Consider the following 136,111-nt stretch of genomic DNA (forward strand, 5'->3'; position numbering starts at 1 on the left):
TGACATGATGAGTTTGTTCCTTCCTCTGAGAAGTCTCCCTGGATCAACCCCAGATCAGGCTTGGTGCATCTCCCTTGGTACCCCATGGCCCCCGGGCTTCCCTGACACTGTTCCCTGGGTCATCAGCACTGCCTGACGCTCCTCCATTGAAGCGTAAGCTCCCTGAGGATAGAGCCCTTTTTTTTTTTTGGAGGAAGATTAGCCCTGAGCTAACTACTGCCAATCCTCCTCTTTTTGCTAAGGAAACCTGGCCCTGAGCTAACATCCATGCCCATCTTCCTCTACTTTATACGTGGGACGCCTGCCACAGCATGGCTTTTGCCAAGTGCTGCCATGTCCGCATCTGGGATCCGAACGGGCAGACCCCAGGCCACCAAGCAGCAGAAGGTGCGAACTTAACTGCTGTGCCACCGGGCCAGCCCCAGGATAGAGCCTTTGACTCTCCAGCGCCTCCACTGGGGGCCAGCGAAGAGGAGGTGAGTGTAATGAGTAGAAGGAATCCCCTAGATTTTAAGTGGAAATGCGACATGATGAAGACAATGTTTTGCGAAGCCAGTTTGGCAGTGGTGGGGTGGTGGGAATGATCTGAGCAGGGCAGGACCCGAGGAAGGACTGTTAGCAAAACCTAGAACATTGAGAACCCACCCAAGGGCCTTGGTAGTGGGAATGGGAAATCGGAGATGGGGAGAGGAGGAGTGAACAGTGTACAGAGAAGAGGCTGACTCAGGGCAGCCGTGACAGAGGGAGGCACGGTGGTGTGAAGCCATGGTGGGCCCTGAGCAGCAAGGAAGAGACGTTCATTGAGACACAGACTGGGGTTCTCCTTCCCAAACCCCTCTGCCTCCTGCTTTCCCTCCTTCACCCTCTCCAAACTGCCTCTCCATTGGACAAAACCATTCAGGCACTTGGGTTCGAGACCAATTCCACAGCATCATGTAGCACGGGAATAGGCTCTCCTGATATTGTGATTTATAGAAGAAATATATATTTGGTCTTCATCCCTGTTCCTGGCACAGAGTTCCTAAAACCCTTGGAATTTCCTAAGTGATAAAAGTGGTATTTAGGGGCCGGTCCTGTGGCCGAATGGTTAAGTTCGCGTGCTCTGCTTTGGCAGCTGGGCACAGACCTAGCACCGTTCATCAAGCCATGCTGAGGTGCCGTCCCACGTGCCACAACTGGAAGGACCCACAACTAAAATATACAACTATGTACTGGGGGGCTTTTGGGGAAAAGAAGGAAAAAAAAAAAGGTATTTAAAGGTGTCTTTAGTTCATCCCAACAAGCCCCTTGCAACCATACCTGAGTTTATGTTAATGATGTGACATTTGGAAAGCCCCTAAGGATGGGGGCTGGTTGCCAGGGGAACCTACCTTGATTAGAGAATTGGGTATTCCAGTGTCCCGCCCCCTCACCTCTGGGAAGGAGACGCTGGAGGTGAAATCAGCCACCAGTGGCCAATGATTTAATCAACCGTGTCTATGTAATGGAACCTCCCCAAGAATCTCTGAACTAGAGGGTTCGGGGGAGCTTCTGGGTTGGTGAACAAGAATGCATCCACTTGCCAGGGGGGTGACACACCCCAAAGTCCATGGGGACAGGAGCTCCTGTGCGCTGGACCCTTCCAGACCTCGCCCTAAGTATCTCTAAGTCTGGTTGTTCATTTGTATCCTTTAATATCCTTTGTAGTAAACTGGTGATCTAGTGAGTAAACTGTTTTCCCGAGTGCTGTGAGTGGCTCTAGCAAACTAATCGAACCCGAAGAGGGAGCCGTTGGCACCTCCAAGCCAGTGGGTCAGAAGCACAGGTGACAACCTGGACTTGAGATTGGTGTCCGAGGAGGGTGGGTGGGGAGCAGTCTTGAGGGACTGGGTCCTTAACCTGTGGGATCTGACGGTATGTCCAGGAAGATAGTGTCGGAATTGAGTTAAATTGTAGGACACCCAGCTGCTGTCACAGAATTGCTTGGTGTGGGAAAAACCTCATACATTGGTGGCCAGAAGTGACAGTAGTGCTGTGAGTAGATAGAAAACAGGAGTGTGTTTTTCCTTTACAGCTTTACTGAGGAAAGAGAAAACAAGGAGGTCAATAAGAAGAGAGGCAGCCGTGGGTCCCCTGACTCACCTTTCATCCCCGGGGAGGGGAGGCAGGGCAGCAGTAACTGGGCCTGCTTTCCAGTGTGCGTCCCCGAAGAAGGGTCTTCCTGCCATCACCCCGCCTTTGTATGCAACTGGCATGAGAGAGCAGCTTTGTCAACAGAGGCTGCTTGGCACCGTGCAGTCTGGATTTGGGGTGCCAGCCCATTACAGGAGTTGTTGAGTTGAGGATGCCAGTAACTGGATACCTCGGGCCTGTGGATAGTACCGTGTCCCCAGCTGGCCAGGGAGCAGGGGGCACAGAATACTCAGAATACGGGAATAGCCCCCAGTCCCAAGATAAGCTGAGCTTGGGTGTGGGCCCTCTCACTGGGAGAAGGAAGGGGGGCCACTCCTGGCAAGCCCATTGTTCAGGCCACCCAGAATGAAAGTCCACTGTCATGTGAAGACAATCTTGTCCATCACAACTAGGGACATTCCCCCACCTCCTTACCAGGTAGCACTTGGCTTTCATGCTGCACACAGCCCTTCTCTCACAGCTTGGTACTAAATGTTACTCACGTTCCTGGAAACCTCATTCTTTCTCAGCAGACATGGGAACCCGCGGCCCTAAGTCTAGCCCAGCCCCTCCCTTGCACTCTGATTCACAACAAACACAATTCAGAGGCTCTGGACGTGCCAAATTCCCCCTGCCTTTCCCTGGCGTGGTCCTCCTGAGAATTTAGCAAGAAAATGTTCTCACTCTTGAGGAAGCCTAACCATCTGCGGGAAGTGAATTGGAGAAGCTGCTCTCAGTAGGGTCAGAGGTCAGGTCAGAGAGGGGTCAGGTGAAAACATGAGGAGGTTGGTGAGCCCAGCTCCCTAATTAGCCCAGCAGCTAATCCTCACAAAAGCCTGTGCCGTGAAGTCTGTAAAGTAGGTTCACCGCGTGATGTGATGGAGCAGACAACTTTGACAAACTGTTTTCACGCTGTGTTCTTAGCCAAATCTGGAAAAAGCTGAGGCACTGGGCACCAGGAATGATTCCAAAATTGCAAAGGGAGAGTTGAGATAAGGGGAGAGGAACACTGATTTCCATGTTGATTTCAACAGGCGATGCCCACTCAGATGCACCTCTCCCGATGCCACGCACACGCACATCCTCACAGGCAGCCACGTGGTGCCCGCCGGCATCCACTGCCAAATCCCACATGCCATGTGGAAGGAGATTCTGTGGCTTTAGTCCCTTCAGGTATTAAGGGACTTTTCTCAGAAAAGTCCAGTTTCTGCCCACATTAGTCCATTACCTGATCTTGGGCTTGTGAGGCTGCCCCTCTACCGGATCATTCAGACAATTTGCCAGAGATCTGCTTCCGGTCATGTGCTCAACAGGCCACATCACTGCTTTTCATCCTCTTATCTGGCGGGCTGAGTCCCTCCTTCCCATCTTTCATATCCGAGTCGTCTGGTGTTCACCTTTTTAACATGTCCGGCAATTGGTGAACACGCCCCAATTAGTTGATTTTCTGCTCCCTGACCTTTGGACACCTCCAGCAATCTTTGGTAGCTCCATTTCTCTCTCTCTCTCTCTCTCACACAGAGGATTATCAACATCTGTTCTGCTTAGATTGAACTAAATCCCTAAATCCATATTTTGCAAGCGTCTTCGTCAGGGTCTTTACATCTGAGGTGTGTACAAGTGGGGCAGGGTATGGTGGTTTCATTTATTTTAATTAACAAATTAATTTTAATGGCATTCAGATAGTTAAGTCATTAAAAACTTGTTCAAACAACTTACTGAGGGTTCGGGCGAAGGAAGGATTTTCTCATTTGGATGGACACCCAGTGACCTAAAATAAGCTCTCTTAGAAGGGGTAAAACAGCAAACACATGAAGGTGAGCTGCAGGGTGGGGGCGAGGACGCGCTGGGTACAAGGCAGGGCAGGTGTTTATACTGACACGGCACAAAACTGAGCAGATGCCACCTGAACGCGCTCCTTTCCCCGGGCTGGTCTCCCGAACTCAGTGGCTCCATAGACTGAGGAATCTAGACCTCTTCGGTGGAAACGAAGCTTCAATTTCAGAACCACAAATTTTGAGAATTTGATTTAACTTCCTTAATACCTGCAGAACCCATGTGCTCCCTGTACACCCACAGCCCCAGCCTTATTCTGTCCCTCCTAAGTTCTCACGCCCTGGTTGAGCCCTGGTTTAGGCAACTCCAGAATGCGCTTAGAGTTCAGTTTTATTTTTTTATTTTTTTTTACTTTTTTGAGGAAGATTAGCCCTGAGCTAACATCTGCTGCCAATCCTCCTCTTTTTGCTGAGGAAGACTGGCCCTGAGCTAACATCCGTGCCCATCTTCCTCTATTTTACATTTGGGACGCCTACCACAACATGGCTTGCCAAGCGGCGCCATGTCCGCACCTGGGATCCGAACTGGCGAACCCCGCGCCACCTAAGCGGAACCTACGAACTTAACTGCTGCACCACCGGGTTGGCCCAGATTTCGGTTTTAGAAACTTCATCTTGGCAGAATAGAGGGTGGAAAGGAGGGGGCTGGGCTAGGCACAGGCCAAAACCTTTTGGGGCTCCCCAGGCCTTCCAGCATAGCGTTCCAACTCCTTTCTTTCAGGGGCCGAGAAGACCGCACCTCCCGCCACCACTCCCCCTCCTTTCCTCCAGCCTTGGAGGTATCTGCTCTTGTGCGTGGGCCTCCTCCTCCAAACCCTGTGGGAGGGAGAGGGAGGTGCGCTCGGAGGCCCCGCCCACAAGAGGGCACGCTTGCGTGCGCGACGCGGCGGCCGCCATCTTGGACTCGGGCAGCCCGCTCACTTCCTGCAGTCTTGGGGAGGGTTGCGTCTTCGAGCTGCGGCTGCACCCGGGGCCGCAGAGGCGACCTTACACCTCCTACTCAGCTAACCCCTCGGCAGGCTTGTGCTTGAGACCAGTGGCGCCAGCTCCCATCCTTCCAGCCTCCACGTAAAACGTGGAACCAGCATCCTGATGGCGAGTGCCAGCTCCCCGCCCTTTCCTACCTGTGACTCTGGGCAGGTACCTCAGTTTCCCTATCTGTAAAGTAGGAGTTTGTTCCCCACCCCAGGTCACCAGCTGTATTACCTACTGATGGGGCTTGGATGTATGTTCTCAGCATGAAGCCGGTGCGTAGTGCGAGTTCCACAAATGTCTATGAACTTTTCCTGCAGGAGATTGCGAGGTGCCTCGTAGGCACCACCGTTCCGGCCACCACTGCTGCGAGGACCGCTCTCCATGACTACATTTGTGCGCTGACTCTTTGAAGACCAAGTCGGAGGGGCGAGGGGATTGGCAAGACGCCCTCAGAGGAGTGAAAGTGAAGCCGAGTCCTTTAGGACTTCCATGTGACCGTTTAGGAAGGGTGTCAGAACAGAGACCAGGATGCCCGGGCCTGGAAAGACTTTGTAAATTTTGGAACATTTCAACGCCCCCACACGTGTTATTTTTATCACCCCTGGCTGCGTCCCCATAGGGACTCCCATGCAGCACAAAACTAGAATGAAAAGCCCTGTGTGTGTGCTAGCTGTGGGGGACATCCAGAAGAGGGAGCTGGGACAGTGTGTCCCAGGCAGAGCCAAGTGTGGGGGAGAAGAGCTTTTTGGGCTAGCGTGGGTGATGGCCCAAGGAAGAGAGAGGAAATCAGGCCAGGCCTAAGGTGGCCTGTGGGGGTCCCCAGGCATGTGCAGCTGCTCTACCACTCTGCAGCCGGAGTCCAACAGTTTGGGGTCCCCCGACTTCCTAAGGGAGTGGAAAACTTGCCTGGAACCCTAAGAAATGAGGGAAGTGCCTGGAGAAGGGGCTAGAGATTGGGGAGGAGCCAAGACCTTCTAGGGGTCTGGAGACCACACCCAGCTCTCCACAGGATTCTGCAGGCCCAAGATGAGACATTATTCAGTAATAAACCAGGTGAATGTCAGGCATGCCCAGGTTCCCCCATCCAGCCTGATGGAGAGGCGGGGGCGGGGGGGCGGGCAGAAGACAGAAAAATTAGCAAGCGGTTGTGGGGGGACTGCAGTTTATTTTCAGGCATAGAGGGTTGAGGGGTGGCAGTAGGCTCCATCTGCAGCCCCTCCATGCATTTGGCTTAATCAGTACTCTCTCTCCCCTTCCCCTAGGCTGTGCAAGATAGACAAGGCACCCCCACCCTGGCCCACAGGAGGGGCTTAGGGCAGGTGGGGGTGTAGAGGGTGGGGGGATTGGGGGTAGAGTTCAAGTATTCACAGTTCCCCATCCATTCCCCCTGATTACACTGTGCCCGGGCCATGAGGGAGGATCCCAACCCTGGGGTTCCTAGTGGTGTTACTAGCCCTTCTCTCACTCAGAAACCTCAAGATGGGCTCCCTACCCTCGTTCCCTGACAATCACACACCACAGTCCTAAACCCTGTAGTCTGGGCAAGGAGGGGGCCTGAGCCCTCCACTCATCCAAGGCCCCTGCTTCCTCATCTGGAGGGGGAGGGGTGGGGCAGGCTTCACTTGTAGTGAATGGGCTGGAAGCAAGGGGTGAGGGGAAGGCAGAGAACGGCGGCCCTCAGGAGGCAGGCTGGAGGGTGCTGGATAAGTTCACACAGCTCCGGTCTCCATCCCCACCCCAGCCCCCAGGCCCAGAATCCCTGAGAGTCCAACTGCAAAGGCAACATGGGGTGGGGGGAGTGGGAGCAGGGGCAGCTGAGCAGAACCTTGAGCCCCAGCCCCGGGCAGTCCTCTTCCTGGGGGACATGGGCTTAGGAAGGGTCAGGACTGGGCTCTGGGCTCAGGTCTCATCTCTGACCTTCCAGAGCAGCTGAGTCCCAGGGAACACAAGGTACGCCTGCTAATCCCCACAGCCCAGACATCCTGGCTTGGGCAGAGTGGTGGGGCTGGGGGAGGGTCCTCCCAAGGGTATTATAAAAAGCTAAAACCATTAACAACTTCTTTGGGAGAAGTGGCTCCCAGCCTCTTGCTTCCCCAAGTTATCAGTCTCCCCAACACCCAGCAGCCAGGGCTGAGGGGCTCCCAGAGAGCTGAGGGAGGAGGCTACAGCCCCTGTCTGACAGGATGGGGCCCAATAGCACCATGCAATGTTGGGGCACCCCTATAGCCTGACTGACCCCTGGGCAGGGACCCTCCAAGGCGGGAGTGCCACTTGCTAAAGCTTCTGTACACTTGAGGGGGGGACCCCTGCAGGGGAGGGGGTGAAGGGAGAAGGATTGGCTGAAGTCCAGGCAGGGGTCTCAGTTGGGACCCCAAAGGGCCCCTCCAGGAGTCATGACTTGAAGAATCTTCGTACCACATACTGGCCCAACAGAACCACAGCCAGAACTATCAGCACATTCCGGATGGGGCCATTTCCCAAGTCCAGAGCCGCCACCTGCCAGGAGAGACAGAGTGGTCATCAAGGGGCTGACAGCATCTGCAGGCTCCCAGGACCCAGATGGGGCCGAGAGAGGGGCAGCCTCAGCACAGGAAGGGGGCTGCCGATGCTTGGGCACTCACCCAGCCGCCCCTCTGTGCGATCCACCGGGCAATGCAGTGATGCAGCATGAATTCAGCCACGAAGCGGGTCAACTGGCTCAGGAAGCCGGTCAGGCCGCGCTGGTAGACATGCAGGGCCAGGCGGTAGCCGAACCCCAGGAGAGCCACCACTCGGCCCCAGTTGATGCCGCTCTCAAACAGGCTGTGGGCAGAGCATCAGATGCCATCAGTAGAGACCCCCGGGAGGCCCTTCAGCCTGCTCTCCCTCTCCCACCCCCTTCTACTCCCACCTCTCTCACAGCTCGAAAGCAAAATGGCTTAGCTGTGAATCGAGGCGGCAGAGGCTGCCCCAGCCTGGCCTCAATTCGGGAAGAGCCTGGGTCTCTGTGAAAGGAGAAAGCTCAAGGGGCACATAAGCGGGATGTTGCCGCTGGGGGTGGCCCCAGTGCTGTGGGCGCAAAGGGGCACAGAGAGGGCAGAGGGCAGAGGGCAGAGCGAGCAGGCAGAGGCAGCAGGAGATTACCTGTGGGTGTTGCTGCTGGCCTGGCAGCCCGAGGGACAGCAGAGAGAAAAGGACAGAAGAGGAGATTAGGACAGGTCCTGGAATCACAGTGGGGTGGGGGTGGCCTCTACGGACAGGGGGCAGGAGGTTGCAGCTGTGAGCACTAATTCTGCATCTGGTGCCTGCTCCTTCCTTCATGCCCAGCTTCAAATCTCCCTCGCCCAGATGGTAACAACAGCTAACACCTTGAAGCAACGACACCATCCTAGGCATGTTTCCCCTCTTTTATGGATGGAGGAGATTGAAGGCTAGAAAGTTTCACAAAAACAGTAAGTGGCAAAGCTGAGACTGGGCCCAGGCATTTGGTTTCTTTAAACACCATCCCAGATCGCCTTTCGGATGCCAGATAATAGCATCTGGAAGCCATTTCCAGGCCCTGGTAGAGGGTAGCAACCTTATCATCTTTGGTATGAAATGTAGTCCCAAATTGGAAGGACAGCTGAGTCCCAACTGGGCTGGGCAGCTCTGGGGACATCCCCACACAGACCCCGCTACCGTCCTGATCTAACCTGAGTCGGGTCCTCAGTGCCAGAGCTCACAAGAGCTGGGAGCCTATGCACAAACAATGAGGAGTCTTGGACCCAGAGAGAGAAAGATGGGGGCCAAGACCGCGTGTGAGTTAACCAGACACAGGGACAGCAAACATGTCTCCTGACACTGACAGAGAGAAGCGCGTGTCTCCCATCCCACGGGCAGGGCGCGGCGTGGTGACTGCACAACAGAGAGGCCGTGGCCAGGGCTACCTCGAGGCGATCTTGGTGAACAGCTCATAGGCGTTCTCTGCTGTTGGCTGCAGGTGCTTCAGCATGGTCTGGAACTCCGAGTCGTAGCGCCGATTGATGTCGTCCCCGATGATGGCGAGCTGCCGCCCCACCTGCCCCATGGTGCTGGAGGAACGGGAGGCAGGTGGGGAAGCAGACAGGCGGGCGGTCAGGGCTGGGCCCGAGACCACAGCGAAGGGGTTCTGCCTGAGATGCCCCTGGCCTTGGGCACTCCTCCTTGGAGGCCCTGACAGTGTTCTCAGACGTGAGGGCTGGGCCCAGGGTCAAGGGGCAGGCATGTGCTAAAAAGGATCAAGGTCCCACATGGGGGTGGGAGCCCACAGTGAAAAGGGAGCAACAGTGGGAGAAGGACAAGACCCCCCAGGCTTCCCCAGCTCCCAGACCTGCCCAGCAACCCTGTGTCAGCCTCTGCCTCCCCGGAGCGGGGCTCGGGGGCTGCTGTCACCTGTTAGGTTCCAGGGGCAGGGTGTCCATCTCTGGGTCGGCGGGCGCAGCCGCCCCCTCGGCCTCCTGCTCCTGCTGGTGGCGGTAATAAACGTAGCTGCGGAAAACCTCCTCCGTGTCCCGGGCTACCTGCTCCTCTGAGGATCAAAGCCGGGGGTCAGGGAGGAAGGACAGCTCAAGGTCACAGCTGTCCTTGCCCGGGGACAGAAGCGTCCCTCTCTAACCCTCGGTTAACACCTGGTGCTTCCTCTGTGCAGGGCACTCTTCTGGCACTTTTCATTTAATCCTCACACGGCCTTGTGAAGTAGGTGATCCCCAGTTTACAGCTGGGGAAACCGAGGCACGGGGTGTTTATGGAACTTGCACAAGATCATACAGCTAGAACGAGCAGTGGAGCCAGGATATAACCCCAGGCACCTGGGCCCCCGAGTTTGTTTTAGTGCGTACAACGGACCCGGCTCTGACGGCTTAGGGAATGTGGAGCCATAAAAGTCACATAGGGAAATAGGGACAGACCTGGGACCCGACCCCAAAGTCCAGGGAACAATACAAGGTGGGCTGTGGGCTGCAGGCCTCCCCGATGGTCCCCTTGGAAGAGGGAAGAAGGGCAGCCATCTTACTTCCTCCCCAAAGCCGTAAAACAATCCCACTCCCTGTTTAGCAGACCTGATTGGTGATAAGCCACCTTACTTCCTTATTCTCCTCCGGCAGGGATAGGCCACCCAGCCCAGCGCTTCTGCCCCCTCCCCCATCCTGCCCTGTTGCCCTGGGATGGCGCTGTGCCTGCCTCATGTTCACTCCCCAGCCTCTCCCAGCCTTGGTACCCTCCAGGGACCAGACTCCTCCCCACTCCCAGGGCATAACCTTGACCGAACTCCAGCTTCTGAGGCCACCGGGCCACCTGCGTTGGGTGGGGAGATACTTTTCTCCTTTATCCAAGGTGAGTAAACTGAGGCAGGAGAGTCTGCCCATAGGTCCTGCCTGACCCTGTCCACGTCTGCTCTCTGCACCCTCACAGAGGGCCCTGGTGGCTATGGGATGGGTGAGGGGCGGGAAGACCCTTACCAGAAGTGGAGGACGGGGCAGGCTCTCCGCACTCCTTCCCCGGAGGACCTGGGCCTTGCCCGGACGCCATTTTTCAGGTCCCGGTGGAGGACAGTGTTAGCCTGTGGGGATGGGTGAGGAAAAGCAGAGATGGGGACGCGCAGGGGTCACCAAAAAGAGGTTCCCACAGCCACACAGGAGGGAGGGGGGCCTCATGCCCAAAAGACCCCACAGTCCTAGCTCCAGCCTTATTTCACCACTCTTATTTCGCCACCTTGGTTCCTCATGCAGTCTGCTGACCAAATCGGATCTCAGAGAGTGTCACACTGGCAACCCGTCAAAGGAGACTGGGCAAGAGAGAGCGAGGCAGCCAAGAGACACACCCAGGGATCTGCAGCCAGCAGCCAGGCCTCTGGGGCCACTGAGTGCCTAGTGCGTCTCAAGTCCCATTTCATCTCACTCCTGGGCAAGGGAGGCGAGTTTCAGAGGCTGGGGGTTCTTTCAGCTGCTCCTGGGGCCTCCTGCACCCCACCCAGCACACACTTACCGCAGGCTTGCTACCTTCCAGCCAATGACCCATGAAGGCCGTCCTCGAAGGTCCCACTTCCCCTTGGCTGGTCAGAGCACACCTGTTTTCCAACTCAGGCCTCTTAGCCGCAAACATTTCCTGAGCGCCTATGGTATACTTCTGCCATGTGTGAGCCCTCTCCGGGGGGTGCTGGACAATGAGAGTACCCATTAACCCAGGAAGGTAAGCATCACCAGACCCACTTTACAGGTGGGAAAAGTGAGGCACAAAGGTTAGTGCCCGAGGCCACCTCGCTGGTCAGGGAGTCAGAATGGCTATCTGAATTTCCATGAGTCCATGTACTCAACACTCATTTAAGACTTATTTTCCAGTTTGTGGACCTCAGAGGGTGTCCTATCCAGGGCAACTTCCCCTGTTTACGCCTGGCCTGTGCTCTTCCCGTTCCTGCCCAGCAGTGAGCTGAGGAAGGCCTCAAGAGCCAGGGCCTTCTTCACAGCCCCCCAGCCTGCCTCACCCATGTACCCCCACCACCCGCCCGCTCGCCTGTCCCAGCCCCAGATTTCCTCTTCGCCCAGTCCCGGCCGCAGCCACGATCTGCCCTGTGAACCCTTGACAGAAGGAGTGTTTCCTGGACATAAGCTGTTTCACTTTCAATTTGCACCCCCTTCATTTCCCCTCCACCCCAAAGCTGCCTCCATCACCCAGGCAAGAAGCGCCCCTCCTCCCATCCCTGGGGAGGGCACAGCCCCGCCCTGGCCAGCACCTCGCCCCCTCCTCCCTGGGAGGCACAGTACCCTCCCTGGCCCACTTGCCTCCCACTCAGGCCTGGGGCCATTTTCGAAAGTGCCCCCAGAGAAGGCGGGGGGGGGGGGGGGGGGGGGGGGGGGGGGGCCAGGACCACCTGTGCACTCAGCTCTCCACCCCTCCACCCTCTTGGGGCAGGACGGGGAGAGGGCAGATCCCCCTCCGCCCCGGGGTGCTCGGCCTCTGTAAAACAGACCTTTGCCTGGCACACCCCCATCCAGGCAGCTCCTTCCCGATCAAGCTGCCCTTCCCTCTCCCTGGTCCCTGAAACCCGGCACCCCAGGACAGCAGGGCCCCAGGATGCTGACTGTACTCCAGCTCCCTCCACCAGCACCCCAGGGGCTCAGTGCCGGGGAGCAGGTGAAACCTCAGAACGGCCCCCAGGGCCAGAGGCCTGATGCTGCCCTGGGCTCACCCCTGCCCAGCCCAAGTGGCCTCACTTCCTGGTAAAGGGAGTCCACTGCACCCCACTTGCTGGGCCCAGGATGTTCTTAGGGGTAGGTGACTGCCCGGGCTACCCACCCAGGCTAGGGGTCCTGGGGCGGCAGGAAGCGCCATCAAAGTTCTTCCCCTGCCCTTGACCTTGGGTCTGACCTCCACTCCCATCTCCCGGACTGCTAAGGGACCCGGTTCTTTGGCACTCCATTCTCTGGCACCCAGGGCCAGGGCGAGAGGGGAAGCCGTCTGAGGGGCAGCCAGAGGGAGCCCTGGCTGGATCAGGCCCCCAGCAGGGGTTGGCAGCGCTGCCCAGGCAAGCCGCAAGGCCTCCCCCTCCTCACCCTACTGCCTACGGGCTCCCTGCCCCACCCTGGGCCTGGGACTGCCGAGAGCGGGGTGGATGGGCAAGATCCTCCAGCTTACCTGCCCGGACCCTGGGCCAGGCCAGGATGGCTCAGCGGGGCCAAGGCCGGAGGTCCCGAGTGGCCAGCGGCTGCTCCCTGGGGTATGGTGCCCAGGGCTGGCTTCCAGGAACGGGCGTCAGTGAATTTCTGGTGCCTGGATGCAGCCTCTGCTTGTCCTGGCGCGCACGGCCCCAGGGACCCGCGAGGCTGCGCCGATCATAGAGGTGCCGGCTGCTCCCGGCTCCAATCAGCTCCCTCTAGAGGAAGTTGCTCTGTGGCCGCCGGATACGGATGCACCGGCCTGCAGCCTAGGGGGCGGTCTGGGCTGCCCGGCCCTGGGAGCCGCTCCCGCACCCTACCCATGGGTCCAGGCCGGCGGAGCGGCTCCCTCTCCCCCGCTGCTTTTCCTACCCCTGATTCCCAGCCCTCCTCCTTGATCTTGCCCTCTCTTCCTTTGATCAATACATACCAATAAAACAATCAGGGTGGTGACACTTTTTAAGCACTGCCTGTGCCCTGCCCTTTAGCAACCATTGTCTCACTATATCTCACAACCCTGGGAAGTAGGTGCTGTGGACTACACCCATTTTACAGAGGAACAAAACTGAGGCTCCACTGGTTTAAGGAACTCTCCCAGGGTCCCTGAGCTGGGTTTATAATCAGGTCTGTAGGTGCCCTGGGGAATAATAATGCTAAATTGAGATTCAACGTGCGGTTAAGACGCGTGCACCAGGCGCCTCGTGTCTCTGGAGAGACGAGATCCTGAAGGTGATAGGCAGCTAAACAGAGGTGAAAACACAGTGGGGTCTGTGCTACCACCTGGGCGCCGGCAAGCTGGATGCTGAGAGGAGAGAAGAGTGAGGTCAAAGACTATCTGGGCATGGGGAAGGTTCTCAAGGACAGCAGCAGCCTCAGCCAGAGGACAAGCCAGGGGGAGAGAGGAGTGTGCACGTCCTTAAGAGCCCCTGCCCCATTCTCGGGGCCCTGGTCCCCCCCAGCCTCCTCTGCCTGCCCCCGACCCCCACATCTCCTGGAGCCTCCCAAGCCACCCTCAGTCTGGCTCCCCATACCTCCTGCCCCTGCCTCATCAAACCCTGCCCTCTCTGCCCGCAACTAAGCCCCACCACCAGGTCCTCCCCCACCCCCCAACATTCCCCTCGCCTGCCTGACCTTTGCCTTCTAGAACTCCTGGAAGTTTCCAACTGGAGGTTTTAATTTGAAAACTCCTCCTGTTCTTAAGCAGTTGGTCCTGGGGGTGGCTGCTACGGCCCCTCCCTCTGAGTCAGGGTCCCCCTCAGGATGGAGGCCCCAGCTCCAACGCCTCGACCTCGAATTTTGGGCCGCTCCTCCATGTTGCGCTTTTTCCGTAGCCTGGTGGGGAGAAAGAGCAGCCCCAAAAGCTCCGCCAAGGCCCTGTCACCGGGTCGGGCGTGCCCCTCGCAAGAGCAGGACGCCATGCCCCTGATGACAGATCGCAAGGGAGGAGTGGGGAGGAAGCAGCCCAGGTCACCCGCCACACTGCCCTACGTCCTCTCTGTGGCCGTGCCACGGCACAGTCCCTCGGGGCTGGGGGACATGGGGACCCAGACCCCCACCCCCGTGGAGGTCCTGAGGGTCGCGGCCCAGGGTGTGGAGGTGAAGTCAGTCCTGCCCAGAGGAAGCCAGGAGGTGCTGGACAACCTGTCTGAGAAGGAGGGGAGGGAAGAGGAGGAGGCAGCAGGCGAGGCCTCCGGGGACCCAGGGACCTCCAGCAGGTGAGGGGCTGGGCTGTGGTGGGAAGGGGCTTGGGATGGAGGTGCTGGGGCCGGTGAGGCCGGGATGTAAGCTGGGGGAAAGATATGGGCCTAAGATGCGAGGACCCAGATTGGAGAGGGTCCAGGAATGTGAGTCCTCGGATGGGCAGAGGACTGGAACCGGATACCTGGCTGGGGAGGAGCCCAGAGATGGGGGTGGTGGGGAGGAGGCAGAGACAGGTGGATGGAGGCACCAGAGATGGAAGGGGGACAGGCTGGGGACTGGGAAGGGAGCATGCCAGGGCCGACTGAGCTCCCATTGCTTCCAGCTCCTTTCTGGGCCCCGCCCCACCCTGCCTTCCCTCCCCACTCTCTCCCTCCTGGTTCCCACTCCCATTTGGACCTGGTGCCCACTCCCTGTGAGGAAGGGGGCCCACCTCTCCCTCTGCTCCCCACCCTACCTTCGGGGAGCGATAGCCCTCATCTATGATGAAGACCCCAGAGGGCAGAGCAGGGAGCTGTTGGGAGCAGGAAGGTGGAGGGGGCTGAGCAGGGCCTGGCGGAGAGCCTTGGGAGGGGTTGGGGGCTCAGGGGCCTTTGTCGCATCTCTGGGCCCCACGTGACTATGCTTTGGGATCAGAAGCCACTTTGCCAGAGCCCTGGAGGCGGAGCAAGGATGCCTGCGGAGGGCCACGGGGCCGCTGGAGGTCAGCCCCGAGGCCTTCACCAGGGAGGAGAAGGAGTGTCTGCTTGATGGTGAGTGTGGTGGCCACAGGCCTGGGGCAGGCGCCAGACACAGACCCTCTTCCTCTAGGTCTGGCAGGGTGTGGGTCCTGGGAGGACACAGGACAGTCTGACGGAATGCTGGAGGCAGACTGCCTGGGTTTGAATCCCAGCTCCACTGTGCCGAGCTGTGTGACAGTGGCAAGTTGCTCAGCCTTTCTGTGTCTCAGTTTGCTCGTCCATGAAATGGGAGTATAATAGTACCTATCTCAGAGGGTAGTTGAAAGGATTAAATGAACTGTTCTTTGTAAAGTGCCTATGCCTGGGCCTGGCACATAGTAGGTGTTTGCTAAAGAAAACAAGGAAACCCCACCTCAGTCCAGCCTTCCCGATGTCCCTGCCCACCTGGGCCTGGGCCGCCCCCCCATTGCTATCAGCCTGTCTGTGACACTGCCCCTTCACAGGAGACCTCAGGCTAGCCTCTTTGAAGGAGGGGGCCACCCCTTGGAATCGCCTCCTCACCTTGTACAAGCAGCTTCAGAAGTCAGCGGTGGTCAAGGTCTGTGGGGGGATGGGGGGAGCCTGGGTGGGCCCTGCTCCCTCTCCACGTCCGGCTGGCCTCAGGATGTGTGGCCCGGGCCTAGGGGGAGCGGTCCCCTTTCTTAACCTTTGGGAGCTGCTCCCTCCTGCGCTCTGTTGTAGGGGGTGCAGGCGGGTGGGGGCTGCAGGCTTGGGGCCCGCCCTTCTCACCTGCCCGGTGACACACCCCCCCCCCCCACGCCCTCAGTTGCCTCTCAAGGAAGGCTTGACCCCTGAGGAGAAAGGGGAGGAAGAGGAAACGGAGGAAGAGGACAGCTCATTCAAGTTCTGTGTCCCAGGCACCGTCACCCTCCAGTCCCCGCTGCATAAGACCTTTAGGTCGACAGACACCGTGGGTAAGTGCGGCGCCCCCACCTCGCCTCCTGCAGGCCCGGGAGCCCCACTGTGGCTAGCGGCTCACGGGTGCGATATCAGTTCTCACCAGCAGGTGGAGCCAGAGGACCTAAGATGACCACCGGGGATGGGGGACCAGCGTGTGGCTGGGCTGGGCACCACGTGAGGTCTCGCAGGGGTCCTCCTCCCTCAGAGTTTGGGAGGCAGCGAGGTGGCGGTTGTGACTGGGGCTGTGGTCTCCTGAGCACCACCTTTTCCCAGCCCGGAATTCTACCTCCTTCGCTGGCCACCTCCATCCCTGGTTTTCCCATCACACACTGTTGTGACAGGGCCCCAAGAGTCCGCTCTCCCAGTGCAGCCCCTGTGCTGCCCAGACAGGGTGAGCAGATGGCTCAGTGGTAATACCATAATGTGGTAAAATCATTGTTGACATCACCATTCCCATGGGCCAGACTCTCTTCTAAGCACTTTTCATGAAATACTGCATCACAACTCTGAGGGAGGTCCTCTTATCATCTCCACTTCACAGTGAGGAAACTGAGGCACAGAGAGGTTAAGTAACCTGTCTGAGGCCACACAGTAAGGGGGCAGAGCTGGGACTTGGACTCAAGCAGTTTGGGTGGTTCCAGATCCTTGCTCCTGAGTTGGTGGCTACAGGGGGGCAGATGTCTGCTCCTCACATGCTCTCGCCAGGAGGTAGAGACTCATACTCATTGTGGAGCCCAAGGAAAGTGAGATTCCTGGGGATGGCAGGGTGGTGGGCAGGTGGTGTCTGGCTGGCTCCAGGTAATGGAAGAAGAAAGGGCTGTGCTGGGGGTGACCAGAGACTGCACAGGGCTGGCATGAGGTCCCGAGGCACCACCTTCTCCTTTGGTCCCTAGCAGGTTGCTGCTCCCTTCTCCCACATGTCCCGTGCCCATTTCTCTGGCTCTCAGGTTTCGTGGAGTCGGAGTTAAAGAAGCTTCTGGTAGTACAGCGGGAGTCCCGCCTCTGGAAGATGGGCAGCCACGAGGGCCGGGAGCTGCTCACCCAGCCAGAGATCACCCTGGAGGAGGCGGGCATTGTGGACGGCCAGGTATGCCTGGCCCATCCCCCCCATCCCCCACTGCCTGAGGGCCCTGGAGAGAGTGGGCTGGAGGCCTCCACCTCCACAGGCCTCACTGTCTGGGCAGGAAGGCACAATCTCTCCTTGGTGGGGGTATTTCAGAGAGGAGAACCCTGAGCCCCTGAACACACATACTTCTCCATCAGTCCCTCTGTCTCCTACTTGACCCAGAGTCCAAATGTCCATTTTTAAGTCTTAAGTTTGCCATTCGCTTGCTGTGTGGCCTTGGGCAATCCCTTTCCCTCTCTGGACCTCAGTTTTCTCATCTGTACAAGAGGATTTGTCTAGGCAGCTGTAAGGTTTTCCTGGGCATCTGTAATTCACACAGTGTTGCTCTTTTTCTCTCCAATTCACACCCACACCTACTCCCACAAGCACACACAGGCATGGGGGAGTTACCCCGCTGCCACCCCCCTTGACATTGGCCTTCAAGGTTAGGCCTGTCCCAGCTTCTCTGAGTGCACATTGATGGAGCTGTTGTTGAAAACCGTGTCGATGTCCTTTTTGAGTTCATTTCCATTCCTTCATCAGCTCATTCATTCCTTCAGTGGCTATTTGCCCCTGACCGTCCGTGCGGTTCACAAAAGGAAGAGCACAGGGTTCCAAGGACTCCAGTCCTCTCCCTTCCCTCCAGAACGACTCCCTGAGCGCACTTGCCCTTGACCCAGGAGTCACAGTCCTGGAGTAGCCTGAGCAATACTGGGGGGCCCCAGGGGGTTTCTGGGTGGTGACAAGTGGGGGCCCAGCTCAGTCCTCACATGGGGGACAGCAGCCTCAGGAATGCCTTCCTCCTCTGGGTGTTTCAAGGATCCTGTCCTTCTCACCACCCCACATCTCTCCTTATCTACCCTCAGGGACACCAAGCTTGGGGGGAAGGAAGCCGCCACCCCAGCCTTTGGGGAATGCTGGGGACTTGGGGGAGGGGCGCAGAGGCAGCTGCCATACCACCCTAGGCTGGAGGGAAGGGTACAGAGGCCCCTTGGTGTGGTGTTCAGCACAGAGGTGAGGGAAGGCAGGGGTTGGCTAGGGTGCCTGACTCCTGGGGCTTGCAAGGAACCCCCCAAGCTGGAGACAGAAGGGTCCCTCCATTTTATGGGAGGGAGATGGCTCAGGGTTGGTGGACCTGGACAAGCTGTGCGGATGTGGGGGAGGGTCTGAAAAAGGTGGCCTCGGGGTGCTTGTCTCTGGGGGATAGGTGGGAAGTTCTGGGGGTGCAGAGGAGGGAGGGGAGAGCCCGAAGATGCTGAGGCGTCTTCCTTCACTCACTCCTGCCCCCAGCACCTGCTCCTTGAGGAGATGGACGAGATGGGAAACTGGCCTCCGGAGTGACCCCGGTGCTGGCCCTGAGTCTGCCCCACCCCAGGGCCCTGGAACTTGCATAGGAATGTATCCCCCCTTCTAGGGCACAGCCAAGGAACCCCTGGGGCCAGGGGTCTTGGGATAAACAGTGTCCACCTGTCTGCAGGGTGGGCCTGCCCGGCAGACTGTCCCCACCCATCAGACTCAGGCCTCCGATGTTGTTAATAAAACCCAGTTTGACTCCGACCTCCTCGGCTGTGTGTGTGTGGACCTGCCACTCATCCTCAACTCCAGAACAAGCTCATTGTGTCTGGGTCTGTCGTTTTATCTGTCTAGTCCCCAGTCTGTGCCCACGTGATGCCAGGACTGCCCCTGCTGCAGAGTCCTGGGTTCCAGCGGAGGGGCCGCGGGGTATCTGAGTGCGAGGACTAGGCGGGTTGATGCACCTGACCCTGGGTGGGGAAGGACCCCGCGGCCCAGAGCGCTATGGGAGGCCCTGCTGCCACAGGCCTGGCCCTGGTGAGGAGGAGTGTCCCCGACTTCCCTCCCTCCCTCCTAAGTTCCCAGGCCAGGCCTGCGGCCTCCCGGGGAGGATCCGGGAATTCTCCAGCAGGAAGTTCCTGCCCAGCCAGCACAGGGACAAAGCCAGGAAAGCAGCCCTGGGATGGGGGGACGTGCTGGGTGCCTGGGCTGGGGGAAGGTGAGGGGTCCCTGAGGGTGATGCTCGAGGGCCCGTGCTACAGGGGTGGGGCCAGGGCCCCATCCTGCTGCCACTGGTCATGGCCCGCTAGGTGCCATGCTCAGCACCGGGTGCCCCTGGGATCCGGGCAGAGGGAGTTCCAGACACCCAGAATGCCCAACTCTACCTAATCCCGGAAGCAAGGATGGGCTTGAGTTGGGGGCACACGTGCTGTGCCCTTCCTGTCATGGAACGGGGCACCCTCACACCTGGCTTTGTGAGGATGCGATGGGAGGGAGGGCCAGGCCTGATGTGGACACCAGGAGGTGCTGTTCACCAGGAGGTCCTGCTGGCTCTGGTGGTGGCACCCCTGGTTCCTTCCCTTCTGGGTGGGTCCAGGCTCTGAGCATCCAGCATGCAAATGAGAAAGAGAGCTCACATGGTGCCCAAGTCCTCTCTACACAGCTGCTATTTGCAGAAGCTTGTCTGCTGTTCTCCACAAGCCCCCACTGTGTCTAGCCTGAGGCTGGTTGCCGAGCTGAAGTTCACTGTCGGAACACAGGCAGCCACTCTTAATGATCATTGTGATTGATAACAGCTGTCTGTTTGGACCCATGGCTCGTGCTTGGGGTGGGGGTGGGGAAATGGCAGCAGCCTGGTCCCCCGCCCCAGCCCAGCAGGTCCAGTGGAGGTGGGAGTCTGCCGGGGTTGGGGGGGGTGCGGTGAGGGGGCGAGTTTGGAGAGGGTGGGTGGTTCACAGCAGGCCGGGGGCCTTCTCCTGGGCTTCCCGGCTATGCCCCTGGAATCCTTGACTCAGGCTCTGAGCTGGGGGCTGGTGGAAGGGCCCATCTGGACTGCCCCCTGAGTCAGCGGGGAAGCAGCCTGTGACCGTATGACTCACCTGTGCCTTAATTATGTCCTCCCAGAGTGCTGGCCGTTGGGAAGGGTGGGGCCTTGGAGGGCGGACTGTGGGTTCGGGGGTTGCACCTAGACCCCCCTGACACCCCTACATGGACATAGCACTCCTCATGGACCGGACACCTGGCCTCCTTCCCCCTTCCTGATAGGCCCCAAAGCCTCGTGCTGGCCAGGCGCAGGCTGGAGCGGGGACTCGCTGGGCCCAGAGCGCTCAAGGACAGAGCTTCTGCCCCGCCCCGTTGCCCTCTGGGTGGGGCCGGCCAGTGGCTGCTGGGCACAGGCAGGCACCACAGTGGGTCGGGCCAGCCCAGGCCCCCGCTGCCAGCTCAGGCTCATAGGGTCCCTCATAGGCCACCTTAGCTCCTGGGGACAGGAGCGTCTCATCCTTGGACCCCAAAAGAGTGGGGCTGCTGGGGCGTTGGGGGGGCAGAAACCTTGGTTCAGTCTGTAGGACTCTGTGCTGACCACTCCCGTCTCTGCTCCTCGCTTTCCCTTTCTGGCACGTGAGGACCATGGCACCTCCTCGTCCACTCCCAGGGTTCCTATGAACCACAGAGAGGAAGGGCTGGAGGCTGGGACATGTGGCTGCTGGTGCTGCGCTGGAGCAGGAAGGGGGGCTGTGGGCTGACACATGTGTGAGGACCCCTTCCCAGCCCCGCAGGGCCCTGGGTTGGTTTCTGTGGATGGGCCTGGCTCGACACTGCTGAGGGGCGAAGGCAGGGGTGACATGGCCCAAGGACCTGCTGTGGAGGAAGGCCCAACGGGCGAGTCCAGAGGGCTGGGCTCAGGCTCATGGCCCACACCGAGCGAGCCCAGGCATTTCTGGAAGCCTTCAAGGGAACAACCCAGACTCATCTGTGGGGCAGACCTGAGGACTGGGTGGCATTTAAAGTCGCCCTCCCATCCTGGGTGTGCAGGATGCACGGGGGAGGGCTGTGTGCACTGCTGTGCAGGTCGGGTCCTGCACCAGGGTGCTTGGCTCAAGGGCGAGAGGGCTCTGAAACCCAGCCAGCGTGCCTCTCTCTAATTTGCTCAAAAGGGCCAACTGGGCTGGCAGTGGCCCTGGTCAGGCCTGCGGGTTTGAGTTGAGCCATTAGGCCAGAACTTGGCAAGTCTCTGCTGCTCTCCAGGTTTCTCTCTTCTCTCGCGTCTTCCTCCGTCTCTCTCTGTTGGTGTCTGCTGAATGTCTCTGTTTCTGCTGCTCTCTCTCTCTCTCTTTCCCCCTGTGCTTCTCTCTCTCTCTGTCTCTATGTCTCTCTCTTTCTCACTGTATCTCTCGTGGGACAGAGATGAGAAAAGCAGCCTCTAGATCTGGCTGAGGGTATTTCGGGGCCAGTGATGGCTGAAAGGAAGGAGGTAGGTGGTGGGGGTGGGGCTGGGGGTAGGGGGTGGGGAGCAGGCTGGGTGGCTCTGGGGAAAGGTGGGCAGGGTCAAAGCTGGGCCTGCCTGCTGGGAAGACAGTGGTATCTCCCTCCCCGTGGGCTCCTGGGCAGGACCTTCGAGGAAGATACCAGCTCGCACCCTGTCTAGAGTCACTGGTTGTCAGTCTTGCCCATCCCGGGTGAGGGAAGGGAAAAACCACCTGTATTCTCTTCCAGGCGGGACATGAGATGGAGAGCAGAGAGGCAGAGGGAGGGACCTGGCTTGGTTGGAGCCCCAGCTGCAACTCTGACAAGCTCATGTGTCTGCAGACAGGTCCCATACCGCTCTGAGTCTCAGTTTCCACATCCATGAAATGGGCGAATGATGGTCTTCTCGTGTGGGCTGAATGAAGTGCTGTTTGGCATGGAACAAATATTTATTAAGCACCTACTACATCTTGTTCCTGTTCTAGGCACTGGGGAACAGAGCAGTGAACAAGACATACAAAACCTTCACTTTTTTGAGCATTTATTATTGCTAGTAGGATAGACAACTGATAACATAGGGAGTGATGAGTACTTTGAAGAAAGATGAAGCTGGGTAATGGGATGCCGTTTTAGACACTGCTGGGATGGGAAAGGCCTCTCTGAGGAGGTCAAAGGTAAGCAGGGACCACCAGGAAGTAAGAGAGGGAGCCAGGGAGGTGCTGGGGAAAGGGCATTCCAGCAGAGGGAACAGCAGTGCAAATGTCCTGAGGCCAGAGCAGGCCTGGGGTGTTTGAGGAACAGGAGGAAGACCTGTGTGGCTGGAGGGGAGTGAGTGGCAGCTGGCGTAATAGGAGGTGAGGTCAGGAAGGAAGATCAGGCACTTTGCTGATCTGGGGTTTTGGGGGGTTATTTTATCAGAGTGAAGAGTGACGTGATTTACATTTAAAAGTCTTTCTTGGCTGCTCAGTCGGGAAGAGACTGTAGGGGGCGGGGGCTGAAACAGGGAGGCCACGCAGGAGGCTGCTGGGGTCCTGGGGCGAGGTGGCCTCACTGGCCCTGTTCTTCTGATGAAAAGGGTGCTGGGGGGCGGTCTTTACCACTAGGGGGCGCCCCTTAGGCCGCACCTCCGTGCAGTCGGCAACCAGGCCCTCCCCCACCAGTGCGCGGAGAGGGGCGGCCTCGGGGCGTGGAGTCCGGGCCGGGCGTGCCGACGGCGAGCGGGCGCCGGCTCACGCGTGGGCCCCCGCGGCGGGGCGGCGGGAGGAGGCGGTTGGCGCCGGCTGGGCGTGTGCGCACCGAGGTGCAGCAAGTGCGTCCCGACCGCGACGGCGCCGCCACCCGAGGCTCGGCCAGCCCGGCATCCGTGCGCACCCGGGCGCGCGGCGGGGCCCGCGGAGCCGTAGGGTGCTACCGCTCTCCGCGGCCCTCGGAGGGCCCGGGGCTTCCTCTGTGGAGGCAGCTCGGCTTAATGTCAGTGGCCCAAGGACAGAAGACCCCTCCCTGCCCTCATGAGACTCCGTCGGGGCTGTAGGGTAACCACAGACCCCCGCAATAAAGATCAGGTGATGACGTCGCTACGGGTTTGGAAGGCACAGAGGAGGGAGCAAGTGATTCCAGCAGGGAGGGACCCGGAAGGCTCCCAGGAGGAGGCACCATTTGATTTGGGCTCGCAGGAGGTGGAGGAATTTGACACATGGAGTCAGGGGAGAAGGGCTTGGCTGCCGGGGGACCCCATGGTGAGGGACAGTGTCCCGTCTGCACCATGCCCCGACTCTGCGCCTCTCTGACCAGGCCAGAGCCGCCTGACCGCCTCTCTCCGGGCCTCCTTGTTCAGTCCTGCAGTTGATGTTTATTTAGTCCTTCGCTCCCTGCCATCCCTCCCTCTTCACACATGCTCTCTCGCGGCCTTTGCTGGGGCCCTGAATCACAGCCACAGCTGCCGATCCTCCCAAAGCTTCTGCCCCACGGCCAGGTCTCCCCGGCTCCCCTCCCTAACCCCTGCCCCGCCTCTGGAGCTCATCCCGGGCACCGCCCTCCCCTTCTCCTGGGGTCCTCACAGCTCCCAGGCTCGGGATCCACGTGGTTACCCGCTCTCCCCTGGCCTGGACAGACATGGCCTCCCCTGGGGCTTTGTCTCCATGCCCGCAGTGTCCAGCACCATGACTGGCACATAGCAGGCTCTATGCATGGTGCTGGGCTGACTGAGCAGGGGAGGGCAGCCGGAACAAGGGGGCCCAGGGGTGGAGCTGGAGAGGTGGTGGGGCGAGGTTGCACAGGGTTGTGTATGCCAACCTGAGTGGCTGCATTTATCTTCCACTATCCACCATCCTCCATGGGCAGTGGGAGCCACAGAGGGCTGTGGAGCTGGGAGAGTGACATGGGAAGATGTACAGTGGAGGATGGAGGGGAGAGGGAGGGGGCCACTTTGGAGGCTGTGACAGTTGTCCCAGTGAGCGGCTGTGGGCCTGAGCTGGGACAGTGGCAGATGGGGTGGACAGGAGGACCCTTGGCAGTGGTTCTCAACTAGAGCAATTCTGTCTGCCTGGAGACATCTTTGGTTTGTCACGACTTGGTGTGTGTGTGGGGGGGGGGGGTGCTACCCGCATCCCCTGGACCCCTCTGGTGTCAGATTCCTCATCTTTAATAAAGGTTATTGGGAGGGTTAAATGGGTTAATACATGTTCAGTGTTTAGAAAAGTGGCAGATAAATATGAAGCCCTAGGTAACATGAGCTACTGTTATTTTAAATATAAATCCTCTGTTCGAAGCCCTGCACTGGCTCCCCATCACTTGAGAGCCAGATCCTTCCCAGGGCTGACAAGGCCCTCAACATCTGGTTCCCTCTCTGTCTCCAACCCCTCTCCTGCAGCTCTTCTTCTTGTTCTCTGTGCTCTGGCCACACTGGCCTCTTTGCTGTTGCTCAGACACATTCAGCCCACTCCTGCCTCAGGGCCTTTGCACTTGCTCTTCCCTTTGCTGGAGGTTCTGCCCCTAGGAATTTCTGGGACTCACTTCCTTGAGGTCTTTACTTAGCTCTCACCTTCTCAGGGTATTTATTAACCACCCTATGTAAAAAAAAAAAAAAAGCATCCATCACCCCCCACAACCAGCTCTCTTTCTGTGCCCCTGCCCTGTTTTATTTTTCTTCAGAGCACTTTCATCATATCATATATAAATTATCGAACTTTTCATTTATGCAGGTGCTTATTGTCTCTCAACTGGAACGTCAGCTTCCCGAGGGCAGCAATGTTGTTTGCTGCTGTGTCCTTGGGGCCTAGAACCTCAGCGGCACACACCAAGTGTTCCTTAAATATTGCTCAAGTGAATGAATGAATGAATGGAGAGAGTGAGAAACTCCACCAGGAGTCAGGAGCTAGAAGGAGCATGGAGAGATGGTGAACTGTGGAGGAGAAGGGAGGTCTGAGTGGACCTCTGAGAGGGGCCAGGTCTTGGCACGGCCTGGGGCACAGAGCCTTGCTCATCTGCCTTCCCCAAACCTGCCATCCCCATCTGCTGCCGGGATCCTCCTGCAGGTAGCTTTGCATGCCCGGCCCTGGATGTGGCACCCCTGTCCAGGCAGATGGCCAGGCCTGAACAAAGTGTCCCTTCCCCTCTGATAAGCTGCCTCCTTCAGGGGCACATGGGGCAGCACATGTCCTGCTGCTCAGGAAGTGCCCAAGGCCTGGCGGGTCTTTGGAGTGGGTACCGGCTGGCCGGCTGCGGTAGCCACCGTGCGTGGAGGCCAAGCGGAGAAGCCAGGGCAGCGGCCAGAGCAGCCCCCTGCCCACCCCCAACCCCAGCATGCGCCCACCCCTCATTCATGACACAGACCCCTGCTGGTCAGGAGGACAGCTGTGAACAGGACCCTGCCCGGGGATGGGGAACCTGGGTTGACAGGTGGCCACGCTGGGGCGCTGGCCTGCCTTGGGCACTTGGTTCTGGGCTGCCACGGGACGAGGTTGGGCTGGAGGCCCAGGCAGCTTCAGGGACAGTGGGGACAGGCTAGGTACTGAAGGGGCGCCTCATCTCTTGGCCTCAGGGTAGGGGCTGAGGACCCTGGGTTTATCCAGGCTTCCCTGACCCCACCCTGTTCCCGCCCCCATCCCCCTCCATCCTCTGGTCTCTCTGCCTGTGTTTCTGGATTGACTGTGCTGCCAGGAAGCTGTCACTGGTTTCTCATGATTCTCAAGAGCCCTGAACCCTGAGACCCCAGGACCAGAGTCCCAGCCCCTCCCACCCCCACAGCCTCCCTCTTTCTCCACACACACTCTTGACTCGGCCCCTCCCTCTGGAAGCCCCTTCCTCCCCACGGTCCTGCCTGGACTTTCCCATTGTACCTGCAAAACCTGGGTCCTGGGGAGGGGAGTTTGGTGATGGAGCACAGTATCTTCTAGTGGGCAGAGTAACCCTCCCATGTCCATCCACACGTGCGAGTGCTTGTACACACACGTGCACATGCTTAAACACCCCTTGGGCACTCGCGCCCCCACATGCCTGCCCAGCTTGCTGACCTGCCCTGGGCCTTGGGGCCTAGGAGCCCTTGGCCTTCCCCGTGGTGGACAGGCAGGATGGGGCAGAGGCAGGTGCTGAGGGCCCAGCTCTGCGCTTTTGGGGCCCTGGTCTTTGAATCTGTAGGATGGATGCTGGCTTCAGGTCTCTTGGTGTCCCCCAGGGCCTGTCACCTGTGAAGTCCCAGTTAGCACAGGGAGAGAGATCTGTTCTGAGATGTTCTCTGTGATAGTTTTAAAACACGGCCCTGACATCCTTTGGCACCCTTCTCGGGGAGAGGAGGCCTCTATGTCCTCCTCTCCTCGAACCTGGGAGGGCTGTGACGGCTTCCAGCAATAAAGTATGGTGGAAGTGATGCTGTGTGGCCGCGGAAGCGAACTTATAAAAGGCCGCACAGGTTCCACCTGCTTCTCTTCCAATGCTTGCTCTGGGATGGGCCAGCCCCCGCCCAGGAAGTCAGACTACCCTGAGATTGCCCAGCTGGGGAGGCCACGTGGAGCTGGTCTCACCCACAGCCCCAGCGCCACCTGCCAGCCGTGGGAGGAGCCGCCTTGCACGTCCAGCCCAGCGGAGCCTTTCAGATGACTCCAGCCCCAGCCAACATCTGATGGCAATCACACGAGACCCCAAGTGAGAACCGCCCAGCCAGGCCCTTCCCGAATTCCTGACCCACAAACCTTTGAGCCAAATAAAATGGCTGTTGTTTCACATTGCTGAGTTTTGGATAATTTGTTATGCAGCAACAGTAATTGGAACATTGGCCCCAAACCTTTCCTGATCCTTGTTGGTCCCCTTCCCACCCTGTCTGCCACACTGAACCCCTCCTGGACTGGGCCCAAAGCCCCAAGATGGCTCCCTGGGCTCTGGAATGCAATGGGGAAGCTGGGGAAGCTGGGGCAGCCCCACCCTCCCCCCAGGAAGTGCTGCGCTTACCCTGATGGCAGTGACCAACCATGCACCTGACAGGTGAGCCGCCGGGTGGCACCCTCGCCCTGGTCTCTCCTGTTTGGCCAGGACCAGGGTGTCCCTGGTGCCCACCTCTGTGCCTGCGTTGGCCCTCGGCCAGGCCCTGCCCTCAGCCCCTGGCACCCCATGTCTCCAAGGCCTGGCCTCCTGTCCCCCAGTGTGTTGGCTGAGCACGGCTGGAGCCAGATGAAGACAGGATAGCCCAGCATCAGAGCTCAGAGCTGTGGGACGCTGGGACCTTGGACGTGGCTGAGGTTTGAGTCAATATTAGAACTGCTGACTGGTGTGTGGAGGGTATATAGAGATGCCTGTCATCTTGTTGAATACTCACCACGGTCCTTTCCGGTTGGTACTTCATTATGCCCATTTGACAGATAAGGAAACTGAGGTCGAGGGAAGTTGTTTGTTCAAGGTGAAGAGCTGGGAAGCGGCAGCTGGTGGTCCCTGTCATTGACTGCCCCATGGAGAGCAGAGGTCCTGGGCACGTCCTCTTGGGCAGGGGGACATGTAAGCTGAGCCTTGAAGGATGAACAGACATGGGACGATGGAAAGTCCTGGAAAAGGCCTCGGGCCTCGGTTTCCTCATCTGTCAAGTGGACATAATAACAGTACCCTCTCACAGGGCCGTGTGAAGATTAAATGAATTGATGGAGACATAGGGGACTGTAGTAAGTGTTGAGTGAAAACTAATCCTTACTGGCTCTGAATGGGAACAGCGTGAGCGAGCGGTTGGGTGTGGTCCTGGCTGGAGGTCTGAACAGGTTCTGGAGGCAAACTTCCAGCTCAGCTCCCAGCACTCAGGCCCCGAGGGGAGGGAGCTGGAGAAGCCAGAGGAAGTTAAATTAGTCTGGAGCCCCTGAATTTGGATTTTTAGTCAGGCAGCCTGGTATATTCCTCTTTTAAAGAATTCCACCACCTCTGCCACCCAGTCCCCGGATCTCCCATCCCCGACAACACGGAAGTCCTCCCTGCCATCTAACCTCCTTTCCTCCTGCTGTGCATTTTGTCTTTTGGGACCAAGGGAGAGCTAATGAATCATGGTGGTTGGCGCCGGAGTCTGCTGGAATCAGGGCAGGTGCAGCCCGCGTGTGGCCCACGGATTGTGGCACCCAGAGAGAAGCCGTCCTGGGTGCAGAGGCCCACCTGGCTCAGGGTGGAGGGAGCTCCTCCCAGCCACCACCGAGGAGGAGTTCGGGGTAGGGTCTGTGAGGGCAAAGGGACAGCCCTCTACCAGGCATAATTCCTGAGTGACCCAGGTTCCCCTCCCAGATTCCCGGTCTGGGACCCTCCTGCAGAGTGAAGACTAAGCCAGCAGGTTCTGAGGTCAGGCACGTCTTAGTTTGAGTCCCACCTCTGTCGCTTGTTAGCTGTGTGACGTTGACCAGGACCCTGCACCTCCCTGAGCTTTCCTCATCTGCAAAATGGGGACACCTTCCTCGCCGTACAACCTCCACCAGCCCGTTAGAGAGCTGAGTTTCCGTTCCCTATCTGTGGAATGGGAATGATCCACTAGCCGTTTGATGCCCTCAAGTCCCCTCAGCTGCTCTGTGAGCCTCAGTTTCCTCATCTGTAAAATGGGAACAGGGCTGAGGCCAGACTAAGCGCACTAATGCAGCCACAGCGCCACCTAGGGGTGGACAACAGGTGTTGGCAGTGATGGTTGCTGTCAGCTTCCCCTTTCTGGCTCCCACCCCAAGACACTTGCCTCTGGGCGCCTTCCTCCCTGCTCCCCTTCCTCCCTGCTGTCCCTGATCAACCCTGGACAAACGCTGAGGGCTGGCTGAGGAGGGGGGGCCGCTCCTGGGAGTGGCTACATTTAGGAAGGGGGCGTAGAATGACAGCATGCCAACAAAAGGAAGGAGTCGCTGAGGTTCAGCTTGGCCCAACCTATGTCTGTCAGAGGCCCGCTGGGGTCAGGGGCTGGGCAGGGGACGGGCCACAGCCACCAGGTGCCCAGGCCAGCAGGGAGCCCTCCCCCTCCCACCCTGGAGAGTGCCAGGCACACAGCACAGACTCTCTATTTGTCAAGGGACTGGATGCAGCTCCCCTCACCAGACTGTGTGCCCCAAAGGTCCGGGGCTGGGCTTGCTCATGGCAGACCAGGAGCACCCCTTCCAGAGGAAAGCCCGCCCAGCCTTGAAGGTCCAGACCCAGACGGGCTCCGCAGCATCTGGGCCTCAGGAAAGCAGCACCTTGGGGTGCTTCTGAGCATCCCAGGGCTGCTTCCAGAAGCTCTGCTGTCTGGGTGGGAGGGGGGCTGCGCTGCCCCAGGCCTCAGAGAGGCTCCTCTCTTCCTCCCAGCTGGCCCAGGAGCTTGGTGGGGGTGTGGGAGGAAGAGGCTGCGCTCAGCCCAGGAATCCCCCCCCTTTCTCCATCTGGCCAGCAGCCTCCCCCGCTGCCCCAAGACAAGGGCCCCAGTGTCTGCTCAGCTCCTGGGCAAACAGCAGGCCTTTCTCTCCCTCTCCCCTCCAGAGCGCCTCAGCTGTGACCCCTCCCTGCCCCCTCGGAAGGGCATGCACACCCCTCACTGCACAACCTCTTCCTTCTGAATGATCCAGAAGCAGAGGCTGGCAAACCTGGCAGAGGAGCAGGCCCTGTTTGGCAGGTGGACCCCTATATTTCAGCCATTCCCAGCTTTGGCCGGGCAGCCCAGGCAAGGGCCAGTTTGCGGGGCCTCCGTCCTGCCAAGGTGGGTGTGTGGCGTGGCTGGAGGCCAGGGCCCAGCCCAGGTGGACTTGACGTCATCCTGTTGGTCTCCTGCCAGACAAAGGCTGCTCCTGCCTGGCCCTGGCCCTGGCCCCGGGGAGGTTTTTCCTGCTAGTCCCCTTTCCCAACAGGATCACAGGGCCGATGTCCCCCCTGCTCCTAACCTGCCTCCCTTGTTGGCAGGTGAGGTGTGGAGGTCTGGGCACACTCACAGAGGCCCGTGCGGCCTCCCCTTTCTGAGTGTGGTAGAGACAGGATCCCCAGAGGCCTCCCTTCTTCTTGGTGGCTCCTGCCAAGGTCCTGACCTAGACATCAGGATGGGGTGACCTCACAGAGTGTCCTGGAACTGTAATCAGACAGCCTCCACTGTAACCTCCACTCCCCCAATCTGACTCAGAACTCAGTGTGGGGGGATCACAGCCCAGCCTAGCCCCCTGTACTTCCTCCTCCGGGCCCGTGGGTGTGACAGGCACTCAGTACCTGATGACTGGGGAGGGGATTCCGAAGCCTCATTGGGGGAGATCTCAATAAAATCTGCCTCATCAACGTCCCCTCCTTGGTCATCCTCTAAAACAAAATTCCACCATTAGATTGTCCTTTCTTTAAATCTACAAGCACTTCTCGTTGTTGAGAACTCTGAGGACTATGCAAACAGAGACAATCACAGAGAACATGTGCTGACTGGGCTAAGTGCTTTACAAAGTAGTCACTTATGTTAGACAGTCTCCATTCACCGCCCCCAGATCCGCCGTCCACTCTTCTGTGCTTGCTCTGTGTCCCGGGAGGCCGGCCTCTACGGCCTGGCTGACCCAGGCTGCCTTGCCCTCTGAGCCAATGGCAGGCACGGGTGAGGGACTGCAGGGCAGGAAGGGAGAGAGGTCGGGGTGTTTGTTCCAGCGGCTCCTTCTGAGGCCTAGGGTGGTAACAGCTCTCTGCAGTGGCTGGCTCCAGGGTGCTGCGCCATCCCTCGTTGGGTCCCTTACGCCTGTCCACCCGTCTGCAAGTCGATCTATTCACTAACCTCCCTTTAATCACCCACTGGGGACGTGTTGCCAGTTTCCTGCCAGGATCTTACTAACACGGCTCTGTATTCTCATTTTACACATGAGAACACTGAGGCCCAGAGAACCTGGGACAGAGAGCTTCTCTGTACAGCTGGTGAGCGGTCAGAGCCAGGCCGCAGGGGTCCTGCTCCCGGATTCTGCTTTTCACTGTCCGTAAAGGTGCCTGGGGAGGGGTCACACCTCACCTGCTGGCAAGTTCTGTCTCCTCTCAGGCTTCCGGGAGGGTGAGTGGGTGTGAGTGTGAGGATGAGAGTGTATGAGGGAGAGTGTGTGTGCACGCGAGAGTGTTGTGAGTGTGAGAGTGTTTGTGTGTGACTGTGCATGAGGGCTCCTGGGACGGGCAGCCCTGGCTGTGGCTAAGTGGTTGCTGTGGGCTGGGGTGCCCGCCCAGGGCAGCTTATGGCATGGGGAAGGAATTCTCTGGGAACCCCAGCGGGCCTGGGCTGGCACCCCACCCACGGCGGGTGACCAGGCTGGGTGGCTGCTGCACTGAGTCAGCCCTTCTGGCCCGGCTCTGCCCCGCCCCTCCTGGCCCCGCTGCCTATCAGGAACGAGGGGCAGAGGAAGCCCTTGGGAACTCCCTGTTATCGGCCCCACACCCTGAGAAGGCACAGAGAGCACGGGCAGGGGATTGCTCCTACCCCTCCCGGGGAGGGCCAGAAAGAGCTTGAAGAACAGTCAGAGCCAAGGATGAAGTCTGGCAAGGTGATGTCAACGCTGTTTAGAAGAAGGAAGGTGAGACCCAGAGAGGTCTGTACCCTGTGCCAAGTCACACAGCAGAGCTGGGAGAAAGTCTCCAGAAGGCAGTTGTAGTGGTGGGGAGGGGGGGCATACGGGTGGAGGAGGCTTAGGGTTCAGAGCTGTGGCCCCTCCCTATGCTACAATTCAGTCTTATTCCCTGCCATGCACACACACACACACACACCCACACACGCACACACGCATACATGCAGCATTCCCTTCTGTGCCCAGGGGGACGGTCTGAGCATCACCACCCTTCTTTCCTCATCTCCTCAGGCCTGGGTTGGATAGAGAGCAGAGGAGGCGGGTTTCCAGGAGGTCTTCCTGCTGGAGCTTGGAGCTTGGGGGTGAGCCTTGGAACATCTTTTTTTAAATCTATTTTTGGTTATAGGTTATATATCTGGATAGTCCAAAATTCAAAAGTTTTAAAAAGAGGTATGGTGAAAAGTAATTTCCCCCATCCAGCCCCTGCCACTCAGTTCCCCCTCCTAGAGGCCCCTGCAGTCACTGGCTTCCTGTGAACCCAGAGTTTGGGATTTCTGAGCAGAGCTTCCCATTCCGTTTTCCCTCTGGGAAAGGCTCCTTGGGAGGTGGGGCTGGTGGGTGCGGGGAAACACCCAGCCACTGAGGTTGGGGCCTGGACCAGGCAGACCAGTGGCCATGGGGACGGTGGTGGCCTCCTTCCTGGGCCTGAATTTGGCTCCAGCTTAACAGTGTCCCACTCAGGAGGGGTGGGGCCCATCGCTTCTCCTTTCCAACTGCTTAGAGCATCCCCGGAAGCTCCCCACCTCCCACCTGGGGGACCCAGACACCTGGCACCCTGAGCTGGGGCTCCCACAGTCTCCCTTTATCTCCCAGTATAATTTATGTACTTTCCCCACTCTCTTTCTCCTTGACAGTTGAATTCCACGCAGATTTATTAAGCACTTACTATGTGCCTGGCCTGGGCTGGAGACCCAAAGAGAAGTGCACACAGCCTCCTCCGTCCAGGAGCTCACAGTCTGCTGGGGGAGGCCGAAAAGGAGAGAGAGGGTTACAATTCAAGATGGCCCACGATATGTTCTCCGGTGGTGGGGGGATCAAGACATTCCATGTGAAAAAGCCTGACAGTGCCCAGCGTTGGTGAGGGCGTGGTTCAGCAGGCACACTCCTCGTGGCTGGCGAGAGGGTGAGTTAGAACAGCCACTTTGGAGAGTAATTTGGCAGTTCTAGGAAGTTGACCAAGCATCTTCCCTATGATGCAGCAATTCCACTTTTTGAGTTCTCGCTCTAGAGTTTTTCAGACTTTTTGACATGTATCCTCAATAAGCATGCTCTGGGATCCAGAATACACACACTCCACACCCATGACGGACAACTTCCACCCTAATAGTCACCCTGATGACTGGTGATGCACGATGATATTTTCTAAGCAATTTTGAGTTTTAAAAATGCTGATCTTCGGGGCTGGCCCCGTTGCCGAGTGGTTAAGTTCGCGTGCTCCACTTCAGTGGCCCAGGGTTTCGCCGGTTTGGATCCTGGGCGTGGACATACCATTCATCAGGCCATGCTGAGGTGGTGTCCCACATGGCACAACCAGAGGCACTCACAGCTGGAATACACAACTATCTACGTATTGGGGGGCTTTGGGGAGGAGGAGGAGCGGACAAGGGAAGAGGAGGAGGAGGAGGAGAAGAAGAAGAAAAAGATTGCCAACAGATTTTAGCTCAGATGCCAATCTTTAAAAAAAAAAATGCTGATTTTCACCCACTAAATTGATTTCCTGACCCATTCATAGGTCTCAATGCATAGTTTGAACAACGCTGCCCTAGAGACACTCATGCATGTGCACAAGGAGACGAGAATGTTTACCTCAATGTTGTTGTAACAGCAAAAACTTAGGGCTTTAATGGTCGTCAGCAAAATGCGTAAACAAATTGTGATGTGGTCAGGAAGTGGACTGTCACCCTGCCGCTCCGTGCATCAAAGAACACACACAGGGCGGCACCATTTCTATAAAATGTAAAACCCTGCAGGATGCGATCATCCATTGTGTGTGGAGACATCTGTCTGTGGGACAAGCATCAAAATGGCGTGCAGTGATTCCCACCCAAATCAGGAGCGTGTTTACCTGTGCGGGGGGCGGAGGGGGGGGGAATGGAGGGGAATGGAGGGGGGAAGGAGGGCATAAGGAACTTCAATTGAATTTTTAATTTAAAAAAATACATTGGAACCAAATTTTGCAAAATATTAAGATTTGAGAAAGCTGGAAGAAAGGTAAAGGGCACTCACTATAATTTTAATCTATGTATTTTTATTTAATATTATTATTTCTTAAAGTATTTCATGAAAATACTTCCAAGATTGGTGTTCCAGTACATCAGGGAAGGACACTTTACTCTGCCCAAGGGAAATGGAAAGGGGGCAGTGTGTAGGGCAACCGCATGAGCCCAGGGATAGGGACAGGAGTGGATGAGGTCCTGGGGAAACGAGAATGAAGGCGCCCAGTCCTGCCTCACTGGGGCTGCTGTGCTGATGGCTTTATCCCGCTTCCCACACGTGTTGGTACTATACTCTCCCCATTTAACAGATGAAGAAACAGAGGCCTCCTTATGTAACAGATGGGAACAGAGGCTGAGAGAGCTGCCACTGGACAGTGGCAGGGCTGGGACTGGAACCCTGGCCTGCGAGAGCCAGAGCCCACGCTCTCACGCAGTCCACGGCGTGGCTCCTCCTTGAGGACCAACCTTTGCGCCTGCCCAGGGTGCAGGGGTGGGGAGGGGAGGGACAGAGGGTTCTGGTGCGCCGAGCTAAGGTGTGTAGACTTCATGCTGTGGTGATGAAGAGATACAGGGCAGTTTCAAGAGGGGAGCAGCGGAGCGGACTCGCTGGAGCTGTAGCATCTGTTTCTTAAATTTTTTTAACCAACTGAACCTTTCTTCGAACAAACTCTAACTCAGAACCCATGTGTACAAAAGAGCTTACGGTGGAGTTGATTTAGCAGAAGCAGATGAGGAGGGCCCAGGGCCCAGGAGTGGCTCCTCTGGGAACACAACATGGGCATCAGGTTCCATAAAAATACCTAGAAGCAGTGCGTGTGGCAGGAGGCTGGCCATGGCATCCCTGCCAGGACTTCTCCCGTGGATGGGAGTTGTGCTCCCCACTCTGAATCCTCCCGGTTGGTGGAGGGACAGGGGCTCAGAGCATTCCCAGGCTGGGGGTGGAGGGAGAACCAGCGGCAAATGCTTTGGGTGAGATAGGCCTGCCCCCCACATCCTGGCTGTGAGACCTGGGCTGAGCTATGGAACCATCTATTTGAATCTCAGGCTGAAGGACATGGCCCCTTGGATGTGGCTGGGGCAAGGAAGGCACAAGGCCTGAGTGCCTCCACCGGAGAGCATGTTTCCAGCACATCCCCCTTCCTCCTTGCTTTCTGGGGTAGGGGAAAAGGCAAATGGGCTGAGGCTGGCGGCTTAATCAGAGCCTGGTGCCCAGCCGAGGCCAGGCACGTAGTAGGCTGTCAACTGCTTATGGAACGAATGCATATATTTCCCTTGTACGGGGAAGTCAGCGGAGGCCTGACTTCTGGGAGCAAATGAGCTGTTCCAGGGGCTGGCCCTTCCCAGCGGGGCACCAGGGATGGGCAGCTGCAGCTCCAGCGCAGTATGGGGCAGTGGGGAGAGCACCCAGCTGGGAGTCAAAGGCTGGGCTCCCTGCTGCAGTTGCCATGAACCTGCTGTGTGACCTTGAGGTTTGATGCTCCCTTTCTGGGCTTTGGTCATCTCTTTTTGGCAGAGCGGTCTGGATGAGGTGTTTCAAACTGCACTTTGCAATCCGTCTGGTACATTAAAAAAAAAAAGTAATTTAGTGGGTCACAATCAGTATTAAAAGAACAAAACAAACACTGAAATAGAACAGAAAGCAGAAGAGTGCATCACAGGTCATAAGGGTAAGTATTGTTTTCTGAAACTATTGTTTCCTTAAATATAGATAAGGGGTGGACTGGTCTGATGTGAAATGTATTTGTTATTGTGGGTCTGGTGAAAAAACTGTGAAACCCTGAACTCAGCAATCCTGGAGCTGTGTTCCCTTGCCCCGTTCTGGGGGTCTTGCGGGAAAAACCACACACCCAGGGGCTCTTCTTTCCCTCCGCCGGTGGGTCAGCCGCTGTCTGTTCGTTCTTAGCTGCCTCCCTGGGTCTCTTCCTCCTGCTTCAGACGAGTCCCCTCCTCCCTTTCTCCCAGGGACAAGCCTCCCCAGGAAGTCAGGGCGGGGGTGGGGGTTGGGGGGTTGGGGGGGGGGGTTGGGCAGGGAGTAAACGTGAACGAATGGGGTGGCATGGGCACTGGATCTCAGGAGTTCAAATAAAAGCACTAGGAAGAAAATACCGGAGGGCCCGGGGACAGAACAGAAAGTAGGCGAGCTGGGGACGTGAGTCTGAGGGCAGGACTTCGTGAGCAAGAGCTTGGCGGCGACACTGCAGCGGGTCCCTCCCAGAGGGCCGGCACCAGCCTTGTCATTGTTGGCGCTCGGGTGCGCTATTAACTAGAGAAGGTGGCTTTCTCCCCCGCCCCCCTCCTCCCTTTTTAAAAAGAAAGACAGAAGGAGCCAAGAGTTCTGGAGCCAACTCCTGGAGAGGAGCGGCTGAACTGATTCGGAAGTTGGATCTCTTTGTACACAGGAATGCGGAGAGAAAAAAACAAAACCCACCCCATTGCTTCATTTCCCCTCCAAGCCCGAACACTTTCTATTGTGCAATGAAAAGGCTTTTTCACGTAGAGAAAAATGAATCCCGATTTGCGCCGCAGGAATGAGACGGCTCTCAGCTGGGCGCAGAGACGGCGCGGTGGCCGCAGGGCGGCCGCACCAGGGCGCTCCGGGTCCTCCGCGCGCGGCTTCAGGTAGCGCCTGCGGGGGCGCTGGGCTCCCCCTTCCGCGGGCGCCGCCCCGGCTCTCGGCGACCCGGGGGCCTAGGAGCAGACAGTCCGGGGAACCCCGAGGGCTGGGCCTCCCAGAGATGGTGGTTGCACGGTCTGTTTGAGGACTCGCTGGAGCTGGAACTCCTTCCCGGGGAGCCCGCCGGAGCCCCGAGACTCCTTGGAGTCGTGCAGGGCAGGCGGCTCGCTGGGTGTCCGGGAGGCCCGGCCCAGGACGCGCGAGGGGCGCAGGGCGCGGGGGGCGGGCCGGCGCACATGGGTGCCGGCGGGCGGGCCGCGGATGGGGTGCGGGGGACGGGGTGTGGCTTCCCCGCCTCCCGGGCGGGATTTGCATGTGTGTGTGGCGGCCCCAGACTTCCTGCTCCTTCTACGCTGCAGGTACGCGCGGGCCGGGCGGGCGGGCGGCGGGCGCGCGGAGCCGCGGGCACCTCCTCACTCGGACGCCACCACCGGCTGCCGGGCCACGCCGCGCCGCCTTCCGCTCGGGTGGCCGCTAGCCCGTCCCGGCCGCGCCGAGCGCTCTGCTCGGAGGAGGGGACGCGCCCCTTCCTGCCCCCTGGGTCATCTCCGTTCTCCGCACCGAGCCTGGCCGCGCGCCCCTGGGCGCCCCCACCGCCCCGGCTCCCCGGAGGGCCGTAGCCATGAGCGAGATGTCTAGCTTTCTCCACATCGGGGACATCGTCTCCCTATACGCCGAGGGCTCCGTCAATGGCTTCATCAGCACTTTGGGGTGAGTGAGCCGAGTTCAAGTGGGGCGCAGGCGGGGAGGGGGCGCTGTGGGCCTTGGTGCCACTTGCGTGCGTCCTGCCGTCGCCTCCCTCAACAGAGAACCTGGATGTCCCCAGCGTCAAAGAGCGGGGGAACGGCTAACCTCCTTCTTTTAGAGAAAGGAAGTGAAATGTTTGCCCAGGTAGGAGTCGGGCGCCCTGCCGCAGTTGGCAGGAGGCGCCGGGCTCCGCGTAGCCTCCAGCCTTGCGCGCTCGCCTTTCTTCAGAGGGGGCGGAGAGGCCGAGACTTCCTCCGCAGGTGGTCCCGGGGCGGGGGCAGGTGGGTGGCTGGGGCCTGAGTTGGGGAACGGCATCTGGGTCTGGACGTGACCGGCTCTGGGGGTGGGACGGAGCCGTGGGTGGTGGGTCCTCTAGTTGCGGCTGTCGCACCTTTGAGGGGTCGCACTTTTTCCTCTTAGCTCTCTCTTGTCCTGCCGCCCTCTGGTAGGAGTGTCTTCTCAGCCCTCCCCTTCCAGGGGTCCCAGGTTCTGGTGCGCTGCCTCCCTTCTCCCCGCCTCTCTCTGTCAATTTCCTGCGCAACTCATCTGGCGCCCCTGGGTCCCTGGTCCCAGGATCTCTCGGGCACTTTACAAACATTAATTAATTCTGGCTGCCACCCCCCAGGGTCTGGGCTGGATAAGCAGGGAATCAATTCAAGTCCCTGGGGAGGGCCAGGCCTGAAGCAGGCATAGGGCACGAAAGGAATTAGGCAGAGAGAATAGGTTTGTCTTTAGAGGAGCAGTTGGGTGAGTCTCGAGGCTGGGGAGGTGGGTAAGGGGGAAGGGAGTAGAGTGGTTTCTCCACCTCTGCAGCCTGGCCGGAGGGCATGTCCTGCTACCTTTGTCCCATTTCAGTCTGAGGACCTGTGTTGTCTCATCTTCCCACCACACCCAGCTGCCCTTTAGGAGAAACCCACCCTCCTCTGCTGACCCTGCTCATCTGGACACCAGCCAGCTACAAGGTGCCCCCTCTCTGGGGGCTTCGGAGGACAGCCCTGGCCGCTTCAGCTGGGGTCTGGCTCTGGATTTGCCTGGGAAGTGGGGTCACTTGGCTCCTGGCGTCTCGCTGGGTTGTTGGGAGTTTAGCTGTGGGAAAGGGAATCCAGCAGGGGGTTGGAGGGCGGGTGGGCGGGCCCTGCCAGCAGGGGAGCCTGACGGCAATTCCACATACCCTGCTCTCCTTATCTCAGCGCCCTCCAGGCCGCTCCTTCTCCTCCCCAGACAGACGTGGAACCCCGCGCCTGTCCTCTCCCCCATTAGATTTGACTTTACTTGCTCAGTTCCCCAGAGGATGGGGGTGGAGCCACATCTGGGCCATCTGTGCAGGTCTGCCCCAGAGAGCAGTGACCAGAGCCCTGGCTGTCCCTCTGGCCAGGCTGCTGCTTGAGGCCAGGGCCCGCACATAGTAGGTCCACAGTAAACACCTCTGATAATGCTGAGGGGAGAAGGAGAGAGTGTGGGGGACCTGGGGGCAGTTGGTGGAAGCTCCCTCCTAGTGTCTGAACAGCAAGGGGGCTTTTGGGAAATGACCATCTTCTCTGTTGCTTAGTGCCTGGCTCAGGGCTGAGCACACAGTGGGTGGTTTTGAAGCTCCTGTGAGATCTATCAGAATCAGGGAAACATCTTATTCCGCTCTCCACACAGGCCTCATCCGTCACAGAGAAGGGATTCCCTCTGTTGCTTCGCGATGTAGCTCCCTCCCGCCTTGGCCCTTCCTTCCCCAGGAGGCGGCTTCTTCCAGTCCACTCTGATCCTGGGGCAGGACCTAGTGACCTCTGAGAGCCCTTCCACTCCAGGGCTTTTACTCCCGGGTGCCCGTTCCCCATGCAGACGCCTCCGACAGTTCCCCACTTCCCACCAGTGGACGCCCGCCCTCCCAACCTGGCATTCTAGCACTGGCCTGTGCTGGCCCAAACTTCACTTTCCGGTTTTTTTCACATCCCCCTTCACACCCTCCGAAGCTCCAAGTGCACCACACTCCTCCCAGTTCCTGGAACGTACCTACCCCCACGCCCACCATCTCTTTACCTTTGCCCCTTCAGCCAGTTTCCACCTGGGTAAATCTGACCTGGTGCCAAGTGGCTTCTTTTGAGACCCCCCCAACCCCGCCCTGCAACCTGGCAAAATTAACCCTTTTTCCTCTGTGGTTTGCACTGCTTTGTACAAACTCCCCTCTGGTGTTAATTGTGTTGTCTTACAATTAGTTGGAGGTTTCTCTGTAGGTCCATCTAACACTGGCACTTTGCCAGGATTAGCTAATTAATTACACCATTCATCTACTCGGCAGGTCCACAGGCACTGTACTGGGCATGGGGCACGAGGTGGTGGATGAGGGAGCTGTGCGTCCTATCTTCTGGGAACTTAGAGTCAATGGAAGAATGATTTCTGGGCACTGTAAGCCTAGATGGCTACTCAGAGTGTGGTCCTCAGTCCGGCAGCACCAGCATCAGCCAGAAGCTTGTTAGAAATATAGAGTCTCAGACCCCTGATGGTCCTACTGAATCAGTCTGCAGGCTGATCCCCAGGGATTTGGTGCCTTAAAGTGTGAGAAGCATTGCTCTAAGTGATTCTTTCTCTGCTCCCTTGTCCCCTCTGGTCCCCTTTTGCCTTCACCCTGGCTTTTGGTGTCCCTGTCTGTGAACTCTGGAGGCCAATTTGACTAAGTTCCCAGGTTAGCCCAATGCTTGGTGACTAAGAGGTGCCCAGTGAGGGCTGGATGAAATGAATTTGGTGAAGACAGGGCAGCCCTGGTGGGCAGAGGGTTGTTCAGCTGGGAGGTGGGAAGGGGGCACTGGGGGAGGAGGGAGTCTGGGGCAGCCTTCAGATTCCGGCCAGGCTCTGCAGGGCAGTGTGGAGGAGGCCAATTAGAGCCGCCTGGATAATTAGAGCTCCTGGTGAAGATTGTACATTAACTCTGGATTGGGAGGGCGGGAGGGGTCTGAGAGGTGGATCCTGGAGGAGGTCGAGACCTCAGCTGGGAAGGGAAAGCAGGCCCACGCCCATTCTTGGCAGGAGAGCATAGTCAGGGCCGCTGCCTCAGCCCTCGCCCTAAGTGGGAGGCTGGAGAGGCCAGGGCTGGAGCGACTGATCAGGGCCAGCGAAAGGTGGAGGATCTAATGTGGCTCCCGGCCAGTGGCTGCGGGGAACTGGCCGTGAACGTGCAGGGTGGACCCCTCAGAGTCTCACATCCAGTCCCTTGGAGATCTCTTGAGTGGCCAGAGGGGTGGCACCAGGCCACAGGGAGTAAGTTGGGGAGTGCAGGTGAATGGGTCTTGAAGCTGAGCTCCTAGCATTTGTCCAAGTGGCTCTGCCCACCCCCATGGCCTCTGGGGGCTCCCATGGCCCCTGGACCTGTATCCCCCAGGGCTGGGTGATCATGGGAAGTAGGGTTCCCTTGGGGTTCCCTGTCCTCCTTCTAGCCTGATCTGCTTTCCCGAGGAGGGTGGGCACTGGAGGTCGGGACCCAGGAAATGTGACAGGGAACATGGAGGAAGCCTGGTCCCCAGCGACCTGGCTCTCCTGCTCTATCACTAACTTGCTGGGTGATTCTGGCGAGGCCTTGCCTTCTCAGAATGTTTATTTCAGCCTGGGTGTCCTCTAAGGTGCTCTCTTTGTACCTGAGGATCCCTCTGGAGTCTTTAAAAAAAAATTCCAGCTCTGGAGTCGCAGGTGAGACCAACCTAGAAATGTCAACATTCTAGGGCTGGGTTTGAGGGCTGGATTTTTTTAAAGCTCCCAGTGATTTTAATGTGTACCTGGGGTGGGGATCCCTGATCTGAGAGCCCTCCCAGGCTGACAGGCTCTGAAGGAGCCTACCTGTTGGGTCTGCCTGCCTCTTGCTCCAGAAAGCTAATCTCTTAGCTTTCATCAGACTTCATTAAGTCATTCAACAAACACTTATTGGGCACTTGCTTTGTGCCAGGACTCTTCTAGTCACTGGGGAATCAGTAGTAACCAAGACAGGGTGCCAGCCTGTTCTAGTCTGTACAGTGGGGAGCTGGGAGGGATGGTCTGTAAGGGCCTTTGAGCCCTGAGTCTCTGAGACACGTGTCATTTCAGGAGCACGGGGCACAGGCCCTCCATTGCAGACTGCATTCCCGGGTAGACTTCAGACCTGCCCTTGGCTTTCATTTGACTGTGATTTCACTGGAACGAGATGTTGAACTCACCCCTGACCTGTGCCCCAAGGCAGGGTCCTGGCCTCAGGTAGGCTAATCCATGCAACTCCTTTTTTGAAAATACATATTTTTTTTAATTAAAAAATAATATATGCCCCATGGAGAAAACGTGAAAAACTCAAATAAAGAATTATCTGGAATACCACTGTGACTTATATTCATATTCTGGATACGGACCTTCTAGCCTTTTATGTACACAAATAGACATTTACAAGACGATAGCAAACTGCAGAAAGGACTTTGTATCCTGTCCTTTTCGGGAGATACATTAAACTGTATTTTCCATGCCAGCACGCCACTGTGACGGCTGCGTAGCATCCCATGGTGTAATGTCCCGTAATTTATTTAAGCAGCTCTAGTATATTTAAGCAACTCTAATATGGGATATTTAGATTGTTTCTAAATTTTTGCTGTTCTAAACAGTCCACACTGAGCATCCTAGTCCATACATGCCCGAACACTTGTCCGCTTATTCTCTCAGGATAAATTCCCAGAAGTGGAGTTCTGAGATCAAAGGGGAGGCATGGCTATTTTTGTTTTTGGTGAAGACGATTGTCCCCAAGCTAACGTCTGTGCCAGTCTTCCTCTATTTTGTATGTGGGACACTGCCACAGTGTGGCTTACCTCGTGGTGCTAGGTCTGGGCCGGAGCCAAACCTGGGAACCCTGGGCCTCCAACGCGGAGCACACAAACTTAACCCCTCCGCCACCAGGCTGGCCCCACAGCTTTTTAACTCACAGTCTGTACCTCTGCATGTCTCCCTGGGGGTGGAGGCTGCAGAAACGGGGACCCTAGGCCCGGCAGGTCTGGCCCACTTCATGTCATAAGTTTGAGAGTGTCGTCCTAGGAGGTGGGGGGAGTAAGACCAGCCTACACCCCCAAGGTTGGGCATGGTGGCTGTCATCCGAGGGGTGAAGTGGGGAGAGGGGCTGTGTGGGGGTTGCCTGAGGACAGAATCAACCCCAGTGTCCCACCGTGGGACTCCAGGGACCCAGGCTGCCTCCAACTCCTCGGCCTTAAAGAATCTTGCAGTGGCCACTTGCTCACACTCTGCCCTGCCCTACATTCCTGACCCCATGTCCCCTCCCCTCCCCGACTTGGCCCAGTGGGGCTGTGGGGTGGGTGGGGCCATGCCCTGGATTTTAGGGTGGGGCTACACCAGCCTTCTGCTCTCAGCTCAGGGGGAGGTTTCTGGGTTTCGATTACCCTGGGAGCCTCTGGAATCCCTGTGGTGCACCCCCAGGCCTGCTCTCCAGACTTTACCATGTGGAGCTGGGGGCGCTCTTCCCGCTAGGTGGAGACTGTGAGAGGGGAGGGAAGGAGGCATGGGGGGAGGGGAGGAGAGCCGAGCCCAAATCTCCAGTAAGTTCATCACAGGCCTCTGAATGGGAGCTCTGAGCCCCCTGAGGGTGTCACACTGGTCATCCAGGAGTGGCAGTGGTACCCAGCATTTGCACCTGCAGGCACAGTTTCCTGGAGTGAGGACCCTTGGCTTAGGGAGGCTAACTGACTTGCCTGGTGGTCACATAGGGGGTCCTCAGAGAGGAGGCTGCAGAGTGTTTCACACCAGGGACCGTGGGGGCAGAAATGAGGCTGGGCGTGGACTACACGGTGAGCCCAGGGTGTGGGCTGCAGAGGGGTTTCCACCAGGGGAGACGGGCAGGAGGGACTCATTGCAGGGGACTGAGTGGGTGAGTAAAATGATCATAGTGGTGTGTAAAGCTGGTATGTTTTGGCTGGCAGGTGGGCAGAGCCAGAAGAGGCCGCAAACACAAATCTCAGCCCGGGCAGCTGCAGGTGCTCCGGGCAGACACCTGTGCGTCATTTGGTTCGCAAATCCCTCTCCCATCACTCACTCGGCCCTCCAGCCGTGAGCTGGCCTCTCCAGGGTGAGATCAAGAAATGGGTGATGGGTGATAGAGGTCAGGGGAGGGAGCATGGAGTCGGTGCCCTGGAGCTGCTGTCGCTGCGGGAGGTGGACTCTGCAGAGCTTCCATAGCCTGCTTGGCTGTGGCCTCTACCTCTGCTGTCACTCTGGCCCCTCAGCACCAGCCTGAGGCATAAATATAATGCAGGAAAAGTAGAGAGAACCTTCTAGAACACCCATATACCCACTCCTTAGACTTAATAATTGTTCACATTTTGCCATATTTATTGCATCTATTTTTTGCTGAAGTATTTTCTGGTAAGTTACATCCATTGCGTGGTTTCACCTCTCAGTACTTCATTGTACGTCTCTGAGAAATAAGGGTACGTTCCTGTGGAACCACAGTACTGTTATCACGCCAATTAGTAATTTCCTGATAGCACCCAGTGCCCCATCCGTAGTCACATGTGCCCCGTAGTCACATGTGCCCCGTTGTCCTCAGTCTGTCTCCAAACACTGGTTTCTTTAATTCAGGATCCAGTCAAGGTCCACGTGTTACATTTGATTCTTATGCCTCTTAAGTCGCCTTTGATCTAAAACAGTGCCAACAGTGCCCTGCCCCCACCTCTTTCTTTCCCCTGCCCCGTGATGCTGAGCTCCAGACGAGACGAGACGGGGCTGGTTATGGAGGAGACCGTCTCACTTTCTGGATTCGTCAGGGCTGTTGCTGCCGTTTCCCAGAGAGCTCTGCAGGCCTGGGGCCAGGCGGGCTGGACCTCAGGGCCTGCTGTGCTGACGCTCCGAGAGCCTCAGTTACTACGTCAAGTAGGACAGGCTGGGTCCAGCCGGCAGCTATGGAGAGCCGGAGAGGCCCGGGCCCAGCGAGGCCAAAGTGTGAGGCGGGGGCTGGCTGGGTGGCCCCTGGCTGTACCACTTCTCTGTCTCTTCCCAGCATTCCTTCCTGTCTCTCCTGCTCCCCATCCTTCTTCTCCTTGGCCTAACAGCTCAGTCTTCCCCTGCCCCCAGCAGCACTGTGGAGACCCCAGGACTCACTGGAGCCCCCAATCCTGAGAGCCAGAAACCCAGGCCCATGGTCAGAGGGAGCACCCTGCAGGCTCGTACACTAGCCAGGGACCTTTATTTCTGTTGGTCCAAATTCCATCCTTTTTCTACCTCCATTCATCACTGGAGAGACTCTGGGGTTCTCTGAGTGTGCGGCTTCCTGTCCTTTCTAGATTTAAGCTCCCTGAAGGGCTGAGCCATGCTTGTTTGAAATTCCATACACTGGCCCCTCGGGTGGCACAGGGTGGGTCCACGGTAAAGGGAGAGAAGTAGAGGTAACGTAAGTGGAGGTTTCTACAGGGATGCACAAGTGAATTGCTTTTCTCTGATGAGCCAGGCGACCCTGGGTTCCTCTCCCAGCATTCCTCCCCACTCCCACCTGGTGGGTCTGACTTTGGGTGTCTGGAGGGACTACCGTCCACCTCCAGCCAGTCCCAGCGTCTGACAGAGCCTGCATTGGGAGTGGCCTTCCTTGGGTCTGGCCTGGATCTGTGGGGTGGTGGCCAGTGCCCTGGGCTGGGAGTCAGGAGACCTGGGGTCTGGAACTGGGTGTTCCTTTAACTTGTTGTGTGACCTGAGCTAGTCAGTTTCCCCTCCACACCTCGGGTCCACAGCCGGATGGCGGAGGGGCTGTTAGGGTCCGTGGGGCATCTCCCCAGTGTGTGATTCCTCCTCCCATGGCTGTGAAGCTGGCCAAGCTGGTAGGTGCAGGCTTTGATTCAGGCTCCTCTGATAGTCCCCTGTCCCACTTCTGGCTCCCTTCTTCCTCCTCCTTATCTAATCTTTCCAGACAGCACTGATGCACCCCACTGCCTTTTCCGTGGCTCCCACCTGCATCTCAAAGTCCACCCTAGGCAGGGCCCTGGATGCATCTGCCTTCTCGTCTTCCCTCAGACCAAGGTCCTGGGGTGCAGACCCCAAGGGCATTTCAGGGACAGCGCCCTTCTCCACTCCCTTCTAGAGCAGAGTTGTCAACCAGCTCCTCTCCAGAGTCCAGGGCAGCCCCACCCACAGGGCTCATCCCCTTACCCCCATCCCTGCCCACTCTGCTGATGCCCTCCTGGGCCGGAACAGTGCAGCCTCAAACTGGTCCCGTGCCTCCCAGTGGATGGCAGGCTCACCGCAGGGACTGTCCTCAGCTCTGTGGGGGTAGGGAGGATGGGAGTATGGGGGGATGCACTGGTAGAGGGCATGGCTTCTGTCCTCAGGGCACTCAGCATGGTGGGCATCAGCTTCCTGAGGGTGGGGACCACACCCAGTGCATTATCGGCTGCATAGTAGACTGGGAGTAAGGTTTCGTTGAACGGCTGGAGGCCTGGGTTGCGTAAGTGGCCCCTTCTGGTCAGTGAACCTCACACTGGACTGTGGTAAGAAAGGAATGAGGTATTGGATGTAAAAACGATTCATAAATTAAAACGTGTTCTGCACATTGGAGGGTCGGTTTTTCTAATGTGATCTTGGCTGGGGTGCAGCCAGCCTTTAGAGGGGCGATGCCCCTGGGGGAATGGGCAGTGAACTCTGCGGGAGCTTAAGCGCGGCCTTGGAGCCGGCGGGACTCTGAGAGGGCTGCTGCGCGTGCAAAGGTGCGGAGGGCGACGGTGAGATCAGCGGCCTGGCGGAGGGTGGGAGCAGGCCCGCCCCCGGACCTCGGGCGGAGATGCAGGAGCTCCGGAGGGGGGTGAAACCACGGGGTCACTTCTCCCTGGAGAGCTCGGCTCTGGTTACAGCGCCAGGTGCGCACTCGAAGCCGGGCACCTGTGCGCGGCGTTTAATAAACACAGATGTTCCCCGCCACGAGGGAGGGTGGGGGGCTGCGGCCCGGGACATGGGTGCAACAGGTGGGGAGGGGTCCTCGGGGCCGCCCTCTGCGGGCAGCCGGGGAGGAGAGGGAAGCGCGGGTGCAGGCGGCCGGACGCCGCCCCGCCCTCCCGCCGCCCCCGGCGCGCCTGGCCAGGGCCCAGCGTCCTGGCAGCGGCGCGCAGTCGGAGGCAGGCAGGGGCGAGGCCTCTGTAGGCGGCGACGGCTGCACGTGGGTCAGCCAGTTTCGCTCGGTGGCGGCGGGGGCGGGGCAGGGGGCGGGGTATAGGGGGCGGGGCCGGGAAGCCGAGCGTGCACTTCAGCCTCCGCGCGGGGCGGGGTCTCGGGGGCGGGGCCGGGACGCTCGGTCAGCCCTGCTCTGCCGCCCCCTCCCCCGTCCTCCTCCGCCCCCTCCCCCGTCCTCCCCCACCCCCTGGTAGGCCCGAAACGGAAGTGCCGGCCTCGACCTGTGACGCTCCCCTCCGTGAAAACTTACCTGTCTAGTGGCCCTGCCTTCGGGCCTCCCTCTGGGCTCAGGTGTCCCCGTAGCCCATCTGATAAGGGCTTTCCTGCTAATCTGTTAATGGCTTCACGCGACACCCCTGCCACGCCCTCCCGCCCGCTGGCACCTTTGTGGGATGCCTGAGTCCTAATGAGTATACACAGGAGGAATGGAGGGGAGGCGTGTGCGGGGGCGTTTGGGGGCATTTGGGACTCTAAACATCCTGCCGAGGGCCGCCCTCTTTGCCTACAGGCGAGGTGGGGAGCTGCCGTAAGCACCAGACGGGAAATACAAAGATGAGGAGGGCAAGGCACCACCCCTTAGAGGTTCTTGGGGAGGGGTACGGAATGTAGCCCAGTGTTCCCAGGTGACGTTGATTCTGCTAGCTGGGTACCCACACTTGGAGCTCGGAGGGTGTGGAATGCCGGAGCCAGGAGGAACCAGAGAGCCGCATCTACTGACCGTGTGTTCCTGATACCTCCGGGCAGCCCCCCAGCTGTTCCCACCCGCAAAATGCCTTGCTTCTCCGTTCTGGTGCCTCATGCAGACCATTCCTGTCCCCTCTGGGCTGCAAGCCTGGGATGTTTTCTTTCCCCACCTTATTTGAAATTCTCCTCCTGGTGGCCATGCTCCCCTCCTGACCAATCCCTCCCCTTCTCTAAGTGGCTTTGGCTTGCGTTCCCAAAATGTGGCTGCTTTGTAGACCCATGGGCACTGGGGAGGGGCTGAGTTGGAGACATCAGGGCTTCAGAAGCTGTGGCAGAGTGGGTGGGGACAGAGGGACATCCACATCGTGACCAGGCATATTTGTGCCGGGGGGATTAGGAAAAACATGCCAGGCATCTGAATTTGCGTGTCTTTTTCCTGCACATGTGACCCAGACAAGGAGGGTCTTCCCAGGGGAGGTGAGGAGGGGTCAGGGGTGAGGATGGGTTTTCCCTCAGACAGGGAGTCTCTGAGGAGGGGGCTTCCACAAGGCCTTGTGTACTGGTCAAGATGGGGGCTGTTGGGGCCACCCCCGCCTCTCCTCAGCGGCACCGACTTCCGGGATGCCCTATGGCTGCCCAGCACCCCCGGCAGTGCCAGGTCCCAGGCCTGACCCACGCTTTCTCCCTCCTCTCCCAAGACTTACCCGTCCTGTGTCCCCTCCCCTTGAGCTTTGGGAAGAGACAACCAGCTCATCTGATTCACTGGAGTCTTACAGGAAATTCTATGAATTATTCACGACTCTGCAGGGCTCCTGCCTCTTCTTTCACACCTGCCCTGATTGGCCCAGCTCTGACCTCTCCCTACCCTGAATTCGGACAAAATCCGCAGCGGTACCACCAGTTGGCAGCAATGCATATTCCTTATATCATTAACTCCTCTGAGTGTGTGACTTGTCTTCCCAATGAGGTTTTAAACTCCCTGAAGCAGAGACCTTATCTTTTGCTTTTCGTATATTTTTCTCAGCAGCTAGGAAAATGAATTAATTTGCTCAATGTGTATTTCTTCTGTGCCCGCTGTGCACCAGGCAGTGGTCTAGATGCTGGGGATACAGCAGGAAGCAAAACAGATACATCCCTGGCCTTGTGGGTCTTCCATCCCAGGTGGGGGGAGATTAACCAAAATAAGTAAGTAAAACGTCTAGCAGGCCAGGTGGTGATATGTGCTGTGGAGAACAGTGAGGCGGGGGGAGGACAAGGAATGTGGGAAAGAGCAGTTTACTGTTTTAAAAGGGATGGGAAGGAGGGTGTCCAGGGAATGGGTCATATGAGCCAAGATCTGAGGGAGGTGGTGGAGGGAGCCGAGAGGGTGTCTGGGGACAGAGGGTTCCAGGCAGAGGGAAGAGCCAGTGCCAAAGGGCCGGGAAGGTTTGAAGAGCCTGGAGGAGGGCTGTGGCTGGAGCAGAGTGGGCAGGAGCCCCTGGAGGAGATGAGGTCAGAGAGGTGAGGGGGCGGATCATGTGGGGTCTTTTAGGCCATTGAGAGTTCCTGGCTTTTACTCTGAGATGGGTGGTTCTGAGCAGAAGATTGCGGTGATTTGCTGCTGTGTGAGGAACAGGCTGTGGGGATGAGGGGGGACATTGGGAGACCAAAGAGGAAGCCGTTCCTCACATCCAGGTGAGTGCTGGAGGGACCTGGACGGGGTCGGGGGGTGGTGTCAGTGATGAGAAGAGGTCACGTTCCACACTTATCTTGAAGGTAGGCCTCACAGATTAGGTGCGAGAGGCGAGTAGAAGAGAAGCCCAGGATTGGTCCAAGGTTTTTGGCCCAGGCACTTGGAAGGATGGAGTTGCCATTGACTGATGCTGGGAGGACCTCAAGAGAAGGCCATTCAGGGGGCTGGCCCTGTGGCGCAGAGGTTAAGTGCGCACGTTCCGCTTCTCGGTGGCCCGGGGTTCGCCGGTTTGGATCCTGGGTGTGGACATGGCACCGCTTGGCAAAAGCCATGCTGTGGTAGGTGTCCCACGTATAAAGTGGAGGAAGATGGGCATGCATGTTAGCTCAGGGCCAGTCTTCCTCAGCAAAAAGAGGAGGATTGGCAGCAGATGTTAGCTCAGGGCTAATCTTCCTCAAGAAAAAAAAAAAAAAGGCCATTCAGGTGGAAGAGCAGGAGCACAGTTTTGAAGATGCTGAGTTGGAGGTGGAGGACATCCGAGTGGAGATGTGGAGTAGGCAGTTCGACGCGCAAGCCTGGAGTCAGGCGAGGAGGAAGGGCAGAGGTGGATGTGGGAGTCATCCTGAGGGTACAAGTGGTGCTTTGAGCCCACGAGTGTGGCCGAGGTGCCCATGGGCCTGAGTGCAGATGGAGAGGGGAAGGGGGCCAAGGACTAGGCCAGTGCTGGAGGTGGGCGAGAGGGGAGACCGAGAGGGTCCCTGCAGGGCAGGCCACCGTCTCCCTGCGCCATCACTGCAGGGTCCCACTCAGCACCCGCTCTGACGCTGCACGGCCTGGCTTCCAAGCCCAACTCTGCTGCCTGCTGGCCGTGTGTGCCTGGCCAGACTCTTTAACCTCTCTGTTCTCGGCTTTCCCTGCCTGCGAAAAGGAAATAATAGCAAAGTAGGTTTAGAGAATTAGGTAACAATATATGAAGACGTTAGAAAAAAAATCCTGCTTGCTATTGTTATTACTATGGACCGCACTGTGCAAAGTGCTGGTGATTCCAAAGGGAGAAGCACTGGGTCCTATCCTCAAGGAACTCACAGTGTAGACACTACGGGGGGTGTTCGAGGTAGAAAGAGGCCTGGCAGCGGGAGAGGCCAGGACCACGTGCTTCGGGGCCATGGGGGAGGGAGGCCGAGAGGGAGGGAGGGCACTGGCCAAGGAAGGCTCCACAGAGTAGGAGAGAGGGGCTGAGAGTGGAATGGAGGTCTACTGGGCCTGGGGCTTGGAGGGGAGCCAGGGTGGGCTGGGCATGAAGGGCCTTGTAGGCTGCCAGCACCACCTCTGTAGAGATGAGAGCTCCGGGGACCTTGGGATCAACTGGAGGTTTAGCGTGGCTAGGGCAAGGAACTTGTGAGGTTAGCGAAGGAGTGGGTGGAGGTCACATCACAAAAGACCTTGTTAGCCAATCCAAGGAGGGGAGGAGCAAAAGAAGGCTTTAGAATCAGCTCTGTAACTTCAGACAAAGTATTTAACCTTCAAACTCAGTTTCTTCCCCTATAAAATGGCGCTGTGACTAGCCCCTTGTGGAGAAGTTGGTGAGAATTCAGAGGCAACAGTTGTGAAGTGCTGAGACAGAGTTGGTGAGAATTCAGAGGCAACAGTTGTGAAGTGCTGAGACAGAGTTGGCCTCTGAAGTGGTGGATCCTCATCATTATTTTTCCTAGAGGCTGGGGTGGTACCGAAGGATTTTAAGTGCAGGAATGAATGGATGGCTGATGGGTGGTGGGAGGATGCGTGCGTGGGTGGATGTCCTCTAGAGATTTGGGGTTAACCCCAGCCATGGCTGTAAGCGGGGGAACTTCAGGCCCAGGATGGGCTGGAGAGGAGGGTGTGCAGTGGGGCCTCACTGAGGCTGGGAAGGCACAGAGTTCATTGTCCTGTCTTTGAGACCCAAAGGCCTGTCCTCCTGGTTTGGTGTCTCACAGCTTCTCTCATCGGTCTGTCTGTGTCCGGCCTCTCTACCTCTGTTTCTTATCCTGTTTATCCCTCTGACTCTGTCCTGCCTCTCGCTGTCTCTCTCGCTCGCTCTAACTTGCTCTCCCTCCCTCTCTGTGTCTCTCTGACTGTGTCTCTGTGTCTCTTGCTCCCTTTCTCTCTCCCTCCTCCATCGCCCACTGTCCTCTCAGGTCTGGGCAGCCAGGTCTCAGGGCCGTGACACGAGTTGCACCCCTGCGTGTGACAGCCCAGACTGGCAGCAGACCCCACAGGACAGCTCCAGCTCTGGCTTGGGGGTTGGGGGGGGGGCTGGGTGTGTCTGTGCTCTTGCTGGGGGCTCCCCTACCCCAACCCCGAGAGACCTTGCCTTGCAGTGGTGCCAGGAAAGGGAAAGCCTTGATGGTGGGGTGTGACGGTGGCGGAGTGCTTTCTCTGGAGGCCTTCCTGGTGTTCTGGAATCCCCTGCCCAGGGGAGGGATGCTGTGGGGAGAGGGGTCTCTGCTCTCCCGCTGACCGGGCTGCCTTGTTCCCAGGCTGGTGGATGACCGCTGTGTGGTGGAGCCTGCGGCTGGGGACCTGGACAACCCCCCTAAGAAGTTCCGAGGTAAGACCTCCCCCCCCCCCCCCCCCCCCCCCCCGCCCCCGCCAATTCCCCTCCCGGGCTGCTGCATCCTGGGCCTGGGGCTGTTGGACGAGGAGCCCGTGCACGCTCACACTGCTGTCTGCGAACCCCCAGCTGCTGCTATCATGGCACTGATGGCCTCTCCCTGGGTGTTCCAGGGGCCACACCCCACTTCTCAGGGGCACACCCACTTCTGGCGGGGGGCCTGATCTCCCCCGAACTCCCCACCAGCCACAAGACTTTCTTTGTCTGAGTGACTGGGCGTTTTCTGTGGGAACAGGGGTGGAAAGAGAATTTCCCCAGGCGTTAGGAGGCCCAGGATGGGCGCCCTTCTCTGCCTCACATCTCATCGGTGGTGAGGGAATTGGAGCCCCTTCTCCTGAACCAGGCTGTGTCCTCAGCCCCACGTGGTGTGGACGACTCCTGCCCTGGGGGAGCCTGTGTAGCTCAGACCTGGCTCTGCTGTGTGACCCTGGGCAAGTGCCTTCCCTCTCGGGGCCTCTGTGTGCTCCGTGGTCAGTGGGCTTCTCGGCCCAGCCTCACAGCCCTGCAGGCCCTTGTGAGAATTCGATGATACTCTGCTGTCGCTGTGCCCAGCCTGGGCATGGTGTTATTATTGTCATCACCTGTGAGGCTGAGGCCGACAGTCAGACAGACGGATCCTGGGTGTGGTGGGCAGGGTGGGAGCAGGCAGGAACACGCCGGCCGCCGCCGCCCCGTCTGCCCACGTGGCTGCTGCTCTCGGGGAGAGTAGCTGGGATTGTTCTGGAGAGGGATGCTGAGAGGGGAGAGGGATTTAAGATAATCTTGTGGCATCCTTGGCTGGCTGGCTGCCGGGACCTTGCCCATCCACTGGAGCGCGGAGGAGACAGAGAGGGGGTCCTCCCAGCCCACAGAGGGGCCCCGCGTCTACTGTTCTGCCCCTGCTTCCATCACGGCCTCTGAGTGGGGCTTTACCTCGGGGTCTTAGGTCAGGACATGCCTGGTTATGTGGGAGCCACCTCAGGCGCTGGACTTTCCTCACCGCCGTGGACCCCTCTGCCCGACACCGTCTGGCCCCGCTGCCTCTCTCTCATTCCTTCCAGCCACGCTGACCTCCCTGTTGTTCCTCCTATTTATCTCCCATGCTCCTGTCTCTGCACCTTTGCACTTGCTGTTCCCTCTGCCTGGAAGGTTCTTGCTCCAGTATCCACGTGGCTCGCGCACTCAGTGGCTTCAGGTCTCGTATCCTCAGTGGGGCGTTTCCTGACCACTCAGTCGAAAATGCGCCCCCACCTCCCCTCCCTGCGTTCTTCTTCTCCGTAGCGTGAATCTGACATACTCCACGTGTTTTAATTATTTGTTTATCATCTGTCTCCCCTGACAGAATGTCAGCTCCCCTGGGACAGGGATTTCTGGCAGTTTTATCTGGCTGTTTTGTCTGTCCCATAGTGGTGCCCATCTGAGGAGTAATGCATGCCTTGGGCCCCCCTCGGGCTTTGTCCTACCCCTGCCCCAGGCCTGGCAGCTCCAGGTCCCATTGACGGTGCCCACCCAGAGTCCCCGGTTAAGCCCAGCCTCGAAGGCACTGGGCCCAGGCGCTGGGGGTTCCAGGGCGCTCATGTGGGCCGCCTGCTTGGAGGCACAGCTCTGACCACGCCTGCCCCTGGGTCCTGAGGTTGGGAGTGGGTAGTGAGCCTGGAGCCGGAAATCAGAGAGCTGCGGGCTGATGGTGGGGGCAGGGTTCCGCTGTAGCTGTGATGATTTAGGTGGATTCTGGGGGAGAACTCAGTAAGGGAGGCAGTGGTGAGGGTCCTGAGGGTAGGCTCTGCCAGGGCAGGGAGGGGACTGGGGCTGAAAGGAGAAGGTGTGTGCATGTGTCGAGATATATGCAGTCTGCTTTGTGGTGCGACAGCTGGGGGCAGATGGGCGTGGCTGAGGAAGATTTGCCCTAGAGTTCCCGTGGGCAGAGTTTGGGGCCAATTTTTGACAATAAAAAGCCACTTAGCAGAACAAATGCTCCTCTGACTTCTTGCTCTCCTCCTCCATCGCTCCTTCCTACTCCCTCCTTCCTCTTCCTCTCTATTTTCCCCAAGCCCGTGAGCAGGGCCCACCCCAGGATCCGGGGGCTGCCCCGTGGTCCCCATGGCCTCACCGGGCCCAGCCAGCTCAGGGAGACGGAAGAGCAGACTCAGCCTCCAGCCTTCTCCGGCCCGCTCGCCCCAGGTCCTGGCCTGTGGTGTCTTGGTGAGGCAGGTAGAGGCCCCTCCAGACTCCCTCTGGCCCTGTCTGGACCTGAGAATAGCCCATCTTCTGGGGCAGACCCGGGTCTCTGTGTGGCCCATGGCTGGCGGGTACCAGTTAGAGCGCTAGGACTTCAGACAGAGACACAGACTCCACCTCTTCAGTTTTGAGGCTGACGTCCAGAGAAGAGAAAGGCGGAGCTTGGCCTCAAACCCGGGATCCTGGCTCTCATTGTTCCTTGTCTCTCCTGCAAACACCTGGCCCTGGAGGGGGCTCCCAGCAAGCGTGTGGGGGTCATGGCAGGCATTATAGAAGGTGCCTAGAGGTCATCAGAGATGGCCATGTCCTGAGGCCCCCACAAATGCTGCCCCTCCATCCTGTGGGGGCCCCAGCTATTGCTGGGGGCTGTGGTCTCTCCCTGTCTCCCCCCACAGCCCACTACTAGTTCCCTGCTGACAGCCCTTCACCTGCTGACCCTGGAGGCCCCCAGGCTGGGCTGCCCAAGCCCAGTGAAGCCCCCGCCTGCCTTGTCAGCCTCTGACTGGCTCCTTGTTTGTGGTTTCAGCTCCTGCCATCTTCAGAGGCCATCCCAAGCCCTGACATGCTCAGGACATTCTTTCCAGAGTCTGCAGGGCCCTGGAGGCCCAGGCTGCCGGTGCCCCAATGTATAGGGCACCCCATGCCAGCCCAGCCTCCCTCACCTCTGCTTTGCTGTAGGGGTCTTGGGTTATGGCTGCTCTGAGACCTGCTTATTGACTGGCCTGGGGTCTAGGCATGTTCCCTCCCACATGCCCTTTCTCTTTCTCGGCCCCTGTGCTGGGCACAGGGAGACCCCATTCAGGACTCGGGCAGCTCTGGCCTCCCAGTCTCCCTCAGGGAAGCACAGAGCTCACACCCCAACTATGGCGACCCCAGGAAAATGTGTGGGGTCACTTACCCACCTAGACTGGTTGGGGACAGGTGCCGGGGAGGGGGCTGATGATGTGTCCTCCCCGTGCTTGCATGACTTGGTGCCCGCCCCCCTGAGCCTTACGCCTCTGCTCTTCCTGTCCATCTTCCAAGGCCAGTTGATTGTTATTTTTATTACTATTAAGACACACTTCAACTCTACACAAAAGTATAGAGAAAAATAACACACACCCGTGTACTCACTACAGAACTCTGTCAAATCCTTTTTGTTGTGTTTATTTCAGAGCTTTCCGTTTTTAAAGAGATACCATCTTATGCCTGGAGCTGAAGCCCCCTGCATCACCCCCGTCCCCCCATCCCTTTCCCCTCCCTCGGTCTCCAGAGGTAAACACTTATCAGAAATTGGTGTGCATCATTCAGGGGCCCGTTTTTATATTTTTGCTGTTAATACTTAGGGATATATCCATATAGGGTGTTATTTCCCATTTCTACAACCCCGTGTATTATCGATAGCCTTTCATGTAAATCTTTCTGCACTTCTTTTATTCTGCACTGTTTTTGAGATTTATCCATGTGGACACGTGTGGCTCTCGTTCATCTGTTTAATTGCTTGTGATATTCCACTGGGTGAATAAACTGCCATCCATTGTCGCCTCTCCTGGTGAGGGACACGTAGCTCATTTCCAGTTTTTCGCACTTGCCAGCGATGCCACGATGAGCATTCGTGTACACATCTCCTTGGGTGCATGTGCACGGGCTTCTTGGGTGCGTTCCGAGGAGGGGGAGCCCTGGTGGGAGGACGCTAGCTCTTCTGTGCCTGCCTGGAGGGCTGTGTGTGCTCACCCCCGACAGACTGTGGCTGCGCGCCCCCTCGCTCCACTGCTGTCCTTGCCGCCCTTGGTTGTGTCCCACTTAAGTGTCTTCCAGCCCGCTGGGTGTGAAATGGCATCTCACTGTGGTTTTAATTTGCATTCTTCTGGCTCCTAGTGGAGGGGGCGTTTTTCCTATGTTATCGGCCACTTAAAATTTTGTTCTTACTCCTTTTTTTTTTGTTCTTTTTATAAACGTAATACAAGTATGTGCTCCGGGATCAAGATGACAGCAATGGTGCCCCCACCTCATCCTCACTCACCTCCTGTCCCCATCTCCTGGGGCAAGCATATAGAAAATCTGACTAGGAAATTTATTCATACGGTTAAAACATCAAAACATTGTAGAAATAGATACTGAGAGTCTGCTCCCACGAGCTGCCCTATCTGTTATCCATTCAGGTAATCACTTTCTTTAGTTTCTTACGCATCCTCCAAATTCCTTAATGCAAATACAAACATATATTCAGATTTCCCTCTCCTTACACAAAGGTAGCATTCTATATACACCATTCTGTTCTTTGCTGTTTTTACTTTATATATCTTACGATGGCTAGATCCTCTTACTGATCTTTTCACATTAGTATAGAGAACTCTTGGACTCTTTTTCTCTTTTTTTTCATTTAAAAACTCATTTTTGTTCCATATCTTGAACTATGTGAAAATAGTGTTCCTACAAATTACAGTTTTAAGCATTTAAAATATGTTTATTTTTAGGGGCCGGCCTGGTGGCACAGCGGTTAAGCACGCACATTCTGCTTTGACGGCCCAGGGTTCGCCGGTTCAAATCCCGGGTGTGGACATGGCACTGCTTGGCGCAAGCCATGCTGTGGCAGGCGTCCCACATATAAAGTAGAGGAAGATGGGCACAGATGTGAGCTCAGGGCCAGTCTTCCTCAGCAAAAAGAGGAGGATTGGTGGCAGATGTTAGCTCAGGGCTAATCTTCCTCAAAAAAAAAGTTTATTTTTAAATTGTAGTAAATATCCATAACATAGAGTTTACATCTTAACTGTTTTTGTGTGTGTATTTGAGGAAGATTGTTGCTGAGCTAACATCTGTGCCAGTCTTCCTCTATTTTGTATGTGGGATGCTGCCACAGCATGGCTTCATGAGCCGTGCTGGGTCCCTGCCCGGGATCCAAACCTGCAAACCCTGGGCCACCAAAGCGGAGCACGTGAACTTGACCGCTATGCCACCGGACCGGTCCCTCACCTTAACCATTTTCAAGTGTACGGTTCAGTAGCATTAAACACATTCTCTTTGTGCAGCCATCGCCACCATCCACCCACAGAACGTTTTTCTTCTTGTAAAACCGAAACTCTCCACCCGTTACACAGTGACTCCTCATCCCGCCTCCCCGACCCCTGGCAGCCTCCACTCTACTTTCCATTTCTATGAATTTGACTGTTCTTAGCCCCTCATAGGAGTGGAATCATACCGTATTTATTCTTGTATGACTAGCTTAGTTCGCTTCACGTAATGTCCTCAAGGTTGGCCTGCCTAGTAGCGTGTGTCAGAATTGCTGACCCCTCCCTCTCCTACAGCCTCAGAGCATTCCACTGTGTGGCTCTGTTGTAATTATTTATCCTGTCCCCTCGGATGGACACTTGGGCTCTTTCTAGTCTTTATCATTCCTGACATGCTGCAGCGAAGACCCTGTCCCGCTTCATTTTGTACGAATGCGCGTCTGCTTAGAATGAGTGACCAGTGGTGAGATCATGGAGTCCAAGGGCAGAGCATCTGTGATTCTGATCAGGACTGCCAGATGCTCCCCACTGGGGTGGCACCACTTTGCATATCCTCTGGCAGTGTAATAAGAGAAGGCAATCCTAATGCACTCCTTTCATTGTTTCTTCTGCCAGCGACCCCCATGTCTCCATAGGTTTTGCTTATTCCATGAGAATTTAGCTCCCTCGGCCCACTCCTCTGCTTTCTCTCCTCCCACCCTCCTGACAGCATCCTGTCGCTCTTGCAGATGCTCCATTATCCCCTTTAGAAACCCAAGAATCCTAGCTACCCCTTTATTTCTCCTTCCATCAGCCCCTCGGGCCCCTGCCCCCGTCTCCCTTCCACCGCTGCCACGTGCACTCTTAGTTTTACGTCATTGGGACTGAATAAGCCTTACATCCTCTTCTGGAACCACAATGGGGTCTTTGGTGTTTTGTTGGTCTAAATGTTGAAAGAAAGTAAAAACAGATGTTCGCATTATTTATACAGCACTTATGCATTGTTGCAAGGGTATAACTTTATCCGTTGTGTTCTGTTCTCATCTCCAGTCCTCCGCACTGGTGCTTTTCAACCTTGGTTGAGCAACAGAACCATTTAGGGTCTCAGGGTGTATATGTGGGGTGGGGTGGGGGGTGGGGGCCTTTACAAATGCATATTCCCGGGCATCACCCTAGACCTGCCAAGATCTATGGGGGACCTGGGAGATTGTTTTATTTATTTTTTTTTAAGGAAGATTAGCCCTGAGCTAACATCTGCTGCCAATCCTCCTCTTTTTCTGAGGAAGACTGGCCCTGAGCTAACACCCATGCCCATCTTCCTCTACTTTATATGTGGGATGCCAGCCACAGCATGGCTTGATAAGCAGTGGGTAGGTCTGTGCCTGGGATCCGAACTGGTGAACCCCTGGGCTGCCGAAGCGGAGAGTGCGAACTTAACCGCTGTGCCATGAGGCCGGCCCCTGGGAGTTTGTATTTTTTAAAGCTCCCGCCACCCACGATGATTCTGTGCAGTGGCAGTAGCCTTTGGGGTGTTACGCACCTTAGTCAGTTTCAGGGAATGTCACTTGCCTTTATTTAATAAATGAGTGTCTTCTTTCTGCAGCCTCACAAGCCCCATGCCCCCTCACCGACAGGCCCAGACCCCCAGAACACACAGGCCTAACTGTCGGAAACCCCCTGGACTCACAGTTTTCTCTTAGCCTTTGCTGCTGCTGCTGTCACGTGGGCCCAGTCTCCCTTCCTCCTGTCTGCCCTCTGCCCTGCTTGTTTGATGAGAAGGAAGGTTGTGACCCCTTCTGGGGTTCTGCAGGGCTGCCTTTGGGCAAAGAGCACGGCACAGTAACAGCATGGAGATGTGCACAGAGGTGGCCCACAAACATTTAAGAGAGCTCAAATCATTTATTCATTCAACAAGCATTTTCTGACATGTATTGTGGGCAAGGCTCTAAGGGAGGATCTATGTGAGAGAAAAAGGTGAATTTTGACACGTTCCAGGTAGTAAGTTTCCAAGAAAGATATAGAGGAGTCGAGAGCAGGGAGGGATCGCTTCCGGCTTCATCCCTCTCCGGGGACGCCCCAGGGCGGCACGATTCATTCAGACACAGGTTCTCACCCATTAGTGGGTTGTAAAGTCCCTGTAATGGGGCTCAGCCATCCATTAAAAAGTTGAGTAGAGGGGCTGGCCCGGTGGCGCAGCAGTTAAGTTCATACGTTCCACTTCGGTGTCCTGGGGTTCAGTAGTTCGGATCCCGGGTGTGGACTTCCGCACTGCTTGGCAGGCCATGCTGTGGTAAGCGTCCCACATATAAAGTAGAGGAAGATAGGTACGGATGTTAGCTCAGGGCCAGTCTTCCTCAGCAAAAAAGAGGAGGATTGGCGGCAGATGTTAGCTCAGGGCTAATCTTCCTCCCCCCCAGCCCCCTGCCCCCCAAAAAAGTTGAGTAGACTAGAATTAGAATGCCTCAACCACAGTCAGGTTTGTTACTGTTTTACAAATTCTTTCTTCAGCTCTGTCTGTTCTCTTAAGTATGTTCAGTGAGTTTTAAATTTGGTTATTGAAGCTTTTTGATTTCTAGAAATCCCGCTTGGCTCTTTTTCAGTCTGCGGTGTCAGTTTTTCTGGTTTGCTGTTCTCTGCAGGGGTCCTCCAGCTTTCCTCTTGTGGATGTAAGCAGAGTGGGCGCAGCCGCGTTACAGATGATGTCTGTGTCTGCGGTCTCTTCTCTTCTGCTTCTAGCTTCTGTTTTGTGGTTCGTTCTGTCTCGTGGCGTCGAGCTCCCAAGAGTTCCTGGTTGTCTTTGACTGTATACTGGTTCTTGCATTTGAAAAGTTTGGTGTGCGTGGTCGTGGACTAGGAGCAAGCCACCTTCTTGCCGGGAGGGTGTGCGTATCCTGTCACCAGACTCCTGGGGCCGCCGCCTGGCCACAACCACCTGAAGCTCAAGTTTGGGGTTTCTTGCACCATGCAGGGGATTCCAGGGGGCTCTAGTTCCTGGGAGGAGCTGTTTTACTCTGGGTCAGCCCTCACCTGGGGGTGGTGCTCTTTGGGGTCTCAGCTCATTGAGGGACGTTCTCCTACACCCTTCCTGGGCCTGGGCTCGGATTTCCGCCCCCGTCACCTGGTAAAGCTGTCCGAATAAAAGTTCATGTTTTCTGGAATCAGCAGATACCCTCAGGGCGAAAGTCGCTGGGGTGTTTCTGTATCTCCCAGGTTTTCCTTTTGTTCTTCTGTTCTCGCGGGGTGATTCCTCATTCTCTCGTCCGTTCTTTAAGTCTTAAAATAAGACGCATTTGAAAAATCCGGTTTTCTAGTTGGGTTGGCCCAGAATGGATTACAACCGTGGTTCTCAGCCCTGTCAGAGGCACAGCCTGCCCACCCTCCCAGGAACAGGAAGTCCCCGTATTGTTTTCTGGAATGGTGATCCAAAAATGTATTTCCTAGGGCTTGAGAACCTCGGCTCTAGGCGACCTGCGGTAGCATCTCTCTTTCCTCCTGTCCTCGTCTCTGGATCGGGGTGGAGTGGAGGGGTGGGCTGTGGAGAGACCAAGGGGTTCACGATCCATCGCCAAGGCCTATGGGCTCCCGGTCACGCTGCCCTCCCCTGGCTTCAGTCTCACTCAGACTCAGCCCCGACTGTCCCCTCAGCTCCCTCCCGTCTCGGCTCACCAGACCAGCTGGTGGCTCCCTGCCTCCTCCTCCTCTCTCTTCCCTTCCCTCCGCTCGCAATGCCTCATCCCTTTCCTCCCTTCAAGGCTAAATTCAAGCCCCGTGTCCTCACACACGAGGGAGTCGTTTCTAGATTCATGCGTTCGTCTAGCAGACATTGACTGAGCCCCGGGCTGGGGGCTGGGGACACAGTGACGAGCTCTACTCGGCCCTGCCTCCCTGCCCCTCAGAGTCTGGTGAGGGCGGCGAAAAAGGAGCAGATCCACTCTCAGACTCAGAGCCCCCTTTAATATTAGGAAGTGGAATTCAAAAAGGCTATAGTCTTCATGTAACAGGAAAGGGCCCAGGGTCTGAGGAGCCCGGAGACGGGGGGAGGGAGCGAGGCCAGTATAAATGCCCTAAGCGTGACAAAACAGAGAACTAAAAGGAAAGCGTTTATAGTAAAGGAATATATATGGTGGAAGTAAGTGTGGGGCGAATAAAGGAGGCAGTCAGGTTAGCTGCTGAGTCATGAATGCCGCAGCCACAAGTGCAGGCATTCGGCGTGGCTGTGAGCGATGCATTTTCTAAAAGAGCAAAAATCTCGTGGTAGAGTTTGAACAACACAAATTCCCTGAGTTTATGTCAGAGTTGCATTCCTGGGAAATTCAGTGTTTGCTAAAACCATGCAAAAAATGCTTTGTGTGTCTGTGCCCCCTCGGGTCAAGAGCACCGCCTGCAGTGTCCACCTGTCAGCAGGCGTCACATGGGCAGTGTTTATGGTGCTGGCGTCCGGCCTCCCTGTCCTGCCCACTAAATGTCGGCTGTGACCTCAAGCCTCGGGACAACCAAAATTTCACCCCTACTTCCTAAACACCCCCTGGTGTGGCCCCACTTCCCCTGCTCCTGCTGGGAACCAGAGGCCTCTAACAAGGCAGTGAGATCGATGTGGTGACCAGGGGACCTGGGGGAGTCCTGAGAGCTCCAGCCCGGCCTGAAGAAGCAGGAGGACTTCCTGGAGGGGGTGACACCGCAGCTTCTTCTTGAGCGCTGAGCAGAACCCCTTGAAGACATACTCTCTCCAACACACTGAGCGCTTGTTTCCAGAAGTGATGCCCACTTGCGCTGGTGGTGCCAAGGTGGGCTAGGCAGGGCAGCCCTGGGCCGCGGACGTGTGAAAGGGGGCTCCCGGGCTCTGTGACCTGCTCCCCCAGCGGCCCCCCTCCCGGTGCCCCAGCACAGCCATCTTTCTCCTGCGTTCCGTGCTGCTGGAGCACCGTGCAGTCACGGAGGCACAGCCCTGCTGCATTAGAGGGTCTTAGGCGCCATGAGCCCAACCCCTTGCCCAGGGTGGGATTCCCTCCTGTGACGGGGAACTCACTGCCTCACAGCACAGCCCATGCTCTTGTCAGACAGGCCCAGCATTTCCCCGTGACCCGGAATCCTCAGTCCCCTCCTACCACACTTTAGGATTTTTCAACTCGTGCCCCCTTTCGATAAGGAGAAAAATCTGATGCCCTTTCAGGAGTTTGGGCTTATGAAAATCGTAGGTATTTTGTCTGATTTCCAAAATAAAAATTGTAAGAGTGAACCTGTTTATGGAATTTTGGTTGGCTCTGTCTTAGGTCAAGTCCCCTAGAAGCAGAGCCGACAGGGGGAGAATTACTGAGGCGAGCTCTCCGGAGAAGAGGGTGAGGGAGCCTCGCTCACAGAGGGCCAGGGAAGAGCTGAGCAAGGATGTGGTTTCGGGGGAGAGAAGCGTCACCCTGACCCCACAGGGAGCCGGGCCATGCCTGGCACCGCAGACAGTCTCTCCGAGGCTGGGCTGTTACGGGCCTGCGTCAGCTGCTGGATGCGGCTGCCCCTCGGGAGGGGGCGAGGGGGTTGTAACTTCCCAGGCATCTGTGGGCAAGATGGCAGTCGGCCAGCGAAGGATGCAGGTGTGAGCTGTCAGCCGCTAATGTCCGCAGAGGCTGGGCACAGACAGGGCGTAGGGGTGGGGCCAGGAGCCTCTGATAGCTCTCCTGTGGGGGCACGTGTCTGCCTCCCAGGTGCCATCCTGCTCTTAAACCTGCCTCTGGGACTCTCCATCCTACTTAATCCAGGATGCGCCAAGTTCTCCGGGGTTTTTCCAACTGCTGCCTCTCTACCCTCCATGGGGCAGGAGGAGGGGGAGGGATGGGGAGAGTGGAGGTGGGATCTGGGGGCGGGGCTGCTGGCTGGGTTTTCCCACATGAACCCATCTCCCTCTCTTTGCCGCCCTGCTACAGACTGCCTCTTCAAAGTGTGTCCCATGAACCGATACTCGGCCCAGAAGCAGTACTGGAAGGCCAAGCAGACCAAGCAGGACAAGGAGAAGATCGCTGACGTCGTGCTGCTGCAGAAGCTGCAGGTGTGTGCGCACGTGTGCACCTGTGTGTGCGTCAGGAACCTGGGCGCGCACGCAGGGCTGTTGCTAGTCAGGGCCAACAGGGGCCCTGCGGCTGAGCCCAGTGGTTTTTTTTTTTTTTTTTTTTTAAAGATTTTATTTTTTCCTTTTTCTCCCCAAAGCCCCCGGGTACATAGTTGTGTATTCTTCGTTGTGGGTTCCTCTAGTTGTGGCATGTGGGACGCTGCCTCAGCGTGGTCTGACGAGCAGTGCCATGTCCGCGCCCAGGATTCGAACCGACGAAACACTGGGCCGCCTGCAGCGGAGCGCGCGAACTTAACCACTCGGCCACGGGGCCAGCCCCCTGAGCCCAGTGGTTTTTAAGACCCTAGTACGCTAGAGATTGGTGTGTGTTGCTGTGAATGAGGTGAGGTGGGGGAGAATAGTACCCTCCCAGTGACCCACTAGTCTGCATGACCCTTTTGTGCCAGTTAGAAGAAGTTGCCCCTTCCTGCAGGCTGGCATAGCCCTGTACCAGGGCACATGCTCAGTGAGTGGAATGTGGACTGGATTTCAGCTCCCACACAGCCCTTCAGCTGAACACCATGGTGCAGTGAACAACTTGTACAACTGTACATGGAGTTACCAGTGGCTCCCGGAGACAGTGGCTCCAGGGAACCCGATTTGAGAATTAGTCTTAACCTCTCCCCTCATTTTACAGAGCTGGAGCCTGGGGCCCTCAGAGGGCACTGGGCTGTCCCTGGTCATCCTGTGAGTTTGCAGTAGGGCCTAGATGGCCCCCGGATCTCTGACTCACTTTGGGTTCCTTGGACACGTGGTGCTAGGGCCCAGTGGGTGCTCACAGGCCTCAGGGGCCATGGTTCACATCCTGGGCAGTCCTCTCTGGAAAGAGCTCAGGGCCCCAAGCCCAGTCACCATGGAAAAGAGAGTGGGAAGATTCGGCTGTGGTCAGCGGCTTTGCAGCCTGCTTCTGAGACCCTCCCTCGGGCCCGGTGCCCCGTGCCCCGTCATGCAGGCCTTGCTGCCCTGTGTCCCCTTCCCCTGGCTCCCGGCCCTGAGGAGGATGTAAAATTGGGGAAGGGTGGGCCACCCCATGGCTGTGAACCGGGCTGGAAAGAGGGGCTTGGGTGGGCTGCCAGAGCTCTGTTATAAATAATCCCATCTTTCTTCCTGGGCTGGGGGCCGTCACAGGCTTCCTTCCTGTTGCCGGCGAAGGCCGAGGCTGAACTGGGCATTGGGCCTGGGGGTAGGGCGTTCACATGTGCACAGACACATCCTCAGAACCACACGAGGTCACACAGCCAGACACGATAGGTCCGTGGAAATCCACATGGTACGTGGCAACACTCCCCAGCGGCCACCCTCACCCGGGCCTCAGTCCTGGGTCCTGAGACTGAGGAGAAGGAAGGGGCAGAGGGGCCAGTGGTCCCAGGGAGTGCCAGTCTGATGGAGGAGACAGAGCCCCTGCCTGCAGGGACCCCTAATCTGATGGAGGAGATGGAGCCTGTCCTCAGGCAGCTTCCAGTCTAATGGGACAGAAGTACCTTAAAAGGTGCCCTTAATAGGATGCAAATCAAATTTCTGGGGCCACCAGAATTCGATCCATCAGAGTTGGACCTGGCCCGTCAGGGAGGGCTCCCAGGAGGCAGTGGGCTGGGAGCACACACAGTTTTGGGAGGGAGGGTCACAGAGGAGTGGGGGTAGAGGAGGAGGAGGAAATGGCAGCAAGCACACCTGCCAGCGTTTGGGCTGGGGCAGGGCTCCCGTGTTGGGGGCATCAGGGGTCTGATGAGGTGGGGGTAGTGAGGCATAGCTTTAGGTGCCTGGGGTGTCAGGGGGCATAGGGGCCCGGGGGCCTGCGGGCATGCCCCCTCCAGAGGGAGGTGGGGGCAGGGGCTAGGGGTTTGGTTCCCTGGGCTGCATGCTGTACAACGTCGGGCTGCCTCTCCACCCTCGGAGCCTCAGTCCCTCATCAATAGTGGGAAGGGACAGGCTAGATGGCCTCTGAGGATCACTGTGGGTGCAGTGCCAGGAGCCGTGTGTGTGTGTGTGTGTACCCACACGTGCATGTTCAGGGGTGGGGCTGCCCCCCTCCAGGAGGAGGCCTCTAACCTGCCCTCACCCCTGTGTGTGTCCGCGTAGCACGCGGCCCAGATGGAGCAGAAGCAGAACGACACGGAGAACAAGAAGGTGCACGGGGACGTGGTCAAGTATGGCAGTGTGATCCAGGTGAGGCCCGCCTCCTCCCCCTGCAGAGGCCAGGCTGGTGTTGGGGGTGAGGGGTGCTCGCTGACATGCCCTCTGGGGTGTGTGTCCCCGGGGGGTGGCTCCAGCACCATCTCTGTGACTGCATATCTGCTTCTGTGTGTGCCACTTGCTGTGTAGCCTGAGCCCAGGGGTGCCCAGGGGTGTACTGCCAGCACGGTGGTCACCAACACAGATTCTGGAGCCACTTGATCTGGGTTCACATCTTGGCTCTGTGACGTGGACAAGTTATTTGACTTCCCTGTGCCTCTGTTTCCCCGTCTGTAAGATCAGGCCGGTGATAATACTTCCGTCTCGGTTATTGTAAGAGTGCATGAGCTAATACACGTAGGTATTTAGAACAGTGCAGGCTTCTTTTTTTTGTGTCACTGGGGTGCCCAACTGGGTGTGGGTGTTTGTGTATGATTGTGTGTGTGACTGCGTGTGTCTGTCTGCGTGTTTGTGTCTGTGTGTCTGACACTGTATGTGCGTCCAGCTGTGACCAGGGGTCCAGTGGGCCCCCCAGTGTCCACCTCCCTGGTGGGCTGGCCTCCTGGGGCCGGGTGACCTGACCTGTGCCCCGCCCGACCCCCAGCTCCTGCACATGAAGAGCAACAAGTACCTGACAGTGAACAAGCGGCTGCCGGCCCTGCTGGAGAAGAACGCCATGCGGGTGACGCTGGATGCCACGGGCAACGAGGGCTCCTGGCTCTTCATCCAGCCCTTCTGGAAGCTGCGGAGCAATGGGGACAATGTGAGGACAGGGCCGGGCTGGAGGGCCCTGGTGGAAGGTGCAGGCCACAGCTCCAGAGGGGCTGCTGTGGGATCTTTGATGTGGGGACTGCATGAGGTCTTGCCCATTTCTTAGAGGGGCAGACTGAGACCAGAGAGAGGGCCTGGAGGCCTGGCCCTCCTCTCCTCACCCTGCTCTGCCTGTCCCCATAGGTGGTTGTGGGGGACAAGGTGATCCTGAATCCCGTCAACGCAGGGCAGCCTCTGCATGCCAGCAATTATGAGCTCAGTGACAACGCCGGCTGCAAGGAGGTGAGTGGGGTGGTGGGGCCAGCCGTGCAGAGGAGGGGCGTCCACACACCCCTGAGAGTAGAGACACCCCCCTCCCCACCAGGGTCTCTTCCTCCGTCCCATGTGGCCCTCTGGACGAGCTGGGCTTCACTGCTCCCCCACTTGTCTCCCACCATCTGCCCCCTTTCTCTACCCGACAGGTTGGCAGCCCGAGGGCAGCTGGGCTGGGGTTGGGGGCCCTGGCTGGGAGAAGTCACCCCTCCTTGTGCTCTAACGTGGCTGGGCTTGCCCTCCCCTCACCCCCTCTCCGGGCCTTCAGCACTGCCCCTCTCCCCAGCGGCCGGGGGCTGCTGGCATCATGGGTCTCTGCCCTTCCCCAGGTCAACTCTGTGAACTGCAACACCAGCTGGAAGATCAACCTGTTTATGCAGTTCCGAGACCACCTGGAGGAAGTGTTGAAAGGGGTAAGAACTGGGAGCTCCCCCCAGCACCCCACTGCCCTCTGCCTGCTGGCTGCCCAGCCCCGCCCCCACAGGTCCCCCTTCCTGCCTTCTCCCACCTACCACGTACCCAGCTCTGCTTCCTGTCTGACCCTCCCCTCCATGCGCCCCTGTCTCTGGCTCTGCACCCCACTCAAGCCTCCCTCCACAAGTACAGGGCCCCACCCACAGGCCCCAACTGGCTGGGGTCTCCATCCCCCCACCTTGAGGTGGGCCCAGATCCCTTGAACACCCCATCCCCTCCCAGATGCCTGCTCCGTGGATCCCGGCCAGGCCCCTACCCTTTGCCCTGTGCCCTTGTAGACAAGGGTGTGAGGTTGCTAGGTCAGGGCCTGTGGCCTGGTCCAGACCTGCTGGCATGGGCACTAGGACATAAAGGATTGGCAGGTGGGGAGGGGACGAGCCTGCCGAGGACAGGACTGCTGGGAAATACCGCAGTAAAGACTTTGGGAGGGACCAGAGCAGAGGGTGGCAGGAGGGCTGGAGAGAGCATTAGAGAAACCCCGAGACGCGGGAGAAGAGAGGAGAGGTCAGAGGTCACTCAAGCGGGGCTGCAGTGGATGGAACCAGCCTGTTGGGGAGCAGGCGGCACGTGGAGGGGCAGACTTGGGGTAGCGAAGAAGGTGGGGGTCCTCAGCTGGGGGACTCGGCAGGTTCACTTGACCATGATACCTGTTAGAGGGACAGGTGACAGGCCCCTGAGCAGCCACCTCAGGAGCACCCTGTGCGCTGCGCCCTCCCCTGCTCAGACACCTGCGGTGGCTCCATTTACCCTCCTCTCCCAGCCGGGCTACTCTCTCAGACTTTCCTGCCCCCTCGGGCTGCCTCAGCCCTTCGCCCCCCGCCTCCCTGCCACCTCCCAGTCTGTTTCCCATCCGCTCATGCTGTGTGCACATGCCTTTCCCTCTCTCCCTTAAGGCTGCATATCATCCACACATGCATCAAGGCCCAGCCCATGTGCCACCTCCCCCCAGAAGCCTCCCCCGATTACACATTACATTCCCAACTCTGTGCAGCACTCAGAAAATGAAGCATCACTGGCCAAACCCCGTGGTGCCGTCCGGAGTGGTTTCGGTGACTCTGTCGTGGCTCTGCGGTTAGACTCCAGGCACCTCAGGAATGAGATTTGAGTGTACACAGCCCCTTTTTCGCTCTCACCCAGCACTGCCTGGCTACAAAAGTCAGTAGGTTCTGCCATCGTCACCGGCCCAGCCTGTGTACATTCATTCGTTCCCTTGGTCACTCTCTCATGCCTTAGTGCACAGATGTCGACTGAGTCCTTTGTGTCCAGCAAGTGTAGGGAAGACAGAAGATGTTATTAGTGATGATGCTGGAAGTGCAGCCTACACTGAGGGCCTGCTGGGTGGCAGGCCCACTGCAGGAGGAAGGGAGGTGGAGAGATGAGGATGTGGGCACTGGAGCTGCGCCTGGATTCTTGTCCCGTTTGTCACTAGGTGCATGACCCTTGGCAGGACACTTACCTTCTCTGTGCCTGAGTTTCTCCACCTGTCAAATGGGGATAATGGTGTCTGTCCCCAGAGGGTTAGTGCGAGGGTTAAGGAGAAAATTCATGTAAGGTGCTCGCACTGTGGCTGGCATGTGAGACGTGTCCAGTGTTAACTTCATTATACAAATTATGATCCTCACAATTTCTGCCAGGAGGTGCTAGTATTTTACAGGAGAGGAAACTGAGGCTCAGAGATGTTAAGGGACTGGCCCACGGTCACACAGCTTGTAAGAGCAGAGCCAGCATTGAAAGTTGATCTGTGTCCAAAGCTATGGAGATCAACAGGCCACAGTCCCGGCACTCCAGCTGCTCCAGGCCGGTAGGGAGCCAAAGAAATGGGTGTGGTCTCCTGGTACTCAGACAGCAAGGGCCTAGGAGAGGTGCAGCCATGGGCCTGGGGAGACCCCAGGAGGAGCGAGCTCTCCTGCCTGCCTGGAGGGGTGACTTCGATTGGCCTTTAGAGGTCAGGTGGGGTTTCTAGAGGTACAGATCAGGGAGGGAGGTGATCAAGGGCAGGTTCAAACAGGAGAAGGCCAGAGAAAGCTCTGGGTAAGAGCACGTCCCATGCCAGCTGTCCGTCCCGAGGTTGTGGCCTTGGGTCTGGGCTGAGGGCTGTGGGTGGTGTGCCCGGTCCTGGCCTCCCTCAGGTGGGGCTCAGTGCGCATCTCACCCTCTGCTTGCCGGCTCTGGAAGAAGCAAGAGGGGCCCAGCCGGCTGTGCCTGCGTCTCAGGCGGGTGAGGTTGGTCCTTGTCCATCCTGAGCACCCACCCGCTGCCTGCAGGGAGACGTGGTGCGGCTGTTCCACGCAGAGCAGGAGAAGTTCCTGACATGTGACGAGTACAAGGGCAAGCTGCAGGTGTTCCTGCGTACCACGCTGCGCCAGTCCGCCACCTCGGCCACCAGCTCCAACGCCCTCTGGGAGGTGGAGGTTAGAGCCCTGCTTCCGCTGCCGAGGACTCGGCCCTTCTCTCTGGCCCTGGGCTCCACCCCTCCCTCTTCCCCGTCATCCCGCAGGGTGGGAGGTCAACCCTGTCTCTCCTCTGAGCCCCTCCACAGTCAAGGGGCCAGGGAGGGTTCAGGCGCTACCCACCCAGAGCTCTCCAGGCCTCCTAGTGCCCTCCCTCCAGGTCTCCCCAGGGTCGGAGCTCCCCCTCCTGGTCAGTCTCTTCTTCCTGCCTCACCCCTGCACCCCCCAGGTGGTGCACCACGACCCCTGCCGTGGAGGAGCTGGCCACTGGAACGGCCTGTACCGCTTCAAGCATCTGGCCACCGGCAACTACCTGGCTGCCGAGGTGAGCGGGAGGCACGGGCATCCTGGGAGCTCAGGCTGCGCGTGCGTGTGCATGTGCACGAGCATGTGGGCCTGGTGCACGTCTGCACACATAGACACGTGTGTGTCTCATGCATTTATTTAACAAATAGTATCAAATAAGTACATGACTGTCAATGAGCCTAATCAATGTTACTGCGCCCCCACCCTGTGCCAGGAGCAATTCTAGGCACTGGGGGTGCAGCAGTGAGCAAAATTCCCAGCCCTTGTGGGACTTACATTTGACCTCCATGTCTGTCCATGCTGCACAGGCTTGTGTGTATTGGGGTATTTGTGTGTGTGTGTGTGTGTTCATCTGTGGGCCTAGGGAGGGGGCCATGAAGGGTAGGGCTGGGGGCTCTCATGGGGTTTTGGGGCTGGGGTGGGCACCTTGGGAGGGTGGGGGCTGCCTGACCTGACCCTGGGCCACGTGTGGACCTTGTTTTGTGGTGGGGCTCATGTGGGCACAGCTTGGTGTCCAGTAGCTCCCCCATCTTGTATTTCTGTCCAGGAGAACCCCAGCTACAAGGGTGACGTGTCTGATCCCAAGGCAGCAGGAACGGTGAGGCCCGAAGCAGGGCTCTGGGGCCGGGAGAGGGGTGACTGTGAGCGACTCTGGGTGTGGGCGGGGCAGGGGGCCCCCGAAACCCTAGGAGGTGGGCTGGAGGGAGACGGCCTCTCAGGTGGGATCCCCGGTGGTTTCAGGGCCTCTGAGGGGAGGGAGGGGCTCCTGCCTGAATTGGGGTCCTCACCCCAGGGTGCCCAGAGCCGCACAGGTCGCCGGAACGCTGGGGAGAAGATCAAGTACCGCCTGGTGGCTGTGCCCCACGGCAATGACATCGCCTCCCTCTTTGAACTGGACCCAACCACGCTGCAGAAAACTGACTCCTTCGTGCCCCGGTGGGTGTGCGCTGCGTGCCTTGGGGCTGGCTGGGGGTGCCCAGGCTGGGCCATCCTGTCCTTGGACTCCCCGCATCCCCAACTCCTCTGTCCTCCTGAGGTCCTTTGGCCTCGGGATCTGCACGACCCGTCCCTCTGGGGCTCCAGCTCTGAGACCTGGAGGGAGCTGACCACCATGGGACGCCCGCCATGGGCCAGGCCCTGGGTTCTGTGCGCGGGGTGCTGCCTTGTGCTGGTTGCTCTGTCAGAGGCCTTCTTGCCAGTGTTCTTTAGCAGCCGCTCGTCCCAGCCGGTCTGGGTGTCCCGGCACAGGCTGCATGACAGTTTGTCCAGGGTACACTGGGCAGGGGAGCTGGGCCCTGACTTTTAAAGCCCCCCAGCCCTGAGATTCTAGGACGAAACATCAAGAAACTTCTGAGTGTCACTCAGGCTTTAGCATTTACTAGGGTGTGACCTCGGGCAGCTTACTTTGCCCTGACTTCCCCCCACCTGTAACATGGGAATAGCAAGTCTGCCCATCAACAGGGCTGATGGGAGAATTAATTGAGTCACTGTAGGCCCGTGACCCCTTACCTGAAATTCTTCGGCCTGATGCATTTGGAGATTCATAGTCTTTTTCATTTCGGAAAGGTAATTCTATTTCATAATCACAGACATGAGTATTTCTGCTGTGAAATGGATGCACGTTGACACTAAATGGGATAAATAGTGTAAATAGCCTCATTTGTCCAAATGAATTTTGGTCCCACGTTTATGAGCAAGCCTTGGCTTAGGAAGCGCTCTGGGTCTGGGGAGTGGGGAAGGCCTGTGGGCCCGGGAAGGGTAGCTGTTAGCACACGGCTGGTGAGTTTCTCTGGCTCGGGCTCCTCACCTGGAGCGGACAGTGCCCCTGCCCCGTGGCTGCTGGTGAGGAGTCAGGTGGAAGGTGAAGCTGTTGGGGGTACGGTGGGTGGACAGCAGGGATGCGCTCCGGGGCGCCGTCTGCAGCCCTGCCCCCACCCTACCTGCAGGAACTCGTACGTCCGGCTGCGGCACCTCTGCACCAACACGTGGATCCAGAGCACCAACGTGCCCATTGACGTGGAGGAGGAGCGGCCCATCCGGCTCATGGTGCGGGCCGCCGGGGCGGGGGCCAGGGCTGGGGCCAGGCTTGTTCCTGGGTGGCCTGCTGACCTCTGTCCTTGCAGCTGGGCACCTGCCCCACCAAGGAGGACAAGGAGGCCTTTGCCATTGTGTCGGTGCCCGTGTCCGAGATCCGAGACCTGGACTTTGCCAACGATGCCAGCTCCATGCTGGCCAGCGCCGTGGAGAAACTTAACGAGGGCTTCATCAGCCAGAACGACCGCAGGTGGGCCGGGGGCAGGGTTACTGAGGTGTCCCGAGAGGCCTTGTCCTCCAGGGGTCTGTAGTTCATGAACAAAGGAGCCACAAAGCCGAGCCGGGCAGGCTGGCTGGGGCGGGAGAGACAGGTGGGGACTGGCCCCTGCCTCACTGCTCACATACTCCCAGAATGAACGGTGTGACGGAGCCATCATTACCCCTGTGTTACTGATGATGGGACTCAGGCTCAGAGAAGTTAAGAGACTTGTCCAGGGTCACACAGCCAGTAAGTGGCAGAGTCAGGATGGAAACACAGAGCCCTTCACACCAAAAATCGCCCCCCCTCCTTGTGCCCTATTCCTTTCCAGATTGGAGTACCCTGAGATTCTTTGTCTTGGGGGCACTTCGGAATGCAGGGTGGGTGGGGGAAGGGGTGTGTTTTGAGAGCAGATCGGGGTGAAGCTGGGAGAGAAGCTGCAGGTGGATGATGGGCTCTGTGCTTTGGACAGCAGGGCCTGAGAGCCATGTTTGGGGAAGGGCTGGTGTCCCACGGCGGGGGCACGTGATGGGGGAGTCCTGGGGGGGTTTCCAGGGTCGGTGCCTCACACTCATCATCCCCGTGTCCCTTTGTGAAGGTTTGTCATCCAGCTGCTGGAGGACCTGGTGTTCTTCGTCAGCGACGTCCCCAATAATGGGCAGAACGTGCTGGACATCACGGTCACCAAGCCCAACCGGGAGCGGCAGAAGCTGATGAGGGAACAGAACATCCTCAAACAGGTGCGTGTGCACGGGTGTGGGGGTGCGGCCGGCGGCATCTGGACCTGCAGCGGCAGGCCTGTGGGAGGGGGAACAGCATGCCTTTTTCACGAGTTCGCCCGCCCGTCTCGGGTTGAGCTGCAGTCTCCCTGCCCTTTCTCATCGCTCCCTTTCAAAAAACCAATATTTATTGAGCACTTACTGTGTGCCAGGCTGTGCTCTCAGTGCCCTCCATGTATTAACTCATCCGATCCCCTCACCCCGTGAGGAAACTGAGGTACACAGAGGTTGGCGCAGCCGGACCGAGAGCACACAGCCAGGAAGCAGCAGGGCTGGGATTTGAACTTAGGATGTGGCGTCCAGAAGTGTGCTCTTTGAAACTTTTTTTTTCCTAAGTTTTTATTATGAAAATGTTCGAATACTTGGAAAGTCTTGAAAGAATAGTGCTGTGAACACTGTGCGTCCCACGCCTGAGTTCAGTTGTTACCATGTGGCCAGTTTGGCTTCATGGACCCACATCTACACACGCATCCTTCCATCCGCGCATCTCACACAGGGTGCGCCTCGCCCTCAAGTGCTCAGTGTGCACCTCCCGAGAATAAGGGCGCTGCCCCATATGACCTCGGCACCTTCATCACACCTCAGAAAATGAGCAATTACACCCAATCCGTATGACGTTTCTCAACATGTCTTTTTGAAGCTTGTTTTTAGGTTTTCTCCTTCCATTCGATTCTCTTTGGCCTGTTCTAGAACAGTTTTTCACCTCCATCCCACCCCCCGCCTTTCTGAGTTTTGTAATTACATTTTTTGTGATGCGACTGGCCTGGGTCTCGTCTCTTAAGCTCTGGCCACGCCGGCCTGGCCTGCCTTTTCCCTTAGCCTCAGCCCCCTGAGCATTGGTGACCCTCTGCTCTTCCCCCAGAGGCTGAGCCGGGCCCAGGATCTGAGCTGGGATTAGAGTTCATGTCGGGGAGTGAGGGCTGAGGCCGGCCTCGGGATCCCGGCCAGGAGTAGGGCATGAGGGCTGGACCTGGGGCCGATGGGGTGGGCTGGGGTAGCAGTCCAGCTTAGAATCAGCCGGGGGTTAATGTCGGGGTGGCTTTGGGACAGGGCCAGTTGGGGCTTAGGGTTCCTGGGATAATTAGGGGTGTGGGAAGGTGTGGGGGACCCCTCCTCATCCTCCCTTTTCCCCCAGATCTTTGGCATTCTCAAGGCCCCATTCCGCGACAAGGGGGGTGAGGGCCCCCTGGTGCGTCTGGAAGAGCTGTCGGACCAGAAGAATGCCCCCTACCAGCACATGTTCCGCCTCTGCTACCGCGTGCTGCGCCATTCCCAGGAGGACTACCGCAAGAACCAGGTAGGTGCGCTGCCGCCTGTTCCCTGTGACTGCCTGCGCCCTCTGCCCGGGCCGCCCACCTGCTCGCTGCCTGCCTCCCTCGCTCGCTTGCTCATGCTTTCATTTACTCAGTGAATATTTACTGTGTGCAGGCACGGTGTTAGGCCCTGGGGCTAGTAGGGAGGCACACAGTAGGCCAGCTTCAGGGCGTACCACCTGGCTCCCTGCTCAGAAGGGCCGCGCACTGGGTTTAATGCTCTGCTTTTGCCATCTTGAAATCTTAACTATTGACCAAGGCTCCCACTATTTCATTTTGCACTGGGCCCCACAAATTATGTAGCCGGTCCTGCCACACAGACAAGGTCCCCGCCTTGTGGAGGTTTTGCTCTGGTAGGGAGACAGACCGCAAGCTGAACCACCGTATCGTATAAACCCGTTCTTCCACCCAGTGCTGGGTCGGGGGCCCCTGCCAGTGTCAGGGCCCCGTCTTGGGGCCTGGGGGCAGTGTCCAGAGCGGAGCTGGGCCCCCGTGACCCCCAGCCCGTGTGCCCCCAGGAGCACATCGCCAAGCAGTTTGGGATGATGCAGTCCCAGATCGGCTACGACATCCTGGCCGAGGACACCATCACCGCCCTGCTGCATAACAACCGCAAGCTCCTGGAGAAGCACATCACTAAGACCGAGGTGGAGACCTTCGTCAGCCTCGTGCGCAAGAACCGAGAGCCCAGGTGGGCCCACCCGCCTCCCCTCCCGCGCCCCTCCCTCCTCCTTCCCACCCCTGCGCAGGGGAGAAAGTCAGCCGGTGTTGGTTGTTAAAATTCGGAAATACTTCTGCCTCTGTTGGTGAACTGCCGCCTCTCTGAGGCCCTGGCCTCCCCAGCCCCTCCCAGGGCCCCCTCCCACATTGGGCCCAATGTAGCAACAGGAGGGTTGACTCCTGGCCCGGCAGGAGGCTCCAGACCCTTCTCTGGTGACAAAGTCAGTGCCTGTATTGAACCAGTTGTTAAGTATTTTGAATATCACTCTTGTCCTTGTGCCTGACCCCCTGCGTCCCTGTCTACCTCCTCCCTGCCCCAGGTGTCCATGGGTTGTCCCTCCCTGGGCAGCTGGGAGTCCGTCACACCTGTCTCCAAGCTTTGGAGAGGGAGTAGGGGCAGTAACTGGTCCAGGGAGCCCGCCGGGGAAGGAGGAGGGTGGGCTTCATCCCCACCGGGCCAGCCTCTGAGCCCCCTCCCCCACTGCTGTCACCATCCCAGATTCCTGGACTACCTCTCCGACCTGTGTGTGTCCAACCACATCGCCATCCCCGTCACTCAGGAGCTCATCTGCAAGTGTGTGCTGGACCCCAAGAACAGCGACATCCTCATCCAGACCGAGTGAGCCGGCTGCCCCGTCTCCCACCCACAGCCAGGGCTCCACCCTGGCCGGCTTGCCGGCCTCCTTAGAGCTTGGGCCCCGTCTGAGTTCGGGGTAGAACTGGCACCACGCTCTCTGCAGATATGTGCCCAGTGCCTGCCATGTGCCCAGCTCTGTGTGGCACTGTGTGGGGGAGAGGGGAGCACAGAGGAGAGAGAGTGAGCCACGGCCCCTGCCCTGAGAGGCTCATGGTCTGTTTGGGGTCCCAAGCTGGGAGGCAGCATGGGAGCCTGAGCTGGCACTCAGCCCAGCTCAGGGAGGGCTCTGGGAATGGGAGGAGTCCTGCCCCGGCCCCCCACTCCCTGTGATGGGTGGTGTTGGTCTGCAGGCTCCGGCCGGTGAAGGAGATGGCCCAGTCGCACGAGTACCTGAGCATCGAGTACTCAGAGGAGGAGGTGTGGCTCACTTGGACCGACAGGAACAACGAGCACCATGAGAAGAGCGTGAGGCAGCTGGCCCAGGAGGCGCGGGCTGGCAATGCCCACGATGAGAACGTGCTCAGCTACTACAGGTGCCCCAGCCCCCGCTCCGTCCCCTCCTCAGAGCTTCCCGTGCCCTTGGCCTTCTCAGAGGCCTCGGCCAGTCCTGCCATGGCCGAGCTCCAACAGCTTCAGATGGGGCTCCTGCCTCCACTCGCCTGCCACGTGGCCTCCACCAGGGAGACCAAGGGAAGGCCGCCAGTGGAGCCCAAGGAGCACAGGGTGGCCCTGAGGCCGGGTTCAGCACAGTGCCCAGGCCTGAAGGAAACCCAAACCTGGCTCCAGACATATATTTTAAAAGCAAGAATACTAGCTAACAGTTATCAGATGCTCCTATATGCCAGGCCCTGTTCAAAGCACTTCACCTGATCACTCATTTAAGCCCCACAACAACCCCGGGAGGTAGGGACTGTCATTACCCTGATTGTAAAGTGGGGGAGACAAGCACCGAGAGGTTCAGGAACTTGCCTGAGGTTACCCAGCCGTAACTGGTGAGCCACGGTTCAAACCCAGGCCTCCTGGCTCTGGAGCCCGTGGTCGGTAATGCGGGGTTCTGAGGAGGAAGCAGAGGGCACGACATCACCCAGGCCCCACAAAGCTTCCTCCCGTCCTCCTTTCTGTCACTCCTCCATCGTGGTCTCGCCCCTTCCACCAGCAGCTCACTTCCCCTCTCTCTCCCGGCCTTGCCCGCACCGTTCCTGCCTGGGGCTGGTTCCTTCACTGCCCTCTTCTCCCCGCCTCTCCCGGCCTTTCTCTGTGCTGTCCCTCTTCCCAAGAAGACCTGTGCTGGCTGAGCCGGAAAGCGTTTTCCTCTGTAGCCAGGAGGGGGAGATTTACAAATACTCCTAATTCCTCTCTTCCTCGGAACTGGGTCCTTTCTGTCATAGTGGCTGGTGCATGGTTTAACCTGAGTCCCTTTGCCACTTTCTCGAGTCCTCAAAAGCCCAGGCCCAAGAGCTAGCAGCCCTTGCCAGCCCCCACCTGCCGTGTCCTCACCTTCTCCCTGTCCACAGGTACCAGCTGAAGCTCTTTGCCCGCATGTGCCTGGACCGGCAGTACCTGGCCATCGACGAGATCTCCCAGCAGCTGGGCGTTGACCTGATCTTCCTGTGCATGGCCGACGAGATGCTGCCCTTTGACCTGCGCGCCTCCTTCTGCCACCTGATGCTGCATGTGCATGTGGACCGCGACCCCCAGGAGCTGGTCACGCCCGTCAAGTTTGCCCGTCTCTGGACTGAGATCCCCACAGCCATCACCATCAAGGAGTGAGATGGGTGGGGGCAGGGGGGCCAGGCAAGGCTGGGGTGGGATGGTCTCAGGGACCCTAACCCTCACCACCTCCACCCCCAGCTACGATTCCAACCTCAACGCCTCCCGAGACGACAAGAAGAACAAGTTCGCCAGCACCATGGAGTTTGTGGAGGACTACCTCAACAACGTGGTCAGCGAGGCCGTGCCCTTCGCCAACGAGGAGAAGAACAAGCTCACCTTCGAGGTGGGCTGGGGCTCAGCCGGGATCTGGCTTGTCCGCTCCCTGGGCCTCTGTCGCCTGCAGGGGTGGGCTGTGGGGTCCACCACCTCCCTTCCCTCAGTGCCCTCAGCCAGTGCAGGGGGACTGCATAGACCGCTGGGACTCTGGTGCTGGGGGAGCGCTGCCTGCCCTAGTCCACTCATCCCATCAGCCTGGGGCTGTCACAGGCTCCTGGCGGGACCCCCCCACCCCCACCTTCCTGCATTTCTGCCCTGTCCCCCTCATGGTGGCCTCCTTTGCAAGCCTGTCTTTCTCAGTAACCTCCTGGGTGGGGCCGGCCTTGTCTGAGACCCGTGGTTCTATGTCCACGCAGGCCACCCTCCCAGAGGTCACGCCTCTCCCCGGCTTAGCCCAGGTTCCCGTCTTGGCCCCGCCCATCACGCTTTGGCCCCGCCCACGCTCACCTCGGCCCCGCCCCTCCGCAGGTGGTCAGCCTGGCGCACAATCTCATCTACTTCGGCTTCTACAGCTTCAGCGAGCTGCTGCGGCTCACGCGCACGCTGCTCGGCATCATCGACTGCGTGCAGGGCCCCCCGGCCATGCTGCAGGCCTACGAGGACCCCGGCGGTGAGGCCCGGCCTGGCCCCTCCGCTACCCGCCCCAGGGGGCGCCTCAGTCCCCTCCCAGCCCTGGAAGCCCTCTCTGGTCAACCCCCCTGTGCAGCCTGCCTCCTGGCTCTGCTGCAAAGGGGCGTGTTTGTGCTCGATCCCCTCCAACCTCGGCTGGCAGAGCCGGGCCCCCTGCCCAGGTGCTGTGGAGACCCCGGGTCTGGGCGAGCTACCTTCCAACACAGCTTGATCTTGAGGGACATGGTGGGGGAGGAGGGGAGACACAGGCCCTGCCTGGGGAGCTCCCAGTCAGATGGGGGACACAGCCCAGCTACTGGGGAGTGTGAGGAGGAAGAGGGCAGTCTGAGGGGTGAGCCACAGTTCTTGCCCTCGGGGACAGCTCCAGGTCGCATAAGGTCATCTAAACAAAAAGTGCATAGAGACTGACACCTGGATTTTGGTGCTCCCCACACTGTCCCCTCAGTCCCCATGCTCTGTAGCAGCTCCCATGATTTTCCACCTGAGAATCCTCACTGATCTCCCCACACAGTTTGCCTTTGCCCTGGTTCTCTGTTTTTCCCCCAGATTTGGCTTAAAGCTCACCTCCCCCAGGAAGCCTTCCTGGGTTAGCCTTGTCCCTTCCTTAGCATGGCTTTGCCCTGAAGCTGGCGGAGACAGAGTCAGACTGGGGGCCCCTGCTGTGTACCCTCTGTGACCCACTCCTGTTCTCCACTCTGCAGGCAAGAACGTGCGGCGGTCCATCCAGGGCGTGGGCCACATGATGTCCACCATGGTGCTGAGCCGCAAGCAGTCTGTCTTTGGTGCCCCCACCCTGTCTGCTGGGGCCGGTGCCGCTGAGCCCCTGGACAGAAGCAAGTTTGAGGAGAATGAAGACATCGTGGTGATGGAGACCAAGCTGAAGATCCTGGAAATCCTGCAGGTGGCTAGGCCAGCACCGTGGTGGGAGGTGTCAGGAATAGGAAAGGAGAGTGGAGGCAGGGACGGGGAGGTTGGGCCGGGTGAACCCCCCTCAGATCACAGTATCTAGTCCTGGAAGGCTCCACGGTGATCGGCTGTCTAGCCCCATGGTTCTCTAAGTGTGGTCCTTGGACCAGCAGCATCAGCCTCACCTGGGAACTTAGAAATGCACGTTCTCGGGCCCCACCCAAGTCCTACAGATCAGAGACACTGGAGGCCGGGCGCGCAGTCTGTGCTGTGACAACCCCTCCCGGTGATGTGGCATGCACTAAAGTCCAGCTCTGACCTCCCATTGTACGAATGAGGAAAGTAAAAGCAGGGAGGGGACATGGCCGCGGTCACACAGAGATTTTGAAGCAGAGCCCGTTTCCCGGCAGGGCAGACCCAGTCATCCCTATTCTGATCTCGTCTGAGACTCCCCAGAACACTTGGGGAAGGGGCTGGTAGCATCCTGAGGAGGGATGGGGACCCTTGCTTTTGCCTCGCTGCCGCCAGAGGACGGGAGGGGTAATGCAGTGACCTCCTTGGGGACCCAGGCTGGGCAGGGCCTGTTCAGGAGAGTCAGAGGAGGGGGCTTCTGACTCATTCTGGGGCCTTCCAGATCTGAGTCCTGGCTGTGTCCAGAGGCTCTGCGCCCCATGAGGACAGAGGCCAGTGGGAGTGTCTGCAGATGCAGTGTCCTCACCCCAGACCCCACAGGGGCCTCTCCTGCTCCCTCACAGTCTTGGGTTCCCTGCCCCCCCCCCCCACCAGGAGCCCCAGGGTACAATGGGGAGAACAGGAAAGGAAGATAAGGGTTGGCCTTTGGATGTAGGGAGCTTCATTCCCTTTCCTGTCAGCGTCCAGCCTGGGAAAGAGGGACTGAGTGGGCCGGGAGGGGAGTCTCTGCCTCATTCTGAGAGGAGGTGCTATCCCCTATCACTGGGGTGGGAGCTGGGGAGAGGGCACCCTGGAACCTCCCTGGGGAGAGCGGTCTTGATTTTTATGGTTGGGATGTCCGGGGGCATCGCTGAACATGTGTTCTGAAACCCCCGAGTGCTAGAGCTCGTTCAGGGTACCCCTCTCCCCTCCTGGAGCAGGATAGGCCTCCCGACCCTGGGCTGGTCCTCACCCCATCCTCTGCCCACTTCTCCAGTTCATCCTCAACGTGCGCCTGGATTACCGCATCTCCTACCTGCTGTCCGTCTTCAAGAAGGAGTTTGTGGAGGTTTTTCCCATGCAGGACAGCGGGGCCGATGGCACAGCCCCCGCCTTCGACTCCACCAGTGAGCCCCCACCCCTGCCCTCAGGCCCAGGGATACCCAGCAGTGGGGTGGAGCCTGCTCCCCAGCCCTGGCCCTGCAAAGGCCTTTCCTCTCCATTGTCTCATTTAATTGCCACAGTGAGGCGGAAGGGCAGGGATCGTTCGCTCCATTTCCTAAATGGGGAAACTGGGGCCCATAGAGGAGTAGGGACTTGCCCAAGGTCACAGCCAGTCAGAGGCTGAGCCAGACCAGGGCCCAGGCCTCCTGACCCCCAGCCCAGAACTCTGCCCCAACACTGGCCTGCAGGGCAGTGGGGCTGCTCTGGGCCTTGCCCTGGTTGGTTCCCTCTCCACTCCAGGAAGCAGTGGGCAGAGGGGCTGCCACCCAACCAGTGGGGAAGGGGTGGTTTGGGCATGTCCCTGTTCCCGCACCCCTGTGCTCCCCATCTTTCCAGCACATGGACCTGCCCCCTCCATCTGTCCCCTCTTGCTCCCCACAGCTGCCAACATGAACCTGGATCGCATCGGGGAACAGGCAGAGGCCATGTTTGGAGTGGGGTGAGGCCAGGGTCGTGTGGGGGATTTTGGGGGGGGGGTTGGGTGGTGAGGCTGGCACAGGCTGGCAACCCCCTCTTGGGGTGGTCTGTTTCCCAAGCCCGGGGCTGGCCTCTCCCTCTCTCACTCCCCCTGTAGCCCCTTCCCAGGCTCTGGGGCAGGGGTCCCCGGCTTTGTGCTCTGACCCTCCCTTACCTGCCCCACCCCACTGTCATTCCGGTCATTCCCCTGCCTTCACTCGGGGCAATTGGGCCTCTGTTGGTGCATCAGGACTTGGCTGGGGCCTGGGAAGGACACCCCCCGTCCCAGAGCAGAGAGGGGGTGGGGGGTATGCAGCCTGCTCTACAGAGGGCTGGAGTTGGGGGTCTCCCAGGAGGTAGGGGCCCTTTACTGTTTCTGGATGCCCTTGGCGTCCAGTGAAGCCTTTGGACCCCTTCTCAGAATGGCGTTTTTAAATTCATAAAGCAAATAAAATTAGAAAGAAAACCAATGACATTGAGATACACTTACCACAACACTGAAGAAACCAAATTTGAAGTGGCAGTTGTGTGTGTGTCTCTTTATTAACTCATTAAACAACGAGCTGTGCCCGACGTGTCATTAGTGCCTTTACTTCCGAGCAGTGATGAGTGTAAACGATGTTTCGAGATTTCTGTCACTGCTCTGAGGTGATGTGAAAACAGTGATTTTTAGTGGTGACAAAGTCACAGGTAACTGCTCCTTTTTTCTCATTGAAGGAAATGGTAGCTTTTGGTTAGAGGTTGGTAAAATAAAGATGCAGTCTTTTCCCCATCTCTGCTCACGGCCCCAACTTCTATCCAGGAAACCCCTTTGGGGGGCTGCGGATCCCATATTAATAGTCTTTGCTTCAGTTGCTTAATCCGGGGGAGTCCTGCGGGACCTCAGGGGACGTGGGGATCCCGTGGGGAGCTCAGGGCAGTGGGTGTTTACAGACTGGTGAGAAATGGTTGATACTTTTAGCAAATAGTACCCTGGGCGCTGCAAGTGCTAGCGGGTGGCAGGGAGTGCGCTTGTCCCCTTGGACAGCGGGGAGCGCGCCAACCGTGCCCGCCTGGTGCTGCAGGAAGACCAGCAGCATGCTGGAGGTGGACGACGAGGGCGGCCGCATGTTCCTGCGCGTGCTCATCCACCTCACCATGCACAACTATGCGCCGCTCGTCTCGGGTGCCCTGCAGCTGCTCTTCAAGCACTTCAGCCAACGCCAGGAGGCCATGCACACCTTCAAGCAGGTGCCGCCCCCTCCTGAGCGCCCGGCCCTCGGGGGGTCCGGGAAAGAAGGCCTGAGGGGGCTTCCTGGGGCTGCCCCGGCCACGCATTGGCCTGCGCTGGGCACTGGGGGTAAACAGTGATGGAGAGCTCACAGCGCAGGGGGGAGCTTAGATGCACATTCGGGGTTCTTGGCTTTGCTGAGCTCCTTAAAGGTGTGAGGGCCAAGTCCTGGCCGCCCTCATCTCCTCTCGGCCTGGCTGAAGGCCTGTCATTTCGTACGACGTGGACGGCACTGATGGTTTGCAGACTCTGTCACGTGCACCTTTGCTGACTGCTTTAGGTCACGCCTGGCACGCCCTCAGCCCCCACTAAGGCGGCTGCTTTTGTATCGTGATGTCACCTGGGCTCGACAGCTCCCTGTGCACTTCGCGAGGGCTTGCTGTGTCCCAGGCACTGAGCGTTGCAATTCTCGCAGCAGCCCTGACAACGTGGTCACTACTCTCCTTCCTCTTTTACAGAGAGGGAAATCGAGGCCCAGGGAGCTTTCCTCCCTTACCCACTGACCCACAGCGGGTAAGGGGGGAGTCAGGGTTCAGGTCCCTCTTCAGCCAGCATTCAGGGGTGTCACTGCGCTTTGCCCTGTCCTGTTCAGGGTCCAAGTGAGCAAGTGACAGCCCATAGCAGCATGTGACACGAGTCTGAGCAACTGAAGCTAGGCGACGAGGCTGCTCATGACAGAGAGCACAAGGAGGCCTGTGACCATGAGGGAAGGCTTCCTGGAGGCGGTGGGCTTAGGCAGGGCCATAAACATTGAGTAGGATTTGGCCCAGTGAGGAGAAATGGTGGTGGCGTGGAGATGCCAGGAGAAGAGGCCTGGAGCAGGGAGGGCGGCGGGAGTCTACGAGGCAGTGGCCCCGGCGGTGCCGCTCTTACCAGGCAGCCCTGTCCTCGGCCTTCAGGTGCAGCTGCTGATCTCCGCCCAGGACGTGGAGAACTACAAGGTGATCAGGTCAGAGCTGGACCGGCTGCGGACCATGGTGGAGAAGTCAGAGCTGTGGGTGGACAAAAAGGGCAGCAGCAAGGGCGAGGAGGCAGAGGTGGGCACCGCCAAGGACAAGAAGGAGGTGAGCGGGCTTGCAGGGAGCTGGGCCGGGGCCCCTACGAAGGCGGGGCCCGGCTGACCCCAACCCCTGTGCCCCCAGCGGCCCACGGACGAGGAAGGCTTCCTGCCCCCACCCGGGGAGAAGAGCAGTGAGAACTACCAGATCGTCAAGGGCGTGAGTGGCGGTCCTGGGGATGGCTCTGCAGCCCGCCTGTCCTAGGGGCCCTGGGGCCCGGCCTCTGCTGACTCCCCGCTCTGCCGGCCACTGGTCCTCAAAATAGACATCTTCTGGCTTTTCTTGCACGTTAAAAACAACACTGCTAAGGTCCAGATGGAATGATTTTAAAGCTGAAGGAATTTAATGAAATTCCATTTCAAAGTCATCTTGTTCTACTTACTTTTATGGGTGGAATTGGGTTTTTACTGCTTCCCTGCCTCGTTGCAGTGATACGATTCACTGGCCATGGCCTCCTTCCCGCTTCCTGGCCCTGGCGTGTGCTGGGCCTTGGAGCAGCCTGAGGGGTGGGCCAGGCGGGGGGAAGCTGAGGAGGGGGGAGGGCCCTGGGCTCAGCCTCCCTGCCCCCAGATCCTGGAGCGGCTGAACAAGATGTGCGGCGTCGGGGAGCAGATGAGGAAGAAGCAGCAGCGGCTGCTCAAGAACATGGACGCCCACAAGGTCATGCTGGACCTGCTGCAGATCCCCTACGACAAGGTGACCCCTGACTTCTGACCTCTGACTCCCTAGTGCAGCTTCACCTTGAACCCTGACCCAACCCAAGCCGCACACTAACCCCCGATGCTGATCTAACCCAGTCTCACCCTGACCTTTTCCCCTGATCTGTCTTTAGACACACCTTGACCCCTGAATCCAATCTTAGTATCATCTCAACCTTTGACCCTCTGCCCCTCACCCTCATCCACTTGGACCTTCGTTTGATCCCAGCCTCACCCTGAATCTTGACCCTGACCCCAGCTTCTGTCTCCCTCTCTGGCCTAATTCTGATAATCTCAGCTTCATCTTAACCTTTCACCCTCAGCCTCCTTTCTTTTGACCCATGTTGACCCTAATCTGACCCTAGCGTTTCCTTGACCCATGATAGCAACTCTGGCCTCATTCTGACCCCTGACTTTGATTCCTCGCCTAGCCTCACCCTGACCTGTTCCCAGGCCCATCCTGGCCTCTGACTCCAAACTTACCTCATCTCAACCTTTGACCCTCCACCCCTCACATTGACTGACCTTGATCTTCTTATGTCCCAAGCCTCACCCTGACTGCTGACCCTGACATCACCCCAACGTTCACCCGACCCTCACCCTAGCCTTGCTCCCCGACTCCAGCCTCATCTCAACCTCTGACCCTCAGCCCTCACACGTTTCCATATCCTGACCTAGAGGCCCGGCTTTCACTTTGAACCTGGCCTCCTTCTGGTCCCAGTCCCAGGCCCTGACCCACCCCGACCCCTGTCTAGACTCAGGCCCTAGACCTGGCCTCACCTCCCTGCTGTGGTGGGGCCCAGCACCCTGTCCCCTCTCTGTGCCCAGGGCGATGCCAAGATGATGGAGATCCTGCGCTACACGCACCAGTTCCTGCAGAAGTTCTGCGCCGGGAACCCGGGCAACCAGGCCCTGCTGCACAAGCACTTGCACCTCTTCCTCACGCCGGGGGTGAGGGCGCGGGGCTGGGGCGCCGGGGCGGGGCGGGGCCTGGACGCCCTCTCTGACGGATGCCCCCCCCACAGCTCTTGGAGGCGGAGACCATGCAGCACATCTTCCTGAACAACTACCAGCTGTGCTCCGAGATCAGCGAGCCCGTGCTGCAGCACTTCGTGCACCTGCTGGCCACCCACGGGCGCCACGTGCAGTACCTGGACTTCCTGCACACTGTCATCAAGGCCGAGGGCAAGTATGTCAAGAAGTGCCAGGACATGATCATGACTGAGGTGAGGCGGGGCCCGGGGGCACGGGAACTCGGGCGGTGGGTTAGAGCAGTCAGACAGTGGGTCACAAAGGAACACTGAGGTGCTGGACTGTGGACGGGGCTCAGAGGGAGGTCTGAGGTCACAGAGGCGGGTCTAGTAGAACTCAGGCTGCGGGAGTAACAGCACTCAAGCAGGGCCCAGTAGAACTTAGGCACCTAGTAGAACCTGGATAACAGGCCTGAAAGAACTCAGACACTCATTCCTGCATTTACCATTTATTTAAAAATCATGAAGCACCTACTGTGGGCCAGGGACCGTGTATGCCTGGGGAGCTCAGTCGTGTGTAAGCTCGGGGGGCAGGGTCGGGGCCCACTGCTAGGACCCCAGTGTCTGGCACATAGTAGGTACTCAGTAAACACCTGTTAAGTGAAGGCATGAAGGATGAAGGGCTGAGTCTAAATCTGGAACAGACATGGTCTCTGCCCTCGAGCATCCTACAGGGTGGGGGTCGGGGGAGAAAGGAGCGAACCCCAAAGAGAGGTTAGGGCCCTGTAAGTGAGCCCCTGTGAGCGGGAAGTGCTGAGCCATGTGAATTCCTAATTGCTGTTATTATATTACTGTGAATAACATAATCACTGACACCAGAGAGAGGCAGTGTGTGCTTTGGGAGGGTTTAAATTACATGCGGGAGCACAGGGGAGGGACGGGTGAGCCAGGTGGGCGTGGGATTAGAAAGGGCTTCCTGGAGGAGGCGCCTCTGAGACAAGCCCAAGAGGGACTTCTTTCCTTTGGGGAGGAGGGGGTACTTTTTGGGTTCAAGGTCTCTGATGGCAGAGGGCCTGAGACATCAGCCTAGGGTCCGGAGGTCCAGGGAACCCCAAAACTCAGGCAGGGTGGGTTTTCCTGAGCGTCGGGTGATCTTCCCTGGTAAGCGCAGGAGAGGGGTGGGCCCAGGGCCTGCTGGGCTGAGGGGCTCTGACATGTGCCCCCCTCCTGCCCCGCAGCTGACCAATGCCGGTGACGACGTGGTCGTGTTCTACAATGACAAGGCCTCGCTGGCCCACCTGCTGGACATGATGAAGGCTGCGCGGGAGGGCGTGGAGGACCACAGCCCCCTCATGTACCACATCTCCCTGGTGGACCTGCTGGCTGCCTGCGCCGAGGGCAAGAACGTCTACACGGAGATCAAGTGCACCTCCCTGCTGCCCCTGGAGGACGTGGTGTCCGTGGTGACACACGAGGACTGCATCACCGAGGTGTGGCCTGGGTGTCGGTGCACAGACACTGGGGACTGGTGGTGGGATGGACAGGCATCGGGAGGCGTGGGGAGGGCGGTGGCGACATGGGCAGAGGAGCCGGGGCAGGTCGGGAGGGTCAGGTGAGGTGCAGAGACGGAGAGCCCGGGCGGGCGGCCCTGCCAGCGCCCTGACCTCCCGGCCGCTGCCCAGGTGAAGGTGGCCTACGTGAACTTTGTGAACCACTGTTACGTGGACACGGAGGTGGAGATGAAGGAGATCTACACCAGCAGCCACATCTGGACGCTCTTCGAGAACTTCACCCTGGACATGGCTCGGGTCTGTCCCCGTGGGGGCGTGGCCCGCGGCCGGCCCGTGGTGGGGCAGGGTCGTGCTCGGGGGCCAGGCAGCCTTCCAGGGCTTGGGAGTCGGGGCGCCCCACGTGTTGGCCACCCCCAGGCAGCTCTCTCTCCCGCCCCAGGTCTGCAGTAAGCGTGAGAAGCGCCTGGCGGACCCCACCCTGGAGAAGTATGTGCTGACCGTGGTGCTGGACACCATCAACGCCTTCTTCAGCTCCCCGTTCTCTGAGAACAGCACCTCCCTGCAGGTGAGCGCCTGCCCCGGCAGCCTTGGGGTAGGGAATGGGGGATATCAGAATGTATACTCATATCTGCTTGTAGTGGGTAAAGATACAGCAGAGGATGTACAAGCGTATGAGTTACCTATGCTGTGTAACAAATTACCCCCCAATTTAGCAGTTTATAACAGCAAACATTTATTACCTCTCAGTTTTTGTGGGTCAGGAATTAGAGTGAGAACTGTACCGTAGAACAGGAATTCCTGAATTCACTCGGTCTGGTGGACCCTGAGGGGCAGGGGCTGCCTCGCAGCACTCACTCAGCCGGACAAGGTGGGCGTGCTTACCGCAGCGGACAGCAGAGCCGAGGCGGTTGTCAGGAGGGGCTGACGCTCTGAGGTCTCTGGCGTTGGCCGGTTGACCATGTGCCCCTAGAGCTGAAATGGGGAGACAGCCTTGTAACGCCCTACTTAACCTGTCTGAGCAGAAGAGCTCGAGGCTGGTGAACAGGACTTCAGCTTGAGTCACTGGGAGAGTCATAGCCCCTCAGTCAGTCCCACATGCCCAGACTCGAGCCAGTTCACGGCCCCCAAGCCCTCTGCATGAAAGAGCGCCAGGTCCCTTGAGGAAGGAGCTGCTCTACCTCCTAAATCATAAAGAAACACTGGAAGGATCCGCAAGAAACCCACAAAAGGGGCTACCTGTAGGTAGAGGGATTGGGAGCAGAGTGGGGATGGGGCTTCTGAGAGTGGTACAAAATGTTGGGTCCCACTCTCCCAGCAAGGGAGGACGTTTGGCCCTGGGACTCCTTTGGGCCTATGGAACTCTGGTAATTTATGTCAGCTTTCCCACATCAGCAGCCCCCGGGCAGAGTGTGGGAGAACAGGGGTGATGGGGCCAAGGGTGGGGATGAGAATTCTCAAAGTATGCCTTTTGATGACCTTTTGGTTTTTGGATCATATAACTATATTACATTTTCACAACACCAATTTATTTAGAAAATGTTTTAGGGGAAGAAAAGGGTCAGCAATAGGGCTGTAAGCCCCAGGCCTGGATCTTGGGGAGTTCTCCCAGGGCTGCCATGTACAGTTAGGCAGGTTGTGCACTGCTGAAGGGAAAGGGGGTGGCTTTTTCCAACTGGGACAAAGGCACCTGGTAGCTACGGGAGGCCCTGTCCCTCCACCTGTCGCCATTTTCAGTGGGCCCTGGTCCCTGGGCCTGGGCCTGCCCAGTGTGGAAGGTGGGCCAGGCTGCAGCAGTAGGCATGTGGACTCTTGCAGACGCACCAGACGATCGTGGTGCAGCTGCTGCAGTCCACCACGCGGCTGCTCGAGTGCCCGTGGCTGCAGCAGCAGCACAAGGGCTCCGTGGAGGCCTGCATCCGGACCCTCGCCATGGTGGGTGAGTGTGCCAGGGCCCTGGCTAGCTCCAACCCCCCACCCCTCGCTGCAGGACGTCTGCCCTCACAATACACATGTTATCCCTAAGCTCGCCCATCATCTGCTCCCAGGTGGTTCTCAGTAAGTCCTTCTTGTTGTCTAACTGGTATCTTGGCAGTTGAGAGAAGCTGTTTGCTCCTCCGAGTCAGTTCCCCAGAGGACAATGCTGGTGACATTCCCCAACCAAAGTGCCTGCAAATGTTCTCAGGCAGGAGGGAGGCCTGTAGATTTTTGGGGGCCTTGAGAAGGGGACAGGGAAGTTGGGAGAGAGGAGGAGAGGGGTCAGGGTGAAGCCAGGGGGGAATCAAAGAGACAGAAATTCAATCTTTTTACCCAAAAAGTGGAAGAGGGCACCTCAGTCCCTCAAGGGTGGGCCAGGGTGGGGGTCCCTGCACCCCAGACCCTCAGTCGGGTTCACCCCGTCCGCTGGTGCAGTCGCCCTGAGCCCGGCCCCTCTGGCTGGCTGAGCCCCAACCCCCACCAGCCCTCCATCACCCCATGCCCTCTCCCCGCAGCCAAAGGCCGGGCCATCTCGCTGCCCATGGACCTGGACGCCCACATCAGCTCGCTACTCAGCAGTGGTGCCAGCTGCGCAGCTGCCGCCCAGCGCAACGCTTCCAGCTACAAGTCGACCACGCGGGCCTTCCCCCGTGTCACCCCCACCGCCAACCAGTGGGACTACAAGAACATCATCGAGAAGCTGCAGGTGGGTGTGGGGCTGCCTGGTGTCCACCACGGGAGCCGCTTTGGGGGGGCATGTTCTCAGGCATGTCCCTTCCTGTGCTGCCCACACTCCCCGGGAAGGGGCTGGTCAGCTCGTCCGCCGCTTAGGGGCTGCTCAGGGAAGGTGCTGGGCAGGGAACTGAGGGGCATCATTCCAGGGTTGGCGCTCATGTAGGGGGTCGGGACACCCCTCACTCCTGACAGCAGCTTCCCGTTTATGCAACAGACTTCTGTGCACTGTCTCATTGGCCTCTAGAGGCCCAGAGAGGGCAAGGGGTTTGCCTAGGGTCACACAGAGCTAGAGGAGGGTCTGGGAGAAAAGCCAGGGCTCGCGGCTCCCAGCCAGAGGCTCCAAGCAGACGGACGCCATGCTTTGTTCAGGGCCACTCTGCGGGCCCAGGCTGCAGGGCAATCCATGGCGCCGTTTGGTGTTGGGGTCAGAGGAATGGTAGTCAAGCCTTGGTCATCTCTTGAGCCTGGGTGGCCTGTATCTGGCCCGGCGGTGACCCTGCCCTGCCCACCCCAGGACATCATCACAGCCCTGGAGGAGCGGCTGAAGCCCCTGGTGCAGGCCGAGCTGTCCGTGCTGGTGGACGTCCTGCACTGGCCCGAGCTGCTCTTCCTGGAGGGCAGTGAGGCCTACCAGCGCTGCGAGAGCGGGGGCTTCCTGTCCAAGTGAGTGGGGTGCTGGGCCGGGGCAGAGGGGCTGCAGGGCGCAGTGGCCTGGGACAGGAAAGGGACAGGGAAGGGCCCCGTAGGGATTAAATGGCCCACAGAGTCAGAGGGCCAGGGGCTGTTCCTGCCCGGGACAGCATGGGGGAAGTGGCTGGAGGGAGGCAGCGGGGGCTGCCTGAGTGTGTGCCCCCTCCCCGCCGGCCAGGCTGATCCAGCACACCAAGGACCTCATGGAGTCGGAGGAGAAGCTGTGCGTCAAGGTGCTGCGGACCCTGCAGCAAATGCTGCTCAAGAAGACCAAGTATGGGGACCGGGTGAGTGCCCAGTGGGCTGGACGCCAGGCGGGCCCGGCCAGGAGGTCTGGGGTCTGAGGACCAGGACTGTCGGGCCTCTGGTTAAATGGTGACATGCGCCACTGTGGGCTCACTCCCTCCCTCAGGGCAACCAGCTGCGCAAGATGCTGTTACAAAACTACCTCCAGAACCGCAAGTCCAGCTCGCGGGGGGACCTTCCGGACCCCATGGGCACCGGTCAGTGTCACTTCCCCGCTACCGTCCCTCCGGGTGGCCCCTTAGCCCAGGCCCGGGTCCTCCCTTCTGCTCCCCGGCCTTACCAGCTCCCCCTCAAACACGTTCTCCCACTCCAGGCCTGGACCAAGACTGGTCAGCAATCGCGGCGACCCAGTGCCGGCTGGACAAAGAGGGGGCCACCAAGCTGGTGTGCGACCTCATCACCAGCACCAAGAACGAGAAGATCTTCCAGGAGAGCATCGGCCTGGCCATCCGCCTGCTGGACGGCGGCAACACCGAGATCCAGGTGTGGAGTGGGTGGGGGTGCTGGGGGCTTACCTCCTTTGGGCGGTCCCTTCTACTCAGGAGGGGGGACAGTGTGACAAGTCACTGAGATCGAGGGGGCTATGCTGTAGGGGTGGGTGCTTGCGGCCAGGGTGAGTCTGGCTGCCCATGGGCGGCTCCACCTTCCTATCTGCTCCACGTCACGTGGCCCCTTCTCTATCCACGCACAGCCCCCTGCTCCACCCAGGCCTCAGCCTGTCTCCCCACCATTCTGTCCGCCGTGTCATCCATCATTCTCGCCTCTTGGTCTCTGCTCAGGCCTCCTTCCTCCTTTTTCACATCCCCCTCAACCTTTGGTCTACCTCTTCCAAAAAACTCCTTTTGATTGCTTTATCCCTGTTCATTCATACATTCATTCATAAGTGTGCATTGAGTGTCTTCTGTGTGCCTGGCAGTGTTCTAGGCACGAAGGATTCAGTGGTGAACAAGAGACAAAATTGGTATTTAGGTTTCAGTGGGGACAACAGTCAGTAATGGTAACCCCCGTGTAATGTGGAGAGCATGCTGGACAGTGATCATTCAGGCGAGGGGCTTAGGGAGTGCTGGGGCCAGGCTCTGTGAGATGAGGTGATGGAGAAAGGTCCCTCGGAGGAACTTTGAACGCGGACCCAGCAGTGAGCATGTGGACAGGTAGGGCGGGCGCACGGGGAGAAGCAGGCAGCTGGGCAGAGGCCGTGCAGGGGAAGTGGCTGATTGGCTGGAGGGGGTGGAGGAGGCGTGAGTGGCAGGACCTGGGGTCAGAGAGGTGATGGGCCATCATGTGGCCTCGTGGGCACTGTGAGGCCCGGCTTTTCCTCTGGGCCACATGGGGCCACTGCAGGGCTTTGAGCAGAGGAGGGATGTGCCCTAGACTCCAAAGGGATGCCTGTGCCGCTGTGTGGGGAGCAGACGTGGGGCCACGGGCAGACGCAGGAGGCGGTCAGGACACTGGTGCAGGTCTCCAGCATCGCAGTCACAGGCCTGGCCCCTCCATTCTGACAGTCCTGACTGCCCCCACCCAGCCTAGCGACAGGGCACAGGGGTGTCTCTGTCTCCCCCAGCCTCAGTCTGGTTTGGGCATGTCTGGTGGCCCATCTGGGCCCCATCCTTGTCCCTGCAGCACAGGACAGAGTTCCTCCAGGGCCTTACCAAGGGCTGCTTTGAGCCAGGCCCTGTGCTGAGGCTGTGCCCCATCTCTCTGTCCACCCCAGAAATCCTTTTACAACCTGATGATAAGTGACAAGAAGTCAGAGCGCTTCTTCAAGGTGCTACATGACCGCATGAAGCGGGCCCAGCAGGAGACCAAGTCCACAGTGGCTGTCAACATGAGCGACCTGGGCAGCCAGCCGCGGGAGGACCGGGAGCCAGCAGACCCCACCATCAAAGGTCAGGGGTGGGGCCGGGGGCCCAAGGGACAGGATGGGGGTGCTGGGCAGGGTCAGAGGGTACAGGATGGTGGAGTCGGGCAGGGATAAGGGCTTGGGGTGCAGGGCACAATGTGCAGTCAGGGGGCTCATGTGGGAACATAGGGTGAGGGCGAGAGTCTGGCCGCTGCTAGCAGCCCCAGCCTCACGAGGCCTCCCCCCGCAGGCCGTGTGGCCTCCTTCTCGATGCCTGGCTCCCCATCCCGCTATTCACTGGGCCCCAGCCTGCGCCGGGGGCACGAGGTGGGTGAGCGCGTGCAGAGCAACGAGATGGGCACGTCCGTGCTCATCATGCAGCCCATCCTGCGCTTTCTGCAGCTGCTGTGCGAGAACCACAACCGGGACCTGCAGGTGAGGCCACCCAGCACGCCTGCCCTTCCCCGGCTATCCAGCTAGCATGGGGACCCCACTCCTGCCATCCGGCCACGCACCCCTGCTGTCTGCCTGTCATGTGGCCTGGACACCACTGCCATGTGGCTGGCAACTCCCCCACCCCTGCATGTGCAGGATCGTGGTCCCAGGCCGGCCTCTCCCCGCTGGAGGTGCGCCACGCCCACCCCTTCTGTGCTCTGCAGAACTTCCTGCGCTGTCAGAACAACAAAACCAACTACAACCTGGTGTGCGAGACGCTGCAGTTCCTGGACATCATGTGCGGCAGCACCACGGGTGGCCTGGGGCTGCTAGGGCTCTACATCAACGAGGACAACGTGGGGCTGGTCACCCAGACCCTGGAGACCCTCACCGAGTACTGCCAGGGCCCCTGCCACGAGAACCAGGTGAGCGTTGGGGTGGTGGAGCAGCCGCTGAGGGGGCAGCGTGGATGTGTGGGTGGACGGGGCAGGCTGGGCTGGGGAGAGACTGAGGCCGCTGCGGCTACCATGGTTCTGAGGGGCCTGGGCCCCGTGTCCCCCACTGCCTCCTGCCAGACCTGCATTGTGACGCACGAGTCCAACGGCATAGACATCATCACGGCACTGATCCTCAACGACATCGGGCCCCTGTGCAAGTACCGTATGGACCTGGTGCTGCAACTCAAGGTGGGGCCGTGGCCGCCCGCGTGAGCGTGCATGGGTGTGCCTGTGAGCGTGTCACATATGCATGTGACATGTTGAGTGTGCGTACTGGTGTGTGTGATGTGGGCACCACATGTGCAAGTATGTGGTGATGTGTGTGGGTTGCATGTGTGTAATATGTGCATCTTATAAGTACACATGAGTGTACACATGAGTGAATGTGTGAGCAAACACACTCAGTCTGGAAGCACACGGGGTCTGGGTTTATCCAAGGGCCCCCGTGTACATGTCTGCTGTCTGGGAGTGGAGCGTGCTGCTGCAGGGTGGGGTGAAGGTGGCCTGTCGGGGGGGCTGGATATGCAGGAGTGGGGAAGGCCATGGACATCTTGTGGGCGGGGAGAGACTATTACAGAGTAGTCAGTGGAGGGGGTTGTGGCTGTGTGATGGGGGCCCTTAGACTGGCCTGTCTCCCACTCCCCCAGGACAATGCCTCCAAGCTGCTCCTGGCTCTGATGGAGAGCCGGCACGACAGTGAAAACGCTGAGCGCATCCTCATCAGCCTGCGGCCCCAGGAGCTGGTGAGGCTGGGCTGGCGGGCGGGTGGGAGGGTGTGGCAGGGTGGGGTGTGTGGGGATGGGGGTTAGGATCCAGCCCGCCCCACGCCCCGGGAAGAGGCATTCGAGCAGGCACTGCCCCGCCAGGTGGACGTCATCAAGAAGGCCTACCTGCAGGAGGAGGAGCGGGAGAACTCGGAGGTGAGCCCACGCGAGGTGGGCCACAACATCTACATCCTGGCGCTGCAGGTACCAGCCCGACCCCACGGCCCCACCCCCCACGGCCATGCCCCCCACCCCCCACCCCGGCGACCACGCCCCGTGACCCTGCGCTGCCCTCTCGCTCAGCTCTCCAGGCACAACAAACAGCTGCAGCACCTGCTGAAGCCCGTGAAGCGCATCCAAGAGGAGGAGGCTGAGGGCATCTCTTCCATGGTGGGCCCGGGGACCAGGCTGGGAGTGGGGCGGGACTTAGACAGGGGCGTGGCTGGGCTGGAGATGGGATGGGCTAGTATCTGGGGGGCAGGCTGGGAATTGAGGGCGGGGCTATGGCCCGAGGGCGGGGATGAGGGCAGAGCTGAGGCCTGAGAGCTGCTTGGAATCCAGCATGAGGCAAGGGGCGGGGCCGGGGGCTCAGGGCGGAGCTTCGGCCCGAGGGCCCGCCTGAACCTGAGAGCTACGATCGGAGAGCAGGGCTAGAATTGGGAGGCGGGGCTCGGGGCGGGGCTCAGGACTATCGGGCGGAGCCCGACTGGTGGCTAGGGGTGAAACCAGGGCTTAGAAGGGGCAGCAAGGCTGGGGTGGGTCTGGAAGCCTGAAGGAGGACGTAGGGTGCATCTGAACAGAACTGCGGAGGGTGCTGACTGTCCTATAGGATTGTCCGGACATGGCTCTCCAGCTACCCCCCTCCCACTTTGGGGCTGGGTCCTGGCTGGGCTGGGCTGGGCTGGGCTGGGTCTGGTCTGGTTGGGGAGTCACTGGCTGGGGCATAGTTCAGAGCTGGGCTCATGCCTGGCAGGTGGGGCTTGGGTGCAGGCCTAGCGGTGGGGGGCTGCTGGGCTGACCTCAGCGCCGTCCCCACCCCCAGCTCAGCCTCAACAACAAGCAGCTGTCGCAGATGCTCAAGTCCTCAGCGCCCGCACAGGAGGAGGAGGAGGACCCGCTAGCCTACTACGAGAACCACACGTCCCAGATTGAGGTGGGGCCTGAGGGTCAGGGGCCAGTGAACCAGGGCTGTGAGCTTGGCCCTTGGTGGCCACGGCCCAGGTGTGACCATGTGCCTGTGTGCCCCCAGATCGTGCGGCAGGACCGCAGCATGGAGCAGATCGTGTTCCCGGTGCCTGGCATCTGCCAGTTCCTGACAGAGGAGACCAAGCACCGGCTCTTCACCACCACCGAGCAGGACGAGCAGGGCAGCAAAGTGAGCGACTTCTTTGACCAGTCGTCCTTCCTGCACAACGAGATGGAGTGGCAGCGCAAGCTCCGCAGTGAGGACCGCGGGGCGGGAGGGTGGGCTGGGGCTTGGAGCTGCTCACCGCTGCCCCCTGATGCCTCCTCGCCTGCTGGTGGGCGCCCCACCCCCACCTCCGCCTCAAGTAGTTTTCCTCCTGAAGGGGGGCCTGGAGCTTGTGCGGGCGGGGGGGCAGAGGTGTTAATCGGGGGCTCCCTGACACTGGCCCCCACCACCCTCCCCCCAGGCATGCCGCTGATCTACTGGTTCTCCCGCCGCATGACCCTGTGGGGCAGCATCTCCTTCAACCTGGCGGTTTTTATCAACATCATCATCGCCTTCTTCTACCCATACGTGGAGGGCGCGTCCACAGGTCAGGACACAGGCCTGGTGGGCAGGCGCCTTGGGGCCCCCCATGCCCCCTCCTCAGGCTTGGGCAGAGCCTTGGGGCCAGTCAGGCTCTCAGGGACCAGACAGATGCAGAGTGGGGAGAAGCAGTCCTGTGCTGCCCTCTGGGCTCTGCACCCCATCATGGGGAGACAGGTGTGGTCCAGCGGGACAGACGGGGTCCTTGACCTCGGGAGACTGTGTGTGTGTGCACGAGCCAGAGGCTGGATGTAACAGCAGCAACTGGATAGGGGCTCCTGCCACAGGCCTAGAGATGCAGGTGTGGTTGGGGGGCCCTAACACCAGGTGACCAGGAACTTAATAGGGAAGGCTTCCAGGAAGGGGTGGCTTCTTGGGGTCTGTTGGGGCTGTGGTGAGCTTGAGCAAGCCACACTCCTCCCTGCTCCCCTGCCCCAGGTGTGCTCGGCTCCCCGCTCATCTCGCTGCTCTTCTGGATCCTCATCTGCTTCTCCATCGCGGCCCTGTTCACCAAGCGCTACAGCATCCGCCCCCTCATCGTGGCGCTCATCCTGCGCTCCATCTATTACCTGGGCATTGGGCCCACGCTCAACATCCTGGGTGCCCTCAACGTGAGTGCCAGAGGGAGCCCCCACCCCAAACCACCCCCATGCTCATCACACAGTTGGACTTGAAGCTGGCCTGCTGCCTCCCAGCAGCCACTGCTCTGCTCCATCCCCCTCAACCTGGGTTGGGATCCTCAGCTCATTCTAGACCTGCAGTTGGAACCACTCTGTGCCGCCTCCATCTCCCTGGACAACTGGGGTCAGCAGGCACTCAGAGCCAGCCAGCCAGCTGGGAGTCACCTTGGAGCACCAGCTTCAGGGCTGCTGTGCACACGGTGTAGTTGTGCACTGATCAAAGGCACTGTTCGCATTGTAGACATCAAAGATTTGTCTATTGTGATGATTTCCTGACAGATGGAAAAAGTGCCTTGAGCAAGGGGGCGTCTTTTCATAAGTCACCCCATCCCCATAAAGGCCAAGGGCGCTCTTCTCTGACCATCCTCCTCTGTGTCTCACTGTCTTCCTGAAGCAGAGGGACCCATGGGGCTTCTCCTCTGTTCTAGGCCCGGGGGCCTGATGCAATTCTGGAAGCACTTTCATTAATGCTGTGCCTGCCGGGCTGACATTCCATTGAGGGCTGGGCCTCTGGGCTGGGCACTGGGTGGGCCTGGCGACAGGGAGTGGAGATTCATGGTGGGCGGTGGGTTACTGACCCCCGGGCTCTGTACTTTGCCCCCAGCTGACCAACAAGATAGTGTTCGTGGTGAGCTTCGTGGGCAACCGTGGCACCTTCATCCGGGGCTACAAGGCCATGGTCATGGACATGGAGTTCCTCTACCACGTGGGCTACATCCTGACTAGTGTCCTGGGCCTCTTTGTGCACGAGCTCTTCTACAGCATCCTGGTGAGGCCCGCTGTGGCTGAGGCAGGGCGGAGGTGCAGGGCAGCTGGGGCTTCCTGCGAGTTGCCAGCAGTTCCCTAGCGCTGGTCTCTCTGTCCAGTCCTCTTGCTGCTGGGCCGGGAGGAGTGGATTTCCAGAGTTGTCCTCCGCCTGACTCCAGCCTGGCCTTCAAGTCCCTGATGGCCACTTCTGGCCCCTGTCTGACCCATCTCCCTCGTACAGTGGTGGTTCAAGCCTGGACTCTGGAGCCAGACCACCTGGGTTTGCATCCCAGTGTGGCCCCTATTAGCTGTGTAACTTTGGGCTTGTTTCTTAACTGTCCTGTGCCTCAGTTTCCCCACTGTAAAACGGAGATAATTAACAGCACTTACCTTCTAGAATAACTGTGAGGATGAAATGAGCTAATGCACAGACATCACATAGAGTGTGTCCTGGCATGAAGCAAGCGCACTGTAAGAGTTGGCCATCCTTCTCGCTTGTGTGTGGTGCTCGCCTGCCCATCCGACCCCTCACGCCATCCCCTAGGCCCCTCCCTTTCCTTGGCCTTAGAACCCAGGTTCCTCCGAGAAGCCGCCTCGCCTGACAGGCCTACCGGCCTGGTTACACCTGCCTAAGCACAGACCCTGCTGGAGGAGGCTGTGGGAAACCACTGGGACCACGGCCCTTTGGTCCAGCAGTGTCCCCAGCCCCTCAAGGCCCCGTCCCTGCCCTGCAGCTCTTCGACCTCATCTACCGTGAGGAGACTCTGTTCAACGTCATCAAGAGTGTGACCCGCAATGGCCGCTCCATCCTGCTGACTGCCCTGCTGGCCCTCATCCTGGTCTACCTCTTCTCCATCGTCGGCTTCCTCTTCCTCAAGGATGACTTCATCCTTGAGGTCGACCGGCTGCCCAGCAACCACTCCAGAGGTCCGGGCTCCTCTCCTGGCGGGTGTGGGGATGCGAGGGCCTGTGCACGTGACTGGCGTCAGGACCAGGACCTGGAAGTGCTTATCCCTGGCTCCCTGCCTCAGTTTCTCCTCTTGGGTTCTGGGGAGGTCTAGCTCACACCAGTCTGCCCCCTCCTTCCTGGGACAGACTGAGGGAGTGGGAGAGCCTTGGGTCTCTGGCTCCCTGAGGAGCCACTTGCTTGCAGACCCTGTCATTCATGTTTAACTCAGTATTTGCGGGGGCTACCTGTGTGCTGGGGTTGAGGACGCAGACCCCCTTCCCTGCCCTAGGGCACAGCCCAGCGTGGGTAGGGGCGTGAAGACCCTTCCTTTGTAGCCAGAAGGAGTGAGGGGATGTTAGGAGACACAACCATGGGGATGATAAGGCCAGACATTTAGAGCTCCTGGTGACTTTGTCAGTGTTGCCTCCAGCCAACCCCCTGGGGATGCCACATGGAGCTGCCACATTTGTGGGCACGTGCAGTGGGGACAAGATGGAATGCGCCTCGGGGGTCTCGGTGCCTGAGGTCCTGGAAGGTGAGGGCTATGTGTCTCGGGAGTCCAGGTGGGGTGGGGGCGGAGACAAGTGGCCTGGCCTGGGTATGAGCAAATGCTCTGCTTGCAGAGGACGAGGAGCTGGACAGCACGGAGCGGGCCTGTGACACTCTGCTGATGTGCATCGTCACTGTCATGAACCACGGGCTGCGCAATGGTGGTGGTGTGGGCGACATTCTCCGCAAGCCTTCCAAAGATGTGAGTACCCCCTGCCCCACCCCCAAATCCGCATGGCCCAAGCCCTGGCCAGGTCAGCGACGGTGAGGGTCCTGTCCTCAGATCATGACCAGGCAGAGTCGCTTGGCCTCCCTCCATCTTCGGTGTTCCAACCCTGCCTCCCCACTTGTATCCCCCTTTTCCGGCTTTCCTACCGAGTCAGTGCGCAGTCACATTGTTGTTGAGCTGTCCCCAGCCCGGCTGTCCCCACCAGCTCACTGTAGATGCTCTAAGGAAAGACCCTGGCAACCAAGCTTTGCCCCGACTGGGGAAGGCATGAGTCAGACAGCAGGCCATCCCAGGGCCACACTGGCTTCATCTGTTCGGCAGAGCTCAGCCCACAGTGGGGGAGGGCAGAGTGGGGAAGCTGAGTTGGACTCATAAGGAGGCCTCAGGATTTGGCTCAGGCAGCCCAGCATTCCCAGAATGTTGGTCTGTCCCTAGTCCCATGGGGGTGAGTCGCCTCCCTGGCCAGACAGAGGGTTTCTAGAACATGTGAGGCCAGGCGTCCTGAGGGCGGGGCAGGGAAGTTCACAGCTGGCTCTTGCCCTAACCAAAAGCTAGGGGCAGACACAGCCTAGACCCACGGCCTTAGCTCCCCACACCAGTCTCCTTCTACAAAGCTTCATCCCTGCTGGTCTCCTTTCTGAGTCCGCTCTTTGCTAATCCACACCCGGGGCTTGTGGTTGCAGTTCTCGCTGCATAGAGTGAGGTTGGGTCTGCCCTACCATCCTCAGGGGCCTGAGAGCCAGAGGCCCTTGTTTCCTTCTGCTGGGGGCTGGGCCCCCTCCACCACAGTCCCAACGCCCCCTGCCCAAGTCCTGCCTGCTGGTGAACTAGGGGACTCCTGGGCCCAGCCTCCCTGTCCCACACCTGTAGGAGTCTCTCTTCCCGGCCCGTGTGGTCTACGACCTCCTGTTCTTCTTCATTGTCATCATCATCGTGCTGAACCTCATCTTTGGGGTGATCATCGACACCTTTGCCGACCTGCGTAGCGAGAAGCAGAAGAAGGAGGAGATTCTCAAGACCACGTGCTTTATCTGTGGTGAGGCCTGGTCCCTGTCCTGCGGAGGCTGCCGCAGGGCTGGGGCCGCCTGTGGACTGGGACATTGTCTGGGCTGTGGCAGCCTCAGTTTGGCCCTGCCCAGGTTCCTGTGGCCACTGCGGAACACTGCCCTGGGTTGGTTGATGGCTGTTTGCTCACCCAGAACTGGGAGAACAGGACCCTGCCTGAACCTGGAGTAGCAGGAGGGAGCGGGAAAGGCGTCAGAGCCCGTTCCTTTAAACCCTATCGGTTTACACATGAGGACACTGAAGCCCAGTTGGTGGCTCAAGCCTCTAGTTCCAGCCCAGGGCTTTTCCCACCCCTGGTGTGAAGGGCTATCCTCTCTCCAGCCACTGCAGGCTAAGGAGCCGGTGTCACCTGGAGGGAGATCCCTTCTCCAGCTCTCCCTGCTCCCCCGGGTTCTGGGAATTCTGGCATTTGCTCCTGTGGCCCTTAGCGGCCATTGGGGCGGGCCGCAGTGTGACAGGGCGGCATCTCCACGGCTAAGTGGCTGGTGCTTTAAATAGAAGTGACCTAAATAGCTCAGAGTGGCTGTCACGCACGTTCATCAGACCTTTCAGCCTGAGAACAGATGACATGTCCCCGCTGCATCGAGAGGCGGTGTCTGCCCCCTTGGGGGACCCCACAGTGGCTCTTGGCTGCTGACGGCTTCCTCCTTGCCCTCTGCATCCTCAGGTCTGGAGAGGGATAAGTTTGATAACAAGACCGTGTCCTTCGAGGAGCACATCAAGTTCGAGCACAACATGTGGAACTACCTGTACTTCATCGTGCTGGTCCGCGTGAAGAACAAGACGGACTACACGGGGCCTGAGAGCTACGTGGCCCAGATGATCAAGGTGCGGCCCTGGGAGGAGCGGCCGCGTCGGCCTGCGCTGGCCCGGGTGGACACTTGCTGACAGGCCAGCAGGGGAGTGGAGGAGCGCTGGAGCCAGCCCTCAGCTACGCCGGAGCCCTGCCAGCTGCCTGCGCCGCAGAGGGTACCCCACGCTCCACACTCTTCTGCACAAGCTCTGTTGTCAAGAAAAAGCCTACGGCAAACCCATCAGCCCCAAAGGACATCCCTGGTGTCCCTGGGCCCGTGGGTACATGATGCCGAGGAGGCGTGGGAACAGGGCAGGCCCTGCCGGTGGCCGCTGCTCTGTGGACCATTCTGAGGGAGACTTTTCTGACCTGGGCACAGGAAGGGCAGCTTCCCGAAGCCTGGATGGTCCCAGGCTTGGAGGGAGCCCGGAAAAACTTTAAGCTCTCAGACTTACGAGGAATCAAATTTATTCTCTGTCCAATTTCTATAGTAATGAAGGGAGTGAAGGCAGTGATTAATAAAAAAGGGTCTTACAGCATTTGGGGGACAGGAAGCCCATCAGTTCCGTCAAATACAGCGCATCTTCACATTACTGCACAATGATAAACTGCAGGCTAAAAGGAAAGACTATTTAGTGAAAAAAAAAGGGAGTTCTATTTGTTTAAGTCTGTAATTTGAACTGATCTTTGAGTACAGATTTATCTGTTGGTCTGAGAATTCACAGCTTGTGACAAGGAAACAGAAAACTGCTTGGTGGCCCCCTCCCCACTCCTCTGTCCCAGGAAACATGGCTTTGCCTCTCAGATGTGTCAGACGCCGGCATCCTCAGCAGAGCCTCCGGCTCCCTCAGTGTGCCATCTGTCTGACTCGCATCTTCCTGGGGCATGGGGCGTGCATGGCGGGGCGGGGAGGAAGGAAGGAAGGAGATTCAGGGTCTGGGCGCAGAGGCCTCCCCTCCACCCCTTGCAGGGTGTTATGAGAGTAAACAGATGGTGCCGATACCAGTGAGGCCGCCTAACGGAAGTCAGCCCGTCACAGTGCTGTGGCCTTAACGCCCACAGAGGGTTCACTGCCAGCTTGCTCTGGCCCGGCGAGGACCCCGGTCAATTCAGATTTTCCCATGACGCATCCCGGGGGAGTAATTCTGTCAAGGGTGTGGCAGGAGGCTCCCCCCACATTACTGCTTTTCCAAACGGGGCCTTCCGAGGCTGGGCCCAAGCTTGCTCATCCTGCTGATCTTTTTCAGAACAAGAACCTGGACTGGTTCCCCCGGATGAGGGCCATGTCCCTAGTGAGCAACGAGGGGGAGGGGGAGCAGAACGAGATCCGGATTCTTCAGGACAAGCTCAACTCCACCATGAAGCTGGTGTCCCACCTCACTACCCAGCTTAACGAGCTCAAGGAGCAGGTGTGCACCCTAGCCCTGTCCTGGCCCTGCCCTTAGGGTCCCACACTGGGCACCCTCAGTCCCGGGGGTGGAGGGAGAGGATACTGGGGCCTTCATGCCCCGCCCCTTTCCTGCTGGCCCTCCTTCTTGGGTCTGGGGTGGAAGACACATTCCAAACACACTTTCCTCTCCGCGGAAAGCTACACCCAGGGTTGGCAGCCCCTATCCCTGCACCCCTGAGACACACAGCCCAGGGGGACCTTGGTTTAGGTGTGTGGGGCCCTCCCCTTACTCTGGCAGCTGCTAGGAGTCCCTCGGAGGGGTTCACTGGCGACAGGGCAGGTCAGGCATCCTCCCGCTTCTCAAGATCCCCTCTTGCCCAGAGCATCCTCCTCTCCATCTGGCAGTGACTAAATGAGGTTCGGCAGCCCCTCTTTTAGGTGGAGTGAGTTTCCAGCTGCACCAAATCAGGGGTTTGTGACACACTAATTGAGGAAGAGGGTTTTAGCCTGACATCCTTGCTGCACCCTGAGGAGCCTTGGCCTGCTGCCAGTGCTGAATGGCAGCTGAGTCCGTGGGGGAGGGTGGGTGCCAGCCCTCGGCAGTGCCCATGGAGAGGGGGTGCTGGGCGGCCTGACCTGACCTGCTGGCATCTGTCTAATCCTAGATGACGGAGCAGCGGAAGCGCAGGCAGCGCCTGGGCTTTGTTGACGTCCAGAACTGCATGAGCCGCTGAGGAGAGCCATCGAGGGCCCTGACAGGATGCCCGTCGCTGGAGAGCTGTGATTGGGAACACTGTCCCTTCCCTTGGGTGGCCCAGCCAGCCCGCCAGCCTCTCGAGGCCAGGTGCTCACCCAGCCTCTAGCTCCCACTGTGCCAGACAGCCTGGTGCCAACCCAGGTGCTGACCAGCATGGAAAGGGGAGCCAGAGCTGACAGTGCTGCCCAGAGCTCTGAAAATGACGCAGAAACGCACCGGGACTCAGCTTATTACCTTCACACTTTAGAGGAAGATAAGTTCTTCTGAAGGACTGTTGCTTTGTCCCTTAAAGCAGTAACTGACATTCCTTCGTATTCCTTCCTGTGGGTGATTAAGATGGGGTCACCTCTTTACTCAAGCACTACAGTCGGGACACTGCCCGCCTCGGGAGGGGTGCGGCAATGCAGTTGCCAGTCATTTTAAGGCTTCCTTACGTAACTTATTCACGGGTGCTATGCTCAGCCCTGCCGTGGCCGCAGAGCTCCCTCCGTGCTCAGATCTGCTGTAGACAGTGTAGACCTCACCGTCCGTGTCAGGGCCACCCTCTCTGGCATGGCCCCAGCCAGACTGTAACCCGAGGATGGAGAGCCTTGCTCCAGGGATCTGCCTCTTCCTGGGCCTCCTGGGGAGGAGTCACACGCCCAGGTGATAGAACTGGGCTGTGTTTGAGTGGCTGGTTTTTGACTGTTTGTTTTTTCTCCTTTTGGTGTAAAGTTTTACACATCCTTTGGCCTTAGAACTAATATGTTAACTGCCTTAAATAAATTAATAGAAACCTAGTCCATTAGAGGGGGATGCTGTTTCCTGTACCCCCCAAGGGCTGTGAGGTAACGTGGCATGCTGGTAGAGCATGGAATACAAGCCCTTGGCCACTGGTCCAGGCTCTGCCTCTCTGGAGATGCTGAGTGACATCCTGTCTCAAAGTGATTCTTGACCAGGGGTCCCTGTTCAGATTTGTATTCAGTATAACTGGCTTTTGTCTAATCCTGTGTATTTCATCATGTGCATTTCAAAACATCATGAGGAGTCTAGGTACAAACGAGGTTAAGAACCCACTTCCACTTCTTCCCAGGGAGGGGTGCTCTTGGCCCTGCCCCACTCCTCCTCTCAGCTCTCTTCTTGACAGAAGAAAGCTCAAGTAGGGAATGTAATGTCTACTAGTTAAGAGCTAAGGTTCCATGGAGTAATAAGGTAACCCTGTGTGTGTCCCTGCCAGGGGGCCTCTGTCCTGTGGCCTCCCACAGAACCTGCCCATAGGTCTGAAGCCAACCACAACCTGAGGCCCCACCTGGCCAAGGCCTGTCTGTGGCTCCACTCTGTCCCTTAAGTCAACTTGGAACGTGGGTTTTCTGCAAGGTCAGGGGCAGAGGACCAAGCTCCATCCTTCTGAGTCAGTAGGAATGAGGGCCAAGCAGGCTTTTTCTCATCTGCCATACCACCTCCTGCTGCTTTCTGTTTGCAACAGGATGCCTTCTTCGGTATTTACTGCTATTTTTGGCTATCTTCCAGGAGCTCCTACAACAAAAGGGAGCCTGAGAGTCTTGCCACGAGCCGCCAGACCCCTGTTGGCAAGGTGGGGCTCCTGTGGCCGTGCAGGAAGCACCTTGCCCAGAGGCCCCGTCACATTCCCTTCTCAGGCCCAGACGAGACCCACGCTTCCTCTCCCTGGGAGGCCTCCCTCCCCTGGCTGATGGGCAGGGCAGATGCTCAACTGGCATCTCTGCTCAGGCTGCAGCTTTCTTTAGAGCAACAAGGACTTCCTTTCTGTGGAGGCTAGATGAGATTCCCAAACTGCAAGGACAGGGGAAATCAGGGCGGTTTTATTTATGATGGCAACATACAGGACTCCACGCTTAGGTACGTGGGCGAGATAAGGCCCGAGCCCAGGCCTTAGGCTTCTCCTCGGGACTCCTGGGGGCAAACTTCTCCTGCAGTTTCTTCCACATGCCTTTATTCATTTCTTTAAACTCTTCCAGGGTGTCTGCAAAAGGGGAAGGCAAAAAAGAAAGAGACTGATCTGAAATTTGATTATGTAGCTTGGCCCCACGGAGCTTTGGCCATACAAGCTTGCCTCGCTTTTCAGTGTGTTCCTGAAAAGGGGAAGTGGAGACCCAACTTCTGATAAGCAAGACAGATAGGGTCAGAGAAAAATAACTGCTGGTGTGGACTGAGCACTGGTTGACTAGGACTGTGCCTCACAGTGGCCTCTGCTCACATCGAAGCATCAGTCAGCATCTAAGCAGGGCCCTCACTGCCCTGCTACACCCGAGTGGGTGAAGAAATGGCACTGCAGTGTCAGCCACACAACCCACAGGCCCAGATGCTTTCTCTCAAAACTTGGCCTGCACTGCACAGACCTTACTCTCTCCATTTCTCAGATGTGGAAACTGAGGCAGAGGGAGTTTAAGCAACCTGCTGTGGAGTTGAGCAGGCCCCAGGGAGTGAGATGGACCTGGGCCCGAATCCCTGCCCAAGATTTCCCCAGTGGGTCCCGGTCCCCTTAAGCAAATGTCTTCACCTTCTGGGCCTCGGGTTCCTCCTCTGTCAAGTGGAGATAAAAACGCCTGTCTCGGAAGTTGTGGGAATGAAAGGAACTAGTGGCACTCACCTGCTTGGCACCTGGACCACACTCAAGAAAATGTGGCCATCGTCACCGCCATGAAGGCAGCAGGGAGCTGGAGGGAGCCAGTGGGGCCCTTGTCTGAGAACGAACACGCACACGCACACAGTCCAAAGGAGCCAAAGCAGGGCTTCTCAGTCTTGCCATTACTGACCTCTTGAGCCAGACACTTCTTTGTTGTGGGGCTGCCCTGTGCACTGTAGGATGTTCAGCCTCCACAGCCTAGATGCCAGTAGTGCCACCCCTGCCCTTAGCTCTGACAACTCAAAGTGTCTCTGGCCACTGCACATGTCCCCTGGGAGCAAAATCACCCCCAGTTGAAAACTACCGGTCTAAAGTCTCTCTAGCGTTCAAGTTCTCTGATACCTACTTTTACTTGTGTTTTAAATTTAGATTTTCACGTAATATTTCAGTTTCATAGCTTGGATTTTCATCTATTAACAAAATTTCTGGAGAAAAAGAGTAACTTTTCTGAACAAAAAGGTAACTTACATTATTGTCAGTGGGCTCTTGACTGAATTAGGACATGTACTGTGCCTCAGCCACAAGCCATAAGCCCAGCATCCCACCCGGGGACTTTTCCAGAAGTCCAGGTTCTCTGGTGGGGCACAAACTCAGACGCGGAGGGTTCCCTGTCCACTTGTAAGCCATGAGGCCTCCTTTAGAGTCTCCCGTGGCCGCAAGCCCGGGATGGACACACTCGGGACCCAGACTGCGGCCACACTGCAGACTCGCCAGGGCCTCAAATCCTCTCACTACAAACACGGCAAGGTGTTTTCTTGCCCCGTCAGAGGAAATGTTCGGTAAGCTTATTCCACACAGTCGCAACAAAAACAGGAGGCTTGCTCTGAGAACAAATTATCAGCAGATTTCCTGGGGCTGAACTCCCAGCCAGAACAACCTGCAGCCCAGGCCCGTGGCTGGGAGCCTTCCAGCTCCCCTCGTCCGCTGCGGCCTCTTCCCCCCGACTCACAGAGGGTTAACCAAGGGGCCAGAGCCTCGGGCCTCTGCAACTTAGCTTCATTCTAATTTCTCACTTGGAATTTCAAGTTCAAACTTGGCTCAAACTCTCCAAGGCCCTCACAATGACACTGTGCATTAATGCTGGTAACTACATGGGCCCACAGACATGGGAATAAATTGATATATATATATTTTTAATTGCCAATAAAGTGATTCTGCCTGGCCAAAATATCTCTACCCCAGTTTTCCAGAGAGTTCTGTAATAAAAATAGGAACAGACTTGAGACACAATAGCAGGTGACACTACCACGTTTTAATCTGCTCAGAACATGAGAGCTTTCTAGAAGGCCAAATCCCCAACACTTAGTTCCTGAAAGCTGCCACAAGAATAGGAAAGAGAAATTTCTAGAGTACCAGAAGGTGAATGTTTCAGGATGATGCCTTCCCAGAAAAGGTTAGCCTATTTTTGTATACAGTATCCTTGGCATTAAAAATAGTAATTTTCCAGAACTTGCCGACTTCAACCCAGGCTCCCCCTTCGGTGACAATGGAGATGGGGAAGCAAGGAGGGAGTGGCCTAGGCAGGGTATTTCCTTCCTGGTTAATTGGAGTAACCAATGACTCCAACCTACCTAGTTAAGCCTGTATGTAACCCACAGACCACATCCCCTGGGTTGGAGAACTCTTAGGCGGATATTCCCATACACGTTTACTGAATGGCTTTTTGTTTCAATTAAAACCCTCATTGTTTATAAAGCCCCCTTAGGACCATAAAAATAAAATTATTTTCCTTCCATCCTGATTTCAACTACTTCCATTTGGCAAACACGTATTCCCTCGGTTCCCTGCTGCCCAGCCTTGAACTTAAAAGCTCTAAAGATGGATTTTCTTTTTTTATATAATGCCTCTGACCTTCTCCATAGTCTTTGGCCAAAAGGCATGAGCCCTGTAGCTTCAGAATTTCCTCTGGGCTATTCCACAAGACTTTCCATCAAGCAATGCTGTCTTATTCGACAATTCCCCTTGGCCACTCAAACCCAAAGAATCATTTGCAAACCAACCAGGAAAGGCAACTGTGCTTTCAATACCTGTGGACAGGATCAGCTTGTACTCTTCCACCGACAGGCCACTGAAGCTCGTGTCTCTGGGGCGAGGGTACTGGACACACGGGCCAGGGAGGAAGAAAGAAGGGAGGGGAGAGGTTAGTTCTGCAGCACAACCTGAGACCTGACGATCCTGGAGGGAAGCCTTGCTCTCTAACCGCAGTCCCTGGCCTTCTCTGGGCAGTGGGTGGCCTGAAGCCAGCGGCCGGGCAAGGAGAGCAGCGCCACCTGGAGGTCAAAGATTTGGCCTCACAAGCACTGGTATCTCAACCAGGCGGCTCCAACTTCAATGCACATGAACCCTCTCTGAAAACGCAGGCTGGGATTCAGAAGGGCTGAGTGGGGCCCACGATGCTGCATTTCTAACCAGCACCCAGGTGATGCCCGTGCTGCTGCTCACAAGCCACACTTTGAGTTTCGAGGATTTAGAAGAAATTCCTTTTCCCTGTAAGCTAGGCACTTGGCCATGTATATCTGGGGAGTTACTGGACATTTTCCAAGCCTGGGAAAAGCCACGCTAAATGGAATGTGACAGTCATCATGTCAGGGCCAAGGAAAAGCCAAGCCCTGTCTGACGGGACTTTCCCAATCACCCTGTCTTTAGCACCAGAGTGAGTGTGGGGAAGTACCAGTTCCACCAGAGTGGATGGGAAAATACGTCTAAGATCCGGCAGTTGTCAGGCACACCCAGAAGACATACTGGCATATCAAATAATGGTTTTTACTCAAAATTATAAGTAGCTCTTATTTAGGGGACCTCAAAACCTCTACCAGGCACCTTTGTTAGCTTGGTTGAAATTACTGGTTGCGTTTGAAAGTAGCAAAACCACAATTCTGTATAAAACATTGCATAATCAGATTTTCACTCATTCTCATTGATCGTCTGCAGTCAGAGAGCTGGGGCTATAAAGACTGCGGCTCACTCACCTTGTGTTTGTAATAGTTTGAATGGAGTCGTGCTAAACTCTCGTACATCTGATCACAGGCCTCAGGCTCGGCAATCTGGAAAAGAGAGAAGCCCCGAGGGAGTGAGCATACAGCCCCGCCTCCCACCTTGTCTGCAGCTGAGGGAGGACCCCACTGACAGAGGCCCTCAGAGGAAGCAGGCCTGCAGCCCAGCCCTCCCTCCTGGGAAGCAAACTCAGCCTGCAGCTCCTGCTACCAGAAACCACCTTTGTCAGCTCCCCAACCTGCAGAAAAGCCCGCTCAATCAACCGGCAACACATGATTACTGAGCACCTGTGACCTGTGCACCACAATGAAAACGTAACACTGGCAGGGCCCATCTCGGAGAGGGAGCGCTGGGGCAGTGTGGGTAACAAGAGTCAGAGGGGGCTCCCCGCGGGCTCAAGCGGTCAGTGCGGGGCGGATGCGAGACTAAGCTGGGTCTCAAGGATGACAGGAGTTGGGGAGCAGAAGGAAGAAAGGGGAACATTCCTGGCGGAGGGGACAGCATGGCAAGGCAGAGGCGGCTGGAATGCCACCTGTGCTTCTGACCAGCCAGCCTGGCCGAGGCCTGAACATGCAGGTCAAAGAGCCTGGCAGGAGAAAAAGAAAGAGCTTTTTGAGTTAAACCTTTAATATGAAATGTATTAAATAAAAATTCTTTCATGAAAGGTAAAAAATCATCTGAGCTTTCATCTGTGCTAAGTGGACAGCAGCTGAAATTTTACAAGGAAACACGAAGAGAGCAGTATTTTAGGATGAGAGAGGTGCACTGAGGAGAACCAGGAGGGAGAGTCCAGTTAGGTACTGCTGGAAAGGACAAGGCCCCAACGCCGCGGCCTTGCGAACAGAAAGGGGAAAATTACTCGGGGTGCCTGAGACAGCGGTGCCCCTGCTGGGGGTCCCAGGGAAGCTAGCAACACGCTCCCTCACACCTCTTCTCAGTTTCCCCTCCTAGGATATATCTATAGTTCCTTACAGTATTCTGCCAAGAATTCTGAAAGCTCCCCAGAACAAAACTTTCTCTTTTATGTTTTCTCCCAGAATTCAAATGATGGATTTTTTCCAATTTAAATCCTTTCTCGAAGAAGGCAGAGCATAAATAAATCAGTGGTTAAGCGTTTTAATAAGGCAGCTCCACTTCTGCCTCCATATGTGTCAAACGAGGTCCCCACTTTACAGCAAACAAAAAAGACGACCGCGTCCTTTCATTCTACTTGATCCATCTCTGGATTCACGTCACTAGTCATGAAAATGCCCAGCCAGCCATATCAGGAGAGAAAGGACAATGGACTGAGGAGGGAGCCAGTGTTTGTTGAATAATAATCAAAGGCATTATTTGGATTGGGGCTAAGGGTGAAAGAAACAATGGATGGAAAACTCCAGGCTGGTGACTGAGTTCTGACTCCCTGCTGAGCAGCGTTTCCAGGGAAAGTCCAGTTGGAACAGAATTCTGCAGCACGCTCTTGGGAGGAAAGCATTTTGAAGATTACGTCTTCAGCAGGGCATGCAAGACCAGGAGCTCACACAGAAGACAGAGGGTACAAGACACGAGGAGAAGAATAACCCCCTCACGAAGTTCTGAAGAACATCAGAAAACTGTGCATTGCATCTTTTGCTTGCTCTTTTCATGCCTGTGCACACGTGCTCACTCATAAATTTAAAAGACATGCACTGAGAACCTACAGCACACTGGGCCCTGTGTACTGGGCCTCCACAGCTGTGACAGCAGTGCAGTCAACGGCCTGAGTTGACACCATCACTTATCAGCTATGGGATGCTGGGCAAAAAACTCAATCTCCCCTGAGACTTTTAGAAAAGTTGCCACATTTGCTTGATCGCTCTGTCTCTGTCTGTCTGTATCTGTCTTCTGCTCCAGCTGAGAGCGAGTTGGGGCATCCATCCCTTCACTCCGTAATATTTCAGTATGTATTTCCTAAGAACAAGGACACGCTCTTACATAACCACAGTTCAATGATCACATTCAGGACATTTAACACTGATACAACACTTTCATCTAGTCCATCATCCACAGTGCAATTCTGCCAGCTGTCTCAGTAACAATCTTTAAAGAAAAAAATTCTTTTGGCCCAGGATCACCTCCTGCCTTTATCAGTCATGTAGCTGCTTCTTTCAGTTGGGGCAGCGCCTCGGCCTCTCTGTCTTTCAAGTCTTGACATTTTTGAAGCATACTGGCCAACTTAACCTTTAAGAGAAAAGATAACAATAGTCCCTATTTCTGAGGGTGGTGCGAGGATAAACGAGGTAGTGCCTGGACTGCTCTGAATCCGGGGCCTGGAACACAGGGGAATGTGGTGATTAGTTTTTCTTACTATTACTAGCAGTAAACAGCTGCAGCAGTAAACACAGGCCTCTCCCTCACAAACTCCAAGGGGGACAGAGGACAGCTTAGGACAGTCCCGGTAACGGTGGAATGAAGGGTGCTGGGGGCTCCCCTCCAGCTGCCAGGGGAGCCAGGGAAGGCCAGCCAGAGGGTCGGGGCCAAGGAAGAGCGGGAGTGACGAGCAGGAAGTCGGGGCTCACCAGGCACAGGACCAGCATAAGTGGCTGCCCAGGGATGGCGGGTAGGACATTTTCAGAATGGGAGTTGCGGTGTGACTGCCAGGTACGGCCAGAGACGGAAGCAATGAAGGGACCAGAAATTGCTGAAGCTCCCCTCTGATCTCAGCCTGATGGCTCCCGGCACTCACGTCACTCCACGGTGGGCTCAGCGGGTCTCAGACACCGACCCTTGGTCTCTGCCGAGTGAGCAGCCGTTTGCTGCCCCCGTTCTTTACTTAATGACCACTCATCTGGACCTTCCCTTCCTACCACCATCCAGCTACCTTCCCAACAAGCTCCTAGGAGAGGCCCTGCCTTCCTCCTAGCGCCTCTCTCCTGGGCTCCCACTGCTGCCGCGGGACCAAGACACCACTTCCTGATCAAACCTGCATTCCCGCCAGATCCCCACCCTCAGAAACCTTGCAACGCAAGGTCCCCTCCTGCTTCTCCTCCAAATTCTCCAGCGGTGAGAATTCGCCAGAGGGCCACTCAGCCACCTCCTACTGTACCCTCCAGGGGGTGAGCAGGGGGTCCTCTTCCTTCCATCTTTTCCCATCTCTGACAGGGCAGCAGGGCACAGAGAAGGGGCAAAGAGGGACGTCAGGGTCACCACTGCAGAGCGTTGCTCCTGCGAGAGCAAACAACAGAGGGTCTGAGTGGGAAAAACAAAGTGGCCCTCTGGGCTCCCTCAACCTCTTAAATTCCCTCAGGGTTAAAGAGACAGTCTCCTAGAAATTTTACATAATGCCTGGAGCTCCCTTAATAATCTGAGAGGGAACCAAACCCCTAAAAACAACCAAGCACCCAAAAATGAAATTGTCACCCAACTTCCCATATGAAGTGAGGTGGTGACTACATAAGGCTGCAAAAGCAGCTCAGGGGACACGGGAGTGAGGTACGCCAGGCTCTAGCTGAGTTATTACGGCCTAAAAGAGACAGGGCCACGGCCAATCCTGGGTTCCTAGTCGCACCCGACCCAAGCTTGGCAACTAGGAAACTGTCTTGCTTACTACTTAAAAGAACCTCAGTAGAAATACTTGTCTAATTCCAGAAGCCTCACCACATTCCTAGATCCTACACTTTATTCAGACTCGACCAAAAACATTCCTGAATTTTGAAATATAGTTTTCCTGATGGAATGTACTGTGCACTTCTAGAAATATTCTTATATACAAGCTTTAAATTACCTGATTTTGCATTCACACCTAATGAGATTATGGACATTTTGGGACTAACAGAGGCACTGGGTTTGAAAAAGGTAGCAGTGGGACATTATGAAAAATTCAGCTCTGCTCCCTAAATGTGAATAAAATAGATGTTCAACTGACAAAGTGTCCTTTATGGCTCTATTTTTGCTCCTTTTGCATTTCCCCTGCTCAGTCGTCAGTAAATTTCTCTTTACCATATTAAACTTTTATACATACAAATCTACATCACTGCCGCAGGCACTGTTTTCGATTTTCAAAATTGAATTTTGGGTGGTGACAGCAATTGGTACAGCAGCCCCTATTCTAGTCACACAAAGGGACGCATAAGCACTTTTGGGAAAGGGTGTCGCAAATTGCTTTGCTAATTAAGGTAGAGCTGGATTCAGTCCAGGAGGATCTATGAAAAAAGGCTTTCATGACTTGGTAATGAACTTCTGGAATGAGTTCCTTCCGTTATGGGAGCCTATTCCCTTCAATTCAATTGCAAATCTATTTCTTGAGCACCTACTATGGAGAGTGCTCTGCCAGGGGGCTGTGGAGGGACAGACGGGAGACCCAACCCTGGCCCTGGAGAAGCTGTCAATCAAGCTGAGGAGACAAGACATGCATGCACTAAAAATCAAACACGGCCCGGGGCAGTGCATAACCGAGTGCCAGGGTCACAGGAGACCAGAGGTGGGAGCAGGTCAGCAGGCCTGCGGGCAGGGCAGGTGTGGTGAAGGTCTTGAGTTTCACTGCGGTAACAGTTCAGAGTGAGGGGAGCCAGAGGCCCTCACTCTGAGGAGTGTAGACTTCCGAACTGGACCTGGGCCTGGGCGGATGGGAGTCAGAGGAGCGCCTGAGAGGAGGCTCGAGAAGGCAGGGGGACAAGGATGTTTCAGGCAGAGTCTGAAGCCGAGCCAAGGAGTACTTCAAGGGCTGGGACACCAGCAAATTCTTGGCAAGCTGTGTGTCTGGGCTTTCTGGGGAGCGAGAGGGTGTCCACAGTGCACTAGATTCTCAAAGGTTAAGAACCACTTATAATATGGCCAATTTGGGAGGCATGAGAAGATACGCTCACTGAGGCAGAAGCATGTGCCAGGATGTGGTGAGAAGCAAAAGAGAGGTTGGGGCCAAGGACCAGAGGACAACGAAGGCCTCACAAAGCTGTCCGCCACTTGTCCAGGAGGCAACAGGCAGACTCGAACATCTCTGAGTGAAGTGGAGATCCAATGACAGCGGTCCGTAATTTACCCTCTGGGAGGAGCACCACATCTTTACACATGCAGGAAAACCACATCCCCTCGTCTAAACACTGCCTGAACTCACTTTAGCTCCATCCAGAAGCAGCAGAGAAAAGAGATGGAGATGTTGGTACTCCCTCTGAGATGGTTCTGCTCACAACTCCTGTTTCACAGCAGGGGTTCAAGATTATTACAAAATGGCGTAATCCGTTCTGAGGCCATCCCTCAAAAACTTGACTTCAGGGGGCCCACATGAGGCAGGTGCGCAATGTTGAGATGGCGTCACCGCCGTCAGCGCGGGCCACGCAGAGTGGAGCTAGCTGTCCGCCACCCTGAGGAATGCCAAAGACTGGGCCTCAACTGGATGGCAGAGAAAACAGCACCATATAAAACCTCTGTTCTGTGAGGAGCTAGAAATATCATTTACATTACTGCAAACCTCAAAGTCCAACTCCTTTCAAACAGGGCCAACATTACTGAAACCTGGATACAATACAATTACAAGAACTCTCTGGGGGGTGAGCCCTTCCTGGGTGGCAGCACTTCCAGGCTGTTCCTCAGAGCTGCCCCCATGCTGGCTAAGTGGGTGCTAGTGTACAGGCAGGGGTCTTTTAGGGAGCTGCCTGTGCCCCTAATGAGCTCATTAGAAGGCTCGGCTCCTTTCTCTGCACTGAAGTCAACAATTACAGCTGTTCTGCACCTTGCTCCACGCCACGATTCTTTTATTAAGCTCCCGGGCTGCAGGTAACACGTGTTCTCTTCAGGAAACCGTATTCGAAGGGAGTAAAATCCATAAGCATTAACTTGAAAAAAATTGCACAACAGGATGGAGGGTGTAAGAGGTGTTGTGTGTTCCTGCTTCCCACCATCACTCCCTCTCAGTGGGTTTAGGGTGGACGGGGAGACTCCCCCAACGGCACTTTCAGGTGGAACGAACAAGGCAATGATTTTGTACTCCGCTTTTGAGTCTGAATGATCAATGTGCTTTCTCGTGAATCTGGCTTTTCTGCACTGCTGTCCCACCTGAGGACCATGTTTCTTCCCGTGCACCCTGGGGAGGTAGAGCCCGGGGCAGAGAAGCAGGTGGGTGAACACAGGGAGCTGTTTAGTTCTTCATCCAAACTGTCCATGGTCCAAAAGCGTTTAAGCAGGGAAAGAGGGGAAGGGAGTGGCTTGATAGTGAGGCCTTTCTAACAAGAAATAACTCGGGAGGAGCGGCCACTGAGGAAGGACAGGCAGCCAGGGGGCAACTCCAGATGCGGGCCGGGAGAGCTGGGCCTGATTCTCCTTGTCTTGTCCTGCCACTGAACTCCAAGGGCCCCCGAGTTTGTTGTTGTACTTTTTGGATTTTGTTTCTTCACCTGTAAAATGGGAATAGTCAGGGCTACCTGACTCGGCTGCACTGAGGATTAAATTAAATGAGATCATGCATGCAAAAGAGTGCCCTGCATTTGTTCAGCATTACTGTCAAGATGCAGGAAGCTGAGAGGCCAAGACGACTGCTGCCTCTCTCCTCTACAGGAACAAAAGGCTGCGGAACAGAGCTGCACCCCCGCCAGTCCTGTCTTTTTGGCAACTGGCATAACCAAGGGGGAGATCCACAGCAATCAGCCAACCGGGTCTAACACCCGCCGGCTGCCAGCTCAAGGAGGAGTCTATCAGAACTACCTTTCTTTCTCCAGGTCTTTGTAAATGGTCCGGGGGTGTCAGTGGGAGTGACTCACGTTGCTGTTCTCAATTCCAGCAAGGTGCTGCTGCCTCCCAAAATTATCACAAAGATTTACTAAGCCCAGGCACTCAGTTCTTAGGTGTCATGAGGATGAGGGAGCATGACAGTGGTCCTGAGTGATGCGCCTGCTGCCATCATGACGCACTGGCTCACTCTGCCAGGGACACATTCATCAGCCACTCTGCAACCATCAACCGAGCCATGACTTGCCTCTGCAGCCATGACTCAAATCTGTGTGGGCCTCCGACGGATCAGAACTATCTCCCTAGGTGATGACAGAGGATGACAACTCCCAAAGACAAAGCTCTGCCTTCCTTTTCTGGCTCCTCTTACGCTAAAAGTCAAGTAGGTGACCGTCGCTCTCTCACCTCCTTGATGAGCGAGCCTCTGCTGGCCTCTCTGCTGGCCGGTCTCACCGCCTGAATTTCCTCAGAGTGGCTCACGGATCTGCCTGACTGTAAGCTCCCTCGTGGGCAGGACCAGGTGAGGTCCCTCTTCTGCAGTTCCTGCAGTTCCCGCGCAAAGTAACCTCTCAAACTCAGGACACAGAAATATCCCCTTCTCACTCTTCACTACTTCTCTCCATCTAGTTCTGCTGCGTCTGCAACTATATTCAAATGATTTCTGCCTTATGAGCCATAACCAATCATTTATTTATCTATTCCTTCAGACGTTTACTGAGTGTCTTTTATGTGCCAAGAACTAGACTAAAAACTGGGGGAGAAAGACAACAGCACCATCCCTATTCTCAGGAAGCTCACACTAAAACAAGCAGGGAGCAGGGCCCTAGAAAGTCTCTGGGACTTGCAGAGTTGGGACTAGGCATGATTCTTGCCTTCAAGATCCTTACACTTCGGGCAAGTGCAGAGCACTGTAAAAGGTGTGAGGTGCACTACCCTCAGTGTAGTGCAAGCCCCCCAGCCTCCCCACAGAAGCCTGGGCCGGACACTCCATCCATGCCCACCATCCATGCCCTCCACCCAATCAGCGATCTGGTTACAATGCCGCCACTGGGCATGTTCTTGCTCCAGTAGGCGAGCTGGCTTGCTTCTGTGTTGGGCTCACTTGTAAGAAAATATGTTCCTGCTTTGATAGGTCATGGCCAAGTTTTGCAAGTCATTTCTTCACGCTATGTGTCTATGTATCTCATTTCATATCTCTGAGCTCTTGCCTGAACCCCAGGCAAATATCCCAAGGCCTCCTTGACATTTCCACTTGGAAGTCAGGCCACTTGGCATCTCAAGTTTAACACGTCTAACTCCAAACTCGAGACGTTCTTCCCACAGCCCACCTGTTGCTCTTCTAGTCTTTCCCATCTCAGTAAATGACACCATCTTCCACCCAGCTGCTCAGGCCAAAATAATCTAGGTGTTGTCCTAGGTTCCTCTCTTTTCCCTTACCCCACATCCAATAGATCAGCAAGTCCTGTTGACGAAACCTTCACACTGCAACCCGAATCCAGCCACTTCCATCTGCTGTGCTGCCACCCTCAGCCAAGCCACCATTTCTTCCCTGGGCTACCAGAGCAGGCTTCTTGTCTCCGTTCTTGCCGCCTATAACCCATTCACCATATACAGCTGGAGTGATCTTTTTAAAAAAGTAAGTTAGGTCACTTCAGTCCCCTGACTAAACCTCCCCAATGGCTTCTCCCTGGCTTTATGATAAAACCCAACTCCCAACCAGAGCCTGTACGGCCCTCCTGTGCCTGGCTCCTGTTCTCCTTTGACCTCAGCTCTTAGCAAACTCCCTCTTCCTCACTACCCTCCAGTCACTCTGGCTTCCTTTCTGTTCTCTAACATACCATTCTCATCTATATGTCACCTCCTCAATAAGGCCTTATCTGATTAACGTTACTAATATTACCCTTTTATTATGCTACTCTGTTTTGTATCCATCATGGTACTTATCTAAACTGTCTTGCATACGTCTACTTGCTTACTATGTCCTAAATTAGAATGTAAACTCAAACTTCACGCCGGCAGGACCTCATGTCCAACTCGATGCTGTCTCTCCAGCATCTAGCGCAGGTCCTGGCACATGGTGCGCGCTCAGTAGAAATGTGCTATGTGAATGCATGAATCCCAGAGCCGCTGCAGCACCAACCTGGAGCAGAGCAAGAACGTAGGTCTCCCACTCACACACACACAGGGGTGGAGGCTGAGAACCCAAACCTGCTGCCGGGGCGTACAGGGGCCCCGGAAGCACACGAAGGCTTGGCGGGGGCCCTGCAGAGCTCCTTGGGGATCAGCTCGGTCAGTGCACAACACTGCGAGGCAAGGGCACCGTGTCAGGGGAGTAAGCCTGCGACTGTCACCCGCTACACTTGGTGCTGTGCGTCTCGCCCCCGCCCTCACGCGGAATCATCTCGAGAGCTTTGAGAAAACACTGAGGCCAAGACGCCACCCCGGAGATTCTGGTTCAGTAAGGTTGAAGGGTCCCAGGCACCTAGGCTTCTAAAACGCGTGTCCAGTAATTCCATGGTGCAGCCAGGGGAGAGCACCGAGGAGACGGCGGAGTCCTCGCTCCCGGCGATTCCTGGGGGACCAGGGGCCAGCGCGCACGTGCGGCCAGGAGGCAAGGCGCGCGCATGCGCAGGTCCGACGCTGGCCCGCTCGAGGGTCCCGCCCCTGCCTCGTCCTTCCCTCCCCTCGCCCCAACCGCCTCCCCGCCGCAGGCGGACCCCACAGTCCGGTCACCTGGGTGTTCTCTCCCTCCCGAAAGGCCTGTGCTACCCGCTGCCGCAGGTAAGCGCCCAGGTCCCGGCCCCGTTTGGTCTCGTCCACTGGCCATTCCTCACAGAGTTTAAGAAAACGCCGGTAGCGGCTGGCCGCCATTTTGGGCCCCGCTTTTCCCCGCCCCTGAGGGAGGAGTCAGCGCGGACAGATGGCGCCTGCGCACTGAGGCTCGCAGCCCTCCTAGTCGGGGCGGGAAGGAGTGAGCATGCGCGACGTCGCGGGCGCCCCGCTGCTCTCCGGGAGGGGGCGCTGCTCGCCTGTCTCTGCGAGACGAGCTCGTTCAGTCTCCGTCCTCCTGGAACCAGCCCAGATCCCGGGGGCGAGTCAGATGTGGGGACCCCAGGGACAGCTTTGCTTCTCCTTTTCAATGACTGCACAAGCTCCAGACTGAAAAAGCCTCCTCCGAGACCTCTGCTGATTTGCATAAGCGAATATATTTGCATGTAAATACCTGTTATTCGATGAAGATGTGTTTGAACTTAATCGCGTAGCACGCACACGTGGTTCGCACCCCCACCCTTCTCTCTCCTCACAGCACCTGTACGTGTCACCACCACTTGGTACTCTGCCACAGTTCCTGCTTTAGTGCTCCTCAGCTCTTCTCCCGCTCCCCGGCGCCTATTAGTACCCTTTCTGAGCGCCCCCTCCCCAGGCCGGGCGCTACCCCGCCCTCCCGGAAGCACGCGTTTCCTAGCTTAAGCAAGTCCGCTGGGAAAAACTTGATTCAGCCTGGAAAAACTTTTTTGTTTTACCAAGCCCTCTCTTATCCATCTCCAGCTGCATCCTCATGTGGAATGTCCTGATTTTTCTTTTGAAAAGATACCCCCACCTTCCAGATTTTCTTTGAGAAAGCCTCCGCCCCTCTCTGCGTCTTCACTGTCCTGCGTTTAGCCAGGCATCCCATGCATGCAGCTCTTGGCTTCCCCCAAAACCTCTCCCTTCATGCCCCACCTACTTTGTAAAGGTGAGTCCAGGAGACGCCTGCCTTGAGTAGGGAAGTGAACACACAACCAGAACACAGATTTAGAGTGACAAGGGCTTCAGCTGAAGTGTTAGAGAACGCTTGGGGGTTTGGGGAAAGCAGTCTTGCTTCCAGCTGTTCAGGGAAGTAGGGGGGAAGATCAGGGATGGCTTCTGAAGGCCATGGCATTTGGGCCAGGCCTGGAAGGATGGTTAGGATTTGGATAAGTGGGAATGGAGGGACCTTGAGGGGCAAGAGCCAGGCCCAGGGCAGGAATGAGAGAGAGTGGAAGAAGGGGCGGTTTAATCTGAGGAAAGATCACTGGGTGGTTTTAGCAGGGAACGGCTTTGAACTGTTCTGAAGTCTCAGAGTAAAGACCTCTTGAAGAGAACCTCCGGGGACCCAGGGTATGCGGTGCCTGCTTGAGGTACATGAGGTCAGGGGGTGAGAGCTCAGGGGGAGGGGAAAATGAGGCACTCAAGGGTGCCTCCACCCCGTTGCCAGCCCAGCAATACCTCTCTGATCCATCCTCACCATCAACTGTATTTCTAGCCACAGAGTCAGGAGTGACATTAGGGGGCCGTGGATGGTTTTCACCCTATTTGAGACCAAGTGCAGTGAGAGATTGAGAACAGCTGGACACCATTGTTCATTCATTCATTCATCTAGGACCATCTATATAATTTGTGGGGGCCCCAGTGCAAAATGAAAATGTGAAGCTCCTTGTTAAAAAATTGTTAAGAATTTCAAGACTGTAACATCAGAGCATTAAACCAAGTGTGGGGCTCTTCAGGGGGCAGGGCCCTGTTGTGACTCCACGGGTCACACGCCCATGAATCCAGCCTTGAGCTCCTTCCACGTGTGGACAAGACAGGTGAGGGCCTGACCCTGGGGTTTCACCTTTCTGTCAGGGAGGCGGACAACGACCAAGCAAATGCACAGCAACAGCAGTGGTAATGCTTATGTGTATTACTTCACTTAGTAAGTGAACAAGGTAATCAGACGTGATGATGTCAGGGAGAGATGAGGCCACAGTGACTGGGGCAGGAGTGGGGTCTGGGTGGTCTGGAGGGGCTTGGGTTTGAGAGTGATCTGAGTAACCCGAGGGGCAAGAGAGGCTTCCAGGAGGGCGGTGGCAAAGGCCTTGGGTGCAGCCAGCCCGGGTGGGTTATTAATTGCTCTGAGTTGCAGTTCTTTACCTTAGGATGGGAGTTCTAATGATAATCAGCACTTACTGAGTATTCGCTCTGTGCCAGGCACTTTTCTAAACGCCTTACACAGATTGACTCGTTTATGCCCCACGGGGGCTCTCAGAGAGTGCCACTGTTATCCCCATTTTACAGAGGTGGAAACCGAGGCACACAGAGGATAAGGACTTGCCAGGGTCTCTAGCTAGTAAGCAGCAGAGCCGGGCCATGAACCCCATGTTCTCAGCCATTCCATCGAGATGCCTCGTGAGGCCTCCCTGCCGTGTCGTTGCCGTGGACCACGTGCTTGGTGTGTTTCTGTGTGTGTTAGTTTCCCCAGGAGCTCTCGGGTCCTCTGGCCTTGTGTTACCTGCTCCCTACATGCCTGCGCGTGGCTGGAGCCAGAGTCTGGGCTCATGGCTTGTCAGTCACGCAGTGCGGTTCTGGGCACATTAATAGGCACTGCCTGGAATGTGGCTCTGCGGTGCCAGCCACTCGGCGTTGATGACCATTTTAACACCCACCTGCCGACTGTCACTCATTCCCCACCGAATGCAGCCTCCCCTGGCTCATTGAAGCCCCCCGCCAGGGCTGCACCTCCTGCGCCATTTGGAACTGGGTACTGGGGCTTTGTGGAGCCCTGATCGCTCTTTGTAGAAGCAGGCACCATCGGGGGAGGAGAGAAGGGGGAGGGAGCGCTGCTTTAGTTTTTCAAAATATAATGATCCCAGTAATTGAGACGCCGAATTGCACATTTAAATTGCTTGAAAGTAAAAATATCGTTTTGTAATGCTGGTGTTAATAATGTAAACATTAAAAAGGAATTAAATACTTAGCTGTATTGTGGGGCACGATTGCCTGATTTTTCTTCTTTCAGCTCGTTCAACCGGAGGAAATGATTGGCTGCAATACCAGATATGTTACCATAAAAAGTGGGTCTGGACTTGCATTGCTGCAGTTTGTCATTTAATGTCCCCATGTAAAGGCAGCCAGAAGGGTCACACGGGCAGTAGATTGCTGCCTTATTCTGGAGATGAGCTTTTTTCAAGATGTGCAGGCCTGCCTCCCTTCACTCTGCTCTCTGGTCGCTGTCACCTTAGCGGGGCCTTCCCAACCTCAGACACCCCCCCCCCCCCCCCCCCCCCGCTAAAGTAGCAGCCCCATCACTTTTGGTCCCCTTTTGCCTTAAAGCACTATCACTGTTTGACAGTAGGGCCTGGCGCACAGTAGTCCCTCACTCAGTGAATCTGAACAAACCAGACGACATTAGAACACAAGCCCAGGTCTCCTCCCCTACCTGTTCCCACCCCCATCCCTGCCCATGTAAGATGCCCACCCTTAGGGGGTTGAGGGAGAAGGGTGAAGGGCGAATCAGGAGCAGGTAGGTTTCTGGATTTTGCTCTTGGATTCGCTCTCACACTCCCTGTCCCATTTCAGGGCAGCTTAGTCACAGAAGGGAGAAGTTGGGAACAATGCATAATGAAAAGCACCCAACCTGGCTGCAAGTCAGCCTGCCTGGCTGCTGCTCAACTTGGTATTGTCCCAGAGCTGCTTTTTTTCCCTCCCTCCCTCCCCTCTAATTCTTGGCACCCACACCTCCATTTTCATTCTTTCCCTCATCTTCTGTTTTATGTTTTTGGCCACAGAGGATGCAGATTTAAATCAAAAGTCAGAAGTTTAGATCATTTTGAAGAGCTGCTGATGAGTGATCTCGCCTTGCCATTTGTTTTATTATGCCGCTTCCTGCCCTTTCCAGCGTGGTCTGAAAGGCTCCACGCGGCTGGGAAGAGTGATGGGGCTGCCAGGGTGCTGCCCAGAGGCCCAGGCCTTCCTGATGACATTGCATTATGAAAAAGCTATAATGATATTCTGCTCTTTAGCTTCCTCTTCAATCACACAGGGGACACCAGGGGACAGAGGTGGGGCTGAGTCACTGTCCCCCAGGCTGCCCTTGTCCCCCCTGCCACTGGGGTGGAGGTCAGGAGCAGGTTGCTCTTCCATATCACCTGTCTTGAGGACCAAGTTAGAGTTCCTGTGGGCCAAATGAGCAAACTGGGGCAGGCAACATGCTAAGCAAATCTACCAGCACTCTGGGCACACTCAGTGTATGAGGACGTGGCTAGGGGAAGGAGCTAGATGAGAACCTACAGTTCTGGCACTGCTAGGCCCCTGCTGTCCCCTCGCGCCCCCACTTGTTCTTTATGTCTCTATTTCTACCTCCTTAAGCCAGGTATCAATTTGACATGAGGATTATGGAGAAAGAGGTTATAGTAGAGACCGGCTAGGTTCTCATCAAACCCATTTCCTCTTCCTAGGCACACAATTAAACCTTTTCTCAGTGCCCTGGCATCCGGGTATGGCCACATGGCTAGTTCTTGCCCATGGAATGTGGGTGTGCCTTCTCCATGCTGTCTGACTTTGAGGCCTTGTGGTTGAAGATGGTGGTGTCACGAGGTGGAAGGAGCCTGGTTCCTGGATGAGTGTGTGGAGCAGAGGCTCTCTGCTGACCACATTAGATTGTAATGTTAAGTGACGGATATTAGGGGATTGTTTGTTACATCAGTTGGCCTACCCTGACTAATACCTGTGTGTTTCTAAGTTCAAAAGAAGAAGAGAGCTCCCCAGTCTAGGATGGGAGGCAAGCCAGGAGGCTCTGACAGTGTTCCAGGCAGCAGGGAGCAGTGGAGTGGAAGGTTCAGGGGTCCTTTCTGGTTCTCATGTCCTGAGGTTTCTCCATTTCTATCTTACTCTCTCTCGCTGTCCCTTGTACAACCTGTACAAGGTTGATTCCCCCTGTGGCCATCACAAGCCACTGCTGTTCCCTGAGCAGAATGCTTGATTCCCCATTCCTGTGCACGTTGATCATTTTCGTGGAATCCCTGCCCATCTTTATCACCTTTCAGACTTGTCTCCCTTTCAGGGCACAGCTCAAACACCCCCTCTGTGATCACTCCACGTGGCAGTGAGTCCTCACTGCCTCTGCTCTGCTGGGTAGCAGTCTGTCTGCATAGCTGAGCCGATGGCCCCCATGCCTTGTTGAAGCACCCATGATATTTTCATGTGAAGGTCTTTACTCTCTCATTAGATCATGAGGTTCTTAAGGATAACGCCATGATCCTCACGTTTCCTTGTTTCCTACACAGGCCCAGGCACTGGGAAAATATTTGTTGGATGGATGAATGGAAGGAAGGAAAGAAGGAAGGAGAGGAGGGAGGGAACCACGGGGAAAGGAAGGAAGGACAGATTAATGAAATCACAAGCAAATGAATGAGCTATTCAGCAGATTGTCAAGTGTCTGCGCCATCTGGCTCACTCCGTTTCCCTGTTCTTCATTTCTACTACTCCCAACGACAAAAACCCTCTTCTGAATGGGTTGGTCTGTCCATAGACTCCTGAGCATGCTGGACTTTTCCCTCCTTCCACTTCCCAACCGCTTACCATCTCCCGGCCCCTTCCCCAATCCTGTCACCCTTCAGGGCCCAGATGAAGTCTCACCTCCTCCAACAGTTTCCGTGATGACTCTGCTCTCAGTGAAGCTCTTCAGCCTTAAATTATAGGCCTGATCGTCCGCACTATACAGATTAACCCTCTGTATCATTGGTAACTGACTTGTGTGGTTTGTTGTCAGTTCATGTGTGTTCTTGCTTCCTCCACTAGAATCTAAGCTCCCAAGAGCTGGGTCTTCCACAGCACTTAGCAAAGAGATCAGCACAGAATAGCTGCTCAGGACAAGTACACACTTGCTGTTTGCTGGCTGTCTAGGGTTCCCTCACCCCTGTGGCCGTTTTTAAGTAAACTCAGATTGGAGATCAAATACATACATACATACTCATCATCTTCTCTTCTTTCTATGTCTCTCTGTTCTCTTCCCTCTTCCCAAATTCCCTCTAATTGGGTGGGCTCATTCAGCCAAGTTTCTGAATCTGCAAAGCCTTGTACAAGTTCCAGAGCACGGTGACCCCTTGGAGCCCAGTAGTTTTATATGAACAGTCTAAAACCAGTAGTCAACCTTGTCCCTTACAACAAACTGTACTTTTGTCAGGCACGTCTTCAAGAGGAGATGGGAATTCCAGCTGGGCCTTAAATGATTTCTAGAGGAGGAAGAAGGCCTCATTTGTGAAGCGCACCGTCGGGTAAAGGAGTGCCGAGAGAGGGGCCTCACATGGGCAGGAATAAGGATCCAGCCCACGGAGAGTGGCTGTGGCACAGTTAGTGACATGGGTGGCCAGCCCTAAAAGCTGAGGATTCCCACCCCATCCTCAGACGGGTCCCACAACACCCAGGGCTGAGAGGGGGGCAGGAATCAGAAGCTAAGCCAGGGAGCTTTGGACTTGGTTGATGTGGTACCAGATTCTCAAGGAAGTGGCCTAGAAAAAGCAGTATTTAGGGCTCCCTTCTGCCATCAGCAAATACTTAGTTTTCAGCTGACTCCCTTTTGCCACTCAACATGCTTTGACTCAACTCTCCCACCATGGACACAGAGCATGCAAATTAATCACGTCATTTCCTCGGCCAAACATAATTAGAGAGGTTAACGTGCTTTGAAATCCATATAATGTATCCCAAAACTAAACAAAAGTTTTTTATTATCCAGGCCACTCTTTCCTTCTGTTAGTGCAGATCTTGGAAAGTTGATGGTAATTAGCTATGAGAATCCAGAAAATATTTAATTTTGCATTGTATAAGCTTCCAGCGAAGGGAGCCTTTCTTCTCAGGGCTGGGGCCTGCCTTGCCAATACATGCATATATTTTGTTAGCCACCACTTCCCTCCCAGGCTCCCTGAAGGATTGCAGGAAATTGGTGAACTGTTCTTGCTGTGTACTCTAGTCACTCATAAATTTAAACTACTGTACAGTGTGATGATCAGAATGAATAAACAGGAAGGGTAATAAGGCACACCAAAGAATCACTGGTGACCTCAGCAATTTTATTAACAAATTTATTTCCCTAATTGGGTAACGTATCTCTGTGCTTGACTCAAGGGCATCGTAATAGGTTTCCACACCGCAGAAGATGGAATTAATTAGAACTTTGCTCTTTGTTCCGTATTTACACTTGTCCACCAGTCTTGTAAACATCACGCCTGGTTTCCTCCAGGCTCCTCACTTCTGACCCCCCTCCCAACCCCCAAAATAAATAAATAGTAAGCCTAAGCTGAGAGTGTAGTGTAACTTCAGTGGCTTCTCCTTATGCGCAGTCCACCGCCACTGGAAGCTGCATTTCATGGTCAGGGCCATTTTGTGGTCAGAATCTGGCAGAATCATCACTTCCAGCAGGTACCTGGAAGTCTGTAAAGGGGCAAGACCCTTCTCTCCACAGGCAAAAGTGGAGAACCCGTGCTCTCGGCCTGCCAGCGCCGTGTGTGGGGTGGTCCTTGTCCATTCAGAACCTGGGTACACAGCTGATGAGATGGGCAGATCTGCCCACTGCGTGCTGCCCCGCCTCCAGGGCCTCTCAGGAAGGGAAGAGATTCATTAGCTCCGTGTGCCCTTGGATGGGCAGCCCATGCAGGCAGACAACCATGAACTCGTGAACTCATTCTTCAAGGCTTCTTCAAGTAAGGTTTCTCACAGCTTGTGAGAACTGCCGCATGACAAGAAAGCATTTTTAAATGCAAATACCTCAGAATCTCGCTGTAATGCTGGCCTCCAACTCATATTGCACCCTCCACTGTCCTCCAAGATGGTCCCATTTTGTACTGACTGTCCAGCCTGCGATGACCAGCATTAGCCAAGATGCCAGGGTACGTGGAATTACCTCTAGAGCTGGTTTCTTTAGCAGCTGTTAACATAGCCTGCCATGTAAAGAGATGGCTTCTGAATGTAGATATAGTTATTACAAAGACATCTAAGGGTTGTCTAGACTATCTTAGCTACCAATAGGTCCCTTTTAAGATCTATACTCCAGAAAAATCTGGCTGGGCTCACCGAGTCTTATTCTCCCTCCTGGATATCCTGCAGGATCTGGATGAGGTTTTCCAGACCAAAAATATAGCCTGGATCTGGTCCCTCGTAGGTGGTGTGCTCGTTCTGGGAGCCCTTGTATGTCGTGTGAGCAAAGTCAATCATCCGGATGTCAACCTTGGCGACACAGCAGGAAGAGCTGCCATGGGCTGTCTCCAGAACCTTCTGAGGGTGCAGGCCGTCCGGGGCTCTTTCCGCCGGCTCCTGCGCATCGTAGATGATGAGGAGAGAGCTGGAGTAGAACCGGTATGAACTCTGGCTCCTAATGACTGAGAGAAGGGCCTGGAGCTGGCGCCGGATGGGCTCCAGGAGCTCTGTCCGGAGGCGCGTGCCGTCGTGCAGGAACTGACAGAGCCCTTGTCTGAAGCCCTCGACTGAGAGTTTTCGTCCATAGTACTTGTCTTTGCAGAGAAAGTGCCTCTTATCAACTTGATAAACCTTACATTACCAAGAAAAAGGAGGAAATGTGAAGAACTGCACACTTTAAGAAAAATTGCCTTTGCTACCGTTACAGCGTCGCAAGCTAACATAATATATAAACAGAATTCTAGGAGACACAGAGCACGAATGGCTGAAATGAACAGAAAGACCATCTTTCTTCCAGCACCAGCATAGCTTTTACATTTTAAAATGCTCTCTGTGCGAGCCTTTAATAGAAACCCGAGCTCTGAAGATCCTTCGCCCTACAGAGGTGACCCTCCACCCACGAGGAAAAGGTTTGGATGGCCTTTCTTGTGAATTTCCAATGTCCACCTCCAAATCATGATTTAAACCCTGGCTTCTGGCCCTCTTCAGTTCAAATATTAGCAAACCCAAGCTACAAAGCTTTAGTAGGAATCTGAAATCACAGCCAATGGCCTTGGAAAGCCAACTCGATTAAATTTTCCCCAACAAAGTTTGTAAAGTCCTTTCTCTGCAGATTCTAAGGATATAGTAATGGCTCTTGGGGTGGAGTGGGGTGAATAGTTTGAAAATAAAACACAGGCTAGGTCAGGTGTGGACAGTTTTCAGGCAGCCAGTGCAGCTGAGGGGAGCCTGGATGGAGCAAGGCGGTCCACGCAGCTCTGTGGGGCTGGTGGCTCCTCTCCTTGGCACCGGCTCCTCTCCCCTCTCCTGTCATGTCTTGGCCACCAGAAGGGAGCAGATGGAGAAGAGATGCTGATGGGGGAGATAGTGGCAGCCACCCCCATTTCATTCAGATGGCACAGGCAAGAGCAGAGGCTGATATGAGGCCAGCGGTTGGCATGGCCAAAGGGTGACTTGGCAAGCCTCTGCCTGGCACACCTGGGAAGGGCTGCCCTAAGCCAAGACAGTTTCTCAGGTGTTTCCTGCCTTCAGATTACATGATATGTTTACAGAAAACCAGTGTTGGAAAAAATCAGAAATATATGATAGACTTGCTGTTGCCTTTGGAGGGCCTGAGATCGGCTGCTAAATTAGCCATCATAAATGCATGATAGGCATCACTTTCTAAATAAATCAGATCAATTTCACAAGGTTTGAGGTCCAGAGAAAGATTCCATTTACACCACGAATCATCACACTCCCTTCTCTCGAGAACTGCATTCCAAGCCTTCCAAGGGACATCTGTGCAACAAATTTATAGACTCAACTTCCAGCTTCAAGGGGTGGCAGTTTCAATTAAGGAAAGCTATAACATTTACCGTCAAATCGGTGTCTGGTTTTGCTTTGAGTAGATAGACGGTGAGAGCGAGCGCGTGGAGAAAGTTTATTTCTTCCTGTTCTCCTGCAGTCCCTGCCATAAGCTGCATCAGAGCAGCAAAAATGAAGAGTGGAGTCTGGGCAATGAAAAATTAACCATTCCTTTGCTGAGCTCAGCAGGTTACAACCTCCCCACTTTGTTAACCGGAGCAGGTAGCAAGAAGCAGCAGAAAAGGTGGAGTAAGAAGAGGGAAAGACTAATAAGAATTCAAAGAGCAGACTGCCTCACAGCATCTGAGAAGGAGAGTTCAGCTTTATCGTTCAAGGGACTGAGGAATCCACAGTGTGCGTGGAGAAGTTCCTTCCCTTAGTTCTTTCCCCAGCGCCTGCTCACACACTGTCATCAAAGGTCTGCTCCCAACATGGGCAGGACCCACGTGGCCACTGTGGAAAGTTGCAGCTGCCAAAGACCCTGAGACCCAGTTAAAAAATGGTGGGTTTCTGACACCGCTACCCTGAAAGGTGCTCTTCAAAAAACCTAGCGTGTCGTAGACCAGGATATGCATGTCCCTGCTGGAAGGCTGTGCCTGGCCTCCTCCTCTGTTGCTCCCCCAAAGCGAAGGGCTCTCTGGGGGCAGTGATGTCTGGATGGGAGACATCCTTGCCCCACAGCGGACATGCCAGGATGCCCAGCCCTGCAGTGGGCCCCTGCCACCTACCTGCATGCCACAGATGCGCACGCCCAGGCAGGCCGACGTGCTCTGCGCACACTTCCTCATGTGGCGGGCCTTCTTTTCCTCGGACACGTCATCCCCATGCTGCCGGGTCCCCATTTTTAGGTCCAGGATACAGGGATGCTTGTACTGTGACACGACGTTTTCCAGCAGCAAGAACCCTAGTCACACCAAGTTAAGGAAGGCTCCGAGGACATCAAGGCCGCTGCCCCCGAGATGCAGTTGGCAGCCTCCAAAGCTGGCTGGGGATCCCTACTCTGAGCTCCCTTCCTTCTCTCCTGTTTCTTTCATTGCAGACAAGCCGGTCACTATTAAGAATTCAAGGTATTAGCTTTGCAGGCTGCTTTAATATTTCCATTTATTTAGGAGGAGTTGAGTATGTGAGCTTCTTTTCCTTTTTGCTCTGAGGTTGAAATTTAAATGCAGGCGTGAAATCCCTGTCAGGCCATGCCCAATTTACATTTTATGGCAGAAAATCATAAGGCTAAAATCTCAAGTCATTGAATGGGCCAATACCTTTTGGGAGAAGTGGGTTGATGTTAGCTTCGGAGATGAGTTGCAGGAATATTAATTTCAGCGGAGTAATTATCCTGCAAAAGCTTCTTAGGGATTAGGCTTGCAGATGCGTCTCAGTAAATACTGTGAAACCAGCCGCCCGTTTGCAGGAAGGAGCCCAGCGGTGACAAAGGGGCATTTCAAGCCTAAATGTGCTCATTGAGAATGTGGCAGCCTGGAGGGGAAAGGGGGGTGCTTCCCCTGAGAGCCCACCCCACGGCACTTCCTTCAGGGAGGAGCCACTCCCCCTCCCCCATCAGCTCCATGGGAAGAGTCTGAGGGGAGAATTTGGAGGGACAGAAAGGAGGTTGGGGGTGTGGGGACCCACCTAGCCCTCAGAGGCTGCTGCTGCCCCACCCAGCGTGGCAGTCCTCATTCCTCTCTGCCCATGGAGACCCCCAGCCCAGCCCATCCGTACTGTCCAGGTGGCAGAGACACAGCTAGTGGCCCGGCTAGGGTTCAGCTTGATTCCCAATCTGACTTGCCCATACTCTCTGAGTTTTCTTCTAGAGAGATCTGATTTCCTCTAGGTCCCAGGTTTGAGGGCTTGTGCCCTGCACGGTGGGGAGGGCTGGCAAGGATACGGTGCCGCTTGTTCTCTGGGTACTCGGTGCACAGGCGGGTCAGGTGGGCCTGGTGGCAGTAGAGGCCCCACGGGTTAAAGCTCCTCCTCTCAGCCTGGTTCCTGTTGGCATCTTCCACCAGCGAGGAGACCTGGGCGTTGAGGTGGAACTCGGACCTCAGGAGCGCTGTGGCTGGGCTGCAGGTGAGGGAAGCAGATGACAGGGCAGCCGTGGGCAGAGGTCTGGAGAAAGGTGCCCGTCCCTGTGACTGACTGGGGTCTCCTGGGTTGGACTCTGACATGGACTGTCCCTGACTACACTTGAGGATGCCTGCAGGGGACCCACTCAGGCCCCGGGCCCTAGATCAGGCCATAGGGCAGCCCTGGTGGGGAGTTTCTCTAACCCAGAGCAGCTCATCAGAGCGCTCACCTCCTCAAGGGCTGAGGGGTTAAATTCACTGGTAAGTGATCTGATTATCATGTCATCTCACTACAGGTGTGGGAGGCAACACCGTGTGGGGGCAGCGACCCCCCCTGGAATCAGAAGCCCGGGGCTTTAGGCTGTTACTGCAGCTTGTGGTTATCTCCTCAAGGCCTCGAAATGCCACGGGGCGTAGGCATCACGGGTCCTCGGTCCACCCCCTCTCCTGCCTCTGTGTCTCAGCTTTCCCGTCTGTGAAATGGAGGTAATGTTCACCCGCTGCCTGACACCGAGCCAAGAGACTTAATTAGATCCACTGTGCTCCTTGGGGAAGGGAGGTGCGTTCATTGTATTAGCTCCCTTTTGTTTCCCATAAATGTTTTAAAAGTCCGCAGGGATCCTTTTCATCTGAGAAAGGTCAGCTAACAATATCAGAGGTTTTGGAGACCTTTCGGAGGGCCCCGGGTACCCTGAGCCACCTGAGTCTCCAAAGCCCCCCCGAGGGCTGTATTGACCTCTCTCCTCGTCCCATCCCAACCGCTAAGGAAAGATGATTTCTGAGAGACATTAGCCATTTTCCTCTATGTCAACTACTCTGGGGTTTTTGCTCTGCACATTTTTCCCCCAGAGGCACTTTATGGTCTCAGTGAAACTGGTATTTAATTAAACAAATATGTACCGAATGCCTGCTCTGTATAGGATTCTGCGTGTGCATCAACTTCCCAGATGCAATGCCTCGAATCCTCCCTCTAGAAGTGGCGTGAAGGAAAATTCATTCCTTTCTTTGGTCACATTGGTTATTCTAGACAGAGCCTTCATCTGAATTTCTCATTTTCTCAGCTCCGGCCCTAAAGGGGAGCAGTCAGCCTTGGCACAGGTGGGAGCCGTGCTGGTCCCTGCTAGGGACGAGCCGCTCGGTTTCTGTCATCCTGCCAAGTGGCCCTCACCTCTCCTTGAGCGAATGTGCCAGCTGGGCATGCTGCCACTCGGCAAGGGGGCGGGCGCCGCCACTGCCACCGGTGGTCTGCTGGAGCGTCTGCCATATCGCCACTGCCGCTGACTCCGTGGAGACCTTGAAGGGCCCCCGGTTCTCCTTCAGTGGGTTGGCAACCAGCCTGAGGTGGCCGAGGCTGTCTTTCCGGAGGTGCACGGTGATGGTGCCTGCAGAGCACACGAGGGGGAGGGAGAAACCAGATGGAATTTACCTGAGTGGACACATGGGAGTGGGTGACGTCCCTTTGAATTGTAGTTTGATGGCGCTGGTCAGCCTCCCCCCTTCCCCAGCTCTTCTTTCAAGGAAGAGCTCTGGGGACTGGCCCGGTTTAGCCTGAACCTGATCCTGTTCCAGAATGATCCTACAGCGGGGAGCCTGCAGAAAGTAGCCTTGGGCCGATCTTGGCACAGCCTCTGCCTCGTGGCACTTCTCTGCCCCTTCCTACTTTACACAAAGCCAGGCCTGTGCATTTTGTTCTCCATTCCGGCTCCTGTGTACAGTCACCCCTTCCCAGTCACACACAGCCGCCCCAACTGGGCCTCCCCTGGGGGCAGCAGAGCTGGTCCTCTGCAAGGGGGACCCCCTCCTCAGCGTGGCAGTGAGGGAAGTTGGGGCCCACCCCATTCCTTCCCCTGCTCCTTCGCCTCCTTCGCCATCCTTTCTCTCCTCCCCATTTATCTGTATCTGACCCGCTTCTTCCAGGAAGCCCTCCTCAGACAGCCTTCTGGGCTCAGGACTCTCCGTCGCCCCTGCATTCACCCTCCCCGTCTCTGGCTTTAATACTGGTGCTCGCCATTTCCTTTGGTTAGACGCACAGCACGTGAAGATTATTGGAGGAACATGGTTCTTTATTATAAAACAGACGACTGGTGAGATTTCTCCAGCTAACAGTGCCTCCTCACCAACGGTGTCTGTAATCGAGGCACCACGACATCCTGCTCCAATTGTGCAAGTGAAGAGTGAGAGGAAACCCAACGAGCAAGTGTGCTAATGGGGCTTCTCCTGCGGGACGTGGGCCAGGTTGGTAATGAGCTCTGGCACGTGCACTAACGGCTCTTCAGTCACCCCCTTTGGATCTCTCACTTGGGTGGAGAGTCCAGGCCTTCCGCTGTGGGGCTTGGCATCCAGTGGGTGCCCAGCCTCGCCAGAGCTCTGGTGAAGAGGGACCGATACTCTTGTTGGTGGCACCAGAGACAGCTGCACAGATGCTTTTTCAAGAACTGGATCTCTAGGTGTCCGGTTCCCTGTTCTTTCTGCAGCTCAATGCCGTTGTGGTTCTCTGTTGCTCTGTCCCCACTAACCTGCCCTCGCCGTCTCCAGCCTGCCTTGTGCCTGAGAGGCTGGCTCTACCGTCACCAAGGCTTCCTTGGCCCTGGTTTCCAGTGGATTTGGCCACTGAGGACCACTGGCAGGAGATGGTGGGGAGAGGGAAAAGGTGAGGTATTTATCCCACTGGTTCCTTCCCTGCTGTAGCGTGGCTCTGCCATGGCCATGTTCCCCTGTGGCCTCCCTCTTGCTGGGTCAGTTACACCATCCCCTCGCTGTGGCCCCTCAGGCCCTGGGGGGCTTACAGCCCTCCAGTGGTGCTGGTGCCTGCGTACCTCACCATCCCCGGTGGTTGTATTAATCCTGCATGCACTTCTGCAAATAGTCCCTCTAAACCTCTTCATTGAAACCCCTCTGAATGTCCCACTCATTTTCTCTGGGACCTAACAGAGAGGGTAGGTTGCATGTGATCATGTTCCCCAAGGTATTTATTTCCTCCCCCGCCGCTTGGTCGCCTTCTCAGCGTAAGTGGTCATTTCTGCTGAGGCAGCAGTCCGGGTAGCTGACCTGCCGCGTGCGTCCTGCCGGGCCCTCCTGGGCTGGGCAGTACAGACACTCATTTTCAGAGCTGCTCTATAATTCAGCAAGTCGCTCTTCGGGGCCGTCTGTGCCTAGCTCAGCGGTCTCCTCAGGCTAGTCCTGTCATCTCAGATTCCAAGTGCCCCAATTTTGCAGCCCGAGAGTGACATTTAGTTCTCTCCAGCTCCGGAAAAAACTCCGCTTTTCCTCAGCTCATCCCAGGCCCCTGTGTCCGGTGAAGCAGTAATGACACTAACCGTGCTGCTGCCCCTGAGCCTGGCATTTGTAGCGTACCTGAGCCCCGGCATGCACTGCTACACCCAGCCCCCAGCCGTCCTGCTCATGAGAGGGGGCGCAGGCGGCAGTCGGGGAAGTAACCACACAGTGATCCTCACTGCCATGTCCTTTAGACCTACTGTGTGCCCGCACTGTCTGCTTTCCATTTGTCATCACTCAGTTATAGCAAATCTGTGAGGCCGCTGAGTTTGGTCACGGGGGCTCAGAGGGACTGAATGACTTGTCTGAGGTCACACAGGTGGTCAGGGGCGGAGCCCTGAGAAGGCCACACCAGACGTCGATGTGGAAGAAGGAACAGCTGTCACCCGAGGCCAAGGACTTTATTGGGAGACTCTGGTGTCGTCACACCGTGTTTACCGAGGTGTGGATGAGGAACACTCCTGCTGTGTCCCCAGCCACATTTGTTCCGGTCATTCTGTTCCGTGGGTGGAACAGAAGCCGTGATCCCACCACCTCGTGAGAGAGCATCAGTGAAGAGGGCTGGGAGCTCCTAGAAACCCAAGGACGTGGCATTTACATTTCCAGCCCTGTGTCCTCAGGCAGGGGCGTCGCTGTGCTTGTTCCAGTGAGGAGGGCTGACCTGGAAACCACCTGGGGAGCTCAGAGCACAACCCCCACACCCCTCCCCACAGACACTGGGAAGGTGCCAGCCAAGGGCAAGGCCTTTCGGATCTTGTAAAGTTCAGGTTACCATGCGGCGGCCCCCCGGCCTTTCCCGTTTGTGAGGCTATGGTGACAGGCCTCCCAGAAACCACAGTCTTGGGGAGCCCCAGGCCCAGGAGGCCTCCCTGGAGGGACAGGAACTGTGACCTTCACCTGCTGCTCCAGGCTCCAGCTCTTGTCTGATCTCATCAGTTCTGAGTGTCTGAATAAATGGAGTGAGCAGAGGTGCAAATAACCCCAAACCAATAAAATCCAGAGTCATTTCTATTTCTCATATTGTCTCAGCTAGGCAGCCAGACTCCGTGTCGCTGCCTTCTTGCTCCGTCTTCCTGCGTGCCTCTGACTGGCTCTGCGTCTCCATCTATCTGTCTTCCCTCCCTCTCCCACAGCCCTCTACGGCTCAGCCCAGCCTTCCCCTGAAGCCTGGGACCCATGGCAGAGAGCTGCCCTGCGAGCAATCCCCTGTCTCCTGTCCTTGCCAGGAACAGCTTGTCAGTGGAATCCAGACTCCTTGGCTTGGATCATTCTTTTCATCAAGAGCCACGTCGGCCCCGGCCTGGCCTTCTGCCTGCCCTGTGTGTCCGTGGGGACTAGGCCTCGGAGGCCCATGGGCTCCCAGCACTCTGCCGCCCCTGCCTGGCCAGGAGAGCGGGGGCGCAGCCAGAGCCCCTGTCTGCCTGCTCACCAGCCCTCCCCGAGCACCGTGACCTTCCACCATGCCGGCTGGGCAGATAGTAGTGCTGGCTGCCATGATTGACATGCCCAGAGCATCTCAGCAATTTCAATTTGGCCCAGCAACTTCCCCAGCCTCCGTGAATATTCTGTCATGTATTTATTTTTAAGCTCATGAGAGCATTTATTTGCCACCGTCTGTAATATGAATCTGGCTCCTCCGTTAACCAGCTGGACCTAGGAGCATGTCCTTGCTCACCCAAGGCCGACAGGAGAACTGGGAGGCAGAGGGACGCATCCCCAAGACCCTGTCGTGCCCGAGGAGCCCAGCAAAAGGTCCAGGGCAAGCTCCCAGCATAGGGAGGCTGTCCTTGGGAGCGATGTCCCTGCCCAGCACTCCCTGACAGCATCGTGATGTGGGCAGCAAGAGGGGAGAGGGTGTGCTCCGTGGCTTGTGGTGGCCACTTCAGAAACGGCCCCTCTCTTTGGGGCTGTTCCCATCGGGGAGAAAAAGGGAGACCCCTGTGGTGGCCTTATGGGCATTCAAGTCCCACTGACCTGAAGTCACTAGCCTAGTGACCCCAGGCAAGTCACATCGCTTTCCTTGTTGGGTTAGACAAACCCTGGGCACTGGCATCGAAAGAGTCCGCCTCTTCAGTAATGGGAGCCGGTGGAGGGGGCCTTCGTGGGCAGCGTCCACACTGGGAGCCAGACCTCGGGGCTTTGAGTCCTGGCTCTGCCTCTCACTGGCTATGTGGCCTGAAGCAAGTCGGTTAAGCTTTCTGTGCCTCCTCACCTGTGAGATGGGGATGATGGCACCCACTGCAGAGGGCTGTGGAGATTTGGTGAGTTAGTGCAGGAAACTGCTGACAGCGTGTCCGCACTGAGTGAGCACTGAGGGTTGCTCATGTTACTTTTCTTATCTGGGAAACAAGAAGCCTGAGAGCCTGAGGGCCCTTTTAGGAACTCTTTCCCACCTGAAACCTGACCGCAGCTACTGCCCCAGGCGTCTGAAAGCTGAGGGTCTCAGTTCTGGGCCTCTTCTAGTGTCTCTGGAAATGGGCACGTCCTCCGGTGGTGCCTGGCCTGCGGCATTGCGTGGGTCGTGTTCTGGCTGGCGAGCAAGTCAGCGGTTCTGCGTCACTGACACCTCGTGTGGGGCTCACCCCAGCCCGTGCGCTCTGCCGCCCCCTCAGCAGGGCTGCGTGGCCTCACCTGAGGGCTGCCATGCGGTTCCCTGACCCAGCCCCTCCTCAGCCTCTCCTGAGTGGAGTCCCAAGGCAGAGGCTGGAGCGCCCTGTCTCTGTTGATGCATGTAGCTAGGACTCCCTGGCTCAATTCATCTGTCACGTTAGCAGAGCCCCAGGGCTGGTGGAACCGGGGGTGGGCCCAACCGAAGAGGGAAGCAGGGTGGTATAGGGGTCTGGACAGTAGACCAGGGCCCAAGGGCGCCAAGATTGGTGCCACCCTACCCCACAGAGGAGTGGGCACGTGCAGATGGAGCAGGAGGACCCCAGGATGGGGTCCTGGAGACCCATTACCGCTTTCGCTTTCCTGCTTTGCCTGTACTGCCCTGGCAGCCTGTCTCAGCTCCAGAGCCGTGTCAAACAAGCGTGAAACGCTGAGGGCAGGAGGCCACCCCACGCAAGGTCCCACCACCACCTTGCTGGGTCGAGTTCAGTTATGAAAGGACAGACGTTAATTCCACTGGTGCTCAGACAAGATGGGCAGTGACCCACAGACTATGGGCAGCCCAAGCCTGCGGCCCCAGAAGGCCCCACGGGAGGCCTGCACAGTGTGAGCAGGTGTGTGATGCTCATCAGTCTTGTCGCAGACTCTCAGGAGGTCCTGGTAGGACGGGAATGCCCAGGGCTCAAGGCCTTGGCCCCTACCAGGGGATCACAGTCTGGAGCACAGTGAATTCTGAATCTGCCGGAGATTCTGCTTCAGGTCTGGGACGGGGCCTGGGAACCTGCATTTTAACACATGTGCGCACATGCACACGACACGCACTCACACACACTCCAGCGATTCTGCTACAGTTGGTGGATCTGAGATCACGCTTTGAGAAACATCGATGTAGAATCCTTCCCAGTTATCTCGATCACTGAAATGCAAGTGAGTTTTTGGCTGGCTTATTTGGATATTGTCATTGCCTTCACTACAGATGCGTGGACAGTGAGGGCGGAAGCTTGCAGTCGGGGAGTCTAAAATCCTTAAAGGAGGTCTCTTCTTTGAGCATTCCTCCTATTGCAGGGCCTGTGGCTGGCAGTCATGCCCCGAGCCCTGTGAACTGTATTTACCAAAGGCTGGGTGTGGAGAAAACAGCCTGCCCCGTGGATCCCGGCCAGCTGCCCAGTGTGGCCCTGACCTGAGGCCCCCAAATGGCAGCACTCCCCGCCGCCTTCTCTCCCCAGAATTCACCTTGTGCTCAGATCCAGAACACACACTGCTCCATACACAGTTTCCCCAGCTACACCCAGAAGGCAGCCCGTGCCCCTGGGTTTACCCCTTTTTGGGTGAGGGTGGGAATTCTGGTTTCCTAAACACGCTGCCATGTTGCAGGCCTGAGGCTCCCGCCACCCGCCTGGGTCTCCAGAGGGAGGTGAAGGGAAGGAGGCCTCAACCTGTCCTGTGTTTACCAGCCACGGTCACAGGACCCAGGCATGGCAGGCCCAGAGCGCAGACCAGAATGCCCCCTCAGGGCGTGGGGGGCCAGGGTATCATTTTGTCCCATTCTCAATTCCTCGAAGCCTGGTGGCTTCAGCTAATTTGTAGGGATGCCAAATGGCATTACACTCCAGATCTGGAGG

The 136,111-nt window shown here is 57.1% G+C and overlaps 5 protein-coding genes and 2 long non-coding RNA genes across 17 annotated transcripts in view; 4 read left to right on the forward strand and 3 right to left on the reverse strand.

Moving 5' to 3' along the window:
• The first annotated feature begins 4,896 nt into the window (after positions 1 to 4,896).
• LOC111769307 (uncharacterized) lies at positions 4,897 to 6,022 on the forward strand. Its single transcript, XR_002802217.2, has 2 exons — positions 4,897 to 5,126; positions 5,279 to 6,022. It is a non-coding gene; the product is annotated as an uncharacterized lncRNA (long non-coding RNA).
• An 84-nt stretch (positions 6,023 to 6,106) lies between these two features.
• Positions 6,107 to 12,807, reverse strand: BAK1 (BCL2 antagonist/killer 1). 2 transcript variants are annotated; one of them, XM_005603819.4, is made up of 6 exons: positions 12,588 to 12,807; positions 10,415 to 10,515; positions 9,351 to 9,486; positions 8,867 to 9,010; positions 7,583 to 7,763; positions 6,107 to 7,457 (listed from the first exon to the last, which is right to left on the reverse strand). In XM_005603819.4, exons 2-6 carry the CDS (start codon positions 10,482 to 10,484, stop codon positions 7,353 to 7,355), a joined length of 636 nt encoding a protein of 211 aa, XP_005603876.1. In that variant the 5' UTR covers positions 10,485 to 10,515; positions 12,588 to 12,807; the 3' UTR covers positions 6,107 to 7,352. The 2 variants fall into 2 exon arrangements, with proteins under 2 accessions (XP_005603876.1, XP_070100564.1); XM_070244463.1 differs by lacking the exon at positions 12,588 to 12,807 and adding an exon at positions 10,941 to 11,073.
• A 935-nt stretch (positions 12,808 to 13,742) lies between these two features.
• On the forward strand, positions 13,743 to 18,607 carry GGNBP1 (gametogenetin binding protein 1). 2 transcript variants are annotated; one of them, XM_001493602.5, is made up of 6 exons: positions 13,743 to 14,322; positions 14,942 to 15,057; positions 15,489 to 15,583; positions 15,812 to 15,959; positions 16,893 to 17,032; positions 18,341 to 18,607. In XM_001493602.5, exons 1-6 carry the CDS (start codon positions 13,868 to 13,870, stop codon positions 18,389 to 18,391), a joined length of 1,005 nt encoding a protein of 334 aa, XP_001493652.2. In that variant the 5' UTR covers positions 13,743 to 13,867; the 3' UTR covers positions 18,392 to 18,607. The 2 variants fall into 2 exon arrangements, with proteins under 2 accessions (XP_001493652.2, XP_023480496.2); XM_023624728.2 differs by having other exon boundaries at positions 13,782 to 14,322; positions 14,945 to 15,057.
• Positions 18,608 to 31,098: 12,491 nt separating this feature from the next.
• LOC138919700 (uncharacterized) lies at positions 31,099 to 33,320 on the forward strand. The gene is made up of 3 exons (XR_011430105.1): positions 31,099 to 31,287; positions 31,570 to 31,640; positions 32,193 to 33,320. It is a non-coding gene; the product is annotated as an uncharacterized lncRNA (long non-coding RNA).
• A 2,708-nt stretch (positions 33,321 to 36,028) lies between these two features.
• Positions 36,029 to 102,472, forward strand: ITPR3 (inositol 1,4,5-trisphosphate receptor type 3). Of its 8 annotated transcripts, XM_070244464.1 has the most exons (59): positions 36,029 to 36,173; positions 36,588 to 36,939; positions 50,998 to 51,068; positions 62,230 to 62,351; positions 64,491 to 64,577; positions 65,188 to 65,346; positions 65,538 to 65,636; positions 65,996 to 66,079; positions 68,405 to 68,551; positions 68,820 to 68,915; positions 69,444 to 69,494; positions 69,690 to 69,832; positions 70,843 to 70,942; positions 71,020 to 71,180; positions 71,788 to 71,929; positions 73,104 to 73,265; positions 73,800 to 73,972; positions 74,501 to 74,620; positions 74,989 to 75,171; positions 76,153 to 76,404; positions 76,490 to 76,634; positions 77,096 to 77,237; positions 77,959 to 78,158; positions 79,332 to 79,461; positions 79,940 to 79,997; positions 81,079 to 81,244; positions 82,184 to 82,348; positions 82,427 to 82,501; positions 82,913 to 83,038; positions 83,869 to 83,991; positions 84,066 to 84,266; positions 85,250 to 85,501; positions 85,694 to 85,819; positions 85,962 to 86,087; positions 87,338 to 87,458; positions 88,012 to 88,202; positions 88,746 to 88,894; positions 89,100 to 89,208; positions 89,334 to 89,424; positions 89,541 to 89,710; positions 90,939 to 91,113; positions 91,318 to 91,502; positions 91,727 to 91,927; positions 92,078 to 92,188; positions 92,647 to 92,742; positions 92,866 to 92,967; positions 93,067 to 93,153; positions 93,806 to 93,916; positions 94,013 to 94,205; positions 94,416 to 94,541; positions 94,973 to 95,145; positions 95,819 to 95,983; positions 96,696 to 96,888; positions 97,329 to 97,445; positions 97,534 to 97,661; positions 98,559 to 98,724; positions 99,421 to 99,581; positions 100,794 to 100,955; positions 101,602 to 102,472. In XM_070244464.1, the coding sequence occupies exons 2-59, from the start codon at positions 36,851 to 36,853 to the stop codon at positions 101,668 to 101,670; spliced, it is 8,028 nt and encodes a 2,675-aa protein (XP_070100565.1). In that variant the 5' UTR covers positions 36,029 to 36,173; positions 36,588 to 36,850; the 3' UTR covers positions 101,671 to 102,472. The 8 variants fall into 8 exon arrangements, with proteins under 8 accessions (XP_070100565.1, XP_023480498.2, XP_023480499.2 ...); XM_023624730.2 differs by lacking the exon at positions 36,588 to 36,939 and having other exon boundaries at positions 36,037 to 36,173; XM_023624731.2 differs by lacking the exon at positions 36,588 to 36,939 and having other exon boundaries at positions 36,037 to 36,173; positions 97,341 to 97,445.
• A 1,019-nt stretch (positions 102,473 to 103,491) lies between these two features.
• Positions 103,492 to 117,154, reverse strand: UQCC2 (ubiquinol-cytochrome c reductase complex assembly factor 2). Of its 2 annotated transcripts, none has more exons than XM_001918046.5 (4): positions 116,743 to 117,154; positions 107,307 to 107,381; positions 106,365 to 106,434; positions 103,492 to 103,674 (listed from the first exon to the last, which is right to left on the reverse strand). In XM_001918046.5, the coding sequence occupies exons 1-4, from the start codon at positions 116,878 to 116,880 to the stop codon at positions 103,547 to 103,549; spliced, it is 411 nt and encodes a 136-aa protein (XP_001918081.1). In that variant the 5' UTR covers positions 116,881 to 117,154; the 3' UTR covers positions 103,492 to 103,546. The 2 variants fall into 2 exon arrangements, with proteins under 2 accessions (XP_001918081.1, XP_023480503.1); XM_023624735.2 differs by having other exon boundaries at positions 103,492 to 103,705; positions 116,743 to 116,928.
• Positions 117,155 to 123,836: 6,682 nt separating this feature from the next.
• Positions 123,837 to 136,111, reverse strand: part of IP6K3 (inositol hexakisphosphate kinase 3) — a 22,562-nt gene continuing 10,287 nt past the window's right edge. The window contains exons 3-6 of the mRNA XM_014734353.3: positions 129,775 to 129,988; positions 128,429 to 128,604; positions 127,275 to 127,450; positions 123,837 to 125,331 (exon numbers count right to left, since the gene is read on the reverse strand). Of these exons, the coding sequence (XP_014589839.2) occupies positions 124,864 to 125,331; positions 127,275 to 127,450; positions 128,429 to 128,604; positions 129,775 to 129,988 (1,034 nt within the window). The 3' untranslated portion in view covers positions 123,837 to 124,863. The remainder of the gene's footprint in view (positions 125,332 to 127,274; positions 127,451 to 128,428; positions 128,605 to 129,774; positions 129,989 to 136,111) is intronic.

This window comes from Equus caballus, chromosome 20 (assembly GCF_041296265.1).
Source record: "Equus caballus isolate H_3958 breed thoroughbred chromosome 20, TB-T2T, whole genome shotgun sequence".
Lineage (NCBI taxonomy): Eukaryota > Metazoa > Chordata > Mammalia > Perissodactyla > Equidae > Equus > Equus caballus.

Bases quoted from the DNA above. Each gene is read 5' to 3' on its own strand.
- BAK1 (XM_005603819.4), bottom strand. From the start codon at position 10,484: ATGGCGTCCGGGCAAGGCCCAGGTCCTCCGGGGAAGGAGTGCGGAGAG. The intron at 9,011-9,350 runs GTGACAGCAGCC...CCGTTCCTCCAG, and splicing joins CTGCCCCTGGAACCTAACAG to CACCATGGGGCAGGTGGGGC. The intron at 7,458-7,582 runs GTGAGTGCCCAA...CTCTCCTGGCAG, and splicing joins TCGCACAGAGGGGCGGCTGG to GTGGCGGCTCTGGACTTGGG.
- GGNBP1 (XM_001493602.5), top strand. From the start codon at position 13,868: ATGGAGGCCCCAGCTCCAACGCCTCGACCTCGAATTTTGGGCCGCTCC. The intron at 15,584-15,811 runs GTCTGTGGGGGG...CCACGCCCTCAG, and splicing joins AGAAGTCAGCGGTGGTCAAG to TTGCCTCTCAAGGAAGGCTT. The intron at 15,960-16,892 runs GTAAGTGCGGCG...TCTGGCTCTCAG, and splicing joins TAGGTCGACAGACACCGTGG to GTTTCGTGGAGTCGGAGTTA.
- ITPR3 (XM_023624730.2), top strand. From the start codon at position 36,058: ATGAATCCCGATTTGCGCCGCAGGAATGAGACGGCTCTCAGCTGGGCG. The intron at 68,916-69,443 runs GTGAGCGGGAGG...ATTTCTGTCCAG, and splicing joins GCAACTACCTGGCTGCCGAG to GAGAACCCCAGCTACAAGGG. The intron at 93,917-94,012 runs GTGGGGCCTGAG...GTGTGCCCCCAG, and splicing joins ACCACACGTCCCAGATTGAG to ATCGTGCGGCAGGACCGCAG.
- UQCC2 (XM_001918046.5), bottom strand. From the start codon at position 116,880: ATGGCGGCCAGCCGCTACCGGCGTTTTCTTAAACTCTGTGAGGAATGG. The intron at 106,435-107,306 runs GTGAGTGAGCCG...CCGTGTGTCCAG, and splicing joins CAAACTATTACAAACACAAG to TACCCTCGCCCCAGAGACAC. The intron at 103,675-106,364 runs GTATTGAAAGCA...CCCCTTTTGCAG, and splicing joins CAAGCTGATCCTGTCCACAG to ACACCCTGGAAGAGTTTAAA.